At 52.1% G+C, this 142,260-nt stretch overlaps 1 protein-coding gene, 2 long non-coding RNA genes and 1 other non-coding gene across 8 annotated transcripts; 1 reads left to right on the top strand and 3 right to left on the bottom strand.

Annotated features, from left to right (window-relative positions):
- Nucleotides 1–33,026: 33,026 nt before the first annotated feature.
- On the bottom strand, nt 33,027–45,381 carry LOC109286123 (uncharacterized). Its single transcript, XR_009455681.1, has 4 exons — nt 44,926–45,381; nt 44,800–44,826; nt 35,136–35,252; nt 33,027–34,331 (listed from the first exon to the last, which is right to left on the bottom strand). It is a non-coding gene; the product is annotated as an uncharacterized LOC109286123 (long non-coding RNA).
- A 7,066-nt stretch (nt 45,382–52,447) lies between these two features.
- Nucleotides 52,448–54,110, top strand: LOC132244088 (uncharacterized). The gene is made up of 2 exons (XR_009455682.1): nt 52,448–52,814; nt 52,921–54,110. It is a non-coding gene; the product is annotated as an uncharacterized LOC132244088 (long non-coding RNA).
- Nucleotides 54,111–60,271: 6,161 nt separating this feature from the next.
- LOC102576097 (butyrophilin subfamily 1 member A1-like) lies at nt 60,272–135,428 on the bottom strand. 5 transcript variants are annotated; one of them, XM_059715061.1, is made up of 9 exons: nt 134,740–135,428; nt 79,706–79,826; nt 78,192–78,539; nt 74,949–75,233; nt 71,067–71,171; nt 69,693–69,713; nt 65,661–65,687; nt 63,469–63,501; nt 60,272–61,860 (listed from the first exon to the last, which is right to left on the bottom strand). In XM_059715061.1, exons 2-9 carry the CDS (start codon nt 79,812–79,814, stop codon nt 61,298–61,300), a joined length of 1,491 nt encoding a protein of 496 aa, XP_059571044.1. In that variant the 5' UTR covers nt 79,815–79,826; nt 134,740–135,428; the 3' UTR covers nt 60,272–61,297. The 5 variants fall into 5 exon arrangements, with proteins under 5 accessions (XP_059571044.1, XP_059571046.1, XP_059571045.1 ...); XM_059715063.1 differs by lacking the exon at nt 134,740–135,428 and adding an exon at nt 134,527–134,608; XM_059715062.1 differs by lacking the exon at nt 134,740–135,428 and adding an exon at nt 81,673–81,885.
- On the bottom strand, nt 111,746–111,827 carry TRNAS-GCU (transfer RNA serine (anticodon GCU)). Its single transcript has one exon. It is a non-coding gene; the product is annotated as a tRNA-Ser (tRNA).
- Nucleotides 135,429–142,260: the final 6,832 nt, after the last annotated feature.

Here is a 142,260-nt window from a genome sequence, read left to right as displayed (position 1 = left end):
CTGCTTATTCCCCATGCTTCAAGCATTTGTGTAGATGCATTCTGCACCCCCAAAATTGCTAGTAGCCCCCCACCCCCCTCACCCCTGCAAACCCTCCATTTCTTATATTTTACTAGCAAATTGCCCATCAAGAATGATTGGGGGGGGCGGGGGGGGGGGCATGGCAGGCAGGGCAGAGCCCTGCATCTGGCCCTGCCCACACCCTGCCACCAGGGGTCTGGCCCCGCTCCACCCACCTCCCCCACCCTGCCCTGACCCACCCTGCTCCGTGTCAGCCTCCCCTCCCCTCCCCTCCCCAAGTGGATTAAGGTGTACTGGGACCCTGGGAAAATACAGAATTGGAGGTCTCCTTCTCCCGTGGGAGGTGGGCTGCAGGGGGAAGAGGGGCCCCTTCCCCTGCTCGTGCTGGTGGGGGAGGCTGGAGGGACCCTGCTGGGCTGGAGGGCACAGGCCGCCTCTTGTCCCTGCTCCCCGCCCCTGCTACTGCCCATTGTGCACACACACAGGCACATTCACTCTACTCACAGCGTCTGCACATGGACACATGCACACACACACAGGCACACAGCCCCACAGGCGCACAGGCACAGACAGGCCTACCAGACAGGCCCGCACACAGGTACAGGTGCACACACAGGGCTGTACGCACAGACCCACACACCCACACAGGCAGGCGCACAGACCCACAGACAGAGAAAGGCACAGAGGCACACAGACCCACGCAGATCCACAGAGGCACAGACAGGCACACACAGGTACACAGACCCATGCACGCATGCGCACATACACACCTCTCCCCTCCCCCAGTCTCAGTCACATGGAGGCAGCCCCCCTGCCCTCGCCCCGCCCTGCCCCATCCCATTGACCTGCGGGCACTGCTCCTGGCTGTCCTGTGTAGCCAGGCAGATGCCGAGGGCCCACTGGGCTGACAGCGCTGTGCCATGTCTCTACTGGCAGGTGAGTGGCAGCATTGAGGGGTGGGGGCTGCTGTGGGGCTAGGATGTATTTTGGGGGGCTACAGCCCCCAAGGCCCTTCCAGCACTATAGCCCACAAAGGTGCAGGACTCCTGGCTCAGTTGGCCCGGCCCAGCCCCATCCACCCTCCCACCTCGCAGTTGGAGCATGGCTCCCAACCCTGGCATGCCCCCTCCCTCCTGGGCACAGTGCTGGGGAATTCATGCCGAAGCTGATCTAGGAGCACTGACTGCTTGGCTGATGACATTAGGGAGATCTTTGCAAGGCTATTAAGGTGGGAGGAAAGCAATTCCGAAACTATCATGGCCAGAAGGGCTATGCAAAATTTTGCCACTAGTTTTGTTTCAATACTATTTTGACCTGTTTCAAGGTCAAAATAGCAAAATTGAAACAAAACAGATATGGTCCAAATATCCTCGAAATGAAACGAGCCAAGTAAAAATGTTTCGCCGTTTCGACACGGTTTCGATGTTTAGCCCAGAAGCTGGAATGGGGAAGGTCAAAACAGCCTATAACTTTGTTATATCTAGACAGTTTTGGATGAAACTTTCAGAAATGGTAGATCCTTCAAAGGGCATGACGCATGCCAAGCTTAGAAAAGATAGGTCCAGGGGATTCAGAGAAACTGCCCCCCAAAATCCTGAAAGCAAAACTCATGTCCCGTGTATGTGTTAAGCCACAGCAGGGTCAAAACTGCAGGGATGATGGCCCCTGCTGAGGCCACAAAACCTGCCAAGTTTTAAGGAGATAGGCATAGTGGTTTATGGGAAACTGCACCTCAAGCTGTGGACAAGCAAAACTCATGCCATGGGTGACACTGTGTGTTAAAGCGCAGCAGGGTGAAAGCTGCAGGCCTGCGAGCCCCTGCTGAGGCCACAAAGCCTGCCAGCTGTCGAGGAGATCGGTGCAGGGCTTCTGGGTTCTGGGGCCCTGCACCTCTGGCTGCTGACAGGCAAAACTCGTGACATGGGTGCTTGTGCAACTGTGTCTGTCTTGGGGCACAGGGGAGGGGAAACTACTGCAGGCCTGGCTGCTAGGCCCTGCTGTGACCACAAAGACTGCCAGTGTCTAGGAGATAGGTGCAGCGGGGTTCAGGGGCCCTGTGCCCCTAGCTGCTGACAGACAAAACTCATGACCTATGTGCGTGTGCAACTGAGTGTGTCTGTCTTGGGGCAGTTGATTGTCTGTATTGATTATTTCCTCTCCTTAGTGTGGGGTTTTGTAGGTGTCACTACCTGCTCATTAGGTCATTATTTAGTAGCTAGGAACTCTGTATTGAGCTGGTCCCTGAGTGAATCATGGTTAATTGGTAACTGGTAACACAGTAGCTTAGCAGCCAGGTGTGCAGTAGTCCCTGCCTCCGCCCCACCCCCCAAGTGCCCCAAGACAGACACAGTTGCACAAGCACCCATGTCACGAGTTTTGTTTGTCGGCAGCTTGAGATGCAGTTTCCCCACCCCCCTGCACTTATCTCCTTGAAACCTGGCAGGCTTTGTGGCCTGAGCAGGAGCCACCACCCCTGCAGTTTTCAACCCGCTGCACCTTAACACACACAGAGTCAGCTATGTCATGATCTTGCCTGCCCGCAGCTTCAGTTGCAGCTCCCCCCAGACCCCTGCACTGATCTTCTTGAAACTTGGCAGGCTTTGTGGCCTCACCAGGGGCTACCACTCCTGCAGTTTTCGCCCCCCATGTGTCGTAAAATGTAGACGTGACATGAGTTTTGCTTTCAAGAATTTGGGGCACAGCTCCCCAAACATGTGCACCTGTCTCCTTGACACTTGTCAGGCTAAGTGGCCTAACCAGGGGCTATCATCCCAGCAGTTTTCACCCCCCTGTCTTGTAAGATAAAAATGTTACATGTGTTTTGCCTTCAAGAATTTGGGGTGCAGTTACCCCCAAACCCCTGCACCTAGCTTCATCAGTCTTGGCAGACTTTATGCCCTCTGCAGAGGCTACCACCCCTGAAAATTTCATCCAAATCAGACAAAAAACAACAAAGCTATAGTTACTTAATTGATTCCCCTTTATACTCTATGGGCAGATGTCTGAAGAGGCTCCAAAGCTTTTCCGAAGCATTTTAGAAGCTCTGAATCACTTTGTAAAGCCTAACAAAGCCAGTGCTTCGATCTGGACATGCTTAGTTGGATGCTGAAGCATGTGAAGCTTCTCCGCATCCAAACCACGGTCCGAAGCCTCGCACAGCCTTACTGGGGCTTCGATCTTCTCCCCCGACAGCCCTTCCCTGCCCCCTCACCCCTTCCTCCACAACAGACTTACCAGCTGGATCCTGCTCCCTAAGCTGCCCAGCCACATATCAGAAATTGGATCGGTATCAGCCGATATGGCTCGTTAAAAACTGCCTGTTGGTATCAGCTCAAAAAATCTCTATCGGTGCACCCTTAAAAAACTACAAACTTGACCCCCCCCCGCCCCGCCCCCCCCGGCCTCACTACCCAATCCAGGGACTTTTTAGATGCTCTGCAAAATCCACAAACAGGGAAGCCCAGGCAGACCTGTAATATCCAACCATGGAACCCTAACTGACGAATTCTCCGGTTTCATCAAATCCATCCTCAAATCTCTTGTCAACCAAAACACAAGTTTTGTCCAAGATACAACAGACTTCTTACAAAAAACTTAAAAACATAGACCACCTTCCCAGCAATACCCTCCTAGCCACCATGGATGTTACCACCTTACATATCAGCATCCCACACCAGGATAGCATCCAAACTTATCACATATCTACAAGTGTAAGACTACAACTCAGAATACAGACCTAAAGATATTACTGATCTTGTAATACATTTTGTCCTCACACACAACTTCACTTTCAATAACCAACACTTATTCCAGATCATGGGCACAGCTATGGGCACCAAAATGCCCCTACAATATGCCAACCTTTTAATGGCCCACATGGAAGGAGAACTGCTCAAAAACTGCAACATCAAACCCATGCTACACCTAAGTAATATAGATGACATCTTCATCATATGGGCCAAAAGCCTGCAGTCTGATTGATTTCCATTAGGCCTGTGTGAGTAGGCAGCTATTCAATCCTGCTTTGGATCTGGCTGCTTCGGATGGCAGGGATCCGATCTGGAGCTCCAGACAGGGTTCCCGCTTCAATCCGGCCGAAGCGGCTCCGAAGCTTTGGAGCCACCTCGGAGATCTGGCCATAGGGTATAAGGGGGGATCAATGAAATGGGTATAACTTTGTTGGTTTTTGTCTGATTTGGATGAACCTTGCAGGGATGGTAGCCCCTCCTGAGGCCACAAAGCCTGCCAAGGCTCAAGGTTTCAACAATATTTCTAGTAGTTACAAAATTCTTGTGTGGACATCTCTGCTCGATTTCCCCAAATGAAAATGAGTGCTGGAGTGAGGCGCGCCCTTCCAGAGATGCTGCTCCTTTTTATGTCTGTTTGTAACAAGCCTTGGCCCAGAGCTGTGAGAAAGGAGGAGCTCATCAGCTATTTTTAAAGAGGTGGCAGCAGTGGCCTGGCATTTCCATAGGTCTTCCCCAGGAGCAGGGGTCCGGCTGCACAGGGGTGCAGAGCCCACAGTGAGGTACCCCCAGGACAGACCTGCCCCAGTCTGTGCAGCTGCTGGGGAGAGGATGGTTTCCCCGGCTGAAAATGTCTTGAGGCAAAAACATGGGCCCCTGGTGTACTGAGGCCTTCAAACCTCCCTGCACTGACACTGTCCCTACCCCTGCCTAAGCCCCTTTCCGTCCTGGGGCTCAGCGCTCCCCTTGACCCAGCTCCTGCAACCAAAGAGCTGTGGCTCACCTCGTCCCTGGAGCAGCTCTCCCAGGGCCTGAGACCAACAGCAGCCACTGCCAGTGCAATGGGGAAATGCAGACCCCACCCCCAGGCAGCAAGGATCATGTGTCTGTGGACTGACAGGAGCAGCTGGAAAATGGGAAGTGTCACAGCATTAAATGATTTCTGTTTTATGTTTGGGATCTTTAAGAAAACAAGGAAAATAAGTCAAGTTCACAAATCTGCAAACACTTCTCCAATTGCTTCAGTCCGTAGCAGCCAGCAGCCCTGGGCTGCTAATCCTGGCTCCTCAGAGAAGGAAAATCAAGCACAGAAATGAAGAGTTGGTGTGAAATGTTCATTTTGTACGGGTATTTACTTCTTTTCAGTAGTGACTTCACTTTATGCTTCTGACCTCTTTAACAAATTCTTCACCTCCGTTTTCTTGTGCAGGGACCAGGGCTCCCCCACCGTGTTTCAAGACAGATTCATAGATTCATAGATGTTATGGTCAGAGATGTCTCCCAGGGAGAGCTCTGCTCATTCAGCAGCCAGGCCCGAAGATGACCCTCTTGGAGGAGGTTGGCTCTTGACAACCCCACACCAGAGTCCTGAGGATTTGGACCTATTCATCCCCCACAGTCCTGCCGAGAGGTGGGGAGTCTTTTGTAGTGGTTTGGTCAGCTCTGATGTTAACAAGTCAGCAAAAATGTAATGATGGCAGAATCAGTTGAAGGACCCCGATAGGTGCAATCTGCCCTAGTCGTTAGGCCCCTGGGGAAGGGCAGGAGCCAAACCGGAGACCAAGTTCCTAGATTCAAAGGGAAACCCTGAAGCAGAGTGAGACACATGGGCTGAGTCAAGGTTCAGGAGTCAATCCCCAAGGAAAACCCAAGAAGCCCAAGTGCAGGATCAGAGCCAAGGAGGGGGTCAGAAACCAGGAGCATGGGCCCAGGGAGGCTCCCTGGAGCAGATCTCAGGAGGACCTGGTGCCTGGCCTGCAGCCTGCTGCTGCAGAGGGACCTAAAGGGGACACCTGCTCTCCCCGGCAGCCAATCAAGAGGCCCAGGCAGTGGCCAGCAGGCTAATTAGCTGGGGTAGAGTTGCACGTGTGGCTGCCTTGGCAATTGGCCTAGGTTGAGCTCTCCCTTGGGAATGCATTGGGCACGGAGACTAAATGGCTTGTTGTGCCTCTCCAAGTCCAACTTGTCATCATTACAGCCTGGCACATAGGAGATCAGACAGCGATTCCATCGCAAGGCCCCAGGCTGCAGACCAGGCTGCAGGAAGATAGAGAACTAGTCTGAGAAAAGGTGTCAAACTGCACTGAGCTGCAGAGATCCCTCAGGGCAGACCAAAAAGCCTGGGCGGGAAGCAAGAGGCAGATGTACCAGATAGATGGAGAAGCAGGAGAGGCAGTGGGGGCAAGAAACACACAAAAGGAGTAAAACAGTCCGGATGAGACTCCACACATGGAACTGCAAGAGTCGGCAAAGGTCACAAGGTGTGCACCGTGCAGGACCGTGCACAGACCCAGACAATGTCCCTCATTAGACAAACACCCCAACACCAGAGAGGAAACCAGGTTATAAGACTTGGCAAACCAGAGCAGCAGCAGTGAAAAGAGCTCCTAACAAGCCAGGTGATCTGCACGGTCTGTGAATCTTGCCAGCACTTTACTTATAAACTAAGGGGATTCCTAACAATAGAGGCTAATCATTACTACTAATGCTAATAACGAATGATGCTCATGCTATGCAGTCCCCTCCTCATAGCGGGGGATCTCCAGCTGCTTTAGAGCCTTCCCTGCTCTCCCACCCATGGGGCCTTGTAAGAGCTGTGGGGGCACCTGGAAGACAGACGAGGGGAAAGACAACTCCACCCATCCTCCTTACAGGCCAGCCCTGTCCCCTGGGTTGGTCACTGCTGAAGTTGGATGTTCAAAGGGGACCTGATACACAAACATCACTGTGGAGACCGGTGCTGTGGAAGACAAAAAGTCACAGCAAAGGATTTTTTCTCGTCACTCTGTGGTTGACATTAATGAGAAAAGGACTAGTTCTGTGAAGACTTAAAGGATTATCACATTTTATTTTAGCAGGAGTAGTATTTTGTTCTTTACCATCCAGGTTCTGGCCCCTGTCCATCCCTCACCTGTGCTCATATAGCATGAAATCCTTGCAGCAAAGGACAGAGGAGTCAGTGGGTGCCCAGGAGCCCCAACAAGCCAGGCTAGTTTTTCTCTGGCTGCAGCATCTGGGAATGTCCAAGTACTTGAGCCTGCTGCAAGGTTGCAGGCTGTGTTTTAGAGGTGGGGAAAGTGAGGCAGGGCCTGTGGCAGGGCCTTGCTCAGGGCTTCCCAGGAGGCGAGTGCCTGACCCAGGGATGGAGCCAGTGAATATTCACTCCCAGGCCCTGGTCAGAGCACTAGAGGCATGGGGCCTTGCACCAGTGCCTGGGACCTAACAGTGCCCCAAGCCTCCCCTTGTGGGAAAGGCTGCACTCATGAAAGCTTAGCATGGTATCTCCTAGGCAAGAGAGGACAGAGCCTGAGCTGCCTGCCAGGGCCCTGGGCTGCAGTGGCCTGCTGCAGAGGATGTGGAAGCATGTAGAGGTCACCCAGCAGAGATGATCCTGCCTTTAGCCTCAACTAAATGATTTGGGAAGTCCCTTCCCACCCTGGTTTCCTCTGATCCACTGATCTCTTGATTCCCAGGGTGCAGAGAAGAAGCTGCTTCCTTCAGCAGTGGCGATGCATGAGGGTGCATGGGGGTGCTCTGCAGACTCCTTCCTGGATGAGGAGCTGATCTGAGCCCATCTGGAGTGTCTCCCACCCCCTAGACCAGCTACACCATCTCTTAGATGCAACCTTTAAAATCCTCTGTTTTCTTCACACACCTGGGTCTCCAATGGAGAAAGCTGGAAATTGGAGCTGAGTATGGCACTATGTTAACCTCATGAGTTTCTCTTGCTCTGGATACACTGGCCCTCTTTTGAAACTAGGCCTGAAAACTCACTGGCCTGAAAACACACTGTGGAGCCCCAGCAAAGGCAGGAGGTTTTGCACAATTTTGGGTAAAATCCCTCATGGGCTTCAGGACACTGTGGGGCGGGGAAGAAGCAGTGGAGGCAAAACTTGGCTCAGGTTCAGCCAGAGCTCAGAGACAGACCCCTCCGGCTGCTTTAGAGCCTCCCCTGCCACCACCTGGGAGACACGGGGCAAGAGCTGAGCACCTTTGGGCCTTGGCCTGTCTCCTTGCCAGAAACTCTCCCACACTCCTCCGCAGCCCCCTCTTCCAGGGACCGTCTCCATCTGCTGGGGCCCTCTTCTTACAGGCCTGCTGGAGTCCCCCTCTTTACCTTCCACCCCCAGCAGAGCCTTCCCCCACCTCAGCCTCCCCCTCTTAAATATCCTTTCCCCGCTCCTTCCCAGGCCCTTGCCCGTAACTGGGGCTTGCACCCAGCCTGCTCCGACTCCAGGCCTGGAGCCTGAGGGACGCGTTTCTGGGGCCTGTCAGGGTGGTGGTGAGAAGCGGCTGCTGGCAGGAAGGGAGGGCAGGGTATGCAAGGCTCAGACAGCAGTGGGATGGGGAGGCACCCCCAGGCCTGGCAGGAAGGGACAGCTGGAATCAGGCGGCACCCGGCTCGGCTCAGACGGCCTCGATCAGCAGTGTGGCTGCAGTATGGCCCACAAGCTGCAACTGCTTCTGCCAGACCCGGGGGTGGGGATGGTTTAGCCTGCTCCTAGCATGTCTCCTGTGCTTCCCTGGTCTTGCAGTGGAAGGAGTCAGGAGCCTCCTCCAAGGCTGGGCCCGGAGCATCCCCCCGGAGGACAAGACTCCCTACAAAGTGCATACTAAACACGGAGTTCAAACGTCAGGTGGGCTCAGGACATCCCTGGAGGCAATGGTGGGGCCCGCATGGCAGGGAGGGTGTGATTGTTACCGAATTACATTTATGAAATGACACCTGATTGCATCGAGACAGCATCAGCCTGCAGTGGGGATGGAGCAGCGGGCAGCGCGCCCTGCTCTGCCTTGGCACCAGCACATCCGCGGGGGACTGCTATGGGCCCTCGGCCCGCCTCAGCGCCCCGGCCCCGGCCCCGGCCCCGGCCCCGGCTGCCAGCGCAGAGCCGCGGGAGCCAGCAGCCTGCGCGGCCCGGGGCAGCCCCGCGGGCGGGCGGGCGGGCGGGCGGAGCGGGGCAGGACGGGCTGTGCCGCTGCCTCGGGGCGCCCGGCGCCTGCCGGCGGGACACGGGGCTGCGGAGGAGCCAGGGCCGAGCCCCAGCCCGAGCCCGAGCCGGGCGGAGGCGGCAGCGGGGCGCCGGCGGGGCGAGCGGCTGCTTTGGCTGCCCCGAGCCCGGGAGCCGGGACCGGCGCGGCGCGGAGCGGAGGAGGAAGCTGTGGTCGGGGAGACGCCCCGGGAAAGCCCCGGCCCTTGTGCCACAGCCCCTCCCCGCTGCAGGAGGCAGGAGCGGTCCTGGCCGCGGCTGCGAGGAAAGCCCACGTGTGCGGCCCCGGCTCGGCTGCGCGGGGCAGCGCTGGTGGAAGGGCGGCCGGCGAGGGCGAGAGCAGCACCGCCCCAGCGGGGCCCAGCCCGGAGCCCAGTGCCGCCCCGATGCCAGGACCGACGCCTGTGGGTCCTGCAGGGTGTCGGGCCCTGCCTGATCTCATCTGCAGACACGCACTGGCACTTGGATCAGCTCCAGGTGCTGGTGCCGGGAGGGACCTTGAAATCACCCCCGTCCATCTCCTGCCTGCCGCAGGGCCAGACAAAGCAGCCAGGACCACCTCCACCTTCCTCCGGGACAGGGCCGTTCAGGGATGGTTTCAGCCCAGACGAGACGGCCCTGGGGATGAGCTCATGTTGCCCCAGAGAAGCCATGTTTGGACCTCGCTGCCACAGGTGGCCACGGTGTGATCTCCGCTGGTGGCGCCCCTGGCTTGGCCCACACGACCCATTTCAGCACATCCCGTCCACACCCCGCGGGCCCAACAGGCTCCGGCTGCCAGTCCAGGGAGCGGGGCAAGCGGCACAGGCAGAGCCAGAGCACATCTCAGATCTGCGGCCGGCGCCATCTCACCATAAGAAACCGATGTCACCGCTCACTAAGGAGCTGGTGAAAGCAATAGCTTGAAGCTGGAAGACCCTTCACCCTGGGCACAGCAGTGGTGGGGGTGGTTGGGCAGGAAGCTCAGAGATCCCACAGCCACAGCCACAACCAGAGCCACAAGGGCACAGGCCCCTGGCAACAGGTCTCTGCTCCTCACACCCCTGCCTGTGTCTCACCAGGCAAGCAGCTGCAACAGCCCCTGGTGCTTACGCGGGGCTGAGGCAGAGCGGCTGATAAGTAGGCAGGAGGTGCCTCCTGGCCCCGTGCTCCAGGACCTGACACAATCTGCGGGCGCAGTCTGGGTTGTCTGCAAGGCCCTGGGACCAGAACTGCACAGAGGCAGGGCAGGGGGGTGAAAAGCTACTTCTGGCCTAGCCCTGCTGCCCTGCGCAGAGGAACATCCATCCTTCCAGAGCACTGGGTATAAGAGGGGCTGTGCTCCCACTGGCATGAGTGGGCTACGCTGGGCCATATCACTGATGCTCAGTTCTGTCTCTTTTTCCCCTCCAGGGCATCCGAAGTGCCATAAGCAGGCAAGTCTGGGCTCCATCTCACCCCTCATGCCCCACTGGCTAATGCCAGGCTGTAGCCCCATCCCCCAGCACTTGACTCTATGACAGCCTTCCCTCACGGCGCAGGGGCTGCTGCTGCTGTCACCCTGTGACCCACCTGGGGTTGGGGATTGTCCTATAGCAGGGGTGGGAAATTATTTGGTCTGGAGGGCCACTTGGGGATTTTGGTGAGGTGTTGATGGCTGCACACATACATGTGCACACACATGCATAGGCATGTACATGCACAGGTGTACACACACACAAACACACACACGCTCCTCCTCTGCCTCCCCCAGCCTAGACCTGCAACCAGCCAGCTGCATGTGCAACTTGGGGAGCTGGGGATGGAGCCTGGCCATAGGCCTTTGCACTGTCCTGCCCCGCCATCAGGGCTCCTGGCACACATGTTCAAATTGCCCACCCACCCCGCGCCCAGCAGCTCCCAGGAGTCCTGATGGTGGGGCAGGGTTGAATAGTGTGAAGGCCTGCAGCCAGGCTTCAGCCCTCACGGGCATGGGCTGGATAAACCACACTGCAGCTCTGCTCCTTGTCCAGCTCTAGCTAGCAGCCACAGCCTCCAGGGTGCCAGGCGGGTGGGGCTGCTTTCGCTGGGTATCCCCCAAAGCACCTGGGAAATGTAGTCCACCCCCATGGGCCATGGGTACTGCCCACCAGCAGTGGCCAGGGCCCAAGCACAGCTCACCAAGGGCCTGGTACCCAGGGACTGCCACTCATCTGGCCACATTCAGGCCCCAGCCTCTACTGGCAGGTGGTGCAGGCAGCAGCTCCAGCTCTGGCATCCACTGGTCCATGTGGTGCTGGGTGGGCAGGCAGGGCTGCTTCTTCCCAGTGTCCCCTGTGGCACAGAAAGGGGGGCCCACGTGTAGTTTGCCCAGGGCCTGCCACACAGTGTCACTACCCACCTTGCTCACCAGCAGGCTGGATTAAATCAATTGATGGGTCAGATCCATCCCTCAGACCATATTTTACCCACCCTTGTCCTATAGCCATGAGCAGAATATGCCTCTCCCCAGGGCTGGACTGACTCCCGGCCATTCAGCCAGGGTGTCCAGCTAGGATGTGGTCTAATGGCTGTCCTGTCTGGGATGGCTTAGGGGTCTGTGGGGAGAGCAGCCCAGGCCCCAGTGGGGCAGTGTTCCTGGGCACAAACCCCACTCAGAAACCTCAGCAGTGATTAGGCCCCATGGAAGACAGGATTGAAGTGGAGGAGCGGCTGGCCCCGGGGAAAGGGCCCCTCTCTGTGTCTCAGAAACCACCAATCCCTTTCTATTGGGGTCCCATGGACCAGGCCACATGTGAAGGGAGCTGGCTGTCGGGGCTGTTTTCCCCGAGGATGGACTGAGGCAGAGGCCTGTTTGGACTGCGAACATCTCCAATCACTGTGTCATGTAGCTCTCTGGGCAAAAGCCCTGGGGCAGACACAGTTACACCAGGAGCCAGTTCTTTCCCAGTACAGCTTGTCCCACCTGATCCATTGGAGCAAGCTGTACAGGGAACAGCACCACTTTGCTGGTGTGAGCTGTGGCTGCATGAGGAGGGTTTCATGATTGAGACCTGCTGGGATAGCTCTACTGGGAGGGCTTCAAGGTACAGACCTTGCTGACCAGTCCCCAGGGTGCGCAGGCACTGGCTGGCCTGTCAGAGTCTGTGTCCTGTGGCCCCAGCTTCCACTCATTTCCCCCTGTGGCCTTGAGGATGTGGGAACATCTGGCTGAGGAGTGAGAGGAATAATTGCCCATGTGTCTCTGCAGGGGCACGGAGGGGACATCTCTGCACCCAGCCCCCAAGTTCCCTGAGCTGGAGCAGGGAATCCAGGATTTCCGTGGAGAGAACAAGCTGGAGGAGGCTCTGACGGGATTCTTGGGTAAGAGGCACTTCCAGGTCTCTGTCTCACTGTACTGGGGTAAAGGCAGGGGAAGGGCAAGAGGGTCATGCTGGGGAAGCCATGGAGCTGGTTTACAGAAAAGGATCATGGAGTCATTATTGATGCCAAAATGAAGATGGGCTGACAATGTGGGGACGCGGTCAGGAAGGCCAACCGTACCTTGTCATGCATCCACAGATGCACGTTTAGCAGTACCAAGGAGGTGATCCTCCCCCTCTATGCGGCACTGGTCAGGCCGCAGGTGGAGTACTGTGTCCAGTCCTGGGCGCCGCACTTCAGGAGGGATGTGGACAGCATTGAGAGGGTGCAGAGGAGGGCCACTCGCACGATCAGGGGGCAGCAGGGCAGGCCCTACGAGGAGAGGCTACGGGACCTGAACCTGTTCAGCCTCCACAAGAGAAGGCTGGGGGGGATCTAGTGGCCTGTTACAAAGCTGTCAGGGATGACCTGCAGGCATTGGGGGAGTCCCTGTTCCCCCGAGCACTACCGGGAGTGACTAGAAATAGCGGTCACAAGCTGGCAGAGGGTAGATTCAGACTAGACATCAGGAAGCGTTACTGCATTGTCAGGGTGGCCAGGATCTGGAACCAACTTCCAAGCAAAGTGGTGCTGGCTCCTACCCTGGGGGTCTTTAAGAGGAGGCTGGATAATCACCTTGCTGGGGTTGTTTGACCCCAGTGCTCTTTCCTGCCATGGCAGGGGGTCGGACTTGACGATCTGTCAAGGTCCCTTCAGATCTTACCAACTATGAAACTGTGCTGTGCTCCCACACCCAGCTTCCGGCTGCGCCGAACTGAGGGGTTTGCAAATGGTTCAAACTCAGCACGCTGGCTCGGATCCCCACCCGCCCCGTGTCCTGAACACCAGACGCAGACCTCCAGACAAAACACCCCACATGCCCCTTGTGGCGGGCCAGTAGGGGACGCTCCTGCATTGAGCCGCCCACCTCCCTGCGCCCGACCACCGTCCAGGCTCCGAGTGCCTCCCTGGGGTGCTACCGTCCGGCCGACCCCTTCCCTGGAGCACACCCGCTAGCCTGGGGATCCTGCTGCCACCATCCAAGGCTCTGGACTCAGTTCTGGCTTTGCGCGCCTTGGAGAACACAGGCCTGATCATTCAATGGGTCCTAGACCCCATACAGGCACTTGGGGCACTTTCCCAAGTCCAGGGCTTATTAGGAAAAGTCTCCCTTAGTCCACAGACCTAAGGGGTCTCCTCAGCATAATTTAGACCCACTTCTCAATAAGTCTCCCACACCGGTCACAAGGAGAACTTTATTGATTACAGGGGGTAGGGCGGAAACAGGGTAAAAGGTAGAGCAATATCATGGAAATATCAGAGGAATATCAGAGGAATCCGATAGAGCAAACCACTATGGCTGAGGTAGCCTTTTGATCTTGCATCTGACTTACTGTAAGCTAGATATCTAGTCAGATCTCGAGTAGCTTACTCACACGCATCGTCCAGAGGTGGCTGGAGTTTCCCTCTGGAGGCAGGGCACTCTTGGAGCATGCAGTGATGAGGAGAGAGCCAGTTTCAGATTCACCTGGATGACCGCATGGCTAATGGCTCCCTTCTTCCTGGCCCAGGCCCTTAAATAACCTCTCTGACCTCAGCAGCCTGGTCCAATCGAAGCTGCCAGTGCTGGCCACAAGCAGACCAATCTAATAAACCATCACTGGCTACCTGGGTTGGTGACCGGGGCTTGCCCCCCAGGTGACCACAGCATCTGCCTCCCAGGCACCAGGCTTTTGTCATGTAGACAAGGGGAGAAGATCCCTGGCCTGAGGGATTCAACACCAGCCTCTCATGCTGGCAGAGACAGATCTGTGGATAGGGGCACAGACTGTGGCATTTCTGCCACACCCCTCAGCCCACACATCGGTCTCAGACCAAAACTGCTTCTCTGAACGTATCCCGGCCTCACCCTTCAAATCCCCCACCCCAGCTGGGAACATCCCACCACCCCTGGGATCTCATCTCTGGCCCCAACTCTGCCACGGGAGCCGGGCTTCAACATGCCACGGCTTCATCGAACACGTGCTCCGAGCTCTCACGCCCGCATTAGGCGGTTTCTGAGTCCTGTGAGTAAATGCTCACATTCGGCTGGCAGGGCAAGGAGCAAGGAGCAGGTCTCAGTGCCCACTTTGCTCTATAAAGGGAGAAAAATCAGCACCCTCTGCTCAGAGAGGACACACTGTTGTATATTTGTTACACATAAGTGTGGTCTGCACCTTCAGGTGAGTGCTGAGTGTTTTGGAGGATCTGGCCATGGCCCCTAATCCAGATTGGAGGGTAGAAATGCATTGATGGACACACCGGCTGGCACCGTGTCTGAGGTGATCGTCATTCCCCAGCCACCCGACAGCCCCAGCACGGTACAGAGCTGATATCATTACGCTGGAGACATGAATGACCATTTGGTGTCAAGACTTCCTTCTTTCTCTCTAGATACCAGCTCCGTAACCTGGAAAGATGGACCCAAGACTGCAGCGCTAGGCACTACCACAGTCCCTAAAACCCAGGCTTTTATGGGACTGAGGCAGCACACGAGCCACTGCCTGTGGGAAAATTTTTGACAGAACTGAATCGGTATTTTTATAGAAGTAAGGCCTTTCTCCATGTCTTCCCCCAAACCCTGAATTACTGTAGCTTCAAACAAGGAATCTCCTGAAATAGCTGCCCAGTGAGGAGTGACTTGGTTTTGGGAGAAATTAAAATGACCCTTTTGGTATGAAAAAGCACGTGAAAGGCTAGAAAACAGAAGTACGAGGTCTGTTCAAAAAGTATTGAGGCTGATGCTGTAGGAAACAAAATCTTTTATTTATAGGGGTTTCGGCTTAATCTCCTTTGAAGTGTGCTCCTTCTGCAGCCACACACTTCTCCCAATGTTTCTGCCATTGACAGAAGCACTTCTGAAGCAAGAGAAAAACGTCACATGGGGCCAGGTCAGGTGAATATGGAGGCTGCGGCACTTGTGGGATACAGTGCAACTTTTTTCTCTTCCCTCAATTAAAGAAAACCTTGAAAGGAAGAAGATTTTGTGATGTGGAAACCATAAAACAAAATGTGATGGAGCAGCTTGCAGCAATCCCACAAATTGCTTATCAGAAGTGCTTCCCTCAATGGCAGAAACATTGGGAGAAGTGTGTGGCTGCAGCAGGAGCATACTCCAAAGGAGAGTAAACTGAAAGCCCTATAAATAAAAGATTTTGTTTCCTACAGCATCAGTCTTGATACTTTTTGAACAGACCTCGTGTGTTTGCTGTGGAAACAAGGGCTGGCAGAAGACGGATCCTTCCATTTATATGGAGAATATTGGCAGCAGTAGGAGTCAATGTCCACCCTTGTGCGCTGGAAATGTACGGTGTTGCATCCTCTTCCTCCTTATAAAATGACATCCAATATCCAAGTGAGTTTTGCAGCACAATATTGCATCGGTTACCAAACCCATTCATGGACAGTGGGTTTAAGGCAGGCTGTGAGCAGTGCTGGAGGAAAGGCTTTGCTGACTCCAGTGGTAACCCTAGATAATGTCCATTAATATAATGTCGACTGAGGACCCTGCTGACCCACAGCTCCTACCTCGTTAGCTCACACAGCCATGGCTTCTCTTGTACTTTTGTTTTCCATAGGAATACTCCCAATTTCCTGGCAGTACCCTTCACATGGCCATGAATTACCTGTTGCCCCATATCACGGTTCACGCAGAGCACGCACAGGTCTCTTCCATCAGTGAAGTGGCAATGCAAACATCTGCCGGAGCTTGTCACTGCAGGGGTTGCGGGGGCTACTGATGGACAGGGGCAGGGGCTTGATGCACAGCCAGCCGCTGGCTCAGATGGAGGGGAAAGAGAAACAGTGCTGCACCCAGGGCACACGGTGACCAGGGTGACAGGAGTGGGGAGCACCAGGTGCTTCAGACCTGGATGCAGTTGAGGGGAGAGGGAAATGGAGGAAATCCCAGCTCTGCCCACATCTAGGCATCTCTGTGAGACTGAGTCTCGGAGACCAAGCACTCCGCTGCCCAACTGCTTTGTAGGCGAGCGGCTGGTGCACCTTCCATTGGAAAACATGGGAGACATGGGGTAGGGGCTGGTGGTGAGAGCTGCGTGCTGGGAGCAGGGACTGGGACACGGGGCTGCAGTTCCCTCCTTAGACTGAAGAAATTCAAATTCTCCTCTCGACCTCCCAGTAGATGCTGGGCAACCAGCTGAGACTGCACTTGGGAGATGTGGGCTCTGCATCCTGGGAATTGCTTCCAGGACATTGCTTGGTCACAAGTCCAGCTCCTGGGAGCAGAAACAGTGAGCTAAAGCCCAGGCTGTGCTCTGGTTTGGGTCCTTTGGGTCTTTTGCTTTCATGTCAGCCATCTCTGTGTCTGTGGTGAAGCAAGGGTCCTCCCCACCCTGGGCAGGGGCCCAGACAGGCGCTCTCAGCTCCGCACTTGATGTGACCCTTACAGAGACTGGCCGTACCCCTGACACGGTGCAGCCCCTCTCTGCTCTCCAGCTCCTCAGGGGCTGGGGGTGCGGGCTGGGGGTGAAGCACCTGGGGCCTTTTCACCTGTCACAGGTGGGGAAAACGCAGGGAGCTCTGGGTGCTGCTGAGAGCAGAGGCCCTGGCAGCTGGCACAAGACAAATTCCATCGATGGTGACACTTTAGCAGTCCTTGAGTGGGGACAGTGACGTTCCTGGCTCGAAGGCTGATGTATGGCAGTCTAGGGGTGTGCATCTTGAAGGGATTTGAATATCTTGATTAAAAGGACAAGTATGTGTGAGGGGGAGGCAGGAACCTGTGGTGGGGAGGGGGCCTGGCTGTCACTTCCCCCTTACTTTTTGCTGTCGGTTTTGCAGCTGCTGGAGAGAGCAGGATGGGGGAGTGAAGCCTCTCTAAAAATTAATTCAATTAGGACAGCCAGGGCTGGGTTTCCAAGGCCACTGGCCCAGGACCAGCCGTCTGGAGAGTGACCAGTACCCTCAGTGAGGGGCACAGCCATGCCCTCTCACCCTGCTCACAGCCTCTTCTCAGTCAGGGGCTCCATCGGCCTAGATGTGAAAGCCCTGCTTGGCCTGAAAGGCAGCTCCTGGCTCAGGCCAGCGCCACAGCCCTCCATCTCCATTGGGACATTCTTGCCCTGCAGCCGCTACTGTGGAGGCTGGTGGATGATCAGGCCCTTGGCCGACTCCTTCCCGGGGTGAGAAGCTCATCCTACCCCTTGTGGAGCATGGGAAACACTAACAGGACTGGACTGAGTCGGGAGCTTTTCAGCCAGCCCAGCACTTCTCTGGGGAGGCACAGACAGGCTGATCCAGAAGTGTTTGGAAGATGGTGTCAGGTCCTTTATGAACTCCTGTATCAAACTGCAAAAAGAGCTGGGTGCATGCAGCATGCCACAGCTCTGCCTGCTCGTGCACCCATGGCCTGAACAGTGTCAGCATCAAACTACTGTCTGTCTGTGCCTCTTCCCATGCGTCCCTCTGTCACTCCATCCACTGCTCCATCCCCACAGCTACCCCATTCTGCCGTCTCACATCCTGGTCCTCAGCTGCAACTGGTTCTGCTGGGCACAAAACCACAAGACAACCATCAGGATGACATTAGCCTAGCCCTATAGCACTTTTGGGGCCTTATCACATGAAAAATGTAACTTTGGTAAGCACCTGGTCTCTATGCCATGCTGGTCCTGGGGCTCGTGACTGAGAGAGAGGTTGTCACAGCTGCCCAGGGAATTTGGATGCAGGGTTCTTAGACCCACATGTCCTGGGCTTCCCGCCTCCTCTGGCAGCTGAGAAACCCCACACCAGGGACCTCCCTGCAGGACGCCATCATTCCCTTTACCTGCTCCTCCTCATCCTGGACCGCCAGCAGCTGGGAGCTCCTGGCGGAGCAGTCCTCATGGCTCTGGCACCAGGGTTGCAGTTTTGTAGAGACTCAGTAGCACTTGTCCCCACGCAGCCCGCAGTCCACAGAGGTCACTGCATCAAACAGAGCAACCTCAGAGCCCCTGGGGAAGCAGAGCTTATTCCCAGCACTGTGCTCTGGCCATGCACCAGACCCACTCTCTGCAGTGGTGGGGAGAGATGCTAGATGCAGGGCAAATGCAAGGATTAAACACTAGCTGGGACAGCCCTCTGCCCAGACAGGGGATTTACTCAGTGTGAGGGCCCTTTACAAGGCCACAGCAGCCTAGAAAGGGCTGGAGCAACTGCCGGCAGGAGCTCAGTGTGAATGCAACAGCAAATGGGAAGAAAAATGAGGAGCAGCTGAAAGGGAAGAGGAAGGAACATGGGGACTGGAGCAATGGAGGGAGGGCTATGGGGTGGGTGTAGTGAGCTCAGATCCCCACTGGGGGGAAAAATAAAAGAGAGCCTGCTACAGTGTTATCAAGGTCTGTCTGGTCCCCTTCGTGTCACTCAGCACTGGCCAGGCCCAGCTGGAGCCTCATGCACAGTCTGGGCACGCAGTTGATGAAGGATGGGGAGATGCTGGGAGGATCCAGAGGTGAGTGACAAAGGTGAGGAAGGGGCTGGGAAGCAGATGATCAAGAAAGGCTGAGAGAACAATGTGAGCATGGTTGGGAAGAGGAGATTAAGAGGTGGGAGAGGCTGCCGTAAAGAGGGGCAGCGGCTATTTTCCCTGCCACAGGCGGCAGGACAGGGAGCCAAAGGGCTAGACAGCAGCAAGCCAGAATCAGACTAAAGGGCAGGAGAATCATCCTGCTGTCAGTCCAGTCGGAGGTAGAGCGAGCTCCTGGCTGTGGGCAACAAATATCTGTTAAGGGCCAAATGTCCTGAAGAAACCAAGAGGCTGTAGCTCCGCTGGCAACCCTGAGCCAGATTCAAATGGACCTGATTTGAGGTGACTACTTTGGGGTCAATGCGGGCCTCAGCCCCCACTGCTGCAGGCTGGGGCCAGTTCACAACAGTCACTGGAGCCCTGCTTGTTCACGCCAACTGAGGCTCTGGCCAGGGCCAGAAGCGTTTCAGAGCGGATTGTTTTTCTGTATGTGCTACTATCCACATCCCCCTTCCCCTGAGACATGTGTACGTGTGTTTGATCTGGGAACACCTCATCATGGTTTCAAGCTGTTTTTGGTGCTCTCAGCATAAGTGAAATGAGCCGTCTGTGGGCAGCAGTGTGGAGCGAGGGAGCTGGTTTCTATGAGCTCTCTCACTTCTTTTGCCATACACAGGTACGGTGAAGAGCTCTGCAAGGATGAAACCTAACCCTGGTAATCCAGCATCTCTGGTGGATCCTTGTGAAATCCAGCTTCAGGCTGCAGACCTCCTTGTCAAAGAAGAGCACATTTAAAGGGAGCTCTTGAAGTGCTGCACATTGCCAACCAAGTGTGCCAGGCACATGCCAATGCCCTACTTATCTAAATCTTTTGGTGTATAGGAATGGGGTGGTGCCATTTTAAATAGCTTGCTGGCCCTTGCACCCTCTACACCCATCTTCCTGAAACTTGGCATGCATCATGCCTTCAGAAGGGGCTACCGTTCCTGCAAGTTTCATCCAAAGGTGGCCAGAAATGACAAAGTTATAGCCTGTTTTGTCGTTCCCCATTATGTCCTATGGGCGAAATGTCGAAACAGGGTCGAAATGGCAAAATGTTTCGATGGAGCAAAATGGAACGGCCGTTGCACCTTAAAACAAAGTCGAAACAAAACACTGTTCTGTCAAAACGCCGGTCGAACAGAGAGCTTCCTCTTCACACAGCCCTAGCAGCCATGTCTCAGGCCCCCTCTTTGCTCCACGTGAAGCTGACACAATGCCCCTGGCTATTTCCAGTCCTTGTGTAAAGTGGGCGGCAAGCAGCCTGGTGGGATAATATTCTCAATGCTGGGGCAAGTATCTATGTCTGTCACCTTGAGCCCTGGCCTGTCCATAGCTGCGGCCACACCACTGAGCCATATCCCACTCTGCCTCGCCATCTTCCTCCTACCCCCAATACCTCCCTGTCTTGGCTTCCCTGGGGGACCATCTCCAAATGGAGCAGCTGAGCAGGGCCTGGGTGATGCCTGGCCTGTGCAGTGGGGTTGGAGCCAGGGGCCAGGACATCAGTTTGCCAGCTCAGGGTGAGGGAGGGGGCAACTAGAACCAGGGCCTGCAACTCTCCCGATGAAGCCCCCACTCACATGTAGCTCCTGGGACCGAACCACAAGAGGTCTTCTTCCATCTCATGCCCGCTAACTGAGGGCTTTGGCCCAACTTTGTTTCTATGACACAGGCACTGGTACATGTGTACAGTGGGAGCGTGTGCATGGCCACATGCCTGCCTGGCAAGTGCCGTAGCCCACTGAGCTCCAACTTGCAGGATTTGTAGGGCAGAGGCTGCATCCTGCCCCTATTGGGGAGCGAAACGAAAGCAGGTGCTTTAGACTCATAGCAAAAACAGCTTGGATGAGCCGAGACCTTCTGCTGTCCATGGGCAGGGCAAGGGAGTTCATCCCAGGTCAGCCCACAGCCCATCCCTGCAGGCACTCAGCCCAGCCCACCCCTACCAAGTGCTGCCAGACTCCTGCTGCAGAGCCGGGACTGGGAGCCTGGGTGCCCTGGGATGAGCTCCAGGGTTTGTGGCTCTGGGGCAGTCCCATGGCAGGGAGCTGCACCTCCGGCAGCTGTTCAGTGGGAGCAGCTCGGGCAGCCCCGAGCTCTGGGCCTGTAACGCTCTGGAGCACGTGTTTGGCTTCCTGTAGTGGAGTCAAGCTCGTGGGACCCAACCACCGAATGCCAGCTATCGTGAAACAGTCACGAGACTCCCCGCTTCCAAGTCGGATTAACCCTAACTCGGGATCTCAGGATCCAACCCTCACATCTCGGGATTTTCCTTCCGGCGTGTGTGGAGAGTGCCCAGCTGTTAAGTCTGTGGAGGGGAAGGGGATGTGGGGAAAGCCCCAGGCACTGGAGCCCCTGCTTCCCCCCCCAGCACGCTCCAGTCCCTGGGGCTTCCCCGCTGTGCCCCGGGAGTGCGGGGAGCGCCAGGGAAGCAAACGGCCAGGCCGGGGCTGCTCCTCACAGCACTGCCCAGAGCCAGGAGCCCGGAGCCCAGCACCGTCGTGGAGCACAGCACCCCCCTGCTGCTGCGTCCCTGCTGCTGCGTCCCTGCTGCCTGCCAGGGCTGTGCGCCATGGGGGGAGTGTGGGAGGAGTCCCCACTCACACCCACACCCTGCCCAGCCCTGTCCTGCCTTTGCATTTTAAAAAGGTGGTCAGACTGGGCAGAGACGGTGGCTGAAGGAAGTCCCACTTTGATGTGAGGTCCCTGCTCACACTGCCTGGGCTGAACCTGGCCCCAGGATGCCCCTCTCGCCCGGCCGGCCGCTCTTTCCCTCCATCCCCTAGAGCAGGGCAGGCGTGTTCACCCCCAGGAGCCCTGGCCCAGGCCCTCAGGCATCGCTGTGAGACAGGGCAGGCAGGGGCACCCCCCACACCCACCCTGCTGGCAGGGACCAGGGCAGGGCAGCAAAGAAGCAAGATCCTTCCTGTGTGTGACCTTGTCTGCCTGGCCTTGTCACGGGGAAGGGGCTGGAGAACTGCATCCACCTTCATACAAAAACAGCCGATCTCGGAGCAGGGCTGGTTTTGAAGTCAAGCAGCCAGGGTCACTGCCCGGGTCCCTCTATTTTAAGTCAGTGCCTCTCACCCAGGCTGTGGGTAGAGGAGGGAGCATGGCACGAGGCACAGTCTTGGGCAAGTTTCAAAAAGGTAATAAAAATGGGGCTGGCAAGAGGGACATTGTAAGCTGGGTTTGGGGAAGGAGAGCCGGGGAGGACGCAGAGAGTGCCCCTGCCCATCTCACCCCACCCAGCGCACCCAGTTGCTGCGGCCTCTCACCCAGGCTGTGGGTAGGGACGGGAGCATGGTACGAGGCCCAGTCTTGGCCAAGTTTCAAAAAGGTAATAAAAATGGGGCTGGCAAGAGGGATATCATGAGGAGGGGTTTGGGGAGGGAAGGAAAGCTGGGGAGGAAGCAGAGAGCGTCCTTGCCCATCTCATCTCACCCAGCATACGCAGGTGCTGAGGCACCGTGGCCGCACTCTGCCCCCGTCGGTACCATATTGTCACAGCCCCCCCATGCAGTGCGGGGAGACACTGTCCAGCCCCTGTCTCAGCCTGAGCGCGGTTGCTGTGGCTCCAGCCCTGTCTTTTGGCAGGTTTCCTACATGCAGGCCCAAGCATGAAGGCTTGGGCTTCAGATGCCCCAAAGTTTTGCCTGCCCTCGGCCATGTGGCTGCAGGAGCAGGCTGGGGAGGAGCCTCCCATTTCCATAAAATGGGCATTAAGCCCCAACACCTCTGCGGGTACTAAGCCAGACCAGAAGAACAGTTATCCCCGGGAATGCTTAAGGAAAACTGCCTTCTTGGACCCAGATACATGGTGTTTCCCTCCCCCATGGTCTCAGTAGTGATCCCAAGCCGAGGAGGAGGAGGAAGAGCCTCACTCCTTGTAGCTGGGAGGGAGGAGGAGGGGCTGGGGACGGGCTGGGCGAGCAGCTGCCCGCCCAGCCAGGTAGGAAAACCAAGTGTCTTGCCTGAAGCTGGCACGCATGAGAAGGGCAGGAAAGCCGAAGCAGGGCAAAATCTGGGACATTTGCTGATATTTTACAAATCCTCCTCAATGGAGATTGGAGAATCCAAAAGAGGACGTTTCTGGGAAAACCCGGACGTATGGTAACCCTAGCTCACTCCTACTTCATTGAATTCCTGTTCTAGTTTCTGTCACTTTTACTGCTCATTTACAATAAAGTTAACCTTTGCATTGATCGCAACTGTGGCTGTGCAGTAATTTCTTATAAAAGCAGCAAATAAACATCTTGGCATTCATGGGATGAGAGGACTGTTGTGTACTATGATTGCATGGGCATAACATTTGACTTCTTTTAATTGAGCCAAAAAGAAGAACATTTTCCATTGCCCTTCAGCTCTTCCCAGGCCCCATTCTTGCATTTCAGTTGTGGCTGGTCAGCACGAACCTCTCCCACCGCTGTCTGTCACTACATTGCACAGCTAAGAAGGTACATAAGGGGCACCGCAGCTGTCCTGAGCCTCAGACCACTCGAACATCGCAAAGCAGTATAGGAAAGGTGGTCAGTTTGCGATTTGTGGGGACAATCATCCATCCATATCAGAACCTGGCCAGGAAAATGCCGGCCTCTTGCCTTGCATAAAAGTGGATGAGGCTTGCATGGCAGACAACAATCCCCTCTCCCCCGCCACACACATGACCCCTCTGTCTCTTTGCAGGGTTTGGGATGACTTGTTTCAACAGTCAGAGGGCAGCCCCAGTGCGTATGCCCTCCTCCTGCTGATCATGATGGTGCCCGAGGCACACCTGCAGTCCTGGATGGGGACCCTGAGCTATGACGGTGCAGGTGGCAAGCTGGGGCTTCCCCAAAATATCTGTGGATGCCTGGATTCATATTTGGGTCACAGATACACATACTCCCCATCCTCGACAGAGGATGAGATAGCTGCAGGCATTGATGCTATCCTGCGTGTTTGATGGGGACCCCCTGGGCCAAGCCATTTACCTAGGCTGTGCTCAATAAACACATGCTTTAACTGTTTCCCTGCCGCCTGCCTCTGCCCTTTGTGTGTGGTGATAGGGGCCATGGCGCTGCAGGGAAGAGTGGGGCAGTGTACACTTTGGCTTCTTTCAAATTAACCAGTGCAGCACATGTTGTGAAATCCTTTCTTCAACTTTATTTCAGTGACAGTTAAATGAGCAATAGTAAGAGTTACTAAGAGATAGAAGAGAATTACCCATGTATTGCCTGTTCCCATTCCCCACCCCACGCACCCTGTCCCATGTCTAGTGTGTAACAGAGACATGAAAGATAGAAAGGTACTCTGAGCTCATAACTGAAGGTCAGAGCACATGAGGCTGCATTGCCCCCTACCCACCACTACATTTAAAAACAAAATTGAATATGCAGTTACATGAAATGCTGAAGCCCCCTCACCCCCATTTCCCATGTACGCATAGGTAATAAACCTCCAGAAAGGTACATGCATACAGTACAAACTGAGAAGGACTCCAGACACCCTTCATGCATCAGTACTTCTGACTGCCTGTTGACCCGCAATTTTATTTGCACCCCAGGGTTGGGTCAACTCATACTTGTGGCACAGGAACCTGAAACCTTGCACTATGCTCGTTCCCCACCTATGTCTGCTCTGTATCCTCCTCCCCTTCATCCCTAAACCACAGTGGGCTTCTCCTCTTGTAGTTAGAAGAGGCTTGGCCATCATTTGGACCTGACAGCACAGTCCCTCCAGATGCACTATTCTCAGTGCTACCAATGTAAAGGTGCCCAATAAGCTATGGTGTAAACCTTCCCCCTAGACGCCCACTACAATCAGCATCCACATGGAAATCCTTAGCAATGTCTACAGATTCTCTTCTATAACTCTAATATAATAAAGGGCTGAGCCTGGCGGTGTCTGTCTGGATGTCTGTCTGTCCATAACCGTTTCAAGCAACTGCGCCTGCATGGCCCAGAGGGCAGCTGATGATTGGCTGCCCAGGCCCGAGTGTGCAACATCGGGATCATCATCAGCAGAGAAGAGAAAGCCGCAGTTCGAAGGTCTGCACCGGTTTTTGGTGTCAGGTTTAAAACTGTGGCTTTCGCATCCCCTCCCTTGGGAGCTGGAAGTGTGTGTGGGGCCCTGCTCCTGCAATGGGGCTACGGGAGGGGCCTGCAAGGCAAGGGTCAGGTCCAGAGAGCTGCACTGTGCCTGGGGGAGCTGGGGAGTGGCGGGTGGGACAGGGCAGGTGGCACTGCACCTGGGAGGGAGGGGGCCGAGCCAGGCAGGGAGCCGTGCCCCACCTGTGGGGTGGGGATATATGGGGATGGGCTGGGATGGCCTGGGTGGTGTGGGTGGTGGCATGGGAAGGGCCTTGGGGGCTGTAGCCCCCTTAAATTCATCTTAGCCTCCACCCCTCAGAGCTGCCTCCCGCCTGCCCACAGAGACACGGCACAGTGCTGCCAGCCCAGCTGTCAGCCCAACCCAGCCCAGCCCAGCCTAGCCCAGCTCAGTCCAGCAGGCCCTTGACATCTGCCCAGCTCTACGGGACAGGCGGGAGCAGCGCCCGCAGGGCAGTGGGACGGGGCCAGGTGGGACAGAGACAGGGACTGCCTCCATGTGACTGAGACTGGGGGAGCGGGGGGCAGTCCTGAGAGGGGAAACTGTGTGTGTGTGTTTGTGTGTGTGTGTGTGTGTGTGCCTGTGGGTCTGTGTGTGTGTCCATGTGCAGACAGTGAGAGTAGACTGCACGTGCCTGTGTGTGTGCACATTGGGCTGAAGCTGGTGCAGGGAGCAGGGAGAAGAGGGTTGGGTGTGGGGGCTCATGCTGGCCTCTGTGCAGGAGTGGGATTTTTGGTACTGCAACCAAAAGCTAAATCAGTCTCACACCAAGCCCCCATGTCCCCAAAATTGACCAAGCTAGTACACTTCTCAGGGAGAGCACCCAAATATGCATCGCTGATCGGAAGAAAATTGGGGCAGTGGGAGCAGTCTCAGCACTAAAAAAGCTAAACCAATCACAGGTTACAGTCCACGACTGCCCCCTGCTGTACCTTAGCAGTTGAGGGTCAGGAGGGTAAAACTGGTCTGAGGTGCTCTCTGGCATCTTTTACTTGTAATAGCACAGTAACGAATTTCGAGTGCTAAACCCATTGTCTGCAAAATAGTCATGGGAGTCATCGCGGTACATTGCAAGAGTAAAAAACCCAAAGAATATATTTAGCTAGACTAAGTCAACAGCGTGTCCAGGCACCCTCAGAAACCCCGTCCCTGCACTGAGGAGGTCCCAGTCTGGGGGCAGGACCCTGCACACACATACACCTCTAGAGAGCTCTTATTCACAGCAGCCACCACCATGCATCCCATGGGTTGGTGTGTCCCAGACTCCTTCCTCCCTTTGCTCTGCACCTCCCAGCCATTCCCAGGTGCCATTGCTCCTCCCTGCTCCGGGTGGGGAGAGGCTGAGATCCTTGAGTCTTATATTATGTCATTGGACGAAATGGCTGAAAGCCATCGGGGCAGGCACCAAACCGCCAGGGAGCCTTTCCGTAAAGCCACAACGCTGATAGAGACACTGGCCCTTCCGCATCAGAGCTGGTCTGGGCCAGCTGGAGCAGCCCCTCAGTGCACTGCTGGGGTCTGCAATGGGAAAAAAGACAGCCCGGCACACGGATCAAATGGGGCTGTCACCTGAGCTGCTGCAATTAAGCAAACACTCTTGCCTCTCTCCCTGCGTGTCCCTGCACAAAGCTGAGCTGGCTTGACTGAGTTAACGAAACTGTGGAAATCATCTTTCTTCCACTTCCGGACAGGAGTTTGGCAGAACTTACTCTGGGACTGGCAGGTGCAGCCGTGTCCCGGGGTGAGTGAGGGGCTCCCTGCCCAGTGAGGGCTGTTATGTGGGGCAGGACACACTTATCCATCTGATCTGAGTCCTGTTTCCAGTCATTTCTATTTGTTGGAAAAGGTCACAGAAACTCTTTAAAACATCACACAGTCCCTGGGATGCACCTTTTTCACTGTTCAGTTCAGAGATCAGAGTCACTGGGGAAGGAAGGACAAGAGGTACCATTAGCATGGTTGGACTGTGATGAATATAAGGTGACGGGCTGTCAGAAGGGACACACACACAGGTCTGTATTAGCTTCTCTGCACATCACGTCCCTGCTGCCTGGGACTGACCAGCTCCAGTGGATGGTTCAAACTGTCTCACTATTTCCTATCCCCTCTAGGACCTGCTCCAGCCCGCCTGGCACAGAGACGTGTGGCAGAGGACCATCCTGCCCTGCAGTAGTGGGGAAGTAGATGGAGACAGCGAGGAAGAGGAGAACAACAGAGCTGAGGGCAGCAGCACCAACAGTGACAGCAGCAGTGAGTCCTCCTGCAGGAGTGACAGCAACATGGACAGTGGGTGAATTGAGCCTGTGACTGCCACGGGGCGGGGATGAAGGGAATAGTTTGGCTGGTCTGAGAGACCAGGGCTTCGGTTTCTGTGTGTGTAGTGTGCGGGAGCGGTTACTGTAATGGGTTTGGGTGGCCAGAGGGCCTTTGTGCAGGAGCATGAGTGCAAATATCTTAATGGGTTTTGGTTTTCCATGTTTAGTGATATTAGGAGTGTAGCTATAGATAACCTCATATATATAGATATATCTATTTTTTAAAAACAGCAACAACAAAACGTTAGGATTAAATCAATTGCTGAGTATGGGCTCAGGAGGGAATGATCTCCCAGCTCAGGATGGCCGGGACTGTGGGATGGTCCATTCTACTGACTGGGATCATCACACATTTTTAACCCCAGAAATCCTTGCCTCTGCAGTACCTAAAATGTTGTTGGGTCTCTTGTCTCTCCTGTTCTGGGGCAGACAGCAAGTTTTACTCCCTGGTGGGATTTCCCCCCTAATGGAAACTGTCCCCGGGGTCAGGGGTCTGTGTGCAGTGCAGGGGAGGAGGGGCCAGGGCTGGATGTTCTTGCGGCCTTTTGCCAAAATGTCCACTGAGTGGCTGCTTGGGCTCACAAGGGACTGGAGTCCAGGGCCCATGCCCGAAGCTGTCCCAGCTGCCCCAGGCTCCTGGCATGGAGATGAGGAAGGTGAAGTAGGTCAGTTGAGTGAGGCATTGACCTGGGCTCTACCCGAAAACTACTCCTGGCAGGGTGGGTATTCCCTGCCCCTAGTTGCAGGGATGATGTGGAGTAGCTGACATTGGGCCCAGATTAGAGGAGACATGTCCATGAATTGATGGGGGAGGAGGGACCCTTGTCCAGCACATGCTCACACCAGCCGGGGCTTAGTGAATGAAGTGGGGCTGGGCCTGTGGTGCTGCACTTGGAGCTGCTCCCCCTGGGGTGCCTGCCTGAGATACACGTCCAGCAGGACACGGAGGCATTGGCATGTCTCACCATCACTGCTGAGCACAGCTAGAGACAGAGCATTTGGGTCCAAGCATGAGCTGTGTCTGAGAGTGGCCCTCAGGACCCAAGTGCGATTTCTGTGTCCCTACAACTGTAGACACCAGGTCACATCACAGCCGTCGGCACCTCTAGGATCCCACTCCCACCCTCAGGAGATCCCTGCCGGCCAAATGCCACCCTTGGAGACCAGGGAGCAAACCCATAGGGAGCACCCACAGTGCACGAGACACATCAGCACCCCAACGTGCATCCAGACCGTTCCTGTGGGGAGATCTCAGGCTGAGCACCCCAGCTTTCAGGAAGGAATTGCTGACTCTCCCCAGCACCACTTGGCCATAATAGCTCCTACCAGCCTCAGAAGACAGGATTTGGCCATAAGCACCTCCCCAGATCCTTTTCCCACGGGATTGCTCACTGCAGTGTTTGGTTTGGATCTTCACTGAGCGCCAGAGGCCTGAATCCTTTGTCCCTTTTTCTGGCTCGGATGTGGGGTCTCATCTGCTCAGAAACTTCTCCCACAGGTTCAGTCCATGCCCCAGTGCTTAGAGCCTCTTAGATTCCCCGTCCGTCCTGTCCTGTCCCATCTCAGAGGAGCTTTCCTCTACCTACACTCTCCCTACCCTGTTACATTACCTTACAACTGAGAAACAGATCCACATACAGAACAGGACACAGCCAAGCCCCAGGACCGCCACCATCACAGCCAGAGCCACCACCGTGGCAGAGACCCGTGGGAAAAATTGATCTGCAAGAGAAAGTGTCATTCACTTGGCGGTCCTGAGTGAGTAAACACACAAGATTTGGGGGCAACCGTGGCTTTCTCTGGGACCCTCCTGATAGACTTTAGGCTGACGGGGATTTTCCATGCTTCATGCTTAGCATACTGGAAGTCCAAGCTCCAGCCCAGCTAATGCAACCACTGTCCTGCCCACTGCCCTGAGGCAACAGAGTGGTAAATCCAGAAATAAACCAGACCCAGCAACACAACCCCTGGCTGCAGAAGCCTCTGTCAGCCTGCGGGAAGAGATAGCAACCTCCCCTTCCTGAGGACATGATGGGATCCTCCTGGGAAGTGGCTGCCTCCTCCAGCAGGTCACCAAAGTTACCTTACCCACCCTACTAGTTACCTTACCCACTCAACATCTTATGAGGAATTCTATTATTAGGTGATCACTGTCCCCCAGATGGCCACCGATCTGTAGGTCTCCTACCATGTCATCCCCCGTTGCCAATACCAGATCCAGTAAGGCATTCCCCCTGGTGGGACCGTGTACCTCCTGCGTCAGGTGGAGGTCCTGTACACAGGTTAGAAACCTGCGTGAATGGTGGGACTTTGATGTCTGCGTCTCCCAGCAGATGTCTGGGTAGTTTAGGTCCCCCATGACTACCGCCTCCTTAGTTTTTATGGTCTCTGAGAGCTGCCTCAAGAGCCCCAAATCTAGTTCTTCCCCTTGGTGTGGGGGTCTGCCATGCGTAGACCCTGAGATGCTACAGAGTCACTTGGAAGAAATGGATGCCTTTAAGTCGGCAGGCCCGGATGAGCTCCATCCGAGGGTGCTGAAGGCACTGGCTGACGTCATTGCACAGCCACTGGCAGGAATATTTGAACACTCGTGGTGCACGGGGCAAGTCCCGGAGGACTGGAAAAGGGCCAATGTGGTCCCCATTTTCAAGAAGGGGAGGAAGGAGGACCCGGGCAACTATAGGCCAGTTAGTCTTACCTCCATCCTTGGCAAAGTCTTTGAAAAAATTATCAACGCTCACATTTGCGAGAGCCCGGCAGGGCAAATTATGCTGAGGGGAAACCAGTACAAGTTCGTGGCAGGCAGATTGTGCCTGACCAATCTAGTCTCTTTTTATGACCAGATTACAAAATGCCTGGACATAGGAGTAGGGGCTGATGTCGTATACTTAGACTTCAGGAAGGCCTTCAATACAGTACCTCACCCCATACTGGTGAACAAGTTAAGAGGCTGTGACTTGGATGACTACACAGTCCGGTGGGTGGCGAATTGGCTAGAGGGTCGCACCCAGAGAGTCGTGGTGGATGGGTCGGTTTCGACCTGGAAGGGTGTGGGCAGTGGGGTCCCGCAGGGCTCGGTCCTAGGACCAATACTCTTCAATGTCTTCATCAGCGACTTGGACGAGGGAGTGAAGTATACTCTGTCCAAGTTTGCAGATGACACAAAGCTATGGGGAGAAGTGGACACGCCGGAGGGCAGGGAACAGCTACAAGCAGACCTGGACAGGTTGGACAAGCGGGCAGAAAACAACAGGATGCAGTTCAACAAGGAGAAATGCAAAGTGCTGCACCTAGGGAGGAAAGATGTGCAGCACACCTACAGCCTAGGGAATGACCTGCTGGGTGCAACGGAAGTGGAGAGGGATCTTGGAGTCCTAGTGGACTCCAAGATGAACATGAGCCGGCAGTGTGATGAAGCCATCAGAAAAGCCAATGGCACTTTATTGTGCATCAGCAGATGCATGATGAATAGATCCAAGGAGGTGATACTTCCCCTCTATCGGGTGCTTGTCAGACCGCAGTTGGAGTACTGCGTGCAATTCTGGGCACCGCACTTCAAGAGGGATGCGGATAACCTGGAGAGGGTCCAGAGAAGGGCCACTCGTATGGTTAAGGGCTGGCAGGCCAAGCCCTACGAGGAAAGACTATTGAACCTCGACCTCTTCAGCCTCCGCAAGAGAAGGTTGAGAGGCGACCTTCTGGCTGCCTATAAGTTCATCATGGGGGCACAGAAGGGAATTGGTGAGGTTTTATTCACCAAGGCACCCCCGGGGGTTACAAGAAATAATGGCCACAAGGTAGCAGAGAGCAGATTTAGATTGGACATTAGGAAGAACTTCTTCACAGTTAGAGTGGCCAAGGTCTGGAACAGGCTCCCAAGGTAGGTGGGTCTTCAAGAGGAGGTTAGATGAGCATCTAGCTGGGGTCATCTAGAGCCAGCACTCTTTCCTGGCTATGCAGGGGGTCGGACTCGATGATCTATTGAGGTCCCTTCCGACCCTAACATCTATGAATCTATGAATCTCTGATACAGCTGCGTGGAGCTGATAAATCCATTTTGGTGGAAGGGGATGGAGGAGGGAAGGGTATAGGGGGAAGATCCATGCTCCCTGCAGTGAGGGAGGAGTGGGGCAGGGGGGCTGGGACAGATGCTGCCCAGCTGGCGTGGAGTGGGCATGGGATGAAGGCGTGACTCATCTGGGGTTGTGGGGGCAGCTCCTGACCCTACGTGCAACCTGGGAGGGCATGGTGGCGGGAGGCAAGCTCCAGTTGTGGACTGGAGCCAGGGCTGTGCCAGGCTCTTTCTGGCGGGGCCAGGGCTTGGGGTGTGTGGCAGCGGTGCTGAGAGGGGGCTATGGGAGGGCTGCAGTCACCCTAAATTTTGCCATAAACCCCCCCCCCCCACCCATAGCCTGCTCTCAGCACTACCGCTGCGTGCCCCAAGCCCAGCTCCCACCACCACCCACATGCCGGGAAGAGCCGGGGTTGTGCTGGTGCACATGGCAGCAGCACTGGGAGCAGGCTATGAGGGGGCTGTGGTGAAATTTGGGGTGGCTGTATCCTGCCCCCCATAGCCCCCTCCCAACACCGCCGCCACATGCCCCAAGCCCAGTCCCACCAAGAGCCTGGCAGAACCCCAGCCCTCAGCTGCAGCCTGCCCCCCCGCCCCACCCTGCACAGATCTGGGGGGCACACACCCTGCTCCGTGCCCTACCTGGGGGCACGCAGTGGTGGGAGCTGCTCCCCCCACCATGTCCCCAGGTAAGCCACAGCTCCATCCTGCATCTGCCCCACCCTGGCTGGGCAGTGTCTGCCCCAGCCCCACTGCCCCACTCCTCCCTCACCACGGGGGCTGTTGATCTGCCCCTCCTCCCCCATGCCCTTTCCTCCTCCCTACCTTTCCACCACAGTGAACTTGTCAGATGCACACAGCTCTCCAAGGTGCCAAGCTGTGTTCTTGCTGCCTGCATTCTGTGCTGGAGTTGGCATGGGCATTTATTGGCTAAATTATTGACTGCATGGGGCTGATTTCTGATACTGCCACTTTTCTTTATATCAGTGCCAATCCGATATCGGACCAATGTATCATTGCACCTCTAGAGATGTGGAAGAACTTCCTACCCGTGACGATGGTCAAGCTCTGGAACAGCCTGCCTAGAAATGTTGTGGACTCTCTATCCTTGGGGCTGTCCAGGGGCAGGTTGGACAGACTCTTGGCTGGGGTGGCTTATCAGGAATGATCCTGCCTTGAGCAGGAGGCTGGACTCAGTGACCTTGTGAGGTCCTTTCCAGCCCTATTTTTCTATTGCCTTATGACATCCTGTGACACAGGGGGTGGAGGCAGGGGGTCCACGTCTGGACCAGCTGCCTCCAAGCCTGCATCCTGATCAGAGGAGATGGGGGTGGAAAACTGTCTCCTGTCCAAGGCAGCTGCCTCCCATTCCTATGCTGTGATTGGCTGGGGCTGGGGGCTGGGAAGATGCTGCAATTTGCTCCCGGTCAGCACGAGCAGCGTGCTGATTTGCTACGCCCTTTTAAATTGCTCCCAAGCCCCCAGGGGGTCGCAACCCACAGTTTGAGAACCCCTGCCCCAGTGCGTGGCTGACAGTGTGTGAATCAGAGCATGACTACTGAGATGTGGTGCAAAGCCCAGAGCGCACAGGGGTCACCCCAGCCTTCTTGCAAAAGGGTCTGAGAACAGGGTAGAAGCTGCAGTGAAACGCTCCAAGCTGCGGTCAGGTGGGATCTGTTACTGCATCTCTTCAACGGCAATGAACAGCTCCCATGCTCATCCCAGCTCACATCATCTCATTCACATTTTCTTTCTTTTCCCCAGTTATAAAGAAATTATTTTACAAAATCAGGCTTTCAAACTTCTGTGAAACTGAAACCTGCTCCATCCTCACCCCTCTAGGACAGCGTGCAGGCCACCCTAAGGACAGGGCACATGATGAAAGCCCTTCTAGTTTGCTCCCAGGAAACAAACACCAACACTTAGGAAAGTAACTGGGGCCAGGTGAGCAGGGCAGGAGCCCCAAGTGGTGACTAAGGGGTTGGGGGGAGCATAAGAACAGATACAGGTGAGGTCCAGAATGGCAGCAGGGGGCAGGAGTCCTCTCATCCTGCCCCTGCCCCTCCTCCCTCATAGAAAACACCATTGCTGGGGACAGGAGGTGTATGCTTCGCCAAGCAGCCATGGAGTTAACCCTCTTGCAGTAGCCATCAAGTTGAGGATTGTCTAGTGTCGTTCAGCACACAGCTGAACAGCAGCTGTGATACAATTCACCCCAGAGCTGGGCGCCATGTAAAGACCTCTCATGGTAGCAGCAGTGTCTCAGGCAAGGGGTGGAGAGAAAGAGGAGCCGGGGAGGAGTGAAGCCGATGAAGGGACTCCTGCCTCCTTTCCACAAGGCGGGAGCCTCCAGCCCCTGCCAGGTATGGCTCCAGGTGAGCACCAGTGCTGGCAGAGGCAGCATACATAACAGAGCCAGGGGGCTGGAGAGGGGGCTCAGCACAGCCCCCTCTCCAGCCCCCTGGCTGGGCTATCTATGCTGCCTCTGCCAGCACTGAAGGCTCCCTAAACTGCAGGCACTGAAGGTTGAGAGAAGACTCTGGGTGCTGACAAGTGAATTATTGTCACCTCCTACTGAGCCTAACAGCCCCATTATACTCTAGACAGGTCCCAACAGCAGAGGCACTCGCCTGTCACCTGCAGTTCCAACAGGGCTTCTTCATAGGAGACATCAGACTGGAAAAAGCACTTGTACTGCCCGTGGTCAGAAGGTAGGACACTGCGTATTATTAGGGAGATGCTCCCACTGGTGATGTCATCCTTTATGAGAGAAGTCCTCTCTTGATATTCAGGCATCTGCTGCCCATCCTGATCCTGTCCACGTTGGTATAAGTGCACGTAGGATGAGAACAGGGACTGGACCCACCGCACCTCCATGTCCTCAGCGCTCATGCTGGGGGAGAGGTGGCAGGGGAGGACAGCATCTTCTCCCACAGAGACAACGACCGGCTGGTCTGGTCCGACCACTTGGAACTGGGGTGGGAGCAGCACAAGACACCAGAGAAAGGAAGAGTCAAGAACAGCAGCAGTAAAGCATGGACAAGGGCAAAGCTGCATCCCCAGCAGCCTGGCTCCAAAAGGTGCACTGCAGCATTGGAGTGCACAGCACTGCCAGCCCCTTCCCCGCTCAGCTATGGGTCTCTTCTCTGGTGCAGATACAGCCCCATAATGAGAAAAGGGCACTGGGGGATGGGACCTGCCTGAGGCCCTATGCACTGAGGTGTGGGCACCTCCCAGGGCCCCCAGGCATAGGGTTGGGAACCAGGCATGTAGTGCCGGAGAAGCAGGGTTGGGGCTTCAGGACACACCTTAGCCATAGAGGTGAGAAGGTGTCTCAGTCCCAGACTGGCAGAAAGTTAGGGGAGAGACTGGTCAGAGAAATGGAATAAATGACTGAACAAGTTCATCAGAGACTGAGAGCCAGGCCACTGTGACAGACCACATCACAGTGGCAGGAAGTGCCAAGGGGCAAGGTCTTTACACAGCCCTGGTTGTAAGGCAGGAAGAAAAGGGAAGCACTGGGCAGCAAGTTGGCTCAGGGAGGGAGGTTGAAGTGAAGGCATTAAGTCCAGCAGCTGGGAGGACGCAGGCCTGAAGGGAAGGGCTCAGGGGTGCAGGTTCAGTGCATCCCCTGACCTTGCATGGCAACAGCTATGGAAAGGGGAGACAGTCGTGGAAGGGGTGACATGGTGACATCTTGCTGTGCCAAGTGTCACAGGGCAGCGGCGCTCAGTGTGACAACAGCAGTAAATGGTGCAAGGAAGCAGAGGCACCTACCTGCCATCAGCTGGTGGATCTGGAGTGTAACAAGGACAGTGATGCAGCCAGGCAGAAGAGGGATCACTGCAGGGCCAAGGAGGAATGAAGAAATGTCCGTCTCCATGATGACATGGCCTGGGCAGCAGGAAAACATATAAACCCAAGGTAAGTGTGCACCAGGCTGTGACCAGGGCACCATGACAGCTGAAAAGATGTGGAGAGCAGAGGGAAGGGGCTCTCCACAAACCCCTGCACCATCCTGGGCAGCCTCAGACATCCCCACACATTAACTTGGGGGTTTTCAACCTTTTGATGGGTTCTGCTTCTGAAGTGTACCCCCTTCCATGTGGAGCAGGGTGCTAATGGCTGGCCGGATGTGAAGCTGCTGGCAGCATGTGGTGGCGGTGCAGAGTGGTCAATGGTAGCACTGGCAGTGGGGAGCTTGCACGCAGCCACTGTCATTCACCACTCTGCACCTCTGCCACACACCACTTCCTCGTGCTGCCGCATGTACAGCCTGGCACCATCCCAAGTACCCCAGGGGTACACGTACAGCCGGTTCACAACCCCTGCATTAACTAGCAGCAGGAGCTGGCAGATCATGCACACTAGTACCTAGAGCTAGTCTGGTGCTGCAGCAGCACTGGGGAGCCTGGGCTGGAGAGGTGCCTGGCAGGGACAGTCCTGCAGGTACAGGTCTGCAGTGTCACCAGGCAACTGGACCCCCCTGTCCCTACGCACCCCGAGGCGTGCCTGACCTAGGCTGGGCAAGGGGTGAGCATGGCCAGGGAGCAGCTGCAGCACCCCGCTGTGACAGCTGCAGAAGGGATGCCAGTAGGACCAGTGTCAATTCCTTAGGGATGGGGCTCTGCCCTACCCCGGGGTGGCAGTGACCCTGCAGGCACCCCAGGAAGAACAGGTTTCCTGGGCACTGGCTGGTGGTCTCGGGGTGGCTGGCTGCTTGCTCCTGCTGCCTTGCAGTTGAGGAGCTCTCAGTGCCCGTTCCCCAGCAGAGGGAAATCCTATCCAGCAGGAGCTGGCTGCACTTAATAGGAATTGCATGGGCCATGGCTCTGGTCTGGCAGAGATGGTGGCTGGAGGAAAGCCGACTTTGAGGTGAGGTCCCTGCTCACACTGCCTGGGCTGAACCTAGCCCCAGGATGCCCCTCTCACCCGGCCGTCCTCTCTTTCACTTCATCCCCTGGAGCAGGGCCAGGCGTGTTCGCCCCCCGGAGCCCTGGCCCAGGCCCTCGGGCATCGCTGCGAGACAGGGCAGGCAGGGGCACCCCCACACCCACCCTGCTGGCAGGGACCAGGGCAGGGAAGCAAAGAACAAGCTCTTCCCTGTGGTCCTGTCTGCCTGGCCATTTTCATGGGGAAGGGGCTGGGGAATCGCATCCACATGCGTACTGAGTTCAGCACAGGGCTGGTTTTGGGGTCAAGGAGCCAGGGTCGGTGCCTGGTGCCCCTCTAGGTTAAGTCAGTGCTAATCACCCAGCATGTCTGCCTCTGCGGTGCCAGAGGGGCTCCAGGTCTCTCTCCAGGGCTGTTTCCCAACAGGGCTGTTCCTGTGGGGCTGTGCCCGTCACTGAGGGTCCTGTGCTTGCTCCAGACAGTGGGGCCTGGACCAGGGCCCTTGGGGATCCAGCCCCGGCTGTTACTGGTTTAACATATTTTCAGAGAGGCTGAACTCCCCCTCCTGCCACTCCCAGCACCTGCAAAACTGAAAGCAAAATGTAATTGGGAAGTTACTCCCAGACCCCGTCCCCGCACTGCATCCTCCTTCCCCCACACACAGACTTGTCCCTTTGCTCAAGGTATTCACGTTCCCTTCAAGACGCGAACCCCAGGCTGCCACATAACAGCAGCCTCCGAGCCGGCAAATCCTCTCCCCAGAGTCCTGGCACCCGGCTGCCCGGCCCTGCCCTCCAGGGACTGCTAAAGTGTCACTGTTGGTGGCATGTGTCCTGTGCCAGCTGCCAGGACCTCTGCTCTCAGCAGCACCCAGGGCTACCTGCACTCCCCGTCTGTGACAGGTGCAAAGGCCCGAGTGCTTTACTCCCAGGCACCCCCGCACCCTCACACCCCCCGCAGCCGGGCCCAGAGGGCAGTGCTCTCAGGGACGTGTCTGAGAGGACGGCAGGGGTTTGTTGCCTGGAAGAGACTGTCCTGAAAACGCTGACTGCCCAGGGCTGGCTGAGCCTCAACTCTGTGCAGTGTCCCAGGAACTGGAGGAGATTGAGGAGAAACTTTGATAACTTTTCTGTCAGGTAGAGAAACACATGTCCTGCTCTAAATACCTGCTGGAAAAGAGAAAGAACACGAGGACATTGGATCCACCCAGAGGCTCCAGGGCAGTGGATTCATTCTGTGCTAACCTGGCTCACAATAGGAGGAGTTTAAGGGATGGTGCAGCTTATTACAACCTAGTATGTGTGTGGGTGTGTGGCAGGAACCCCCTGGTGTTTCAAGCCCTGGCAGGAGCAGCCATGCACCCCAGTCTAAGCCCCTGGCCCAAGTTCGCCGCCGGACAACACCCAATGCTCCTAAGGAAGGGAAAATAAACCCTTTCCAGGCACCAGTCACAACAGGAGAACAAAAAAATCCTTCCTGGCCCCGCAGGGTGACCTGTGTGAGCCCAGAAATATGGCTTTACCACACCACTCTCCCTCTGGACTCCAACCTGGGGACCCAAGCACAGCCCCCAGGGGGATCCCGCACCCTGCCGGCAGAGCCCGTGCTCCAGGCTGAGTCCTTAACCCGGCCCTTGGCTTGGGAGACTGATCCAGGTCTGCCGGCCCGCTGTGGAAATCTTCTCTTCTCTTCAGGCTGAAGATTTCTGTAGCTGCTTGGGGCCACGAGTTCTTCCGAAGGGCTCCCTGTCTACTTCGTTTGCATGTAGCTAAGTGCACAGTCTTCACTAATGACCGGTCTGGAGGTCTGCTTCACTCTCCGGATGCTCTCTCTGTGTGGTACTCTCCTCTTTCCAGCTGCTCCAGGCCACCGACCTCTCCTCACATGCTCTGAAGCATGTTTTGGAGGTCCCTGAGGGGTGGGCACAGTGTCCTGGGCTTTTCAACAGCTGTCTCCACACCAGGCTCCAGGCACTGTCGCTGAAGGTGCCGCCCCAAGGAGAAAACGCTGCGAGGGAAGCTGGTGCGGGGATTCACCATGTGTTGCTCTTCCACGGCGACGGCCCATGCGTGCGCTGTAAGGTGGGATCCTGTTACCCTCCGTGCAGCACAATGGCATTGCCGAGTCCTGTCCCACGGTACTTGGAGCCTCTTCTCTGCACTGCGGGGCATGGGTGCTCCCATTTGTACTGAGATGGCTTAGTCGGCTGTGCACAGGCCAGGCTGGGACGCGTGTCCCTGCGTGTCAGTCTGGGAAAAAATGAGTGAGGAGGAGCAGGGCAGGGTCACACACTGGTTTACAAGAGGGGAGGAGTGGAGCCACCACGTTATTGGGAGGGGGCACTCACAGCCAAGCCCTGCCTGGGACAGACCTAGCCCGCCAGCAGGGCCAGTGCCATGGGGGGAGGCGATTCCCCACCCTGGGGCCTTTCCTGGCTCCTCTCCCCGCACCGAGGAGCAGTCGCTGCACTCCGGTTTCCCGGGGCCGGTCCGTGCACATGTCCTTGTGCCCGCCGAGTGCTGCAGATGGAGTGGGGCCGGGGAAGGTCTGGACAGCCCCCGCTTGCCCCTGCCCCCACCCCACCCTCTACTACAAGAGGGGAGCTGGGATGAGGGCAGGAAGCAGCATCGTCCTCATGCGGTGCTGGCCCCAGCACAGGGAGCCCCGTGTGCACGGAGAGTGGCTTGGCTGATTTCGGGTGACAAGGAAGGGGTCAGTCATGAACGGCCCAGACGCGGACTTGTTTGCTGGCCAGGCCCACTTCAGACAGTGCGAGCCCAGCAGCTACCTGCCCAGGCCCGGGGCTGCCTGCCAGGGCGAGCAGAGCTGTCCCTGGAGTTTATCAGGACCGTGCCCCGGGGGACATGGTGAGAAGGAGACATTCACAGACCCTGTGGGTACGTGGCCTGGTGGGTGGGCTTGTTCACTGCTGCTGCTCTGCACTGCCAAGTCTTGCAAACTGTCCTCTTGCTCCCTCCCTTCTTGGAGTGGTTTTCTAATGAGTGACGTTCCCTGGGTCTGCATGTTCCTGCACCCCGTGCGCCCTTGCTGCCTCTTGCAGTTCAGTTGGCGGGGTCTTTCCTGTCTGCTTTTCTCCTAGTTCTTATCAGTTTCTGCTCCCCCTCCTTCAGCCCGAAGTACCGGAGTTACATTTTTGAGCAATGAGCCCCTGAAACCGTTCTGTAGCCATAACACAACAACCGTTCATGCCTGCAGAGTGCTTTTGAAATGGCTGATCAAGCAAAAATTTAATCCACATCTGCTGTAGTATCAGACAGGAGTGCTTTAGGGCCCAGCAAGGGTTGCTTTCGGTTCCTTGCAAGCATTAATTTTGGGTCATTCTGCCCGTATCCCATGCTGCTTCGTGGGGCTGGGCTGGTGCTCCTGTGGGGAAGCATCAGCACAGCCCCACCCCAGGGACTCATAGAGAAGGGACAGAAAACCTCTATCTTCTTGCGCGGTTGTGGGAAGCCCCCCACCATGCATGCCCCCCCAACCCGAGTGCCCGTGCTGGGGTGCTGGGGGCAGGTGGGCTGGGGGACTCCGTCTATTCCTGCCCCCACTCAAGACTCTTGCCAATGGCAGGGGGACTGGAGCCCCTCTGCTGTGTGGGCCAGGCCCAGCTCCCCAAAACCCTGGTGGGGTGGGCGGAGGCATTGTGAGGGCAGGGCTTCCCTCCCCCTCCGCTGCTGCTGACAGCAGCCCTCTGGATCTGTCCGGAGGAGGATGTTTGCTGAGGCCAGGAGTGTGAGGGCATGGGCCATGTGAGTGGTTGTTGCAGACATGAAACTATTGCCATCAGCTTTCTGATGTGGGCAGCTGATAGCCCCGTCCATCCCTCCCCTGTGCCCTGACCTGGCTGAACAGTCCAAAATCCTTGCAGCAAAGGGCAGAGGAGTCGTTGGGTCCTCAGGAACCCCAAGAGACCAGGCTTAGGACTCTCTGGCTGCAGCATCTTGGCATCTCTGAGCATTTTAGTCTGCTGGGAGGCCATGTCCTGTTTCACATATGGGGAAACTGAGGCAGGGGCTGTGGGAAGGACTGCCCCAAAGCCACCCAGGGAGTGAATGGCAGAGCCAGGGATGGAGCCTGTGAGCTTTCCCCGCAATCCTGTGCTTGGAGCATGTGGCCTTGTATCAGTGCCTCAGAGCTAATGGTGCCCAGCCTCCCCTGGCGGTGGCAAGCTGCATTCAGGAGGGCTTGGTGTGATCCCTCCCGGGCAGCACCGGGCACAGTTCGAGTTGTCTGCCTTGCCTCTGGGACTCAGGGGGCTGCTGTGTGGAGGATGGCAGGGGGTCTCCAGCACCTTGGGACCCCAAAGCGGGATGAAGAAGCACCCTCCATCCAACTGCCCCATCCCTGTGCTCAGGACCCTGTGCTGTGCTCCCTTGCAGGATATCACTGTTTTTGCCAAGTGTGGCCGAAAGCCACCTTTGTTTGTCCCCAAAAAACTCTGTTATGTGACAGTGGTGATTAGGATGGGCCCAGCAGAGGATACATACCTTTGGGTAACCTGAGCTGGATACATTCCTGAGAAGGGGGGGAAACCTGCTCCCTCTGCCTACATGACAGGCATCACATACCTGGATGAGGGGCTTCCTAGTGGGCTAGAGTCTGCCTGGCAATAGTGATGTATTGCAGATTGGTTGGCCGACAGCTCTCTCTCTCAAAATTCATGATCAAGGAACCGTCTGCCTCCAGAGGGATTCTCCAACTGCCTCTGGATGATGCTTGTGACTAACCTACCTGAGACCCAACTAGATCTATAGCTTGCAGTAACTCAGATGCGAGATCAAAGGCTACCCCAGCCACAGGAGTTTGCTCTATGGGATGTCTCTGATATTGCTCTACCCTGGACCCTATTCTAACCCTGCCCTCTGTAACCAATGAAGTTCTCCTTTGTGACTGATGTAGACTTATTGAGGGGTGGGGTTAATTATGCCTACGAGGCCCCTTGGGTCTGAAGACTAAGGGAGACTATCATTGTTTGGCCCCCGACTTGGGGTAGTGCCCCAAGTTCTTGTATCGGGTTGAGTACCCATAGGACTATTAGGCCTGTGTTTCCCCAAGGACACAGGCCCCAGACAGTCCCTTCTTGGGCTGGTGGCAGCACAAGTTACCCCCAGACTCTGCGGTGGGGCTCGAAAGGGGGCCTGCCAGGGCTTAGGTGCCCCTGGAGAGACACGTGGAGTCTGGAAGGTGGATGGGTGTAGTGAGGTGGGAGGTTCAACGCAGGACCACCCCCTACTGGCCCGCCACACAAAGTACCAGTGACTCTGCAATGACTGTAAAGTAGTCTTGCAGAAAAGTTGTGCCCTAACAAAACATCTGTAAGAGCAGGGGACCACCCTGTTTGAGCTGGAGCTGTGTCTGAGTCCTGCAACAGCTCCAGAAAGTGATGACAATGGTAGGACCATGGCCTTGCCCAGCCCTCGTTGGGGTGGGTGGGTACGAGGGCCTGCTGAGGGATGGGAAATGGGATCTTGGCCTGGCAGGGTGTTACTATGTGTAGGAGGCCGTTTGTCTCTTGGGCAAGTTTAATTTGTAGAAGTGTAAGGTTGGGGGCTTGGCCTGCACTTGTGTGTGTGTGTGCATGTGTGTCCTGAGGACATGGGTAGAGGATGCTTGCTGGAAGTAGTACCATACATAGTATTTGGAATGATTGAGTTTCTGCCTCCTCAATAGATATGCTTTTTGGAATGATTGAGTTCTGCTCAGTCAATATTATTTGGAACTGATTTTGCTAATCTGAACTGGAATACGAAATGTATTTATTTAAAAACAAAATGTGTGCAGATGGTAGCATGTGAGCTGGTAGCATGTCACTAGTAGCATGTGAGCACTAGTGACAAGAGCATGCATGGATATGTGGTGGTGGCGGTGAGTGAATGTGTGATCCTGTGATGGTGGTTGGTGTGTATGTGCACACACACGTACACTGTGGACAGGAATGTGTCTGTTCCTATATCAGAGACAACATGCATGGTACAGCCTCAGGTTCTGAGTAGGACCCAACTGGATGTGCATGTAAGGCCCAGTAACTTGAACACGTGCTCCCCTGTGTCACAGTTGCTACCAAGTTGATTTTCTCTGTGCCCACACAGGCAGCATTGGAGGAAGTGAGCTGTTGCTTACAGACACTCCTGCATCTCTGAAGTAATTAGTCTATAAGGTGCCTTATGATTCTGATAGGCGGTCACCCCTGCTCCCGCCAATGCAGCAAAGCAAAATCTCAAACTCAGCTCCTGTATTACATGCAAACATGCCACGCTAGGTCTTCTGGGAACTGTTGTTCTACCTGTTGGCCATATTGAAAATGGACCAGAGAGGAAATCCTGGACATTCAATTTGCATTTAAAAAACCCACCCAGATGCAGCAGAGGGATGGGGCTGTTGCACTGTGTCAGGCAGCCTGGCCACAGCCCCCTTCCCCCTCCTTCCACCCAGGCAGTGTCTCCTGGCCGCTCAGCCCCGGAGAGCACTGGCACTGGCCCTGTGCTGCCCAGCTGGCCATGGAGTTCCCCACTGCGCTGAGAGGCAACACTTGCCCCCCTGCCTTGTAGCAGCCCCAACCTCCTCCCCCGCCCCTGCCCCCCTGCCCTGCCCTGCCCTGCCCAGATGTCAGGGATCTTGCTTTACTCAGCTGGTGGGAGCAGGGGGAGGGTGATCCAAGATAGACTGGTATTTGGCTCCCCTGCTGGAATTACACACAGGACTTAATTCGTTCAAAAGCCCCTGCCGTGTAAACACAAATGAGTGTGTTAAGGCACAGCAGGGTGCAGATGGGCCCAGTGAAGGCCCTTCCAATGGTCAGCCTGGCCCCAAGCTCTTCTTACCCACAAGGGCTGGGCGTGTGCATGGATGCAAGGAGTGGGGCACACTAGGTATCCCTGCAGAGCCTGCTGTATGTGACAGCCTCTGGGCCATGCCACAGAGATGACCTGTGTCATCACAGCCCTTACAAGACCCTCCTATATATAGGCCTGCCTCTCCCATGGAGGCCAGGAATGGACTGGTTGCTGGTTTGCACCATCATGGACAGGGAGCAACAGGGAGCCTGTCTGGAACCTGCCACCTGGGTGCGTGTTTGTTGGTGCCTGGAGGGGCTGGCGCCTGGCTGGTGTCTGCGCTCTCTGGAATATCCCAGGCCTGTCTGGGGCTGCTGCTTCCCTCCCTGCGGCCTCAGGGATGGAGCCATGAAGTCGCTTCCTGGAGGGAGGGAGTTGAAGTGACAGAAGCCATGGCCCAAAGACAAGGTAGTGCACAGGTCTGAGCAAGAGCTGCCACACACAGGCGAAAGAAACAGCTGGGCACAGACTGGGCTGCAGCTGAGGGAGGGGATGCACGTCAAAGAGAGAGCCCAGAGGTGCCAGGAGAAAGCAACAGGCAGGAAGACACACTGGCTGCGTGGTGGGAGAAGCAGCTCAGGGGCAGCACATCCTGGGGGCTGTGTGTGGCTGGAAACGGGAAGCACAGAACAGCCTCCTGCTGCCTCATCCAGCTGTGCTCAGGACCCCGTGGACAGGACAGAGCCAAGGGAATCCCCGTGGTAGCTCTGGGCTCACTTGCGGATGCTTTATTAGCAATAATGCAGACCTTCCCAACCCACCCCTGCAGCCTGCATGGGACATGGTGGGTGTTGGCTTCACCTTGGTCTAGGCTGGGGTGAAGGTGGTATTTCAGTGCGCTCCCTCATACCTGTCCAGGCCTAACTTTGGTCTGGGGCAGAGGTAGTGCAATGCCTTGGGCCTCAGAGTGGACAGAGGATCATCGGCCATCCCTTGCCTTTCCAGTGTCTCTACATCAGAAGCCCCTCGAGATTGTCTCCTACTCTGTGTCTCCACAGCTGTGAGCACAGGAGGGCCTGATCTCAGCTGGGATCTCCTGGCACTGCTGGAAGAAACAGCTAGACACTGAGAGCCAGATCCTACCATAGGCACTGATCCTGAGCAGCACTTTGCTCCTCACATTAGGTGGAGTCACGGTGCCAGCACCTGGCAGGATTATGTCATGGAAGTGCAGGGACTCTGTGCTGCCGCGATGCCCCGTGCGCTGCAGGCGGTCACAGGGCGTTGTGCTGCCCCTGCACTGCTGCCTTCTCCAGGACAGAGGCACCTGGCAGCTGAGCCTGGGGTGGCAGGGCTCTGGGTCCTGGGGCCTTACAGTTCTGGTGGGTGAGGTTTGCACACCCTGTTCCTCACCCTAGCAACCCGAGGGCATTCAGCTCTCCCCTGTTCTCCATCCAGTACCTGCCACTGAGTCACACACAGAGGGAGGAGCGAATCCAGCAGACACAGCCAGGGCTGGGGTCAGCATGGACCAGCTCAGCACCTCACTCGGAGGAGGCAGCAGAGCTGTCCGGGAGGGCAGCTGCAGCAGTGTGATGGTCTCCATGTTTCCGAGAGCAGGGCCCCTGGTCTGAATGGTCTGTCTCCTTGCACTTGTGACCCTGCCAGGCAGCACCCCTGGGAGTCAGGAGGCAGAGTGGGGAGCTAACACACCTGAGGAGAGGGGCCAGGAGGACTTGAGTAAATGTGGCTTCACTCACCTGCATGTCTTTGTGCTCTGGCAGGTCCTGGAAAAGGCAGAAACCAGAGTTCAGACAAACAGGCACAAACCCCATGGGACACAGATCAGTGAGCAAGACATTGCAGAGACCAAAACCAGCACTTACCCAGCTCTGGTGGAGAGTCCTGGGGAAGAACAGAGGGAGAGAAAATGAAAACAGATCAGCCAGTAGCTGTGATTCTTACTGACAAAGCGGCCTCTGCTCTACACACAATCAGTGCTGGCTTCAGCAGGAATGCTGCCTGGGAGCAGATGGCAGGACTGGGTCCCCAGTCCACACTTAGGGCCTCTGACCTATAGCACTTGTCCTGTGACACCCTCCCACTACCAGCCCTACAAGCCAGTGGGGCTGTCCCTGTGGGTGTCACTCACGGGTGCAAGGGAGGCAGAACTGGGCAAAAAGCAGACCCTCCTCCTGCTCCAGCCCATTTGTGCAGAGATGGGGCAGACGGGCTGGTCCTTACTGCACACGTGAACAGTGCTTGGGTGCAAATAGGGCTCAGCCTGCACGGGGCAGTGTAACCAGCACCTGTGCAAGCTGCCACCCGGTATTGTGGTGTGGATGTCAGGACAGGGGCTGTGCTGGGGTAGATCAGGGTACTCTCCCCTCCCCAGTCAACTGGGGTTGGGCATAGCAGTCTCAGCCGCTGTCTGAGGGCACTGGGACTCAGGGGTACGGCCAGCAGCATCTTGAGAGTGAGGCCCCATTCCTGCTCAACCATTCTGTTATGAGGCCTCTCTGTTGATGGGAAAGGAGCAGTTTGATTTTCAGGGTGCTTTCAATGAAGTCTGTGTCAGTAAAGCCAGAAAAGGGCATTTACCTCCCACTGTCTTGTACCTTGCTGCAAAGTGAGGAAAAAAAAAAAAAGAAAATGAATGTGGATCCCCACAGACTCTCTGTCCCCAACACAGACAAGGGCAGCAGCCCCTGTCACACACAGCTTCCCCGTATGGAAGCTGGGAGCAAATTGACATCCAGAGGTTAAAGGCAGAAGTAAGCAAGCAGCAAGGATTTTTGGGGGGTAGGGTGGGATCTTTTATTGGATGAACTGTACAGCTGGGATAAAGGAGACCTGGAAAAATAATGTCTTGTGTTCAAAAGCTTACCAAACTTCATCCCAGCTATGCAGTTGGCCCAATAAAAGGTATGAAAACCAAAATTTCCCACCTTTCACATAATGCCTGAACCATCACAGGTAGAGCATCACTCCAGCACCTCCCAGGACAGAAGTTGACACAACAGGAGAAAATGTGTGTAAGGGTCCTCTGTGCAAGGCCTGTCTGTGTGCACATGTCTTCTTCTGGTCCCATGGCCCTGAAAGAGTACAGGGCTCCCCACAAGACTGACACCTTTATGGGCCCCAGGGAAAGGCCGTGCTTAAGCCTTGAGGGGCAGAGTCTGAGGGGCCTGTCCTGCTCCCAGGCAGGAGGCAGCACGATGTCAGGTCCAGCACTGAGAAGAGGATGCTACACACAGAACCTGCACCCCATGCAGATGCCTAAATCCCCTGAGCTGGAGGCAATGACTGGAGGCCAACAGGGCAGTCAGGTGAGCAGGACGGTTCTGGGGGAAGCGAGGAGGGCATTTCTCTTGTTTCCAGACTATGCGATCCCTGGTCTCTATGAGCAACAGTGACCCAACTCTTAGTGGTACAGGGAGGGCCCCAGACCTTGGCCTCTGCCCCAGGCCCCACAGCTCTGACACTGGCTCTGCTGGGGAGGCTCCAGCAGGGGATTTACCAGCCCCAGCACAGCACATGGGTCTGACCCTGCTCCTGCTGTGTGGGGAAGGCAGCAGCAGTCACACTGCCCAGGACTGCCCCCAACAGGCACTGCCAACATGGGTGGGGCCCTGGAGCATCCTCACGATTGAGCCCATTCATATACAACTGTCCTTGTTCGGAGGCCTCTCTGGAGATGGGGAGGGATGTGTGGTTGGTTTTCCAGTTGTATTCAATGAGGGCAGGGGGTCAGTGAAGCCAGTCAAGGGCACTTACCCTCTATTGCCCTGTGACTCCGTGTAAAGGGAAAAATACCATGAATTGATGTGGAGCCCAACTAATTCCCTGGTCCCATCCCACACAAAGGCAGCATTTCCCTGTCTGCACTACAGGACCTGGCAGCAAGTTGCCATCCGGGGCAGAAGTACATATGGGACGGTGAATTTTTGTGGTTGGGTTGATATTTTTTACTGGATGAACTGCACAGCTGGGATAAAGGAGACCTGAGGAAGAAAGTGTTGTGTTCAAAGGTTTGTCTAACTTGATCCCAGCCATGCTGTCCATCCAATAAAAGATATCACCCCACAATTCCCTGCCTCTCACGTCATTCCTGGACCATCGTGGCTACAACATCACTTTGACTCCACCCGGGACAGAAGTCAGCAAAGAAGAAGAAGTGAGCATTCAGGTGTGTATTCAGGTCCTCTGTGCAAGGCCAGTCTGCGAGCACCCATGATCTTCCTGTCCCCTTGGTCTGAAGAAGGACAGGGCTCCTGAGAAGGTTGCCACATGGCCGGGCACCAGGGAAAGGCTCGTATAAAGCCTTGAGGGGCAGAGCCTGAGGGGTCCATCCTGGTCCCAGGCATGAGGCAGTAGTGTGCGGTCCCAGGACTCTGCAGAGGATGCGAAACAGAATCTGCACCCCACGCAGGTGCCTCGAGCCCCTAAGGTAGAGGTAATGACTGGGGACAGCATGGCAGTGAGGTGAGCGGGACCATTGTAGGGGGAAGTGAGTCTGTTTCCAGACTGTGGAGCCCCTGGTCTACATCGGTAACAGTGACCCAATGTATGGTGGCAGAGGATGGGTCCCACACCTTGGCCTCTGCCCAGATCCCACAGCTCTGCCCCTGGCTCTGCTGGGAGAGTGCAGCAGGAACTTTCCCAGCCCCATGACAGCACATGGGTCTGACCCTGCTTGTGCTGTGGGAAAGGCAACAGGGGTCACAGTGCCCAGCACTGCCCCAAGCAGACACTGCAAACATGGGTCCGGTCATGGACTTCACGCAGGTTTGGGCCCATTCACACACAACTGTCCCTGCTAGGAGGCCTCTCTGGCGGTGGGGAGGGATGTGTGGTTGGTTTTCTGGGAGTTTCAATGAGGGCAGGCGATCAGTGAAGCCAGTAAAAGGCACTTACCTGTCGTTGCCTTGTACCTCCCTGTAAAGGGAGAAAGAATAAGCGTTAATGCAGAGCTCAGCGAATTTCTGGTCCCATCTAAGACGGGGCAGCGTCTCCCTGTCTGCCAATACACAAGATGGGAGTGAGTTGCTGCCTGGGTAAGAAAAGTGTGAGCAGCAAGGATTTTTGTGGAGTAGAGTAAACCTGAAGACAAATGCCTTGTATACAAAAGCTTTCTAACTAGATCCCAATACGCAGTACACCTAATAAAAGCTATCACCCCCAAATTTCCTTATTTCTCGCATAACTCCTAAACCATCATAGCTACAATATCACTCTAACACCATCAAGGACAGAAGTCGCCACAGAAGTAGACAATGCGTGTTCACGTTGTCTATGCAAGGCTGTTTTGTGCACACCTGTGCTCTCCCTGTCCCGTGCCCCGAAGGAGTACAGGGCTCCCCAGAAAGCTGCCACCTTAGTGAGCCCTGAGGAAAGGCTGTGCTTACACCTTGAGCAGCATAGTTGGAAGAGTCTCTCCTGGTCTCAGGGGAGAGGCAGGTGGAGCGTGAGGTCCCAGCACTCAGGAGTGGATGCTAGACACAGGATCTGCAACTCGTGAGAGCCAGAGGCAGAGCCCGGACTCTTTGCAGACCCCAGGACTTGAAAGCACAGGCGCCCCAGGGCTGTGGGAGCCAACAAAATAGCCGGGTGAGCCAGGTGGTTGATGAGGCCGTGAGGAGGACAGTTACCCATGACTCCCAGCTGGGGTTTCTGGGCTACACCAGTGACAGTGATGCACCTTGTTATGGCACAGGGAGGGCGCACACCCTGACCTCTGTCCAGGAGCCACAGGTCTAACGCTGGCTCTGGTGGGGATTGTCCACCTGGGGCCAAGCAGCCCTGTGACAAAACCCCAGGCTTTGCGCAGATCCCCTGGGCACAGGGAAGGGCTCCCTGGCTGCAGGACACACTCCAGCCCCTTCTCAGCCTGATCCCAGTAGCTCCCTCCCTACCTCTCTTCAGGGACTGGAGCCAGGGGTCCATGTGGGCCCTTTCAGTCCCATGTCACCTTGTCCTGCTCCCTTTCCTGCTCATCCTCTGAGCTGACCCAGCTCCCCCTGGCTCCTGGCATTGGGCTGAGGAAGGTGAAGTGTGTCCCGCAAGAGAGCCATCAGCATCCCTGGATCTTACAGCTGCACCTCCAGAAATGTAATATATCTCATCCAATGCACCAAATCCCCTGGTGGAAAATATGTAGGAGAGACCAAACAAGAACTGTGCACCAGAATGAACGCACACCGGAAATCCATCAAAGACAGAAATACCCAATTACCGGTGGGGGCACATTTCTCACAAGAAAACCACTCTCTCTCCAATCTCTCAGTCCTGATCCTCAAAGGAAACTGACACAACACGTCCCAGAGACGAGCCTATGAACTCCACTTCATCAACCTCCTGGATACTAAAAATCATGGGCTAAATATAGACACTGGATTTCTGACACATTATAATCTGCCTGCAAACGACTCCCCAGCCCAGCCCCTGGCCTCTTTACTTTTCATCCCATCCAGGAAGAACACACACCGACTGCTGAAACCTCCTTAGTCCGACGAAGCGTTTTTGAACCCAAAAGCTTGCTTAATAACTATTCTCCAATATTTGAGTTGGCCTAATTAAAGTTATCAGATTCACCCAAGGAACCTTGTCAGTTGAGTGAGGCATTGACCTGGGCTGGACACAGGGTGGGCTCCATCCTAGGCCAAGCCCTGGCTTTGTGGCTAGTCCCTGACCCTAGTTGTGAAGACGATGAGGAGAACCTGCCGCTTGGACCAAGGTGGAGGAGACGTGTCCATGAAGGGACGGAAAAGAGGGGCCTTTGTCCAGGACATGATCATCTCAGTGTGGCCTTAGTGAGGGAGGTGGGATGGGCCTGTGCTGCTCCACTTGGAGCTGGTCACCCTGGGGTGCTGCCCTGTCATACACGTCTGGCAGGACATGGAGGCACTGTCACCTCTGACAGTCACTGCTGAGCACAGCTGGGCGAGAGCAGCTGGGACCTCATATCAGCCATGTCTGAGAAGAGTCCCGGAAGTCCCGAGTGTGATTTCTATGTTACAACAGCTGTAGACACTCAGTCCTGCTGCAGTCGGCGGCAGCTCTAGGATCCCACCCCACCCACAGGCAGATCCCTGCTGGCTGACTGCCACCTGCAGAGGCCAGGGAACAAACCAGCAGGGAGCACCCACAGTGCATGAGATGCATTAAAGCACCAGCACACAGTACAGCCCTGCTCCTGGGGCAGGATCTCAGACTGTGCAGCCCTAGCACTGATGAGGGAACTGCTGCGTCTCCTCCGCACCTCTTTGCCCACCAAACAGCCCCAGAGGACAGGATTTAGCCCCAAGTACCCCCTTAGGGTATATATCCAGGAATATACCAGACCCAGCAGCACAACCCCTGGGTGGGTGCAGAAACCTCTGTCAGCCTGCAGGAAGAGATATAGAGGTCTCCCCTTCCTCAGAGCGTCATGGGAAGTGGCTGCCTCCTGCAGCAGGTCACCAAAGACAAACACTGACCCTGCAGTCACAGGCTGACAGCTGAGCTCCGTGTCAGTGCGAGGGTGTCCTGAATCTCAGGGTGACCCGCTCATGCCAGGCAGCGCAGGCTGCACCCAGGGCGCAGTCAGGTACTGAAGTGCTTCAGTGCCAGTCATGGAGCCACAGACACTTTCCCTGCAGAGCTGCCGGCACAGAGCGAATGCAGGCCTGGAAGCCAGGCCTCTCCTTGCCTGTCCAGCAGCGTGTCCCCAGTGCTTTGTCAGTGGTTTCTAGATGTGGCCCTCAGGGTTTCCTGCTGCTGCTCTCCAACCCTAGAAACTACCAATGGCCCAACAGCAAATTCACCCTCACTCTTCTCCCAAGGGCTGTGAGCGTGTTACATTTCATAGTTGAAGTAGAGCTGGACTCAGTCAGATCTTGCACCAGAGCCTGCCAGGAGAGCATGTCCAGGTACCAAGAGCAGTCTCGGAGCACAGCCATAGCATGGGCAGTGCAGCCCGTGCAGCCCCAGGGGCAGGGTCATGGGGACGTGTCCCAAGGAGCGGTGAAGTCTCTCAGGAGATGTCTGCGTGGTGCAGCACGGCACTGTGTTGGGATTGCTGCGCAGGCTGTACATGTGTAGCCACAGACCCAGAAGCAGCACGGTTTCCTTACACTGTGCCACGCTTGGGGAATTGCTGTCCTAATGTGGGGAGAGAGGGGGCAACTCTGGGAGCCCTGCCCTGGGGTGAAGCTTTCGCAACGCAGGCCTGACAGGAAGCCCCAAACTGCAGCCCTTCCCCTGCCTCCCTGGAAGCCTGGTCCTGCATCTGGGTTTGTCTCTCTTCTCCTCTCCTCTCTCCGTACCGGCACGGAGGGAGTCAGGGCATGTAGGAACCAGGAGTCTCTTCTCTGAGCCTTAAGGCAAATGCGCTGGGGAAGGACCTTCATGCTGTCCCTGTGAGCCATGCGGCGATCTCAGCAGTTGCAGCAATCAGACACCCTGAGATGAACCGGGCTGGACACTTTGTCTTTGCTATCACCAGGTAATTTTAGTAGTGACCACACAGTGAGGTCAGGCATTTTTATTAGGAAATATAGCAAGACATAGACTTGCACAAACACCCCCGCACACAGGCAGAAGGCACCTAGCCCGAGGACACCAAGGACACCCTAACCTGCCACAGGAAAAGCAGGGGACAAAGGCACTACCAATAACCTGCCACTGTCAGTTCCTTACATGCACTTAAGACAGGGGTGTCCAACTGTTTTGAATGTGGGGCCGGATCTTGAACTTTTTATCACCCAGTGGACCAGCGAGCCAATTTGAAAGACCGCACAGGAAGTGGTATCACACCACGTGAACTTTGACACCAATGAAGCTGCAGGAAGTGACAATGAAATGGGTCTGGAAACGTGCTTGAAAATCCAAAATCCAAGCAATATAAAAGCAACAATGAAATAATACCAAACACTTGACTAAAATAAACACTTTCGCTTCTACTCACTTCTCAGTGAATGGAAGAAGCATAATGCACGTGGACAGATCAAATGGGGAAAAGAGATCAGGCAGAGTGGAAACTAATCAAAGCAACAAAATATGGGCATTTTTGAGAAGAGTCTTCAAGAAGATTTACTTTCAATGAATGAATAACTGGCTAGTAAGGCATCGTGAACAAGTAGTAACCAGTTGAGCCCCCAAGCCCGCGCAAAGAGCAACAGAAGCAAACACAATCCAAACACCGGACAGTATTTTTACAAAGATTTTTCCTGCTCCGAAGTTAGGTCGGAGCCCAGGTCGGTCGTGCTCCGCTCTTGAGCACATTGTCCAGTCTTGCAGGAGCAGACACAGAGCTGCAGGGGCTCAGCCACACTTTCCCTCCCGCCAGCCCGGCCCGGCCCGGCCCGGCCCCTAGCGAGCGTGGCTTCCCCACCCGCTGCTGCGCTTCCCCCTTCCTGCGCCAGCTGGGCCCGAAAGGAGGAGGCTTCCCCGCCGCCACTGCTGGCCAGTGCCGACCCGGCCGGGCGTCCCCAGCACCACGGGGGAAGCCGGCTTCAGCCGCACGCTGCCCCCCGCAGCCGGGCCGGCACGGGCCAGGAAAGCAGCGTGCGGCTGCAGCCGGCTTGCCCCGTGCTGCTGGGGACGGGAGGAGGCCGGCCGGGTCGCACCAGCCAGCAGAGGCGGCGGCGGAGCCGTGTGGCGCTCGGCACTGAGCGGCGCAGGCAGGGCACAGTGCAGCTGCGCCCCCGCTGCCCCGGCCGGGCTCAGCCTGGCCCCGAGGCACACGGCTCTCCTCTGCCCACACGCGCCGCGTCCGCAACGTGGAGCTAAGGCGGTGCGTGTGGGGCCGCGGCCCTTCCCCAGCCCTTCAGCAGCCGCCGGGAAGCTGCGGGGCGGCTGGAGCAGGAGCTAAACCGTCTTTACTGCATTTCCCGTCGCAGCGCCTTGAAGATATGTCACAACTCTAGGAGAAAATGCCTTGGCGGGTTCATGTTGGACAAGCCTGCTGCGATGCCTTGTTCCCACGGGGCCCGGATCTGCTCACTCTGCTCGTGGCGGACTCACAGGAGAGTCACTAGCAAGTCCAGGGAAGGCGCTCGCGACGCGGTACGTGTATTGCGCGAGTGAGACCAGCTGCGAGGACAAAGCGATTGTTACTTCATGAACTGGCGAATCGCGCCATAAGTCTAGACGGGCAACCGGGTCAAAGTAAGGATCGCCTGATAACTGTGACTGTCTAGTGGTGAAAAGAATCGGCCGGCCATGAAGTCAGCGCTTGCAGATATGTAACAACTCTACGGCTGGTTTTGATCTGGCTTTAACTTGAACATGTAGCAGGGCCTGTCTCAATCCCTCTGCTCTACACCGCATTGATGAGGCCTCTCCTGGAGCCCTGTGTCCTGTTTTGGGCCCTGCGCTTGAAGAAGGATGTGGAGAGATGGAAAAAGTCCAGCTCAGAGTCATGAATGATCAGGAGCCTGGGGGATGAGACTGATGAGCTGGGATCCTGGTTTCCTCTGTTTAAAAATCGCAAGTTCTCTGATTAAAATCCCCCAAATCTGTCCCTCACCACCCACAGCCCCCTGGACCATGCTGGTGTCCTCACCCCCCACCCACAGCGCCCCTTACCCCGCAGGCCTGCTGGAGGGGGCCCACAGCTGGCAGGTGCACAGCCCTTGCCCCCCGCAGCAGTGCCCTAGCCCCGGGGGCTGCGTGCGGGAGGCAGTGCCTGCTGCGCCAGGGCAGAGCAGAGCTTGGAGCCTGCCTCCCCCTCCCCTGCGGGCAGCATGGCCAGAGCGAAGCCCGTGGGCGGGGGGGAAGGGGGTGCTGGCTACAAATGACCGACTCCCAGGATCCTTAAAATTCTGGCTTATGAGATGGAATGTGCAAAACTGAGAGAGTTAAAACCCATGAATGCAAACCTTCAAATTATGAGGGGCACTGTCTCTCAAATACCCTCCTCCCCACCCCCAGTCAGGGATGATGCAGCCTTGAGCAGGGGGCTGGACTACATGTGCCCTTGCGTGGTCCCTTCCAGCCCTGCTTTGCTGTGATCTAGTGCCAAGCCAGGGGTCTGTCCAGGCCTCTCTCTCACTGAGGACATTACCACCAGCTGCAGATACTAACTCTGCACACCCAGGCCAGCCTGTTCCTTTGGTCCCAGGCCTTCCTGATTGTGTTGTCCTATTCTCTCCTTAGCTTTCTCCTTTCCAACCAGAGGTTGGTACTCCCTGGGAAAGGAAATCAGTCCCGTATCCAGCAGTGACCCTAAAAAGCCAATATAATATATTGGGCAACATTAAGAAGAGAATAGAAACCAAACCAGAGAACATTGTTATGCTATTATACATGTCAGTGGGACTCCCACATCTGAACCCTTGTGCCATTCTAGTTCCTGCATCTCCAAAAAGGATGCTGTACAATTAGAAGAAGTTCAGAGAAGGGCAGCCCAAAGGATCAGGGGCCTGGAGCTGTTGCCATATCCGGAGAGACTAGAAAGGCTCAGACCCTTCTCCTTGGAAAGCAGCAGGCTGAGTGTGGGTAGGATAGAGGTATGGACCAAATGAACAGGGAACCGTTGTTCACTGAGTCCTACAGAACTAGACCTTGGGGGCACCTGCTGAGATTCGTAGGTGGTAGGTTTAAAACTAACAAGCTAAAGGAATTTTTAACTCAAGACACTAACGATTAACGGGTGGCATTTATTGCTTTGGGAAGTGGTGGAGATAGCACAATTGGATTCAGCAGGGGACTGGATAAATTCAGAGAAACTAGAGCTATTCTTGGCTGTAGAGTAAGAAGGTCAAAGATGCTTCCTCTGGCGTCTCACACCCAATGAGGTGGATGTTAGAAAGGGTACTGAAAAAGAGGAAGCTCATGAAAATCATAGAGAAGTCGGGCTGGAAGGGAGCTCTATAGGTCATCGAGTCCAGCCCGCCTTGCTCTGGGCTGTGGGTCTCGGCCCACCAGGGGAACATCAGGCCTCCGTGTCGAAGACAGGATACCAAGCTAGATGGATCATTAGTCTGACCCAGTTTTATGTCCTTATTCCAGGCACTGCGTGGCATCCTGCTTACACTGCACAGCGGTACAGCCTCAGCATCTCCACCTCATTACACTGGCGTGCTCCAAGGGTGTGGGCTCCAGCAGTGCCGTAGCAAGGCGGGGGGCAAGTGGGGCGACCGCCCTGGGTGCCGAAGCGAAGGGGACACCAAGAGGCACTGCCCAGCTCGGGTGGGTGCAGGATGGAGCTGTGAGGGACTTATCTGGGGAGATGGGGATGGGGAAAGGGTGGCTTCTGCTGCTGCGTTCACTCCTGGCAAGCGTGGGCAGTGCCCCCCCAACCTAGCAGGGGGCTAGGGCGGGCTGCCACTGCGGGGGTCGCCACAGGCATCACACTTTGGTGCTTCGGCACTGGCCTCTAGGGTGGATCTACCTAAGCCACGTTCTGGCTTCCAGATCTCCGAGAGTCTCCCCAGCCTGGGCAGCCCCTCCCCCCAGCCTAACTCCCTCCTGCTCAATTTTCCTTCCTTCCTCCTCTTTCTCCCTGCCATGCATTTGTTGAGCTCATAGAGCATACTGTTCTGTATGCATGTGTCATGGGATTGTAATTCCTGGGTTCATCCTGTGCCTCAGGTACCTCCTGGTTGTCGCTGAGTGCTGTAGGGGCCAGGAAGGAATATTTATTCCCCTTAAAGGCACAGGATAACCTGGCATCTGATGCAGTGGTTAGTTCTTGGTTTGGGGCCTTCCTTTGAAGCCTCAGAGCAGCTGGCTATTTCCAAGCTGAAACATTAAGGAAAAGGCAGGTAGTAGCAAGATGACACCAAGTGATTCCAGGTGGAAAAGACCCAGGTGGACTGCAAGGAACTACAGAAGGATCCTGCATGATTGAGTGACTGGGCAATGAAATGGCAGATAAAAATCCAGCATTGATAAGTGTAAAGTGATGCAAATGGGCAAAAATAACCCATGCTTTACCTATTATGGGCTTTACATGAACTGGTACCACACAGGAAAGAGATCTGGGAGTAATCGTGGACAGCTGGTGAAAACATACCAGCTCGATGGCTAAAAAAGAGAATTGTAAATGAAACAAAGTCTCAGGATTCCCCTTTATAAATTCATGGTGCCCTCACACACTGAAGACTGTGCCCAGGTCTGGTCTCCACATCTCAAGAAGAAAATCGAAGGACTAGAGAAGGGCACCAAGAATCATGAGCGTCAGAGAGGGGCTTCCTTCCACATGGGCGTTGGTAAAAGAGGCCACGTCTATTCAGTTTAGAAAACACCTGCTTGAGGGGGACCATGTGAAGGGTTTACAAGATACTAAATGGGGAAGAGTAAGTCAATAGGGGTTTATTATTGACTGTCTCTTGCAGTACAAGAAGTGGGGTCCCAGGATGAAACTAGTAGGGAGTATGTTGAAAGCAAACACAAGGAAGTTTTTTTTTCACCCAGTGGGTCATTAGAGTGTGGGACCCGTTGTACCAGATGTGGTAGAAACTGTGAGTCCAGTCAGGTTCAAACAGGGATTGGACATATTCTTGGAGGAAAGGGGCATCGGTAGGTATTGAGCACAGGAGTGAGGGGCACGGCCTCTGAATCAGGGCTTCCCAGTCCTTAAATGCTGGAGGCTGCAAGTGAGAAACAATGGGTAGCCCTGGTCAGACAGTTTACTCTCTGTTACCAGATTTGCCCATTACTTTGGGGCGTGCTCATTTATTAGGGCTATTTCTAGGGTCTTGGTAATTCTGTCAATGTGCTGCTTGTGTTACTTGTGTTTCTATATGGAGCTGTATCTCTCCCTTCTGCAAGTCCTCATCCCCAGTGGAGCTATCTTGCAGGACTCAGTTCAATGGGGCTGGGTTCCTCCAGTCCCCAAATCAGTCACAGACACAAACACACACAGATTAACGTGACACGCCTGACCCGGCTGGGTTGATCAGCATGGACAGGCTGACACCCTCATGTGCCAGGAGTCAGTTCATCAGAGCAACAATAAACGTCAGTCAGACACAAGCACACGGTAAACAGAATCCCTCTGAATCCGGCTGGGTGTCCAGCTGACACCCTCACGGGCCAGCGTTCAGTTTGTTAGCGTATGTCTGAGTCAAACTGGGTCAATCAGCCTGTACAAGCCGATCCCCTTATGTGTTTCAAACCCAGCACGTCCCAATCTTTGGCTCTTGATGAGCACACCCCACAGTATTTTTGAGCTTCACAGGGATCTTTAGCTTATTTAAAAGAAGCTTTGCTGCAGAGCACGTGAGGAAGGAGAAGCAGAAAAGGAAAAATATGCCCAGTTACTACCAGTTTCACTATAAAAGTCATTTATTGCTACGTATATGAAAAATATAATGGTACTAATAATAATAGACATGCAAAAGAAAAACAAACACAAACAATTACAGTCCTACCCTGGTTTCACTAAGTATTTGGGGAAAGTTAGCTCAAGCTTAACTTATACCGTTCAGGTTCAGAAATGTATGCCTAGAGAGAAAAGAGAGAGAGAGAAAGAGAGCGAGCGCTGGGATCTCCCCACTCCAAGGCACTCGGGTCTCAAAGCTGACAGGTAAAGTTGCTAGCACAATCCTTGAAGGGAAGCGATCTGTCCTTCCAGCGTCCCGAGAACAACAGTGAGTCGTGTCAGCACACGATTTTCTTCTTGAAGCGCTCACACTGCTGCTTTTTTACAGCTTTTTATACCTTCACTTCAGCTGCTTCAAAGCATTCTCAATTGTGTAAATCATTGCCTTTTCTCTTGACACGGGGTTATCTGGTTTGGAACATCTCAAGAAACTGATTGATAATCAGGAACCACATAAATGTATGACAACACCTGTGATCAGGGCTCCAACGGGCTGGATGCTGTGATGAACCCGTTTACCATCGTTGAACCGTTGCCCATACCGGCTCTGACTCAGTCTCTTGCCTCAGCATTCCCTAACTTGGCAACCGAGTTTTAGTCAATCAAGTTTAAATAGGCCTCCCATAGTGGGACCGGGGAATGTACGGCCTGAGATGCCTATTACACTTAGAGGGGTGTGTGTGCCGGGGTCGGGGGGCCCTTTGTAAATCCAGATGAGAACTGGTCTGATAAATGCTGAGCTGGGTGTGTGTGAACATGTGTTGATTAGCATTTGGAGCACAGATTTCCCATCATGCAGTGCTCCCCTGCTTCTCTGGTCCCAGAATTCACTGCAGTCTCTGCTTCAGGCTTTCTGTTCTCCATCTCTCATGTAAATGAATGGTCATCTGGTTGCATCTCGGCTGCAAATGAGACCTAGGGCAGTTGTTTCACTCTTGCCACCCTGATCTGGAGGGTCTTAGGTGTGTCTCCCACCGCATCTTTCTCAGTTTCATTTAGGTAGAGGAGGGGAGGGGGGGATTCTTTGTGAGTCAGACAGACTGCGTCCTGTGCCAGGGTTCCCCACGAGCACAGAGCTGAGACGTAACATCTCCCTTCCAGCATGTGCCGTCTGCCATGGTGTGACAAAAGAGACTGGGCAAGACAGACCTGCGGTGTGACCCAGTATATAGCACTTCTGTTCTTAATTCAGTGTGCAGGAGATGGCTTGGCGCCGTGAAGGAAGGAGCTGGTAGTCAGGATCCAGGACTCCCAGGTTTCATCCACAGATCACTAGTTTTGGGATCCAGGACTCCTAGAAGGTTCATCCTAGAAACTTGGCTAAAATGCTAGGGGGCCCCAGCATCAAGATAAGATCAAGGCAAAAAACTGAATAAATAATAAATTGCTCAGTCACATATTAAATGTATAAAAACACAAACTGTGCAAAATGAGTCAAAAGATTTTGCGTCAGTCACCCAGAAGTATTCATAGTGAAATGTATATCACTTGTTTCAGGCTTGTAATGCAAAATCTGGCCTTCTGGAGTGTCTGGGCAGCGCATCCCACCCCTTTACTGTTACTTGTTTCAAAAAGGGCATGGAGAAGAAAGAGAGGGTGCAGAGGCAGGCAAAAAGATGATCATGGGCATGGAAGGCTAATCACAGGAGGAGTGACTGAAGAGGTTGGCATGTTCAGCTGGTAGAAAAGGCACTTCAGAGGGGATGTGAGAGCAGTCTCCAAATACCTGAAGGGCTGGGACAAAGAAGAGGGAGAGCACCTTTGCTCTCTGGCTACAGACAGGGGGACATGGAGCAATAGCTTGTAATTGCAGCCAAGTGGGTTTAGATAGGATCCCAGGAAGCACGTCTCCACTATTTGAACAAGGAGGCTGTGGACTAGACGCCAAGGGAAGTGGTGGCTTCTCCGTCACTGGAGATGTTCAATGTGCTGGAGGATGTGCTGAGTGTGGCAGATGTTCCAGAAGATGTTGGATGGCCTGTGCTGGGGGATGATCTAGGTGTAGCGATGCTTGTGGTCTAGCACGAGGGTCTGCCTGGGCCTGAGGAGTGCTCGTAAGGATGGGAAGTGACTCCTTTTCAGTTATAGTGCGAGGGCCCCCGGCTGTGACAAAAGCCTACGTTCCCTCTCTGCAGCTATATTCCCATGGCCTGGCAGGGGTCCCCCCATGGTTCTCTCCCCCCTCCTCCAGTGCCCCTCCCCCACCCCCTACTTACCAGCTCCGAGTCTGGCTCCAGCTTCCTGCTGCAGTGGGCAGGGACTGCCCGAATCACCAAAGCTCTCTGAATCTTTTCCAAATCGATTTGGAGAGCTTTGAATTGATTCGGACCTTTTTATTGGTCCCCTGATTCGATTCAGAGATTTGGCCACCGAATTGGGCCTAATCTCCTCCAGATTGAATCAGCACCCAAAGCTTCGCACAGCCCTACTATGTATGCCTGCAGGGCCCAGAATGCATCAGCAGAAGATAGGGTCTTTTTTCTTACCCAAAGAAGGTAAGAATTTTTCCATCCCATCCTTGCCCCTTCCATCCCTCCCCTTCCCTTCCCTCTACTCCTGTCCTCCCTCTCCAGCAGGGTGTGTTTCAGTTATGCCCCTGAGCACTGGAAGGGGGACGTGTCCATTTCTGCTGTCTCTGGCTGACCCAAGGGCTCCAGTTATAGACAACTGCTATGCAAGGTGTAAGACCTGGCAGGAGACAGAGGTTGTGGTGGGTGGACTCCCTGCACTTGCTTCCTGCCTGGTTACCCTGCATGTTCCCCCACTAGCTGGGAGCAGACATGAGAAGAGGGAACCCAAATGCTGCCACTGTCCCCAACTGAGTTTAGCTCCTCATCAAACCATTCCCCACATCCTACAGCTGCGGGGGTGTGCAGGCAGTGACTCCTTAACCTGACCACAAGGGGAGCCATTTCCAAGAATAGGTGAGAAGGAATTTTCAGTCTTTATTGTATTTCACTAAAATGCAGGAGGATTAAGACATCAACAATCTTCTCAGGGTTATTTTGTCCTTATTTCTTCAATATTTGAAAACTGAAATAGGTTGGCCATTTCTAATCTGCAACTTACTAAAAGGGAAAGAAACCTGCGATATCTATGGTAGCCCAGAAACACTTCATACTTTTTATCTTTTACTTTCATTTGACTAGAAAGAATTCAGTAAGTTCAGCTAAGACTTGTGGTACTGCCGCTCCTGTTGAAAACACTGGTTCAGACTACTGACTTTTAACCCTAGAACCCATGGTGTGAAGCTGTTCACCTCTGAACTTGAATGAGCCTGGGCCTGTCATTACCCATTACTATTACTGCTGCAGGGGTAAATTTATGCAGTGACAAGAAGAGCGCCACCCTGAGTGCGTACACATCAATGACTCTGGAAGACACGAACTTAACTTCTTTTAATTTTTTTTTTTTTGTGGATTATCTGGAAGGGGAAGTCGGCAGCAGTCCAGTTGTACATGGCCACAGCAGCACATCACCCAGTACTGCCCACCGTCTCACCAGAGTGTGATGCTGAATTTGTGTCAGTGAAGGAAATGAGTTTGGTCAGTGCCTCCAAACGACGTACACCCAGGAAATTAAATATCCAAATGAAATAAATGTGAGGGCAGCCAGTCACAGGGGAGGCATTGTTCAGGAACCAGACATAGGGAAAAAGGACAAAATTTGCACTTCTCATGACTTAGGGACTCTGAATGGATGAACTGCAACAAAAGAGCCTCCTGGATCAACAGCATCCTACGGTCCCTCCATTCCCTTGTTTTATCCCTGGGTCACAGAGACTCAAGGCTTAGAGACTGGTCTTTCTACCTGAATTGTTTCCTGCTCCCTGTGCAGCACCCGACCCTGCTCCTCCAGGGGCACAGGCTGCAGGGCTGAAACGCTCCAGGAAGAGAGGAGTCTTCCAGGGTCATAGAGATGAGCAAGACTGAGGGTACAGCAGCCAACTAAGAGCCCCTCTCTGGTGCAGTGCAAGGCGGGGTCAGTGGTGCAGTGTGAAATGTGACCTGCACTGTTGTATCCTCCAGCGAGAGGAAGGGCCGGATGCTGTCCCCGGTGAGCGACGGCAGCGGGAAGGTGAAGATCGGGGCCTCGGTGTCAGCATAAAAAAACCAAACCTGCCTCCCTGCACAGTCCAGATACACTCGGATCCAGCTGGGCATCACAGGCAGGGACAGGGGCCTGCGATCAGGGCCTGTGAGAGGCTGGAACACATCCCCCCAGCGCTGCACACCCCAGATCCCCTCCTCGGGGCCAAAGCAGATCCATCCCTTCCTCCTCACAGACTCTCTGGCGACCCCCACGGCCCAGTGTCCCCCCCCCAACACCTCCACCTCCCACCAGTGTCTCCCAGAGAAGAGTCGCTCACGGCCCAGCACACACCACTCAGAGTCAAATCTCTGAGCGCTGTCAGGCAGCTGCTGCCATGTCTCTGTCCGTGTCACACTTCTCCCATCCTCAGACAGGACGAGCTGGGGATGAGCTGTGTCTGGATCCAGAGTCACCTTCACTGTGGGGAAAGGAGAGAATCAGATCATCAAGAGTGGAGCTTTGCCCAGTTAGAGAGTTTGATAATTTCAGTGACAGCATTGGCCCCAGCCGGGGGGTGAATCAGGCAGTCTCCTTCCTCCAGCATTTACCCAGCTCTGACTGGGAAGGAGCTCTGAGGCCTCAGGAAAGGGCAGGGCAGATTCACCTCCCACAGGGAGAGATGAGGCAGAGACAGAGAAATCATCTGCTGGGTCAGGGCTGGGACTCAGGATCTTTCCCCTCCTGCACCCACCTGTCCTCAGGGAGGGGACTAGAGACGCTGGTGTCAGAGGGGAGTCCAGGCAGAGTTTGTAAGAGGAGAACATGGATACAGCTAGCCACTTTTCCCTTGGGAACAGCCTAATTCGGTAGTAGATGTGAGTAAGCAAAGCATATTAACAAACGATGCTTGGACAGAGGAGACAAAGAAACAAGAGGAAGTATGGAGACCACTGCAGGTCCCAGGGTTCTCTACATTTATCACAACACATGTGTGATGAGGACTCTGCCCTTCTGCACATTAGTGGAGCAGAGGTGACAGAGTGGAGCAGTGCTGGTACATCACAGGATCCTGTCCTGGGAATCAAGGAGAGGAAAGGAAAGTCTTTCATTCATTCTTGGAGAGAACAGAGAAATGCTCCTGAGCCCTCATTCTCTTTCAGTGGGAGAGACGGGAGACTTTTGGGAGAAAACAAGTGGGAGAACAAGGGGAGAGGTTACTACAGGCATAATGGAAGAGATCTCAGGGAGAAGAGAGAGTCGTATTGAACAGGAAAATGAAAGACACCTGAATGAGGATCATGGTGGAGAAGTGGGAGATAAAGGTAGTGGGCAGCAGAAAATGAAAGATGAGAGAAAATCAACACTTTGTATGAGGGAAGACTGCAGTTCAGACGACCCAGCTGTCCATCCAGCCACTCTCGCTAAACGTGAGTCTCTTGCAATTTATTCATCTCTTTATCTCTCTATACTAGGCCATTTTAACTGGGGCCTCCTGCTCTCGCTATATCTTGCTGATAACCTTCCCATACTTTCTCACTGTTGTCCAGTCTTTCTGGTCATTTCTCCCAATCCTGATGTCTCTCCCTCTTTGCGTTCTCATAACTTTTCCACTGTAGTCTTTCTGGAGTTCCTTATCACCCTAAGGACCTGATGGATTTAAGGCCAGGCACAGTCACAGGCACCTGTCTGGTCTCTCTTGTATGAACCATGGTTCTTGTGTCTGTTGCTCTTTTCAGAGGCAGTGAGAGAGATCTGAACACCAGCCACTAGGGGTTACTGCTGGACTAAGAAGCGGGGGGGCGGTATTTGCCTGTGGTAGTTGGGGGGATGCTGAGCTGCCAGTGCAGCCAGACTGGGGGAGAGGGCTCAGAAAACTCAGCAGAAGGCAGTGCTGAGGCAGGCTGAGGTGGGGCAGGCAGAGGGGCTGGAATCCCCCCTGGCCCCATGGCTGTGTTTGAGGGGAAATGTTGTATCTCACAATGGGCTGTAAAAAGCATGGAGTGGGTGAGCTCTGCCCTTAACACTGATGTCCTGCCACACTCAGCAAAGCAGAGAAAGATGTTCTCCCTCAAGATGATACTCTTACCTTCCTCCACAGGTGCCGCAGTTCTGCCCAGCCCTGAAATGAAACACAGAATTGAACATGAAAGCTCAGTCGAACAAATATATCGGGAGTGTTCAGTGCTGTGTAAAATACTATGATTTGGATTAAATAAGTTCTATGACTTCAATTTAGAATAAAACCTCAATGAATTCCTGGACATGGTGTGACTGCTTATGTGTCAGAGGCCATACATTGCACAGAACTATTAGTACTTACCAGAACTTCTATTGCCCATATAGTTCTTGATACTAAATTTCCCTTTCCCTCTTTCGAAATTATATGGTAAAATACTCAGTGAAAATTGTTCCCTGCTCCTTTAGTACCAGTTGCCAATATTTCCATGCATTAATTTGTCTGTCTGTCTGTCCCTAACACTTTTGCCCAACTGATTGGGTACTGATTGGCTGTGTAGGCCTGGCCGGTGGAGGCAGGGCCAGCTGAGTTAAAATGGGAGCCACTCCCCTGGTGCTGCCTCCTCCTGCAGCCTTTGGTGTGGCAGCTCCCTCTGCCCCACCTCCACATGTGGCAAGAAATAAAATTGGCAGGAGCACTTTAAAAGCTATGGGGCCAACTGAGAAAAGTCAGGAGCTCCTCTGTCATAGCGGGGTTGGACCCAAAGGCAAGGGAGAAGCGGGCTCAGACCCGAAGCAGGGGGGAAGCGGGGAGCAGGGTCAGACTCAAAGTGGGGGGGTGGGGGGAGGCTTGGGAATGGACCCTAAATTGGTGGGGAAGGGAGTGGAGTCAGACCCAAATGGGGGGGTGGGGACAGACCTGAACAGGCAGTGGGATTGGACCAGAAGCAGCAGGGGGTTGCTGGGGAGAGGGGTCCGACCTTAACTGGGGCAGAGGGGGTGGGGCAGAGTCAGACTTGAAGCGGCGGGGGGGAGAGGGAGGAGGTGGGGCAAACCTGAAGTTGGGGGAGTGGGGATGGGGGTGGAGTCAGATCTGAAATGGGGGGTGGGAAGGAAGGGGGAGAATGGTTGGACCCAAAGCAGGGGGAGGGTGGAGCACGGTCAGACTGAAAATGGGGGATGGTGGAGTGAAGTCGGACCTAAAATGGCGGGGGAGAGAGGGGAGTGGGGTTGGACCTGAAGTGGGCTGTGGTTGGGGAATGCTGTGTTGGACATCAACTGATGGGGGCAGGGTAGGACTTGAAGTGCAGGGGCAGGGGCAGACCTGAAGCAGCAAGGGTGGGAGCGGGGTCTGGCCTGAAGTGGGGGGGAGGGGGGCGGGGGGGCAGGGTTGGACCTGAAGTAGGGGCGGGGGGGAGAGTGGAAGTGAGATCAGATCCTTAGTGGGGGAGGGTGGGAGGGGATGGAATGGTTGACAGATTGACAGCTAAATGACAGGAGAGAGGCTAGTTTGAATAGTGAAACAGCGAGACTATTAACACAGTGAATGTTTTTTTCCAGAATGAACAGATATTAGTAGGAACCAGGTAACTAATAATGAGCCTTGAAATCAGCTGACCCCCTCAGTGCTGCCTGGATAGAAATGCCACTGCTGCTCTCAGGCAGTTGGCTCTGAAATCTGGGTAGAGCAGGAATAAAAGAGGGCTGCTACGGCAGCAATGCACTCTGCCCTCTGGATCTGCCCTCAATATAGCTGCATCCATATAAACAAACACCAGTCTGGTGGGTTTCTTTACTTAAACAGAAATGGAGAAAGAAAATGAGCTTGTTGACACTGGTTAAAAGTTTCAAAATCACCCCTGTAAAGTAGGATGCCAAAACCAATGTGACTTACACACCTCAGAGTCCAAGTTCAATCAAAACCCAATCCTTCCACCCTACCAAACCTGCTGCTAAACCTGTGATGACCCCATCCTCCTCCTCCTGGGCCATCCAGTATCAGACAGAGAATAAAGGCAGTGTGGAAGTGCTTTGCAGAAGTGGAAGACAAAGGGAAACTTGACAATGGGCTGCATTTTCTGATACAGAAAAGAGCAGAAGACACAATGTTTCTGTAGGCAAACCTATTGCTCATTTTTCTTTTGTGCTTTGTTGATTCCCAAAGCTGGACGGTTCATCAGCTCATCTGATATCTGGAAAGAAAGTCTCATTTAGCAGACAAATAGTAGCACATGCATGCAGAAACAGCCAGCATAAGAAAAGGGTTAGGAAACCTCAGAAAGAGAGTGTTTTAGTCATTGATTCATTATGCACTTCCATTACCTGGACAGGTGATATCTCTTCTCCACCCTGCAACCAAGAAAAACATATTGGGATGAGAACTCTTCACTGAATATTCATCAATAAAAGGCCTCTTGATGAAGTGCAGGTGGCCAAGCATCCAGGCAAAGACAAAGGAACATGGGTCAGAAAGGGGGAATAATATTGGAGAGTATGTAAAGATACTGTTCCATCATACCACTTCTGCAGTATGTCCTCATTCATGAAACAGGAGGGAAAACTTAAAGTCCTACTAAGTAACCCCCTCACTAAGACTAGGAATAGATGTCACCAAATGAAGAACACCAACTGTGCCATGATATGTCATTGGGTGAGGCATCATTTACTTCTTTGGGCAAAATTCATGTCACCCTTTGTCCCACCACATTATGGTTCAGAACAGGATCCATGTGTTCATTTGGGGATTGAGAGCACCTGCCTAACTTTCCCCATTTACTGAGATGCTTCCCCAGAGATGCCAAGAGCATGTCTGAGTAAGTGGGAAAAGTCTGAGTTTCCCCGCCTTCCCAGATCTGTCCCTGGGATCTCTAACAGCATGTCTGGGTAAATAGGAAAAATTGGGCTAAAGAACTGCTGCAAAACCTGCTTCCCACCCTGCCAAGAAAGACTTTGACGCACAATTAAAAGAACACTCAGAACTTACATTCCCGTCTACTCAAAATGAGAAAAGAATGAAAGCCTACCACGACTAGAGTCCCTCCCTCCACAAGACTCTACGAAGTCTTGAGACTTTAGGTGGAATAGTATATTGTCCTAAGTGGACATTTTTTGGTTGTCTAAGTGGCCTTTTTGGCACTTACACACTAAGAGGAATCCTTTTCCTGGGCACACAGACAAGTAAGTGTGCCTGTGCAGTAACAGAGAGAGGGGGAAGGGAAAAAAGCAAAAATGATCTCTCCCATTTCCCCCTCCTCTGCTACCTCCCAGTTGCTCAGAGACTAGGGCACTTACCTGGAACTTAGAGTATCTGACTTTTATCCCAGTCCTCAGCCAGAGGGGGCTTAAACATTGGTCCCTCTTAGACTTTGAAGTACAGTGCTCTAACAACACCACATCAGCCAAGTCAAGTCCCTTCTCTGGTGCTCCTTTTGAGCTGAGCCATTAATCTAGTCATTGGAAAAAATGGATGGAGGAAGCTTCTGTCCCACAAGGAGCAATGGCTCCAGGATGTCTCACTTTAGTCCTTGGGAAGACCTTTGATAAAATTATCAAGGAGCACATCTGCAAGGTACCAGCAGGGGAGGTAATGCTCAGGGGAAACCAACATGGGTTCATTAAGGGCAGATCCTGCCTGACTAACCTGGTTTCCTTTTATGATCAGGTCACAAAGTCCCTAGATGAGGGCGTTGAGGTGGGTGTCATCTTCCTGGACTTTAAGAAGGCCTTTGACACTGTTTCCCACCACATTCTCTTAAAAAAACTAGGTGACTGCAGCATTGATACCTACACAGTCAGATGGGTGGCAAATTGGCTAGATGGTTGCACCCAGAGAGTAGTGGTGGACGGGCTGTTTTCAATGCAGAGGGATGTGGGCAGTGGAGTCACCCAGGGCTCGGTCCTGGGGCCTGTACTGTTCAGCATCTTTATCAGCAATCTGGATGTGGGCGTGTATAACAGGGAACCCTAACCCTGTTACTAAGAGGCAGGGTGGTCTCTTTAAGTCCATAACTTTCCAGTCGTGGCTGGCCGGTCACGTAGGGCTTAAGGCTCAAGCCCTGCAGCCGGTTGGGTGACAGGAAGAGGGAGGCCACGACCCTACAAATGGCGAGTGGAGAAGGCCAGAGGGGCAGCAGGAAGGCAGACTCCCAATGACTATGGTGCCACGGCTGCAGTTTCTGTCGAAAGACTATGCCATGCCCTGAGCCGTCCTCACGATCATCTGAAGTAAGCAGGCACGTTGCCTCCCTTGTTTGATGTTAACACTGGTGGTTTGGGTGAGGCTATTTGGGGAAGGAGGAGGCCTCATTGGGGGCCCACTGCAGTGTGGGGACCCCAATGCCAGAGAGGGCGCAATTTTGGGGGGTGAGCTGACCCTAGTGATAGAGAGGGCATGGTATTCAGGGGTGGGCTGACCTTAGCACCATTGAGGGTGCAGGATTTGGGGGGTGAGTAGACTCCAGTGCCAGAGAGGGGCAGGAGCTTCAGTGAGGCTTTTTTTTTTTTGAGAGCTACAGCCTGGGAGTCAAACCCTGATTAGTGGGGGGGTGGGGGGGGTTGACTGACAGGCCTAGCTAGAGAAAAAAGTGGTAGGCCCACAGTGGCTGAGACCCCAACATAAAGAGGAATTTACAAATACCGTCTGCAAGGCTTGGGCTGCAGTGTAGGGGAGGAATGGAGCTGCAGATAGCGCCCCTGGCATCGGGGCATAAAATGTCCCTGCTTAATTAATAACAATTAAGCAACAACAAGGCGTGGCAGGAGAGAAGGTGGGCAATTGGGCCATAACAGGTGGGCGTGGCCACCAGCAGACAGACCCCAAGGAGCCCCTCCCCCCCACCCCTTTACAGTGTGGAATACACTGTCCAAATTCGCTGATGACACCAAGATGTGGGGAAAGGTGGGCGCACTGGAGGGAAGGGACAGGATCCAGCTAGATTTAGATAGGTTACAGAGGTGGGAAGACGAGAATAGGATGGACTTCAACACAGACGAGGGCAAGGTGCTGCATCTAGGGAGAAGGAACCAGCAACACACCTATAGGCTGGGGAACACCCTTCTTGTCAACATGGTGGCAGAAAGGGATCTTGGAGTCGTTGTCGACTCCAGTATGAACGTGAGCCGCCAACGTGAGGAAGTGGTCAGTAAGCCTAGCCGCACCTTGTCGTTAAGCTACAGATGTATCACAAGCAGGTCAAGGGAGGTGATCCTTCCCCTTCAGGTGGCATTGGTCAAGCTGCAGTTGGAGTACTGTGTCCAGTTCTGGGTGCCGCACTTCAAGAGGGATGTGGCTAGCATTGAGAGGGTTCAGAGGAGGGCCACTCGCATGGTCAAGAGGCAGTGGGTCAGACCCTACGAAGAGAGGCTAAAGGGCCTGAATCTATTCAGCCTCCACAAAAGAAGGCTGAGAGGAGATCTGGTAGCTGTTTACAAACTCACCAGGGTGGACCAGCAGGAATTGGGTGAGGCTGTATTCCCACAGGCACCACCACGGGTTACTAGGAATAATGGCCACAAATTCTCAGAGAGAAGGTTCAGGCTGGACATCAGGAGGAATTACTTTATGGTTAGGGCTGCCAGGCTCTGGAATGAGCTCCCAAGGGAGGCGGTGCTCTCTCCTACCTTGGGGGTCTTCAAGAGGAGGCTGGACAGATATTTGGCTGGGGTGTTATGACCCTGCACTCGTTCCTCCCTGGGGCAGGGGTCAGACACGATGATCTGTTTAGGTCCCTTCTGACCCTAAGCGCTATGAAACTATGACCTCCCCCCCGTGGCTGCCTAGAGAGCCTGCGTCAAAAGGAGCATTAGAGAAGGGCCACAATAATGACTGAACTGGGAGGTGGCGGTTTGAATGTTATGTTGGAAAGTGAGAGAGACCTATGTGCTAGCCTTCTCCACATGAAGGTGTTTTACAGTTCAGGGCTTCTAGTTTCCCAGGTCTCTCTAGCTCCTAAAATATTTGGGAGTGGGGTAGGGAGCAATGGGAACAGACACATGGAGAATCCTTTTCCAGTGCTGATTGCAAGTCCAGGACCTTTCAGTAGCTAAGCAGTTTTGCGTTTACAAGGAGCACTTGTATGGCCCCAGTTAGTACTGTAAATATCCAGTTTCTGCAGCTATGTAGTTGCCCATCTGTGGAGGGCTATGTAGCCATAAACAGAATTCCCCTGGCCTTTTAAGTGCCAGGAATGACCTGTAGATGATCAAAAATGAACACTTACGAGACCAGGAAAAATAGAATGTTGCCCATTGTTATTAATGGAGTACAGGCCTTGCAGTGATAGTCAGAATGATTGGTAAGTAGGAGGATTTAATATATAATGGAAAAAAGGTACATTAAGAAGGAGAAAAACTTACCAAGTTGTCTCAGAAGGTTACCTACATAAGAGAAAATCAGAGAAAAGATGCTATAAGTGTATCTGTCAGCAGACAGACGCAATCCCACTCCTCCCCCTAGATGAACTATGCATGACAAAGTACATTCCTCCAGGTCATGAGCAGGGGAACTGCTAATGGGTTGGGGAGAGGATACCTTTTGCAAACTTTAGGTTGGGCTCAGAGCACTGCACCTAAGTGGCTTTTATAGTGGCTGTGACCTAAAGGCTACAACCCCTGCACACCCCCTATGTGGAAGTTATGAATCCTAATCCTTGTGCTTTCCTTCCATATCTCTGCTAAACTGAAAAGCATCATGTAACAATTGTAAGAAATGTAGCATTAAACAAAGAGGGGAACTGAGGAGAGCTAATATACACAGAGTGGAGCCCACTCATGGCAGCCCTCTACTGGAAAGCAAAAGCTGTGTACATCTAAATAAAATTTGAGTTGTGCACCACTACGCTATAGACTTCAATCCTGTTTCTTTGCCCTGATGATATGTATGTGAGAACAATGAGTGGGGTCTGAGAATAATTAACTCTGATGGAGGTTTGATTATTTCCTTCCCTCCAATATGTAGGCTACATACTGGAGGCAGCACTCAGGGAGAAGTAAACACCCTGCCAAGGTTAAACATAAGGGATATTTTACACTGACTTACCCTAGTCTAGGGAGCATCATGCTGTATCTTGCCTCATTGTTGAATCGTTATTATTGGGCACACACCAAAAAGCTCTCTTTCCAGTTCCTGTTGTTCTCTTTTCACTTACTGCCCACCTGTTCCGATATTCCTGCCTCGATTCTAATGGCCAGTGAGTTTCCCTCAGTTGGCAAGTAAATGATTGATACATAGCTGTGTCTTCAAAAGATAGTTTATGTGTTTAGGTTTATTTTGTAGGAAGCTTTATTCCCGTTAACTTTAAAATATGTGGATTTATATATATATATATATTTGGGGCCTGATAGCCTGACTGAAGGCAAGGTTGCCATATGTAAGAAAAAGTGAAATCTCATTCTTCTCATCTTTGTGGTCAGGACAAGGCACCTATCAAAGTCATCTTCTTTGAAGACCATTTGGCACATGCCGTGCCTGACACTAAGGCAGCTACATGACTTCCATTCTGGGAGGCAGTGTTCATGGTGCAGGAACAACATGCTTCAGAACAGTTCAGTTTTTCTGGGCTGAGGTGGTGTAGACATCTTTAGTAACAGATTCTTCTGTGGTCTGCTCAGGGGGCAGCATGTCTATATTCTCTTCTTTGCTTGGTCTTGTTTAAGTCTGATTTGTACACTTGTCAATTATCAGAAGAAAATTTCTTGCTAACTGAACCATATTATCCCCCCAATACTTACTTCTTAGCTTGAAGAAATAAATGGTCAAGACAGAGAGACCCAAGAAAACCACCAGGGTCACAATCACAGCCACCATCCAGGTATTCACCCGAGGGAAAAAGGGATCTGTAAAACAGGGTACCTAGGATTGTTTTGAGAAAAAAGGAACAGCAGAAGGCCCACAACACTGTTCACAAGGTATGGCATTTCTTTTAAAAATGACCCCAGCAGTGTAGTCATGGAATTTTTGGCAAAAGTACAGGAGAGGTTTGATTCAGTGCTCCTCTGGTACCATATATGCAGGGATAAGATGTCTTGCTCTGTAATAGCATTCAGTTATGTATTTGAATAGACTTACACCTTCAAAGAATTTCTCTTCAAGTTTGTAGAAATAGAAGAACCGGAAGCTTCATATTAAGAAAATTTTTGGAAAATCCAATGTTACTCCCAGATTGTTAAATAAAGCATAAGTCTAATTTTCCCAAATAGTGGAGTTAGAAAATATTCTTTATTGTTGTTCTCCTCCCTGAATTTTAATCAGTGAATCAGAACACAAAAGAACCTAAGGCCTAGTTGAAGAGAATGCATGGAAAAGGGGCAGAAATTTACAGCACTCTGTAAATTTCCAATTTGCCAAATCTCCGTATCTGAATTGAACCAGGAGACCAATATAAAGGTCCACGTTGGTTCAACACCTCTGAATTGATTTGGAAAAGATTCAGAGAAAGATTTGGAGATTCAGGCAATCCCTGCTTGCTGCCTCAGGGAGTTGGACCCAGTCTCTGTGCTGGTAAGTAGTCAGGGGCCTGAAGGAGGAGGGAGGGGACCATGAGGGGACTCCCACCAGGCCCCATCCCCTGCCTGCTCCTCCAGCCCCTCTGAACAACCCCCAACACCTGCCCACTCCCCCAGCCCTGTCAATGGCTGCCCCGCCCGGCCCCAGTGTCCTGGCTCTTTGGGAAAAAAAAGTCCCGCACTCATTGGCTGCTGCAGCAGCTGCTGGGGCCTCTGGGGGCTCATGGCAGATTCCCCGCCATGCAGTGCGGGGCAGTGGGGGGCAGCGGGGATTGCCACCTCCCCCACACCTGGTAGGAGCCAGTGAGTGCAGGGCTTTTTAAAAAAAAATAAGCTGGGACACTGGGGCCAGGCAGGGCAGCAATTGACAGGGCTGGGACAGCGGGCAGAGGATAGGGCCCGTTTGATTCAAAGATTCGGCCAATTAGGCAGTGGCCAAATATCCGAATCAGATTTGGCCGAATCAGTTTGGGACAGTGATTCGAATCACCCAAATCTGAATTCGAAGTGAATACTTGCCACTTCGCACAGGCCTAGTAGATACCTTATAATTTTGAGTGGATGTCTAGGATGTCAATATGAACTAGGCATGCTGTGAAGATGCCTATTGGACCAGGTCCCTCTTGAGACTGAAATGGACTTTAGCTTCTTCTCCAGCTCTAATATCAATCACGATGCATCTTAGTCAGGAGTTAGGTTTCTAGCTGATCACATTTCAATTCTGATCAGGCTTGAAAACCTTAGGGTACCTAGATACCCTGTAGTCAAAAAATGGAGGTCCCAATTGCATTTTTTTCTGTTGGAGCACTGCAGGGTGGCAGTGGTGCTGGGGAGGGAGCATAGACCCCAAACCTCACCATACCCCCCAGATACACCCCCCCCCCACACCCAGAGTGCTGCCACACGCACACACAGGTGCTGCACGGGGCTCCCAGCCTGAACCAGCCCAGCCTGGCCCCATGCCCAGCCACAGGGACACAGCCTAGCAACAGCTCCCTGCCAAGCAGTGCAACAGCAAGAGGGGGCTGTAGGCGGCTGCGTGCGGCAGGGGGAGTGGGAGGGGGCTGCCTCAGTGCCATGGAGAATGGGGGAGGGTGGAGGTCCTGGGAGGGAAAGGGATGTGGCTGGGGCATGTGTGCGTGTGTCTCTGTGTGAGTGCATGTGTGTGTGTCTGCACCTGAGTGCATGTGCGTGCATATGTGTGCATGCTTTTGTTTCTACAGAGCATCTGTGTGCATGTGCAGTGCATCTGTGTGTCTGTGTCTGCATCTGCATCTGCACCTGTGTGCACACATCTGTGCTGTGTGCACGTCTGTACATCTGTATGTATCTGTTTCTGTGTGTGAGCATTTCTGTGCATGCACGTGGGTGTACATGGATTTGTGCATGTGGGTATGCGCATGTCTGTGTGTGTGTGTGCATCTGGCAGGGCAGGGAGAGTGTTGTAACAGGTGCCCGCTTTGGGCTGATCTAAACGTGACCCGCACACCCTTTCCTGGACCAACTGCCCGCTTTCTCCCCTGCCATGCCTTGTTGTTAATTGATTAATTGATGTTAATTAGCGGGAGGCTGCCCTTTTTCTGCCCCGATGCCGGGGGGCGCTATCTGCGGCTCCGTTTCCTCCCCTACACCGCAGCCCATGCCTCGCCGATGGTACCACCGTTGTTGTCTGGGCCTTGTTGTAATCTGGTCCCCTCTTCCTCACTGGGCCCTCCATGGCCCTGCCTCACTCTGTGCCTTCACTGGTGCTCAGGCTTTCCACAGCCCTGTCTGGCACTACGCCCTCCCTGGGGCTTCTCAACACTGCCCTCCCTCTCTCTGGGGCTCCTCCAATGCTGCCCCCCTCTCTGGGGATTCTCCAATGCACCCCCTTTCTGGGCCGGGGTCTATGCACCCCGAATGCTGCACCCTCACTGGCGCTGGTCCCCACACTACTGTGAGTGCCCTTCTGAGGCCTCCTCCATCCCCATATAGCCTCTCCCAAGCCACCGGTAACAAATAGCAAAACAAAACACAAGCACCTGGGCTATAACGTTAAATCTAAGCCATCTGGCTCCAACCTCATCTCGCCACACCCGAGTTGCTTCAGCTGTCCCAAAATCTCAGGCCATACCTGCAGTATGGCCCCTTCTCTTTGGCTCCTTCCCCCTCGGCTGCCAGCAGGGAACTGCCTCCTGGCCTCTGGCCTGTGGTTTATATAGGAGCCAGGCCCTGCCCTTCCGGTCAGCTGACCAGGCAGGTGCGAGTCACTTGCGCCCTCTGGTTACACTAGCAATCGGCACCTGCGTAGTTACTTTGGCTCTACAAGTAGCAGGCACCTTAGTGCCCTGCTACAAGTGTATTTATTTCTGTGTGTCCATGTGCAGAGCATGGGTAAGGTGCGCGCCCATCTGCGTGTATGCGTGTGTGCATGTGTCTCTGTTCATGGCAGGGAAAGTGTGTTTGTGTCTGTGGGTCCATGTACAGAAAGTGTGTAAGCAGAGTGTGCGCCCATCTTCACGTGTGTCTACATGTGTCTGTGCGTGCGTGTGTCTGTGTCCATGTGCAGAGAGTGAGTGAGAGTAGAGTGCGTGCCTGCCTGTGTGCACACCTGTGTGTCTGTGCCAGTGTGTGTCTGTGTGCATGTACGTCTGGCCCTAGCAGGGAATAGTGGGGGTAGGTGGCAGGGAAGAGAAGCTGCATGTGCCCCGCCACCCCCAGCCAGGCAGGGTCCAGCCAGCCTCCCCCACCAGCACCAGGAGGGGAAGGGGCCCCTCCCACACCCCTGGAGCTCAGGACACTAGTACACAATAATCTTAATCTACCCCTGGAGAGTGGGAGAGGGCAGATTTGGACCCAGAGCCCATTATTCTCGAATGGCAATTTGCTAGTATTTTTCAATTAAAAATAGACACTAATAAAATACAGAGTTAAGGTTAAATTTTGATCAAATTCAAAATTCTGAATAAGATAGTATTTAAAGTATTTGCAGTGGATGAGCTTTGAATTGGAAAAGCAACTGTCTCTTTTTGGTGGAGTGTGGGGGAAGGGAGACATATTTGCTGTCTCACTGTGTTTTCTTCTACTGTATGGCTGTGTGTTCACTGTGAGATTCAAATAAAAACTGACCTGATATATAAATAGTTGATTCCTTCCCTTGGCTAAGATACTTGTCTCTTATCCAACAGGACAAGTTTGAGTTTGCATGTTCTTGTATAACAATAGCAGTTTCTGTTTCAAACAGGCCATTATTTTTTTGAGCTTTTGCTTCATCAGAAAGTGATGGTAAATGCTGCCCACTGGGATCTCTCCATACCACCTTGGGCTCTGGGAACCAGCCAGTTGATCTGCAAATGATGCGGATCCCTCCCTCTTGGTAATCCTCCACAGCGATGAGAGGAACAGAACCTAAGACTAAAGGACAAATAGGTGAATTTGGCTTACTTTGAAATATACAAAATCCTTCAGTTGTGTAAAACTTAAGGGATAGATTCAGAGCCCTAACATCTGTAAAAAATTACAGGACTACGGGCTAAAATCTATTTCCACATCATGCCCCTAAGTGGCACTCCTGTAGCAATTTAACTGCATGTTTTTGGTCCTTTCCTCCCACAACACAATGGAATCACCCTGCTAGAAGTAAAACAGAGGAGAATGGCTGAGCCTTGTAACCTAGTGAATATATGTGCTTATTTGATGTAAAAGAAATAGAAGAACATATTTATAAGTAGGTTTTTCAGTTAGGTTTTTGGATTTCAATATGGTAAAACTTGATTAACCAAAGGAACTTGCTGATAACTTTCTTTGGACAGATGAATTCAGGTGCTTGAATGTAAATAAGGTTTAAAGGATTTCCAGGCTAAAGTGCTAAGACTGTTAGGAATCTCTATGTAGAGTAACAGAGAGAATCGGTAGGAAGCGGCTGCAGATGTAAATGAATGAGAACCTTTCCAGAAGGACATGAGGAATAAACAGACTCTACAAGGATTTAAAAAAAAAAGATTGATCAGCAAACAAGGCTAGATCTTAAATGCCAAGAGTATAGCAATAATGTGAGAAGTGTAAAACTCAAGGTGAATTACACATCGGGAAAGACATGAAAATTAATAGCAAAGTATTCTTCATATATATAAATTAGAAGAGGACAGGGAAAAAGAGAGGACTGTGATGTAATGAAGATAGAAAAGGGCCTATATTATGTTTTCATCATGACCTTGCCACAAGTGTTAGGAGTTTGCTGATGAAAGCTCAGGACTGAAGTAATAGCAATGGCATAACATTAATCTGCACAAAATGTAATGATCATGTCAATGGCGATGCGTAGGGGGTCCACAGGGGTGCACATGCACCCCCTAAGAGTGCTGGTGCACCCCCTGGCAGCCAGTGTTCCCTGCCTACGCGATGGGGGTGGGGGGCAGGCAAGAGTGCTGATGCCCCCCCTTAAGAGCACCGGCCAGGGAGTGGGGGCATCAGGAGAAGCAATCCCCGTGGTCCCCCCACTGGCACTTCTGGGTTGGTGCGATTGGCCATGGGGGAACGCCCCCCTCCTGGTTAGCGCAATTGGCCATGGGGGGATTCCCGCTCCTGGTCAGTGACTGGCTGGGGGGAGGGGAGGACAAGTACCACCCCCGCCTGCCCGACTCAGTAGGCACCAGTCTCCCATGGGTCATGTTCTTGCAGATTCATTTAAAAATGTCTGGTATACACTGGCAGTGAAGAACATGGAAATGCTTGATAAGGAAGAGGACCTGAGTGTATTCCATAACGCAGGAGGAAAATGTCTACCCAGAGCAATACATGTGAAAAAGGCAAACAGAATTCTAGGATGTATCTGTCAAGGTATTTGCAGGAAAGAAAGAAAAGCATTAATGCCATTACACAGGTCCTTGGGTGCGCTCATGCAGAATACTGTGTATAATGCAGGTCACTGATGTTCGAGAAGGATGGATTGAAACGGGCAGGGAAGGGCTGCTAGAATTTTCAGGGAAAGAAAAGCATATCTTATGAGAACAGGTTAAGAGACTTGGACTTTAGTTCAGCAAATGAGGGCTGAAAATGGGATATAACTATGAGTACTAAATACAAGAAGAGGAAAAAATTAGAGGGGGAAAAGAGCAACTTGACCTAAAAGCAACTTTGGCCCCAAAACAAATGGGTGTAGGCTGACCATGGGTTAATATAGACTGGAAATTAGGAGAGGCCTCGTAACAGTTAGAGAACTTAACATGTGGAACAGCCTTCCACTTTGAGTAATTAGTGCAAAAACCTTATGTTCACATAAGCCAGAACTCAGAACCAGGTATCAGTTGAAATTTGGGTGTTCAGGTGAAGGGTTGAGGCAGTATGGTCATCAGAGCGGAAGGTAGGTCAGAGACAGGAGGTCCAAACAGAATAAAGACAGGGAGTGTAGTGAGCCTGGGATTAAGCAGGAGGAAAGAAGAAGGCGCAAGAGCAGAACTGCAGCAAGGCTGGAAGGAGGCAGAAGCAGGGCTGGAGTCAGGCAGGAGCAGGGCTGGAGCAAAGCAGAGGCACAAGGGGCACACACACACACACACACACACACACACACACACACACACACACACACACACACACGTCGTCATCTGGGACAAGTCCCAAAAGAAGTAGGAAGGGTTTTATTGCCCTCTTGTCAGGGGTCATGGTGCCTATACGTCCCCCCTGGTCACCTGACTCCCCATTAATGTTCCTATTGGAAGAACTAGGCTGGGCTTGGGCTAGTGTCTGACCAACTGTGTGCTGTCCTGGATGTCCTGGGGCCAAAATGTCCAAAGGCAGTATTGGCAGGTTTTATCCAGCATTGAAGCTGTGTACCTTTAGGCAGTTAGGGGAGGGGAAGTCATACATGGAGTCACAGCCTAGATATAAGCAATGACTCTGTGTACAGGAGTCAGTGCAGAAAGGGCCAAATGCTCAACCTCATCTGGCAGAAGTAAAAAGCCACTTATTTTTCCTTGTGACAATACTTTGCCACAGCTGGACCTATCCAAACAACCACTAGTGTGCAAATTGGCATTCTTTTTAATCGTTGCACTAGCACTTCATCACATAGACCAGAAAAGAGTATGGCACAACTGGAAAACCATGTTCATGAAGAAGTTATTTCTTTTCTAGGTAAGGAGCCCTTCTTTGTCCATAAGGAACTTTTTTTAGGAAAGGCAGTACACATTAAAATACATATATTAAAATATTTAATATTTTAATTATGTTTGATGAACTGAGGGTAATTGTTTGCTAAAATATAACCACACCTCATTGTAATCAAACAATTCACAGGCACACTCTTACAGTTATTATATTATGAAATTAAAAAAATTGGAAGATGCAAAGATAATATCCACACAAGCCACTGACCTGCTATGTTCAGAAGCAAGGCAGTTTCAGCATTAGCAGTCTCATCCTGAACAAAACAGTGGTATTGACCTTCATCAGCACGTTCGATATTGAAAATCTTCAAAGAAATGTTTCCATTCATGATGCCACTGTTCAGCAGCTCTGTCCTTCCCCTATATTCTGGTATCTGTTGTCCATTCTGATCTCTCCCATCAGGGTACAGATGCACAAAAGTGTCAAAGTAATTTCGGAACCACCTCACTTCCATGTTCTCCGCGCTCATTCTGGGGGACAGGTGACAGGGTAACACGATGTCCTGTCCCACAATAGCAGTGATTGGTTGAGCAGATCCAATTACAGTGAACTGGGCTGCAACATGTGTCAAAACAGAACTATTAGAAGCTCGGAGAGACAACGAGGATTTCCAAAATTATCACCCCGAGGCACAAACCCAGATTAGAAAACTGCAGCTTACACAAGCAACAAAATAAGCAACTGAAAGCACAATCTTGAAATAGAAAGTGTCAAGTAACCTTAGGGATACATGTACTTGACAACTCCACCCGTAAATTGTATAACACATTGGATCTGTAAAGGGGGTGGGATGTCCTAAGTATAGGCAACACACCAAGTTAACATTTTTCATGGAGCATTTTAGAACCATTCAAAATACCACATGTCATGACATTTCATTCCAGCTTGTGATGACAGTGAATGTGAATACATAGGAATTAAAAAAAAAACTGTTTTCATATCAAGCCTATCCTTCAGTTGTCTTTCTGAGAGGTCAACTGCATACAGATGGAATAAGGACTGAAACTGGAAGTTCACATACTATAAAGGCAACTGTTGGCTTTTGGGATGGATTTCTTGACTATCATACCCATTCTGTTCCCAGGGAGTACGAGAACATAGTGAACACCTTTGGGAGGATTAGGAAGTGTCGAAGTCTTCAGTGTTAAGAATTGGTTGTATGTACTCTCTATTCAGTATCATCTCAGTTAAAGTATAGTTTCCTGGGTGTGACTTGGAAGCTGACAAGAGAGCTAAGGATGTACAAAACGGATGCCAAAAAAAGAGAGTAATACCTAACTGTATTAATACATATGTTATCCAGTTATTATATGGTTCAAAGAAGAATGAATGTATACATAGGCATTTAGATTTTAGTACTCTAGGATTTACATCCTTTGTCGTTTGGCCTACCTGGCTAACTGGCAGTGAATAAAGGCTATAAGGTTTCCTTTACTCACTGCTGAATGAATCATCAGTGGGGCTGGAATAAGAGCCCCTGGAAGTTGTGACAACAACAACCACATGATCAGATAAAAAGAAAGAGAGATTCGACCAGTGCATGAGTGGAGGCATATTTCTCAAAAGAAAACAAAAAAGAAAAGAAAAAAGTATATATTGATAATCATTGAGTCTGAAACTTGTGACTATTTTTTGTTGTGTTTTGTCTAAAAGACTGGAGTTTTTACAATAATTCAAAAACTGAATAAAAACTTGTAAGCAGCAGAAATAGATATGCCTACCTGATTCCAATTTCCTAATGCAAAAACAAGTGCAGACAATGATCAAACCAGTGACAGAGGTGCTGGCCCTGGAGCTAAGACACAAGGAGGAAGTTACCTTCTTCTCCATTGTATCTTGAATCTGAAAGCACGAGTAGCAGAGAGAAAAAGATAAATGTGGTGAACACAACTTATTGATTTTCACAGTGGAGTGAGCCAGCACACTGATGATTATCACAACTGGGAACTGGAGTTAGATGACTGGAACCATCACATAGTACAAACTATAAGAAGGTGGGGGGAATAAATCAATGCTGGTTAAGCCCACGATATTAGAGCAAGTACTGAGACTGGGATCCCATTAATCAATGGTGACTCCCCTCTCCCTTTCCCTGAATTAGAAATCAGATCAAATAGAGACAGGGAGGCTGAGTTCAGGGTGTGATGAGTCTGCATTACATTCTGCACTAAATTAGATCTGTATGTAGATCTAGGGGTCTATTGCTGCATGCTGCTATGAAAATTTCCTTTGAGGAAGACAGTAACATAAGATTCCTCACCCAAAATCACTGATTACAGACAAAATTTACATGCAGTAATTTAAGACCATTACTTGCTCTGCTCGTGCAGACATAGAGAATAAAATCTATTGTCATCCTCTTTCTTACCAGTCTTTAGGTAGTTAAAGACTATTACCAATCCCCTTCAGCCTACTCTTCTCAAGGCTAAATAATCCCAGTTCTTCTGTCTTCCTTTTTTCTATCTTAAAATATCAGGTGACGGAGAATGCAACATATCTAATAGCAGGTTTTCCAGTTGTGGTTTACCATTACTGGTATATCTGCACTTCAGTTGTGAATGTCCGATTTAGTCTTCCACGCACTGGATTTTATTTTGCCTTTGTCTGTGACATCAAAGGACCTTCAATTACCAAAAAAAACCCCTTTCTTTTCACCAGTTTTTACCTTCTTCTGCAGTATCCGAATTGGCATAGCTCCTTATTTCCTTCATGGTAAGGTATTCTTTCCAGAGTGCATCATCCTTGTAGCTGCTATCTTAACCCTTTCCAACCCTCCCCGCCAACATTTTCTCAACTTTTCTCATGACAAAACCGTGATTTTCCTTTCTGTTCTCTACCTCATTGTTTTTGCCACAACAAATACATACATGGTGCTGAATATGCAGGGAGCGGAGCTTATCCAGGTTCAGATTTGGATCCCAGCCTATTTTTATTGACCTCAGTCTTACAAGTAAAGGGTGTAAAGGAAGTTCTTGTTTCAAATAGTTTTACAATGAGATGTTTACAGTGACAGAGATCTATCTATTTTGTTTGATTTTCCTCCATCATTTCTTACAGAAAAAAAAAACGGATAAAAATACGACAGAAATTAAAATATATATATTTTTTATTCGCGTGTGACTGATGATACTAAAATATATTCAACTGTTTCATGAAAAATGCACAAGAATTTCAAATGAATGAAGATCCATCATGTTTAATACCTGCCATTAAAAAATAACTCCTTTCTTTCTTTTTTTTCCCCCACCAAACTCAGACTTTCTCATACTATCCCCTACTCCTGCTAGCTGCCTGCCCACTGCTGTGTTGCCAGTTGCTTGTCAATGCAAGCTAGTGATCTGTCTGGAGACTCTGCTGTCTCTCTGTACTCAGCAGTACTTAAATACATGGTTAACCCCGCTGATTTCAGAATGAGTATACGGTTCATTTGTCTTTTTTGATTAGTTTTAGATTTTTTTTTTCTTTTGATACTTTCAAGGGGGAACAAAAAACAGACAATGCAGATGGCAGCTACTGCATTGGAGCAGGAAGAAATTATTGCTACATCTCTCCCTTTGAGATTAGAAGCAGGGCCATTGGTTTTTAATGAGGCACAATAACAAATGAATCAGTAATTCAATATTTCTATAAATATGATAAATATGATTTGAAGCATATTCTGAATCCAATTCACTCAAACTTCACCTACCTGATCAAAACTTCTGAGACGCTTTACAATCCTGAGCGCATGTCAGACCCTTCAAATGCCATCCACTGTCTTGTCAAGAAAGTTTTTTGAATAATAAACTATTTCAGTTGATTCTGGCTTCAAAGCATCTTATCGCAGTATTCCCAGCCTCATTAAAAACAACGCCCTTTCTGCTCTAGACTGATAAATGTGCTTTCCTCTTGCAGCATTTGTCAAGTTGGAAAGTTAAAGTTAAGTCATGGCAAATATGCAGTAATTTCAACTGCCATCATATGAGCCTTCTCTTAAAGGAAAGAGCCAAGTTCTTCATTTCTAAATGATAGTGAATCTCCAAAACAATAGACATTGCATTTGATGTCTTATAATGATCAAAATGACAGCTTCCAAGCGAGTAATCAGAGCCTGGGGGATTTAATCCTACAGGGCAGCATGTAGCTCTCTTCAAGGCACTGGTGAAGTTTGGGGTGGCCAACCCGTAACTTGCGCCACAAGCGGCAGCTTCCGTGTGGCATCCAGTAGATCAGAGGGGACGGGCAGCACAGCGGCAGATGGGACAGAGAGGAGGAAGCAGAGCAGCTGATCAGGCAGGGACCACAGGGTAGGTAGACGGTAGAAAGCACAGAGGCAAATTGAACATGAGAGTGCAGGGCAGGAGGCAGAGCAGATTGAGCAGGGGAAGGAGACTGAAGTGGCATTTGAGGAGAGTTCAGAGCTCATTTGAAGACTCTGGCAGAGGCACTATGCATACTGATGGCTGGGGGACTTGGGTGAGGGAGGCGTTAGGGGGCCCCACTGCAGATCGATAGCCATGGTGAAGGGGGTGGAGAGGATGCTGCTGTGGAGGCAAAGTCAACTGTAGCTTGTTGTTTATCCAGGTCTCAGTGCAGTACAGGTCTGGCTGGCTTTTTGCTGCCCAGTCCAGGCCCAGTGAAATAAGCCTGGGTCTCCTTTTGTCCCTTTTGCATTTCATGCCCCAACTAAGTGGTGTGGTTGGGTGCTAGCTGTAGTTCAGGCCCTGGTGCAGGACAGCCCAGGGTCCCCATTTTATAGTTTTACAGCTGTTGTGTCTCAGCATAGCTGTGCCGCTGAGCCCGGCTGTACGTTTGCTGTACGTTTGGGCCTGGCTTGAGCCCTGGAACATTTTGAGCCTGGCTTGGGCTGGGCATGTTTTGGGCCTAGTCCATGCTGTTGCTTTTGTAGCAATTTGTCCTGACCAAGCAGCATGGTTGGTGCTAGTTGCAGTTCAGGCTCTCTTGCTGTTCGGCTGGTTTTTCTTTGTGTTCTCTTGCAGTTTCCTCCCCCAGCAGAGCTAGGCATAGGACTAGAAATTTTGGGGTGTGATATGCTGATAAAAGCTGCAGTTAGCCCCTCAAAGTCATCATGTGGAAGTGAAAATCAGTACTACATCTTCGCAGGGAGCAGTGGGGGGTCCCTTGCAATGCAGAAGGACCTACATTTCCAATGTAGTCTTTCTGTAGTTTCTTATTACCCTGTGAATTTCATTTTTCTCTCTTCCAGCCGCAGGTTATAATTAGAAAAACCTTTATATCTCTGTCTTTTTTATTTAATCCTAATCCTAATTTGTCACCATTTATAGATCCTGAATATTTAGTGGGCGATTTTTGAAGAGGCACTTAAGGACCTGAAGGACTTAAAGGCATACACAGCATCCTGTTTGGTCTGTCTCATATGTGTGATGGGCTGGCTGGCAGTGACCTAGCCCAGGGGTTTTGAAAGGGCAAAAGATGATTGGAGGACTTGGGATTCCCTTTCCTCACCAATCATGCCCCAGAGACGCACCCTCCGTGTCCCCTGATTGGCCCCTTGGGTCACCTGGAGGGGGATAAAAGGGGCAGCACGGCTGACTCAGGAGAGACCAGCAAGGGACCACGAGGAAGGGGCTTCAAAGAGCTGGCAAGAGCTGAGCCAGCGGGGCGGAAGCAGTTGCCCCAGAAGAGCCTGAAGGAGCAGGACCTGCAGGCAGCAGTGGGCCCCTCAGCAGTGCGGTGTGTGGCCGGCAGGAGAGGTGTCCTGCTGGGCTCCAGGATCCCCTGCGAGAGGCTGTGGCCAGCAGGAGGATCTGAGCAGTGACCTGAGGGGTCCCAGCTCTGCTTCCAGCTCCTCCGATCAGAGACCAGGCAGCTCCACGTGAGGCCAGGGCTCCAGGAAGGTCAAGACCCCTAGCAGCTTGCAGTAGTACTGTCACTGGTGGCTGTGTAGCAGTGTTACAGCCAACCATGTGGGAGATTCAGGTCCCAGCTTTGCTGACTTGGGGCAAGTGAGCTAGCAAGGAAAAATCCTTCTTGCAGTGCAAAGGGGTCATTGTCCTTTCTCCCTTTCCAGGTACCTAGGCCCTATATTTCTTTGACATTTTGTATTTTATGCCTTTTTATATTTCCCCAACCAGTATTGTTTGCTCTGCTGTTTGTGTTTTATATTTTGTTAACCCCATCTTTTGTCAATGATTGTAAGTGTCTAACCTTTGTTGAACCCTGCCCCTTGGGGCATTGTAGTGTCCACTATACCCCCTGATTAAGCCTGTTATGTTCCCAATATTGTTCCCCCGTTAAAAGGTATATGGTTAAGTCCCCAGTGGTGGTCTGGCTCTGCTCTATATGGGGAGGAGAGTCCCTGCACCTCCCACAGCGCTTGTGCACCTGCTTTGATCCCTTCAACTGGAGAGGGGGTACCTTTTGGAGTACCGCCTGGGTTACATATGAAACATGGTTCTTGCTTTTCTCACTCGATTCAGAGGCAGTGAGGGAGATGTGAACACGAGCTACTAGAGGTTGCTGCTGGACTAAGAACGAAATGGTCTTAACCTGTGTTAATTGTGGGGATGCTGCGCTGCCAGTGTAGCCAGACTGGCAGACTGGGATGGGGGGGCTCAGAAACCCAGCGGGAGGCAGTGCCCAGGCACGCTGAGGTGGGGCAGGAAGAGGAGCTGGAACCCCTCTTGCGCCATGGCTGAGGCTGAGATGAAATCTTGTCCCATCTCACAATGGCCTGTAAAGAGCAGGGAGTGGCTGAGCTTTGCCCTGAACACTGACTTCCTGCCACACTCAGCAAAGCAGAGAAAGATGTTCTTCCTCAAGGTGATACTTTTACCTTCCTCCACAGCTGGCACAGTTCTGCCCAGCCCTGAAATGAATCACAGAATCAAACCTAAAAGTTCATTCAAAGAAATATATTGAGAGTGTTTAGTGCTGTGAAAAATATTATGATTGTGATTAAATAAATTCTAAGACTTCGGCCTGAATAAATAAATCCTCAAGAAATTGCTGGACATCCTGTGAGCATTTGTGTGTCAGAGGCCATACATTTCACAGAAGTCTTGGTACTTACCAGAACTTCTATTGCCCATATAGTTCTTGATAATAACTTTTCCTTTCCCTCTTATGAAATTTTATGGTAAAATAATCAGTGAAGATTGGTGTCTGCTGCTATAGTACCAATTGTCAATATCTCCATGTATTATATGGTAGTAAGACCAGGCCATGAACATGATTTTGAACAAGGATTCAAGAAATGTGCTTCTTTTTGGATCCATGGTATATCTTACTCATAACCCTATGCACCAGCTGGGACATAGGGCGTGGTATAGCCATATTCATAGCCAGATCTAGGATTTGGAAAAGTAGGTGTAGGTGGTGTGGTGCATCATTGCATAGAGCATGACACATATTTTGATCTATTTAAAGGGAAACTAGGTATTTTACTAAAACTTTAGGGGCCTAGAGCTATATTAGTTATTTTTCATAGACATTTGTTTTTTCATAGACATTTGGGCTGGAAGGGACCCCAGAGGATCATCAAGTCCAGCCCCCTGCCCCAGGGGCAGGAATTCAGCAGGGATCATAAGATCCCAGAACATAAACATCCAAATGTGTCTTGAAGGCGTTCGAAGTGGGTGCTTGAACCGCCTCTGGCTGCAGTCTATTCCAAACCTTGGGGGCTCGGGCAGTGAAGAAGTTCTTTCTTATGTCCAGCCTGAATCGGTCGCGATGGAGTTTGTGACCGTAGACTTCCTGCATCAGATAGAGGTCATCCACACGAGAGAAAGCTTTGCAACCACTCGGATTTGGCTGAGCGCTCCTCCCACGAGATGTCTGGGTAGTTAAAGTCTCCCACGACAACCATACACTGGGAGCGTGTGGCTTCAAACTATTCCCTGGTGAACTCCTGGTCAAGGTCTTGACCCTGGGTAGGGGGTCTGTAGCAGACCCCCACCATAGTATCCTCTGTGCCATGTTCCCCATGGATTTTAACCCAGAGGGTCTCAAGTCATCCACCCTGGTCATCAACATCAGCTTGCAGGGACGTGTAGCTTTCCTTGACATAGAGAGCTATGCCCCCGCCCCTTTGTCCACTTGATCCCTCCTGTACAGGGTATAGACATCTATACGCGTGGTCCCGTCACAGGTGGAGTCCCTCCAGGTCTCCGTTATCTCAGTGACATCATAGTTATTTGCATTTAGCAGGAAAACAAGTTCCTCCTGTTTATTCCCCAGGCTCCTGGCATTTGTGTATAGACATGCAAGTGTCCCCTTGGGAGCCCTTGCTCTGCCTACATTTTGTTCCAGGGCTGGGGTGGGATTCCTTATGTGCCTTGGCCTGCTGGCTTTGCAAGGGCCGCTCACTGGGCCAGCAGTAGCAGTAGTCCCCCCATTCAATTTAAGATCAAAGCAGAAACAAATATAACTTTATTGGAATGTGCACTAATTTGCTAGATTATATATTGATTTTAAAAGACGTGAAACTAGGCAAAAGTGGTCCAAATAGTCAAAAGATATTGTTTCATTCATCCTGTAATCATTATATTTAAACGTACATTTCTTATTCACATTTTTTTGTATTCTTGAGCATCTTCACTGTGCCTCCACTAGTTTACTGTCAGTCATTTCTACACATGAAATATTATCACACCTAGCAAGCTAGAGCAAAAAGCAGTCTACAAGACTATGAAATAGAAGAAAGAAAGTACCAGGAGTTGTTGACAGACAGCAAAATGGCAGAAGAGATGCTAGTTTGAATAGTGAAACAACAACACTATTAACACAGAGAGAGCGTCTGTATGGACTGAAGAGACATTAGCAGGAACCAGGTAGATAATGATGAGCCTTGAAGTCAACCAACCCCCTCAGTGATGCCTGGATAGAAATGCCACTGCTGTTCTCAGGCAGTTGGCTTTGAATTTTGGGCAGAGCAGGAATAAAAGACGCAGACGCTGGAGCCGGAGCTATGGTTCTGGTAGTACCACGCACCGACAGGGACTGCTAAGTTGACAAAACGGGCAGGAGGCGCAAGGGCTCCTATCAAAGCACAATGGAAAGGCACCCCTACAAGTCCCTGTAAGGGAAGGGGGAAACACAGCATGGGCAGGGCCTTTGCTAGTGGCTCTCTCAGGTTGGGTTTGCTGGCTGTGCAAAGCAGCTCTGCAGAGTTGGGGCACCTTGCTGCTGGCCGGGATTCAGGTCCCCTTAGAAGCCTACACTGGGCCTCCCACCTGGGACAGCAGGTAGACTGGGACTGTGTCTGCCCCCGGTGCCCAGCACAGCTTTCCATGATCCACCCACTTCTGTCCCAGGCAAGCGCCTGACCTCCACGCCAGACACTGTGGGTGGAAGAGGAGAAACAACCCATCCATGAACCAGTCCCCTTCCCAGCCTTTTGCCTACTTTCCTTTCCTTGGTTTTCTAGTCTATTAGGCCCACATACACTGTTGCTCTTAGAAGTCTTTCAGCTCCCAGTGGAGGGAGGGAAAATGTTATGTTCCCAAAACTACAACTTTGGCTCCACAAGTTTTTGAGTTTTTTCATCTTAGCAAAAAATCAAGCCTGCCCAAAACTACAGTCAATACAACAGTCTGACTGCATAAGAAAAAGGGTCAGGTAACCTTGGAAAGAGAGAGTTTTAGTCATTGATTCATTATGCACTTCCATTGCCTGGACAGGTGACATCTCTTCCTCACCATGCAACCGAGGAAAAAAAAATAGGGACGAGTACTCTTCACAGAATCTAATATAATGAAAGGCTTAGTTTGTGTGTCTGTCTGTGTACCTGTCTGTCCATAATGCTTTTGCCCAACTGCACAAGCACCGATCGGTTGTGTGAGCCGGGAGGGCAGAACCGGGTGAGCTGAGTTAAAACAAAGCAGGAGGCTCTGCTGGCACCGCCTCCTCCTGAAGCCCCTGGTGGGTGGCTCCCTCCACCCCTCCTCCAAAGAGATGACAAAAAAAATTGACACGAGCACTTTACAAGTGGCAAGACAAGCTGAGGAAAGGTGGGAGCCCCTCCATTAGCTCTGGAGGTGGGGCAGAGGCTGCTGAGAAAGGCACAGTGGCAAAAAAAAACCCTTAAAAAAAAAAAGATTTCCAGGCAAAAGTGCTAAGACTGTTAGGAATCTCTGTGTGAAGCTACAGAGAGAATCTGTCGGGATGGCTCTAGATGTAAATGGGTGAGAACCTTTACCGGACAGGAGGAATACACAGAGACTCTACAAAGAAGTTTTACAAAGGACTGATCAGCAAAGAAGGCTCTGTCTCAGAAGTCAAGAGTATAGGGATAAGGTGAGAAATGGGAAACTCAGTGTGAATTAGACATGGCAAAGGACATGAAAATAAATGGCAAAGTATTCTTCAGATATATAAATTAGAAGAGGACAAGGAAAGAGGGGGATGTGATATAATGAAGACAGAAAAGGGCATATTTCATATTTTCATCATAACTTTGCCATTAGAGTTAGGAGTTTGCTGATGAAAGTATCTGATGAGAAGTTGTCAAAACTGAAAAGAACCAGGATATTATACAGAAAAAGGTGGAACATGAGGACTGAAGTAATAGCAATGGCATAACATTAATCTGCACAAAATGTAAGGGTCATGTTCTTGGAGATGCATTAAAAAAAAAGTCCAGTATACACTGGCTATGAACAACATGGAAATGCTTGATAAGGTAGAGGACTTGCGTGTATATTGGTAATATAGGGTATGTAAGAATATTCAGAGGGATAAGGATGTGAAAAAGGAAAACAGAGTTTTAGGATGTATTTGTCAAGGTGTTTTCAGGACAGGAAGGGAAGCATTATTGCCATTACACGTATTTGTGGGTGAACTCATATAGAATACCGTGTATTAGGCCTGTGCAAAGCAGCTAGTATTCACTTCGGATTCGGATTTGGCCAATTCAGGGGACAGTGATTCAATTCGGTGATTTGAATTACTGTCCTGAATCGATTCAGCCGACTCTCTGAATCATGCAGGCCCACCCCCTGCCCTCTCTCCCAGCCTGGCAATGGCTGCCCACCTGGCCCAACTCCCAGCACTTAAAAAAAACAACCCCGACTCACCATGTGCTGCTGGGCGGAGGGGAAGGGGGTGGTGATCCATGCTGCACCACACTGCCTCACGCTGAGTGGGGGGCTGTGCATGAGCCCCCCTCCACCAGCCCCCCCCCCATGGCTTCCCTGCCCACCCCAGCTCTGGCCCTTAAGGAAAAAAAAAAACCAACCCCCAGTCTCACCATTTTCTGCCTGGTGGGAAGAGATCCCCGTTGCTCCCCGCTGCCCTGCACCACATGGGGGGCTCTTCCATGAGCCCTCTGAAGCCCCCACTGCAGGAGCTGGTGAGTTCAGGGGGGGGTTCAGGTTTTTTTTTCCTTAAAGGGCAGGAGCTGGGGCAGGCAGGGGTCAGAGGGCTCATGGCAGAGCCCCCCACACAATGTGAAGCAGTGGGGGGCAGCAGGGTGAGTGGGGCTTTTTGTTTGTTTTTTTAAGCACTGGGAGCCAAGGGTGGCAGGGCAGCCATGGGGTGGCTGGGGGAGTGGACAGGGGCAAGGGGAGGTAGGGAAGCAGGCAGGGGTTGGGGCCTGGCAGGGATCCCCCCCATGCTCCCCTCCCCACTCAGCCAGCCCCCCCTCCCCCACCCCCTACTTACCAGCTCCAGGTCCCTGCTGCAGCGGGTTGGGACTGCTCGAATCATCCAAGCTCTCCGAATCTTTTCCAAACATTCAGAGAGTTTCGAATCGATTCAGATCTTTTTATTGGTCCTGAGCCAGTTCAGATTTGGAGATTCAGCCACCAAATTGGTCCGAATCTCCTCCGGATCGAATCAGCACGCGAAGCTTTGCATAGCCCTACTGTGTATAATTTGGTCACTCGTGTTCGAGAAGAATGGATTGAAACTGGCAGGCACACAGAAAAGCGCTGCAAAAATGGTCAGGGAATGAGGATCATATGAGAACAGTTGAAAAGACTTGGACGTGTTGAATTTAGCAAAATGAGGACTTAAAAAGAAATATGTCTGTGACTGTTAAATACAAGAAGCAGCAAAATTTAGAGGGAAAAAAGCAATTTAAGCTAAAAACAACCTTGGCCCAAAAAGAAAATGGGTGTTGGCTAGCCATCGGTTAATATAGACTGGAAATGAAGAGAGACCTCCTAACAGAGAACTTAATGTGGAACAGCCTCCCACTTGAAGTAATTAGTGTAAAACCCTTAATATCTCATAAAATAGAGCTCAAACAGGCCATAGAAGGGATTATATGACTGGATACCTGCCATAGCACTGCACAGGACAGTGATCCAGGAAATCCCTTCTAGTCCTATGTTCCTGGGTAAACTGCTTGGATCCCATATCATCACTGGCAGTCTCTTGCTATGAGGGTGACTCTTCCAGTAACTAGGAAGGTCATTGGTGAGTGTTTAGATGACCAGTGAGGCTAATCCAATATCCACATGTTGAACCACAGACAGTGCAAATAGTTCTGGGAGAAAGGAATACATGCTGATGATGTTGGGTCCCAGCTCTTTCCCTTTTTGTCAGTATGAACCAGGCTGTAGGAGGTCATTCAGCCAATGGTTGTAGGCAGGCTGAGGTCACACCAGTTATAAACTGAAGTTTGGGTCTTCAGGAGAAGGATGAAGGCAGTGTCACAGCAATGGAGAAAGGTAGATCAGAAACGAGGGGTGCAAACAGCATGAGGACAAGGAGTGTGGTGAGGCTGGGATCAGGCTGGAGCAAACAGGAAGAAGGCAGGAGCTGGACTGGAGCAGGGCTGGAGTAAAAGAGAGGTCCAAGGGGCACACATACAAGTCATGATGTGGGACAAGTCCCAAAAAGAGGATGGAGGGGTTTTCTTGCTCTCTTTCCAGGGGTTTATGGTGCTTATAGGCTCCCCCTGATCACCTGACACCTTGTTACTATCCTCATTGGAGGAACCAGGCTGGGCTAGGGCTAGTCATGTCTGAGCAGCTGTGTGGTGGCAGTGAGACAGACCCAGGCTCTGTCTGCTGGCCTGCATGCCTTCGGGTCAAAATGTCCAAAGACAGCACTGACAGGTTTTATCCAGGGTTGAAGATGTATACCTTTAAGCAAAGTTAGGGGAGGGGAAGTCATACATGGAGTCACAGCCTACCTCTAAACAAGGACTCCATGTACAGATGTCTGAGGAGAAAGGGACAAAGGCAGAAGTCAAAACACCCTGATTTTTCCTTGTAGCATTATCCTGCCAGAAGTGGACCTATCCAAACATCCACTAGTGTGCAAATTGGTAATGTCTATTATATTTGCAATAGCACTGTAATCGCATAGCCCAGAAGAGAGTCTGGGACCACTAGAAAACTATGTTTATTAAGAAGTCCTTTCCATTCTAGCTAAGGAATCCTTCTTTGTCCATCAGGAACTATTTGTTAGGCAAGAAACAAAATATTAAAATATATGTATTACAAGGTTGAACATTTTAATTATGAATTCTGAACTATGAATGTAATTGTTTGCTAAAATATACATGACACATTGCATCACAATTAAGCAAGCCACAGGCACGCTCTCACAGCTGTTATATTATGAAGCTAAAAAATGTGAAGCCCATGCAAAGATACTACCTACATGAGCCACTGACCTACTACACGCAGATTAGGGCTGTGTGAAATGGAAGCATTTCATTTCAACCGGCGTTTCAACATTTTGACAGAAAAGTGTTTCGTTTTGACTTCTGTTTTGAGTTGAAACGTCTGTTCTCGTTCCATCGAAACATTTTGCCGTTGTGACCCTGTTTCATTGTTTCGCCCATAGGATATAATGGGGAAGGATGAAACAGGCTATAACTTTGTCATTTCTGGTCAGAGTTAGGTGAAACTTCCAGAAATCGTATCCCCTTCTGATGGCATGATGTATTCCAAGCTTCAAGAAGATAGATACAGAGGTTCAGGAGGAACTGCACCCCAAATTCTTGAAAGCAAAACTCATGTCATGTGTAGGTATTAAGCCACAGTGGGGTCAAAACTGCAGGGGTGGTAGTCACTGGTGAGGCCACAAAGCCTGCCAAGTTTCGAGGAGATAGGTGCAAGGGTTTGGGAGGAACTGTACCCCAAGCAGCTGACAGGCAAAACTCGTGACATAGATGGCCCTGTGTGTTAAGACGCAGTGGGCTGAAAACTGCAGGAGTGGTAGCCCCTGCTGAGGCCACAAAGACTCATTTCAGGCTCAACATGAGGAAAAACTACTTCAGAACTAGGGTGTCCACTAGGACTCCAAGATCCCTTTCCGCTTCTGTGCCACCCAGCAGGTCATTCCCTAGGCAGGAGGTGTGCTGGACATTTTTCCTCCCTAGGTGCAGCACTTTGCATTTCTCCCTGTTGAATTGCATTCTGTTGTTTTCTGCCCATATGTCCAACCTGTCTAGGTCTGCTTGCAGCTGTTCCCTGCCATCCGGCGTGTCCACTTCTCCCCACAGTTTTGTGTCATCTGCAAACTTGGACAGAGTACACTTCACTCCCTTGTCCAATTGTTTCTGCCCATTTAGCAGGGGTCCTATTCCTCCCTGGGCCTTCCTTTTACTCCCTACTCCTTTCACTCCCAGGGCCTTGCCCCTTGTGTGCAGGGTTAGGGCAGAGACCCTTCCCCCGGGGCCATGGACAAAGCTGGGGCCGAGCTCTGTGCGTGTGCTGATCTCTGCTGCGGGGCACATCTCAGCTCTGCCCCAGGACATTACCTCCCCGTTCAAGGCCTGGAGCCTCCTTGGACCTGTGGAAGAGAAAGGCCCATGGAAATAAGATGCTGAAAGGACAATGCAACAAATAACCACGCCAAGGACCGGAAGGACCTGGTGACAATGAGCACCATGGCAGGAACCGGAGCGGCAATAGCGACCGGCCCCACCTCGCCCGAGGCTGGAGCCCACCTGGCAGCTCGGACCATCTTGGATAGTGGCAGTGGCAGGTGGGTCTCCACTTCTACCACCTCTTCCCAGGATGCCAGGGTCACCCAGTGCGATGTTGCAGCCAGTAAAACAAACCAAATTCTGGCTTGCATTCATAGATGCTTCTCAAGTAAATCTCCCCTCCAACTGCCCCTCAGGTTTGATCCCTGGATGGGCCACAGAGCTGGGTCCTTTTGCGTCCTACTCTCTAGTCCTCCTTTTTCTCCTGGGCAACAAGCACCTCCCCTCCAGCTCCGCTCCTTGGGAGGGAATGAGGCCCGAGCTGACTTCCTGCCTGGCTCCGCTCTGGGAAGTGCTGTGGTGCAAAGCCAAGGTCCGTGATCCTGCCCCCCTACCCCACAGGCAGCAGGAGTTTTAGCAGCCCTGTCCCAGACAAAGGGAAGGAAAGGGGGGAGAATAGTTTGTGGGACAGGTCTCTGTTGCCTGGTCCAAGCACCTAATGCCAGGAGGCATTTCCTTGGGGTGGGATCCACCACTTTTGAGGCTGCCGGGTCCTTCAGCCCTTCTCTGCTCCCTTGCCCCGCACAGCGCTGCAAAGACCTGCTCATGTTTGCAGCCCCGCGCTGCACCGCTCTTGCACAGTGGAGACAGGCTGAGCCGCGCCCTCCACCCCACTGCTTCCAGCCCATCCTTCCCCTCCGTTCAGGCCCCGCAGCCCTCTTTAATACAGCTTGCAACGTGGCACTGGGATTCCCTCTGCTCTGCTCCCTGCCCCCTCATCCCTTCTCTGCCCAGAGCGGACACGCAGCTCGGACTAAAGAAGGGCTTTGCCAGGTCAGCGTTCCCTTTCCCAAGGAAAGGAGTAGTCAGATTCTCCCTCCTGTGCAAGGCTGGTTGGAAACCAATGAACTCAGCATGTACTCTTCCTCACCCACAGCCTAAAGCCCTCTCTCAGGTCAAGAGATGCAGTATAATCCAGGACTGTTCATAGAGCCTTTAGGAATCTTCCCAGAAGTATTTGCATCACCCCCACTTTCATTTGTACTTCCCAGTGACGTCTCCCTAAGGTGAATCCCTCAGGACCAGCCCCCACAGCTCAACTTCTGCTGTGCTTCTCTCCAGCTCACACTGTCCCAGTCCTCCAGCAGGACAAGTTCTGTCCAAGCTGAATCAAACACATGGTCAAGTCTCTACATGAGAAGAATGTGAATAAGAGGGTCAGGGGACAGTTCAGGCCTGGGGGAAGCAGGGGCCATTCCTCTCCACCAACCCCGCAGCAGCCCTGTTTTACCTGGGACATTTCCCGTTCTCTTGCCTCCTGCGGCCCAACCCTCTGCTGGAGCTAGGCAGGGACATCACTGCAGTCTCATCTTCCCAGGCAGGAGGGTTCCTTTTCCAGACATTTTTTAATCCAGCTTTGCCTTTTATAACAAGGGACAAGCAAGCAAATGCTCACTTAGTGTCTTATAATAAATTAGCTCCACCATTTCGCCAAACTTTTTAATGACAGAGCAATGGTATCACCAAGTTAAAGTCACAGTTGACACCAAGTCATTACCTCAAATATTCAAATCACAAATTAATACTGCAGGCCAGGGCTCTCAAATATAGCACCGACCAGGTGGTTCTAAACGGAGGAGCCTTGTCATCTGGCCCAGGAATATGACACTGAGGAACCTGGTGGCAGAATTAGTTGCCACCACTGTGACAGCCACAACTATTTATGATGCTGCCATCAAAGTCCACCCCGTGGGCCAAATCCATCCTTCCATCCTTGGTAAAGTCTTTGAAAAAATTATCAAGGCTCACATTTGTGAGAGCCCGGCAGGGCAAATTATGCTGAGGGGAAACCAGCACGGGTTTGTGGCAGACAGATCGTGCCTGACCAACCTAGTCTCTTTCTATGACCAGGTTACAAAACGCCTGGACACAGGAGGAGGGGTGGATGTCGTATACTTAGACTTCAGGAAGGCCTTCGATACGGTATCCCACCCCACACTGGTGAACAAGTTAAGAGGCTGTGATGTGGATGATTGCACAGTCTGGTGGGTGGCGAATTGGCTAGAGGGTTGCACCCAAAGAGTCGTGGTAGATGGGTCGGTCTCGACCTGGAAAGGTGTGGGCAGTGGGGTCCCACAGGGCTCGGTCCTTGGACTGATACTCTTTAATGTCTTCATCAGTGACTTGGACGAGGGAGTCAAATGTACTCTGTCCAAGTTTGCAGATGACACAAAGCTATGGGGAGAAGTGGACACGCCGGAGGGCAGGGAACAGCTGCAGGCAGACCTGGATAGGTTGGACAAGTGGGCAGAAAACAACAGGATGCAGTTCAACAAGGAGAAATGCAAAGTGCTGCACCTAGGGAGGAAAAATGTCCAGCACACCTACAGCCTAGGGAATGACCTGCTGGGTGGCACAGAGGTGGAAAGGGATCTCGGAGTCCTAGTGGACTCCAAGATGAACATGAGCCGGCAGTGTGACGAAGCCATCAAAAAAGCCAATGGCACTTTATCGTGCATCAGCAGATGCATGACGAATAGGTCCAGGGAGGTGATACTTCCCCTCTATAGGGCGCTGGTCAGACCGCAGTTGGAGTACTGCGTGCAATTCTGGGCACCGCACTTCAAGAAGGATGCGGATAACCTGGAGAGGGTACAGCGAAGGGCAACTCGTATGGTCAAGGGCCTGCAGACCAAGCCCTACGAGGAGAGACTAGAGAAACTGGACCTTTTCAGCATCCGCAAGAGAAGGTTGAGAGGCGACCTTGTGGCTGCCTATAAGTTCATCATGGGGGCACAGAAGGGAATTGGTGAGTATTTATTCACCAAGGCGCCCCCGGGGCTTACAAGAAACAATGGCCACAAGCTAGCAGAGAGCAGATTTAGACTGGACATTAGGAAGAACTTCTTCACAGTTCGAGTGGCCAAGGTCTGGAACGGGCTCCCAAGGGAGGTGGTGCTCTCCCCTACCCTGAGGGTCTTCAAGAGGAGGTTAGATGAGTATCTAGCTGGGGTCATCTAAACCCAGCACTCTTTTCTGCTTATGCAGGGGGTCGGACTTGATGATCTATTGAGGTCCCTTCCGACCCTAACATCTATGAATCTATGAAATGTCATAGTGCCTGCACAATGGCCGCAAAGGGGCCAGATGATTTTGAACTCTGCTGTAGGCAGCTAAATAAGGAAATTTCATCCAAGCCTAGCTGCCCATTGGACTAATGCAGGTAAGGCACAAAGGAGTGATGTGGCTGGCATCACATGTGGCTGCCTCTGTGTTGCACAAATGACCAGTTGCCTCAAGTGATGAGCAAGACCTGATGAGGGAGATATGTCAAGATGCCATGTTTATTGATTATAAGATTCAAAAGAGCTCTAACACACACACACTCACACTCACAGTCACAATCACTCTGCAGATGTTATAGGACCAAAGTCCACTGCTCAATGCTACACTCAGGTGGCCAACCTAGTGAGCATGAGAAGTTAGGACCAGGGCATACAGACACATCTATGTTCCAGTGAAGTTGCAGAGTGTGTCCCGACTTTTGTTTCGAGTCAAAGCGGCTGTTCTGTGTCGTTTCGTCAAAAGAGTTTCCCATTTCGTGCCTGTTTCGACGTTCCGCCCATAGGCTATAATGGGGAAGTACAAAACAGGCTATAACTTTGTCATTTCTAACTTGATTTTGATGAAACATACTGCAATGGTAGCCCATTCTGAGCACGACACCTGCCAACATTCAAGGAGATAGGTGCAAGGGGTTAGGATAAACTGCACCCCAAAATCTTGAGAGCAAAACTCCTGTCATTTGTATGTGTGAAGCCACAGCGGGGTTAAAACTGCAGGCTTGCTAGCCCTGGTGAGGCAACGAAGCCTGCCACGTTCCAACGAGATAGGTGCAGGGGCACTCTGGGCTCTGGGGCCCTGCACCTCTGGCTGTTGGCAGGCAAAACTCGTGACACTGATGAGCGACACTGAGTGTGTGTTCAGGTGTGCTCTTCCTGGCACTGGGGCCTCTTCACAACATGGCAGTGTGCCCCAGTGAGGCCACAGTGAGGACTGTGTGCGTGCATGCATTAGCTGGAGGTTATGGTACCTCCTACTCACCTTTCACCAGGGGATGGTTGGTCCTGGCATTTACAGGGCTGTCACACTGCCAGCAGTCCCACCAGGCCTCCCTACAGTGGCAGGGTGCAGTTTTAGTGGTCATGCCCAGGACCTGGGGCCTCCTCCTTCCTCGTACCCCCATCCCAAAACTCCAAGTTCATCCTGGCAGGAGTAAGAGCTCTCCAGGGACATGTTCTTCCTCTGTTGGCTGGTGATGCAGTCAGTGCCCCTTCAAGCTGACAGCGGGGCATTATCTGGTTTTTGAAAAATGAAAAAAGGAAATAGGTGTGGACGGAGTGAGGAGGGTGGCACTCAGTCCATCTATACCTTGAGCTTGGGGAACCCCAGCAGCGGGAGGTTCATCTGCAGGAACACCAGCTGCTCCAGCATACCAGCATCCAAGCAGGTGCTGTGGGGTGTCACTACATCCCCAGGGATGCTCAACACCCTCTCACTCGGCACACTCGGCACTAGGCCAAGGGGTCACACACCAGTGGCTCCACATCCTTGGCAACATAGGCAGCCACCAAGGGGTGAGCACAACCTGTCTCATGCTGGGGTCTGGTGGCTCTGGACCCCACCATAGAAGGCATGCACCTGTGATGAAGATCAAGATTGGCTCGTGGATGGCATGCTAGCATGAGACAGTGTATCCCCCTGTTCCACGTCCCCCTGCCTCTGTGATTCTGCCTCCCTGAATTTCTTTACCAGCACCTCCATCCACTGATTCAGTGTTTAGCTGCCACATCCAGGGCCCTTCACCCTTGGGTCACACATGGCAGCCGGCACGTGGACCGTACTGGACTGCAAGGGATCAAGCAATTTCCTGATGCCCTCCTTCAGCCACCTCACCACTGCCTGCACATCTAGTGACAGTGGCTGGCCCCAGCCAGGGACTGTGATCCCTGGAAGCTCGCCATTTGACTCTGAATTTCCCTCACTATGGGGATCACCTGGCTAAGGAGGGAAGCAGCAGCACCGAGGCTCTTGGGGGCCTAAAGGAAGGGCTTGAGGACCACCGAGATCTGGGAGATGGTATCCCACAACGCTTTATTCAGGGGGCGGCCGATCTCAATTCCCGAGCAGGGCCATCTCATGGATGGCCTTCTGTTGCTCCACCAGCCCCTCAAGCATCAGGAATGTGGAGTTCTGCTGAATCTCCACATCTTGCATGATTTTGTGTTGCAGGATGTTCAGCTCTGTTTGTTTGTCCCACAGCATCTTGCCCAACTGGATGATCCAGTGGAGGTAGCTGACACCTTCCTGCATTTGGAAATGAGTTTGCTAGTGGTGCTGGCTAGTGCCATCACCAGCAGCCCTGTCCCCCTCCAAGGCATCCCTGACAACAAGGTGCAACTTGTGTGCCACAGTGGATGCCAACCAAGTTGGCATCACAGACCACCTTGCCCATATTGGCCCCATTCTTGGTGACCATGAACCCGCTGGTGAGCTCGACCTGCCCAGCAAGCCATGCCATCCGAGTAGGTAAGGTAACTAGTGGGGTGAAAATGCTAGATTTTAGGAAAGCTGATTTCAATGAACTCAGGCATTTAGTCAAGGACGCACTGCAGAGTAGGAGTTTTGAAGAGATGGGAGCCCAGGAAGGGTGGCTGTGCCTTAAGGAAATGATCCTTCGGGCACAGAGGGAGACGATCCCGATGTGGGGAAAAAGGGGGAAAGGGGCCAAGACGCTTCCCTGGCTGACCAGAGAAATCCAGAGCAGCCTACGGGCAAAAAGGGGGGCACATAAAAAGTGGAAATGGGGAGAGATTACTAAAGAGGTGTATACCTCCTCTGCTCGCGCTTGTAGGGAGGCAGTTAGACAGGCCAAAGCTACCATGGAGCTGAGGATGGCATCCAAAGTTAAGGATGACAAAACATTGTTTTTTAGATATATAGGGAGTAAAAGGAAGGACCAGGGTGGACTAGGACCTCTACTGAATGGGCAGAAGCAATTGGTGACGGACAGGGGGGACAAGGCTGAACTCCTCAACGAGTTCTTTGCCTCAGTGTTCCAAAGTGAGGGGCACGACAAGGCTCTCACTGGGGTTGTAGAGAGGCAGCAGCAAGGCGCCAGACTGCCAAGCATAGACCCTGAGATGGTGCAGAGGCGCTTGGAGGAACTGGATGCGTTTAAGTCGGCAGGCCCGGATGAGCTCCATCCGAGGGTACTGAAGGCACTGGCTGACGTCATTGCACAGCCACTGGTGGGAATATTTGAACAATCGTGGCACACAGGCCAGGTCCCAGAGGACTGGAAAAGGGCCAATGTGGTCCCCATTTTCAAGAAAGGGAGGAAGGAGGACCTGGGCAACTATAGGCCAGTCAGTCTCACCTCCATCCTTGGCAAAGTCTTTGAAAAAATTATCAAGGCTCACATTTGCGAGAGCCCGGCAGGGCAAATTATGCTGAGGGGAAACCAGCACGGGTTCGTAGCAGGCAGATCGTGCCTGACTAATCTAGTCTCTTTTTATGACCAGGTTACAAAACACCTGGATGCAGGAATAGGGGTGGATGCCGTATACTTAGACTTCAGGAAGGCCTTTGATACGGTATCCCACCCCATACTGGTGAACAAGTTAAGAGGCTGTGCCTCGGATGACTACACGGTCCGGTGGATGGCGAATTGGCTAGAGGGTCGCACCCAGAGAGTGGTGGTGGATGGGTCAGTATCCACCTGGAAGGGTGTGGGCAGTGGGGTCCCGCAGGGCTCGGTCCTTGGACCGATACTCTTCAATGTCTTCATCAGCAACTTGGACGAGGGAGTGAAGTGTACTCTGTCCAAGTTTGCAGATGACAAAAGCTGTGGGGAGAAGTGGACACGCCAGAGGGCAGGGAACAGCTGTGAGCACACCTGGACAGGTTGGACAAGTGGGCAGAAAACAACAGAATGCAGTTCAACAAGGAGAAATGCAAAGTGCTGCACCTAGGGAAGAAAAATGTCCAGCATACCTACTGCCTAGGAAATGACCTGCTGGGTGGCATGGAAGTGGAGAGGGATCTTGGAGTTGGCAGTGTGACGAAGCCATCAGAAAAGCCAATGGCACTTTATCGTGCATCAGCAGATCCATGACGAATAGGTCCAAGGAGGTGATACTTCCCCTCTATCGGGTGCTGGTCAGACCGCAGTTGGAGTACTGTGTGCAGTTCTGGGCGCTGCACTTCAAGAGGGCTGCGGATAACCTGGAGAGGGTCCAGAGAAGGGCCGCTCGTATGGTTAAGGGCCTGCAGACCAAGCCCTACAAGGGGAGACTGGGGCACCTGGAGCTCTTCAGCCTCCACAAGAGAAGGTTGAGAGACGACCTTGTGGCTGCATCCTTGGAGAAAATCTGAGTTTCCCAACTTACCCAGATCTGTCTCAGGATGTCTAAGGGCACATCTGGGTAAATGGGGAAAGTTGGGCTTAAGAATTGCTGCAAAACCGTTTTTCCCCAAATAAGTCTTTCACGGGGGCACAGAAGGGAATTGGTGAGGTTTTATTCACCAAGGCGCCCCCGGGGGTTACAAGAAATAATGGCCACAAGCTAGCAGAGAGCAGATTTAGACTGGACATTAGGAAGAACTTCTTCACAGTTCGAGTGGCCAAGGTCTGGAACGGGCTCCCAAGGGAGGTGGTGCTCTCCCCTTCCCTGGGGGTCTTCAAGAGGAGGTTAGATATGCATCTAGCTGGGGTCATCTAGACCCAGAACTCTTTCCTGCCTATGCAGGGGGTCGGACTCGATGATCTATTGACATCCCTTCCAACCTTAACATCTATGAATCTTTGAATCTATGAATCTATGAGGTGAGCTGTCTTTGGTGCCCGAACATCACAGGCTCCCACTGCGGGCTTTAAACTAGGCTCATCGGGGGGAGGGGAGTACGAGGGCAGGGGAAGCTGTGGACCACCAAACCATGTGGCACCCACAAGGACAGCCCAGCCTGAAGAAGGAGAACATTGGGAACCTGAAAGCCATGGGGAGGCCAGCACAACAGAACAGGTAAGGAACAAGAAGGTAAGAAACAATGGGCCCCATGGGACTGGGAGCGGGGGGGCAGCAAAGGCGCCAGTCGCAGGGCTCAAGTGCCTATATACTAATGCTAGGAGCATGGGGAACAAGCAGGATGAACTAGCGCTCCTGCTTGCACTAAACACCTATGACTTAGTGGGGCTAACAGAGACCTGGTGGGATTCATCCCATGACTGGGCGGTACATATTGAGGGCTATAGATTGTACAGAAAGGACAGGTCGGGGAAGAAAGGGGGGGAGGGGGGTTGCACTTTATGTCAGTGAGCAATATACATCAACCCTCATCAAGACAGAATCCGAGGCTGAGGAAGTAGAAGGATTGTGGGTTAGGCTACATGGGGGGCAAGGAGAAAGGGATTTGGTGGTAGGGGTCTGCTACAGACCCCCACACCAAGGGGAAGAAATAGATGCGGGGCTCCTGAGGCAACTCTCGGAGACCATAAAAGCTAAAGAGGCGGTAGTCATGGGGGACCTAAACTACCCGGACATCTGCTGGGAGACGCAGACAGCAAGGTCCCATCGCTCACGCAGGTTTCTAACTTGTGTACAGGACCTCCACCTGACACAGGAGGTGTATGGTCCCACTAGGGGGAATGCCATACTGGATCTGGTATTGGCAACGGGAGATGACATGATAGGGGACCTCCAAATCGGTAGCTATCTGGAAGACAGTGATCACCTTATGATAGAATTCAACATAAGACGGCAAGTGGGTAAGGTAACTAGTAGGGTGAAAGTGCTAGACTTTAGGAAAGCTGATCTCATTGCACTCAGGCGATTAGTCAAGGAAGCACTGCAGAGTAGGAGTTTTGATGGGATGGGTGCCCAAGAAGGGTGGCTGTGCCTAAAGGAAACGATCCTTTGGGCACAAAGCAAGACGATCCCCGAGCGAGGCAAAAGAGGGAAAGGGGCCAGGAGGCTTCCATGGCTGACCAGAGAAATCCAGGGTAGCCTAAGGGCCAAAAGGGGGGAGCGGATAAAAAGTGGAAACAGGGTGAGATCACTAAAGATGAATATACCTCCTCTGCTCGTGCTTGTAGGGAGGCAGTTAGACGGGCCAAAGCTACCATGGAGCTGAGGATGGCAACCCAAGTAAAGGACAACAAGAAATTGTTTTTTAGATACATAGGGAGTAAAAGGAAGGCCCAGGGAGGAATAGGACCCCTGCTAAATGGGCAGAAGCAATTGGTGACAGATAGAGGGGACAAGGCTGAACTCCTCAACGAGTTCTTTGCCTCAGTGTTCCTAAGCGAGGGGCACGACAAGTCTCTCACTGGGGTTGTAGAGAGGCAGCAGCAAGGCGCCAGACTTCCATGCGTAGATCCTGAGGTGGTGCAGAGTCATTTGGAAGAACTGGATGCCTTTAAATCAGCAGGCCCGGATGGGTTCCATCCCAGGGTGCTGAAGGCACTGGCCGACGTCATTGCAGAGCCACTGGCGGGAATATTCGAATGCTCGTGGCGCACAGGCCAGGTCCTGGAGGACTGGAAAAGGGCTAACGTGGTCCCCATTTTCAAAAAGGGGAGGAAGGAGGACCCGGGCAACTATAGGCCGGTCAGTCTCACCTCCATCCTTGGTAAAGTATTTGAAAAAATTATCAAGGCTCACATTTGTGAGAGCCCGGCAGGACAAATTATGCTGAGGGGAAACCAGCATGGGTTTGTGGCGGGCAGATCGTGCCTGACCAACCTAGTCTCTTTTTATGACCAGGTTACGAAACGCCTGGACACAGGGGGAGGGGTGGATGTCGTATACCTGGACTTCAGGAAGGCCTTCGATACGGTATCCCACCCCATACTGGTGAACAAATTAAGAGGCTGTGATGTGGATGACTGCACAGTCCAGTGGGTGGCGAATTGGCTAGAGGGTCGCACCCAAAGAGTCGTGGTAGATGGGTCGGTCTCGACCTGGAAGGGTGTGGGCAGTGGGGTCCCGCAGGGTTCGGTCCTTGGACCGATACTCTTTAATGTCTTCATCAGCGACTTGGACGTGGGAGTGAAATGTACTCTGTCCAAGTTTGCAGATGACACAAAGCTATGGGGAGAAGTGGACACGCCGGAGGGCAGGGAACAGCTGCAGGCAGACCTGGATAGGCTGGACAAGTGGGCAGAAAACAACAGGATGCAGTTCAACAAGGAGAAATGCAAAGTGCTGCACCTAGGGAGGAAAAATGTCCAGCACACCTACAGCCTAGGGAATGACCTGCTGGGTGGCACGGAGGTGGAAAGGGATCTTGGAGTCCTACTGGACTCCAAGTTGAACATGAGCCGGCAGTGTGACGAAGCCATCAGAAAAGCCAATGGCACTTTATCGTGCATCAGCAGATGCATGACAAATAGGTCCAGGGAGGTGATACTTCCCCTCTATAGGGCGTTGGTCAGACCGCAGTTGGAGTACTGCGTGCAATTCTGGGCGCCACACTTCAAGAAGGATGCGGATAACCTGGAGAGGGTACAGCGAAGGGCAACTCGTATGGTCAAGGGCTTGCAGACCAAGCCCTACGAGGAGAGACTAGAGAAACTGGACCTTTTCAGCATCCGCAAGAGAAGGTTGAGAGGCGACCTTGTGGCTGCCTATAAGTTCATCACGGGGGCACAGAAGGGAATTGGTGAGGATTTATTCACCAAGGCGCCCCCGGGGCTTACAAGAAACAATGGCCACAAGCTAGCAGAGAGCAGATTTAGACTGGACATTAGGAAGAACTTCTTCACAGTTCGAGTGGCCAAGGTCTGGAACGGGCTCCCAAGGGAGGTGGTGCTCTCCCCTACCCTGGGGGTCTTCAAGAGGAGGTTAGGCGAGTATCTAGCTGGGGTCATTTAGACCCAGCACTCTTTCCTGCTTATGCAGGGGGTCGGACTTGATGATCTATTGAGGTCCCTTCCGACCCTAACATCTATGAATCTATGAATCTATGCTCCGCTCAGCTCACACCAAGCACCTGACTCCCGTCCCAGCTGGGAGTGGCAGCAAGGCCTGGCTCCGTCGCAGCCCTGCTGGGCAGGTCGGAGCCGGCCAGGCATGGGGCGGGCACTTCCAACCCCAGAATCTCTCCAGCTGAGGCAGAGGTTGCAGTAAAAAATACTCATGTTGTCAGAGCGGGTCATGAAGTTGCTTTTTGAAGCACAACAAGAATACATAAACAGCAGCAGAGTGTTGCAGTGGAAGCATGCTGGGCCCATAACCCAGAGGTTGATGGATCGATGCCTTCTGCTGAATGGCTCTCCTTTTTTTTTGCTTTCTCCTCCTGACGTTGTGCTGTGCTTTTCCCTCCATCCTGAAGCTTTGCTCCCCATTTGATTCAGAGAGGAAGAAATGCTCCTGCTCCATCCTGGGCTCCCCACCGCTCTTCTCAATGTTTGCGATGAGGGGAGCAAAACATTGCAACCATGGACCATGGGCATCTGCCTCTTCCTTGGCATCTGGCCAGTCGGGGCTCCCGCCCCCGCTCTGGGAATCCCAGGGCAATGCAGGACACTGCTCCCTGCAAGGTGCCAGCCAGAGAGTTACCTGTCAGCTTCCCTGGTGTTGTCTGGCTTGGGCAAGACCTGAGCAGGAATGTCTTGCACTGCACTGCTTGTCTACTTTGAGCAATTTGGGACTTGGCCTGGGCTGAAAGGCACGGCTGAAAGGCTACATCTGCTGGAGCATGCAGGGAAGAGAAGCTAATATCGCCCCTGTCCTCTGCCAGTGCTTGGCCTGTTTGGGCATGGAGAGATGTTCGGAAGGCGCAGGGTGAAAAGGCTTCTGCAGCAGCCACTCCCCACCAGTCATGTAAGCAAACACGTTGGGGTGCAGGGATGAGTACCCAGAGCGCAGGTAAAAATCTCCACTTCTCTCGCCCACAGGTAGCATAGCTGTTTTTCTGGTGAATCACATTTCTCTTCTGTGCCAACCCCCGCAGTAGGGATTTCGAAGGCTGAGCGAGGAAGCAAAACTGGGAGAAGAAGATAAGCAGTGATGGCCAGGAATTGAACCCCGATCAATGGCTGGGATCAGCTGTGCTCACCACTTTAGCATCAACACAGGGTTACCAGACCAGGGTCATCCAGCTGGAGAAGAAGGGCTCCTCTGCACTGTGTGCATCTTCCCTCAAGCTGGCAGCAGCTCTAGGGATTTGTGGAGGACAAGACCTGGCCCTTGTGATCCCCTTGGAGCAGTCTCCCTCGCTGTATGGACCAGGGACACCCAGCAGTGGTCCAGAGACCCAATTCCCTTTCAAGTCGAGAAAAGCTTCAGTGTGCAGTCAGAGCTGCCCCTTCCCTGCACTTTCATGAGCAGCTGGAAGAGTGACACTGCAGGGTGCCAGGGAGCCTGCACACCACAGCCGGTGCCAGGGCGCTGTGGTGCTGCTGGGATATTTGGGACCAGGAAGGTGCCAGGATCAGTGCCCTCCTCTAGGGCAGTTCGACCAGGAAACTCCTGTGCTTGTCGGTCCCCAGCTGGAAAGGGCTGTGGTGGAGAGCAGAGAACAGCAGCGCTCCTGGTTACAGTGGGCAGTGTGAGGCGGTGCTTTCCTCTGGCAGCAGGTGGTTTAGCACTTCCTTTGCTGGGCAGAGGGAAGGGCAGAGGTGGGGCAGGGAGAGGAGGGTCTCTGCTGCCAGGCCCAGGCCAGGGGGCAGGAGGGGGCTCCAAATGCCAGGAGTGATTTCCCTCAAAAATCCCTCGTGTCATTCTGCTGGAGACCCCAGCAAAGGGTGGCCAGTCCTCAGCTGGTCCTTGCCGGCCCAGGGAGATCCAGCTCCTTCAACTGTCCCTGTGGGGGATGCAGAGCCTTGGTGGGGACAGCGGCAGCTGGTGCTGTGGGCAGAGATGGTGCAAGAGCAGGGCCTGGGGCACAGCCGTCGCAAAGCAGTGGCAAGAGCTGTCTGTCCACAACCCGAGGCAGGAGCATGTGCCAGGGCTGCATTTCCAACCGCAGAGTCCCTCCAACTTGGCACAGGCCGCAGTACTAAATATTTGTGTTGTCAGAGGGGATCGTGAAGATGCTATTTGAAGCATGATGACAAGTTTGGGACTCCCATAGCAGAGTGGTGCAGTGGGAGCATGCTAGGCCCATAACCCAGAGGTCGATGGATTGAAACCATCCTCTGCTAAATGCTTCCTCTTTTTTTTTGCTCTTTCTCCTCCTGAGGATGTGCTGTGCCTTTCCCTCAGTCCTGAAGCTTTGATCCTGGCTTGGCCACACAGTGGCACCAAAACCCAAGGGCGAGAAACTGGAAATAAATTCAGACACGGCCACGAGTACCTGGTGCAGCCACCCGCAGGGACCAGGGCACGGGCTCCACCGACCCCTTGGGCCCAAGGAGCTGCTGCGTGTCCAGGCTTGTGAAAGAGGGTTTCTAATGCAGGGACTGTGGCACCCTCGGGCACCTTGATTTCCTCAGAGAAAGTCTGAGTCTCTCCAAGGCAACGTTAGATCTGGAGGAAGTGTACGGAGCCTGCCAGAAAGAGCTACCGAGATAGGAGGGATCCTGGGCTTCCCACACAGACAAGCTGGCTGCTGGCTGGGAGTCTGATCCATCCTGCTTAGACTCTCAGGTTTTCCCACTCAGCAGTGGTTAATGCTTAATTCACTGGTGCAGGAGATATGCCCCACAGGCCAGATTCAGCCTGTGGAGCATCTTCCACCAAGCCTCCCTTTCTGCACCTTGGTATGCCAGACAGAAGAGTGGCAGTGGGTTCAAGGTGCTCTTGTTCGCTGTGGGTCCACTGGGAAGAGGTGCTAGGAGTGCGGACCCACCTGCCACTGCCACTGTCCCCAGCTGCTGCTTCCCTGCTCCCCTAAATGGAGCAGGGCAGGAGCAGGCTTGACCCTCTGCCACCTCTTGGTCAGCCACAGAAACCAGACAGCAGGAATCTCCATGCTACTTCCACCCTGTGCACACTGTGGGAGCGGAGTGAAGTACTGGCACGGAAAAGCAGGGGATGCTGAGCTGTGCTCAGAGAAGTCTAATTACTTCAGGGACTGAAAAATATCATAGGTTGATGCAATCGTGTCCTCCTGTACCTGGACCGTGTGGAAGGTGGCACTGGTGGCATCTCTTGCACCTGCTTCTCCAATTCCTAGAGCTTCCCCTGGCCTCACCTCACAAATCTGTAAGACAACTGAAACCAATGTATGCTCCAGGGGCAACTCAGCCTTACTTTTCTTGCACTGCTTTTCCCTTTGTAGGACATGTGCAGGAGGCAGCTTAAATGCATCATAGGGCAGAGAGCAAAGCGTTGGGAGGACACGAATGAAACATGCACACCAGGTTAGCACCAGAGTGACCCTGCACCACACTACACAGCGCAGCCCATTGAAGAGCAGCTTCTGTCAAGAGCTACTTGGCTTCAGTCTAGTTCTTCTCTGCTCCTCCCGATGGTGCAGCTACTCACTTGCCCTGCAGCCAGACGGACCTTTACCCCTTCCAGGTGTGAAAACATAACAAACACCTGAGCCCATCAGCTGGGGACACCAAACCTCATGTTTGGTGCTGGGGTGGTCACCCCTGTAGCTCCTGCCCAACCGGGGTCCTGGCCCTGGCCCCAACCCCAGCTCTGGCCCTGGCTGTGGAGAGCAGGGGTTTGGTGCAAGGTGGATTCTTCAGGCCTTGATGAGGATCTGTGCAGAAGCCTTGAGGCTTTCCCCTCCCCATAGCAGTCAGGGGCTGCAGAGACAGACACAGAATATGATCGGTGCCATATCCTGGGACACCTCTGCCTGTGCTTCTGAGGGTGGATTTTGTTCCCATTCTATAGTTGATGGGCTTAGTTTTTCACCAGATACCAGGGATTTCCTAGGACCACATAGAGTGGTATCATGCACCCCTAATCTCACACAGAAGCTTGCACACACACACCCAGTTTGGGTCTGGGACCCTGGGGGCGAGACTCTTCCACAAACATAGTATAACTGGGGCTGGCTTCTGTGGCAGAAAGGGAGGCATCTTTCCGCTCCTCTTCCAAATCAGCCTCTTTCCAAGGAAGAAATACAGGAACCTGGAGACTGTTGCAAGTGAGTTTTGGGACCTAGCGTCCTGGGAGAGCACTCTATTCCCAGCTCCCTAGGTTTCCTTTGGCCAAGGGGCTGGGGGTGAGGGGCAGTATGTGATGACATGGGCAGCAAAGCTAACCAAACTCTGGCATGAATGTGTCGATGCATCTTTAACAAAACCTGGGACGGCCTCCTCCCACTTCATTCAGCTGTGGTGAGTCCACAACTGGAGTACTGCACTCAGTTTTGGGCCTTCCAGTTCAGGAGGGTTGTGGATAAGCTCAAGAGAGTCCAAAGGAGAGCCACTCATATTATCGGTGATCAAGAGAGAAACCTTCTGAGGAGAGGCTGAGGGACATGGGACTTTTCAGCCTGGAGAAGAGAAGGCTTAGGGGAAACTTGGTGGCAGCCTGGAAGTACATAAGGGGAGTGCATCAGGACCTGGGAGAAGAGTTGTTCACCAGGGCCCCCTCAGGAATAACAAGGTCCAATGGTGACAAGGTCTTAAAAGGCTGATTTCGATTGAACATAAGGAGAAACTTTTTTATGGACTGAGTGTTCAGCGTCTGGAACAGACTCCCCCGATGTGGTGCAAGCACCGACTCTGCACTCATTTAAAAGGGGTTTAGATATTTGTTGCTGAGATCATTTGATTCCCACGGACTTGCTGTCTCTGGCAGGGAGGCTGACCTTGATGATCTTGCTCAGTCCCTTCAGGCCCCTAATGTCTATGAAATCTATAAGTACACACATGCACACAGATTGCAATTGCCCAGACCGTTCCTTCTTTTACAGATATAATTCATGTCCATTCTGCAGATTAGGGGCCCAAGACTAAATAAAAAAGGAGCACAACGAGGGCTTTAAGCGGGTTCCTGGTCGTCTCGTACTTAGGACTTACTGGTTTCACTGTCTCAGCCTGGGTTTGATTCCTGGTCAGAGACCACTTTTTTTCCTCCCCTGCCACCCTTCTGCTTTTCTGCTGGCAGTGGAGTGGCATGGAGTTTATAAACACAGCTACACAAGGGAGTCCTACCTACTGCCAACCACTCCTACAGCCCATGGGAGACAAGATCTGGGGAAACATTTCCCCTAATGCCCCACAGTTCCCTTATTCAGTTCTGCACTGGTGTTAGCTCTGGTTAGGGTGGGCTGGGGCAGGAGGGGGCAAAAATATTGGGTGGGTACAGCTGGAACTGGGAGGGAGAGGGAGACAAGTTTCTTACATGATTTCCAACTCGGAGAGTCTTTCCCAGGTCTGGACAAGGTGACATTTTCTGCATGACAGAAGATGGGGATCCCATACGTGTAAACTACAGCTCTGCTGCTTCCCACTGACAGCAACTTCCTCCAAATATGGATTGGGTCAAGTGCCATCCTGGCAGCTCCAAGCCTACCTCCCTCCCATGCCATGACAATGCAAGGGGTCTGGTACTGCAATGGGATGTAGGGAGGTGCTTGGACCTTTCTACAGGACTTTGGTCTTCCACCCAGGAAAATCCATGCCCTCATACACTCTCCAAGGACACTGGCTGAAGCTAATGCTCAGCCCCAGGAGCTCTGCAACTTGGTAACATCTGGACTTGTCTGGCAATGGGCACAAGTAGCAGCCTGGGGCTGTGGCATATCCACAGTGAGGCTAGCCCTTCCCCATTGCCCTTGCACCTGCCGGGCTTTTGGACACGTCCATAATGCTTTCCATTCCAGGGTCAGGGTTGCTTCCTTTCCAGGCAGTGGGAGTCATGCCTGAGCAGGGATCAGTGCTGGGAAGCGGTGAGTGGGATGGACAGATGCAGAGCTGTGGTCTGACTACCCAAAGGAGCGTCTCATTGGCTTGTTCCATGGGGAGAAGCATGTCAATCATACGGGTTGAGATGGACCCAAAGGGCTCCACCTCAGTCATGTGGTATGTCCTCAGCACTCTCCCCTCTGCTCTGTGAGGTATTTGGTCTGCCCCTACGCATGACTGGGAAAGTGCAGAGTAATCCACGTGGTGCCACTTTTCATTGCTTCTAGCTCTTTTCATGTTCCAGCAGAAATGGCATTAGCAAAAAAGGGTAGTGTCCCAAAGGAAATAGGCACAGAGCATGTCCAATGGAAGACCAAGGGCTTTGATTTCTGGGGAGACACCAGTCTCTGCCTTGCTGCTCTCACTGGCACATCAGCCCTAGCCACACAGGGGCAGCTCTCCCAAGAGTCTCCCAGCTCCAGCACCATTTCTCAGGTTGGCTTCTCTCCTGCGGGTGGATCCTCCTGGCTACAACCCAAACAGCATTGCTTGGCACATGACCAAGGTCCCGATTAGATGGGGACCAAAACGCTCTAATTTAAATCAAAGTGTTTTTTCAGTTTTGTGCCTCAAAGGAGGCAGCAGCTTCAGAATGGATAGCAGGGTCATTGCTCCTCCTGGCAGACTGCAAAAGAGCAAAGCTTCATGGTCATGCTGGGATAACCCCCGCCCAGGGATCCCTCTCACTGCAAGCAGCACCCCCAGCCTGCTTCCCAGCATCTGTGCACATCTGTGGAGCATACCAAGCCAGGGTAAGTTATGGCCGGATGCACTACTGCCACGGGGAACCAACAGTACAACAGAAACTGCCTCGGTTCCCAAATTAGGCACCCCAATGGCAGTTGCCTTTTGGGCAGTGTGTGGTCATGGGAGCTCATACTCAGTTGCTCATTTATCACTTCTCTGAAATCTTTTTTGACAGCCATTGCTTCCCAGCAAGCCAGACCGAGGTGATGAAGTTTTAGTGGCTTGAAGCTTCCTTCAGAACAGGCATATTCAGGTCAGATTATTCACCTGAGCCTACATTCCCAGACACCGACACTGCACCCATGTGTTGGCCTGTGCTCTTTACTCTTGCCTGCTTTGCTAGACTTTATGGCGTATGCAAATAGCATCCTTTATGAGCAGTGTTTCATTCCAAAGTCCTGAAAGCCCAGGTCAGTCCCTTTGAGGCTGACCATACTGGAAATGCACCTGCTCGGTGAAGTTGCCTCTCCTGCAGTTGAATTTGAGGTCTGTCATTTAACTCATTCATTACCCAGTGAATAGGTGTCATGCCTGTGACTTTGGACAGGTATTTCCTAGGCAAATCCACTAAGATACCCTCATTTTAGTTATTGCAGTTGAGGCCCGGATATGGTGAGATATCAATAAAAACTACAACAATAATAACTTGTGAATGTATAACCATAACACATACATATGAGGTGACTGTGAAACCACAGCTGTAGGTGGGATAAAGAGGACAAAGTCCACCACAGATTGCTGGTGCTGAAGGCTGCTGCAGGTGATGCTTCAGTAGCCCAAGGTTGGCACTAGATCATTACTGGGCCAGAGATTAAAACCACTTCTGATATGTGGCTCCTGGTCCTCCCTGTGCTCTGAATCCTGGTGCTTGTAGCCCAAAAGGGATTTGGAGAAGATGCAAGCCCAGCTCAAGGTGGAGTAGGCAAGGGAGAAGACTGAGTAGTTTTCACAACAGGTGAAGAAGAAGGTGGTGTGGGTCTGCTCAAGATCAGGCGTGCCGCACCCACTCCTGGAGAGCAGCATTCCCTTTACGCTGTGCAGCATGCATGGACGTGCAGGCGTGCTCATGCTCTGCTACCACGTGTGTCTGCAACACCGCTCACACCACACAGCTTAGAGGGAGCACTACTAGAAAGTAGTGCTTGTGTTGGATGTTGGTCACAGTTGAGTTGGGGCTTAGCTTTGCTTTTGGCAGAATTAAGAATGAAGATTTGGGGAACGAGTGGAGAAATCCTGGGGATATGGTATTACAAGGAATAAAGAAAGCTGCCAAAAAAAAGGCTTGACCGACAAGGATGGGATTCGAACCCATGCATGCAGAACACAATGGATTAGCAGTCCATCGCCTTAACCACTCGGCCACCTTGTCACAGAAAGAAGTTGCGTGGCACTGATTTTCCAAGGGTACAGAGTGTCCCAGTTCCAGGTAACTGTCTTTCACATAACACATGAAACATGGCAACTATGAAGCTTCCAGTTAAGGGCACTTTTATGGAAGGACAAGTAGTCCTACACCTCCCTCACCTCCAGTCTCCCTCCTTATCTCTGGGATACAGGTGAGGCTATATGGAGTTGGGGCAAGGCCAATGATTTGGAATGAAAAGGCTGAACTCCCCAAGCAGCAGTTTCTGCTTTATTTTGTAATAATAATAAAACAGCCCTTCTTCTGACTATAGCGAGTCTTCTGCCCTGTGCAGTCCCTTGTTCAGGTGACTTTCAGCCCTGTGGTGGGTGCATTCATGTTTCCTGGGAAGGTCAACACCTGGTGCAGGTTGTTCAAAGACCCCTTGGGAGGGGAAGTGAAGAGAGAGAATGAAAAGGAGACGTATGCAACTAGACCTGGAGACAGCGAGAAGGACTACAACAGGACCAGGACACTGGCTCCACCTAATGCTCAGCACGTCGGATCTTTGCAACTCAATAACCTCTGGACTTGTCTAGCAAGGGGCACGAGGGCAGGCAGGGGATGCAGCATATGCACAGTGACGGCAGCCCTGCCCTGTTGCCCTTGGGGTGGGCCAAAAGTGGGTGCTCCTGCACTAAGGCACCAACCTTACTGCACCCAACTGACTTGCAGGCTCCGAGTGACTCTCTGGGGGTGCCTCACATCTGGCCGACACCCTTCCTGGAGCACACCCACTAGCCTGGGGGTAATGTTGCCAGCACCCAGGCTCTGAACTGATCATAGCTTTGTGCCTCCTGGGAAACACAGGCCTAGTAGCTCTTGAAGGTACTCGACCCACTTCAAGAACTTGGGGATCTTCCCTCAGTCTTAAGCACAAATAGTGTTCCCCCTTAGTCAGCCGAAGCAAGGGGACCCAATGCATAATCTGCCCCTCTCCCAAGAAGTCTCCCACACTAGGTACAAAGGAGAACTTTATTGGCTACAAGGAGAAGGTTTGGCATAGGGTAGAGGGTAGAGCAATATCTGATAAATCCCACAGAGCAAGTCCCTCCACACTGAGTGCTTCAGGGTCACACTCAAGAAACCTTCCAGGCTGGAAGCTTCCCCGGACCCTGCAGGTGACCCCACACTGGTATATCTCCCCATCCTCACCCAGTTTCATCTTCACAGCCCTTAGCAGGGAAGCCCTCCCATGTCAGGGCTCCTGAGCATGTTCCCATCAGGGGCCTCAAGAGTCCACCCTGCCCTGAGGCCCCCCAGTGCCCAGTGAAGCGCGGCAGTGGGGGCAACTCCATAGGAGCCCTGGGCTCCTCCCGGGCTGCGGTCGGCTCTGGATGCCTGCTGCGTGGGGTGCGATTACAAGTGAGATGTGGGGAGAACAGCGGTGCTCCCAGGTGGGGTGGGCAGGCAAGAGGTGGGGCTGTCCCAAAGCAGGAGGTTTAGCAGTGGACACACCTCCTTTGATGGGCAGACGGAAGGGCAGAGCTGAGGCGGGGAGCAGAGGGGTCTCTGCTTCTGGGTCCCAGTCAGTGGGCCGTCGGGGCAACTAATGCTGTGAGGGCTTTCCCTCAAAAATACCTCATGGCATTGTCCTGGGAGACCCTCACTAAAGGGCCACCATCCTCAGCTCATCCTTGCAGCCCTGGGGAGATCCGGCTCCTGCAATTTCCTGTGGGGGATGAAGAGCCTGGGCGGGGATGGCTGCAGCTGGTGCTGTGGGCACAGATACCACAAGAGAAGGGTTTGGGGCAGCACTGTCCAAGACCAGTGGCAAGAGTTGTCTGTCCCAAACCCCAGGAAGAAGCATGTGCCAGCGCTGCATTTCCAACCCCAGAGTCCGCAGTACAAAACTCTTGTGTTGTCAGAGGTGACAGAGATCTGTCTTGAAGCTTTGCTCCTAGTTTGGCCACATGGCAGTGCCAAAACCCACGGGCAAGAAACCAGCTACAAACCCCAGACGTGGCCATGACTACCTGGTGCTGCCATCCAAACGGACCCTAACGTGGGCTTCCACCGACCCCCTTGGACCAAAGGAGAAGCTGTGTGTCTGGGCTTGTAAAAGAGGGCTTCTCAAGCAGGGACTTTGGCACCCCGGGGCACCTTGAGATCCTCAGAGAAAGCCTGAGTCTCTCCAAGGCAATGTTAGATCTGGAGAGTCTGAGGAGCCTTCCAGGAAGAGCCACAGAGGTAGGAGGGATCCCAGGCTATGCACAGAGACTAGCCTGCTTCTGGCTGGGAGTTGGACCATCCTACTTAGACACTTGGGATTTCCCACTGAGCTATGGCCTTCGTGGACCCTGCCTACAGACAAAAGCCTCCTGCCCCTGGGAAGTGGCAGTACACTGCTATGGGAACAAGACATCCAAGGTGAAGAAAAGCAAAATGGTGCTCACCTTCCCACCAAGTAGGCAAGTAAGAGTAGGGCTGCTTGACTGCAAGTGCAGCTTCCTTTTGCCTGGGAAGCATGTGTGCTTGTGCATGTTCCACATGTGGGTTGTGAGGCAGCAGGTCCAGTGGAGCGGGGAATGGGCCTGTGGTGTGTCAGCCACTGCTTTCAGATTTGCAAGCAGCAGCATGCTGTAACCCCACCAAGAGACTGGGGCTCTTTGGGCCCAAATATTCTCTGCCCCTTGTGGAAGTGATGAGAGAATCATGTTGTGAGATGGATGTGTGATTCAGGTGTGCCATCGGGAAACCTTTGCCTTGCCACCACATGCCTGAACGGACCAGGCATGTACCTAGGGCTCAGAAGAGCAATGGCTGGGCTCCCTTCTTGGTCACACCTGTCCTGTGTTTAGGGTTGACTACAATATTAATATATCCTAGTTGGCTTGCCTCTTCCCCACCTCTTGGTCAGCCACAGAAACCATCAGAAGGAAGCTCCATGCTTCTTCCATCCTGAGGCAAGTCCTGTTGGAGAGTGCGGGAGAAGAGGGCAGTACTGGCACCAAAGAGAAGGGGATGGTGAGCTGTACTTAGAGCAGTCTAATTGCTCCAGGGACTACAAAATATCATAGGAGCACAAGAAATGCCACCTTGAGTCAGAACAGGGGCTGCCCCAGCCATGAGGCTGTCTGGACACTTGCAGGCAGACAGGTGGGAAAATACTGGAAAGGGACAGGATATTTGCAGGTGAATTTCACGTCCGCTGTCCTCTGTCATACCTTCTCTGGCATGTCAAACCCTCATGCTCACTAGGTTAGCCACCTAAGTGTAGCATTCAGCAGTGTACATTAGTAGTATAACATCTTCAGAGTGATCATGAGTGTGACTGTGACTCTGTGTGTGTGTGTGTGTGTGTGTGTGTGTGTGTCTGTGTGTGCATGAGAACACTTCTGAATATTATAATCAATAAACACGGCATCTTGATTTATCCCCCTCAGAAACCTTTACTCATCTCCTGAGCTAACTAGTTGTTTGTGCAACACAGAGGAAGCCACATGTGATGCCAGCCACATCACTCCTTTGTGCCTTACATGCATTAGTCCAAAGGGCAGCTGGGCTTGGATGAAATTTCCTTATTTAGCTGCCTACAGCAGAGTTTAAAATCATCTGGCACCTTGGGTACTATTGTTCAGGTTGCATCCAGAGCACGGGACTACGTCATTTGGCCCACAGGGGTGGAAATTTGATGGCAGCAGCACAAATTGTTTTGGCTTCCACAGTGATGGCATCTAATTCAACCACCATGTGCCTCCATGTCATATTTCTGGCCCAACAGGGAGGCCCTTGGGCTAGATGATATGGCTCCTCAGTCTCGAACCACCCAGTAGGCTCTATGTTTGGCAGCCCTGACCTCCAGGATTAATTTGTGATTTGAATTTTTGAGTTAACAACTTGGTCTTAACTGTGACTTTGACTTGGTGATAGCATTGCTCTGTTGTTAATAAGCTTGAGGAAATGATGGAGCTAATTTATTATAAGCCACTATAAAGTGAGAATTTGCCTGCTTGTCCCTTGTAATATCATGCAAGGCTGGCTTTAAAAAAGTGTTTGAAATAGCACCCATCATGCGTGGGAAGAGAGATGCTAAAAAAGGGGTGATGGGGCAGGTTATCTGTTAATTACACAATCATTATCTGCCCAGTTATTTGTATTATTATACGCTCAGGGTCTCCTGGCCACCACGCTGCTCCCCTGCTCTCTCCTGCCCTGCAAGGCCACCAAGCCATTCTCTTTCACAGGCCCATGAAGGCTACAGGCCTTGAACCTGGATCAAATGTGGCAGGACAGAGCTGATATGCACCCCACAGAAGAGAGTTGGACACGCAGAGCTCAGTGCCAGCCTTGCCTGTGGCCTCAGGGGAAAGGTCTATGCCCCGACCCTGCACACAAGGGGCAGCCTGAAGAGGAGGTGAGCTGCCTTTGGTGCCCCAATGCCACAGACTCCCTCTGCCCAGCTCAGCTCACATGTGGCACCTGCTTCCCATCTTGGCTGGGAGGGGGCAGCAAGACATGGCTTCATCGCTGCCTACTGGGCAGGTCGGAGCTGCCTGGGCAGGAGTCAGGCACAGGCTGTGAGGGGTTCTGGGGGGAGAGAGGCCAGGAAGGTAGGAGTCAGCATGGAGCAACCGTGGGACCACAGCCGGAGATTGTGCATGGACGTGTGCATTGGAGGGATCTGAGCTTGTGCTGGGCTGGGAGCAGCCGGTGTCTGCCCCAGGAGAGAAGAAGCAGCTAAAGAAACAACTCGGTTCTGCTCCTCGCTGCCCATCCTTCACCTCCTGCAGCCTCCATCTGCACTGGATCATGGCCCGGGCCCAGCAGCATGGACCTGGACTCTGCAGTCGAGTCTGTTCCTTCCACATTCAGCACTTTGCGGTCGCACCAAGAAACCTCCCATACTGGAAGCTTCCCCAGCATCTGCAGGTGTCCCCATGTTGGGACATCTGGTCATTGCCCAGCTTCATCTTTACAGCCCAAAGTGAAGCAAGACCTCCTGCCTCAGGGCTCCTGAGCACGTTCTCACACAGGGCCTGAAGAGTCCACCCTGCCCAAGTCCCCACATTTCACAGTGCGAAGCAGCGGTGGGGGCAGCTCCACAGGAGCCCTGGGCTCCAACTGGGATGGGGTCCCCCCTGGTTGCCTGCTGTGTGGGGAGAGACCACGACAGTGTCATGGGGAAGAGCAGTGGCACTCCCTGCTGGGGCGGGCAGGCAGGAGGTGGCGCTGTCCCACGGCAGCAGGAGGTTTAGCAGCAGAGATACCTGCTGTGCTGGGCGGAGGGAAGGGCAGAGATGAGGTGGGGACCAGAAGGTTCTTTGCTGCTGTGTCTGGGTCAGCGGGTGGTCAGGCAACTAATGCCATGAGGGCTTTCCTTCAAAAATCCCTCATGGCATCATGTTTGGAGACAACCGTGAAAGGGCAGCTAGTCCTCAGCTTGTCCTTGCAGCCCAAGGGAAATCCAGCTCCTGCCACTGTCCCTGTGGGGAATGGAGAGCCTGGGCGAGTATGGCTGCAACTGGTGCTGTGGGCACAGATACCACAAGAGCAGGGTCTGGGGCACCGCCATCCCAGACCAGGGGCAGGTCATTGTTCCATGGACAGCAGCATGTCAGTGATGGGGGTCAAGGTGGAGCCCAAAGGGGGACCGGTGTCTCTAGTGTTTTCCTAAGGAAAGATGGACCCGTGGGGACCTGACAACTAAAACACCCATGAGGATTACAGTCCATGTCTCTGCTCAGCCCTCCCCACCTCAAGAAATGGCAGCAGGAGGCAAAGAGGCAATGGAAGAAGCACACCTGGAGCACAAGAAAGGCCGTGTTCGGTGAGGGGCCGCCCTATCCATGAGGCTGTCTGGTCACTGGTGTCATGACTGAGTCCTTGAAAGAGTTAAGTGCGCACAGCACAATACACTATGCGAACAACTAGCTCCACCCCGAGTTGCCTCCAAATATGGGGAGCGATTACGTCACCATCCAGGACGCTATTTGGTGCACTGTAATTGGTTGAGCCTTACTATAAAAGATTATATGATTTCCGCCCAAGGCGGAGATCTCTGAGGAGAGATCCGTGCACACGTGTCGGAGATCTCTGAGAATACCTCTGAGACTATTGGTGGCTTGATCACCCTCCAATATCTCCCCGTTGTCGTCTTTCCTGACGTACCCTGCACCTTGCTAGCTTGTTGCATCTACAATTTTTCGACTCGTCACGTTACATCCCGCTATCTAAGTTACCTGTTATCCGTTACATCATTCGTTACCTGTCATCTGTTACCTATACCTGTAACCAAGCAATCGTTCACCACCTATGCCAGTGTCATCGGAGGCATAAGTAAAATCTTTTTTGCAACCGATACGCTGTCCCGCCTCTCCATCCACTCGCCTGCCTGGACGATTTAATTTTATTAGCTAAACCTCTTTCTGAAATCCGCTGGACCGATTTTCAGGACATGGCGTCACGAACAAGACCCAAAGGCAATGTGGTGGAGAAGGATTTAATTAAGTGCTGCCCCTGGCGCACCGGGAGGCACCGCGGGGACCATGCGGAGGAGCTCTGGGCGCATATCGCCTATCATCGGGCGGTTGGAGGGGAAGGAGAGAACCTCCTTGAAGGCTATTTCTCTGTAAGGGGAGAGGAACCGATCGTTAAGGAGTGGAAAGTAAGCATGTACCGAGGCGTTCGGTTGCGTTATGGCCAGCGAACGGGTCCACTTCAGACCGGTGGACGCGGTATTGTCCCTATCCCTAGTGGGATGAAGATGAAGGGAGCAGAAAAACCAACTCCCGCCCAGGAATTTGCCCGGTGCATGCGGTACCTGAGGGAAGGAGGGGATCCCACCCCACCGGGCCAGTTCAATTGTCCAGCACTTGTGCCCGGCTCGAGGGGGCACGAGCTCCTCAGCCAGCTACGGGAGGAGCTGGAGACAGAGGGTCGTCACACAGCAAAGTGGTCCGGGATTAAGTGGAATAAAGGAAAAATGATTAATGTGTTATTTTGGGCGGTGGCGGGTCTCTTAAGGGAAAACACAAATTTAAAAATGCTATTGCAGACAATGAGCGTGGAGTCAGTGGAGCAGGCGGCGGGGGCTCCGAGCCGCAGCTAAAAAATGGCGCTGGTGAAACTGAAAAAGGGTGAAAAAAAGAGAAAGAGCGCGAACAAGTGGCTCTGCCCCGGGGGGATGGTTGGCCGTGTCACCAACTTCGGCCCCGCTCCCCGGAGTGGTGCCAAAAGATGGTACGTTCCCTGGAGTAACACCAAGAGATGGTACGTCCCCTGGAGTGGTCCTTGAAAAGGAAATGCCAGTTCAAGGACAGCTTCATTAGAGAGGCGGGGATCATAGTCCGGCGGATGAATTGAACTGATGAAAATAATAGACCCAGCTTATTTACAATGCTGTAAATGCTATCAATTGTTAATAGCTGACGGGAACGCTGGAAAGGTGGAAACAAACCTGGGCTCCCATGTCTCTGATCTAGAACAGCGTGAATTGTTTCTGAGCTGTTTGGAGCCAGGCTAAACTCCTGCTGCTTGGTCTGAGAGAAAAGAGGCGAGATGGGTCCCAGCCCACAAACAGGCCTCTGAGATAAAATGCCAAATCCTTCAGGGAAAACCATAGTCATTTGTTATTTAACTCAGGGCCACTTTGCAGAGGAGTGCCTCAGAGAGTGCAGGGTGGGGGTGAAAGGTCTTAGTTCCCACGTAATGACTACAAAACGGGGTGCCAGGAGCTGCTATCCCCTGTGCCCCGGGGTTGGTCACTGCTGAGGTTGTGTATTCTCAAGTCAACCCAGTCTATAAAAACCTACAGGTCTGAGGGATATGGCTCCTTTCTTAACATCCTGTGTCAGCCCAGCCTCTGGCTCAGCCAACATGGGCTTTTACCCATTCTTTGCAGCACTCAGACATCTAAATTCAATCCTATTCCAGCCTGCTTAAAGCCCTATAAAGCCCTCACTACGTCAGTGTTACTCATCTTGGCCTGTCGACTAAATGATGATAAAGCAGCGAGGAGGAGGAGGAGGAGGAAAACCGACCCCTCTCTGCTGCTGTTGGCGTAGGACAGGGTGGCGTATGTGGAACAGAAACCTAAACTCGCAGAGATGCCTAGCAGGGAGTGCAGGATCTGGCCCAGTGTCTCTCCCTCAGCTGTGTTTGTACAGGGCCTGACACAGGCTGCTTTGTGATGCATCCCCTCTATGCCATCACCGCACCATGGAGACCAGTGGGGAAAAGCAGAGCAAAGGTTTTTTTCTGGTCACTCTCTGGGTTGACCTGGAGGGAGCCATAGTGACTCTCGAGAGAGTTAGCGGATTGTAACGTTTTATTCTAGTAGCCGTTAGAACTTTTCTCAAGTGTTCAATTATTTGTATTAGTCGTGATTAGTATTCACAGTAATACTAGCGATATTGGCTGCGGGGACATGGAGGGAAGGAGACGCTCACAGCCTGTGCGGGTAAGTGGCCTGCTGGCTGTTCTTGTTCACTTCTGCTCTTCTTGGTTGCCAGTTCCTGACAACTGGTTCTCTTCCTCTTCGATGGAGGGTTTTTTCTAGTGAGAGATTGCCATGTTCCCACCTCTCATGCACTTTCTGTCCCTTACAGCCTAGTGCAGTACAGTTGATGGAGGCTCTTTTGCCTGCTTTTCTCCTTATTCTTGTCCATTTCTGGCCCCAGCTGCTTCTCCTACTTCTTGGCCCATCTAGCGTAGCTGCATCCTGCAGCCAGGATCAGTGCAGCCTGGTGCAACCTGACCGTTTTTTCCGGGTCTAGGTCTCTCTCTTCCTGCAGCCTGTTCTCTAGCTGGGGGACTTGCACTGGAATCACGCTCTGATCTGCACTGTGGCAATCTGCCCAGCTAGAATAAGAACACGCCTGGCTTGGAGAGGAGTAACTGGCCATTTTGCCGCCCTTGCTGCCTGGGCCCCAGGATGACTTCTGCTAAACAGCTGCTGTCCGTGTTCAGCTCCCCCAGGTGGAGGCAAGCCGCACGGCCGGACACGGCACACCAACGCCAGCACCTGCCCGGCCCAACACAAGCTGGAAAGCCCCGAGGGCCTCGGTCCCTCCAGAGCAGGACATGTTTGGAGGGCTTGGGAGCAGACAGCAGGTGAGTGGCTGTGAGGCGCTGGCAGAGATGCATCTGTTGCCATCAGCTCTCCTATCTGGGCAGGTTGTGGTCCCTGTCCTGCACTCCCCTATGCCCTGAGCTGGCTGAATAGCCTGAAATGCCTGCACCAAAAGGCAGAACAGTCCATGAACACCCAGGTGCCCCAAGAGGCCAAGCTGAGACTCCTCCGTTTGCAGCATCTGGGCACCTCCCAGCACTTGAGCCTGCTGGGGGCGGGGGCGGGTATTGCCTATAATTTAGAGATGGGGAAACTGAGGCAAAGCTGTGGGGAGGACGTGCCAAGTCCACCCAGGGAGTGAATGGCAGAAGCAGGAATGAAGCCTGGCAGTTTTGCCCCCAGGCATGTGATGGGAGAAGGAGACGCATGTCACCTTGATCTAGTGCCTAGGATCTAATGGTGCCCCAGGTCTCCCCTTGTGCGAGGCTGCATTCAGGAGGGCCTGGCGAGAGCCCCTCTGGGCAGCACAGGACAGAGCCTGACGTGCCTGCCAGGTTCCCGGGAGACAGGGGGCTTCTGCAGATGATGTGGAGGACGGCAGGGGCTCCCCAGCACCTCGGGATCCCCCAGGGGATGATGAGGCTCCCTCCATTCAGCTGCCATGTCACTGTGCTCAGGGCACTACAATGTGTTCCTTTGCAGGGTATCACTGATTTTGCTCAATACGAGAAACGCTGCAACCAGTATAAAGAGCTCCTCCGAAGCAGTCGTGCCCTGACCAAAGAGCTGGAGGAGCAGGAGACTGAGTTGCTGCGGCAGAAGCCCAGCAGGGATGTTTTACATCAGCTGCAAGATATCATGAGGATGGTAGGACCATGGCCCACCGTCCCTCCCACCCCCCGCCCTCCTGTGGGGTGGGTGGGTCTGAAGGCCTGCTGAGGGGAGGGGTGTGGAGCTGCTGGCCTGGACGGGTGTTACTGTGGGTGTGAGGCCGTGTGTCTGTCTGGTGGGTTTTGTACACGTGTGAGTATGTGGATGGGAACGTGGTCTCAACATGCACCCAGGGATGAGTGTGAGTGCAGGTGTGTCTGTCGGGCAGTGTGTGCACTGGTGACAAGTGCATGTACGTGCATGTGGTGTGGACAGGGATTGTGTGTGTGAACCTGTGGGGGTGGCTGGTGTGTGTACATGCACACATGCTCTGGGGACTGGCCTGTGGGGATTTCTGAATCAGGGGTGATGTGGTGCAGCCATGAGGCCTTGTCCCAGGCAGCTGCTTGCTGCTCCCTGTCCTGACACTTCCTTTGCTCTCTCCTGCATCCCACAGAAGTTGCATCTGGTCAGAGAGATACAAAATTATCAGCGAGGAATCGACCTCCTTCAGGAGACAATCATGAGGAGGGAGCCGTGGCAACAGATGCAGGCCTGGGACAAGGGGCTGCCCCCAATCAGGTCTGTGTGGTCCTGGGCAGGACTGGAACAACCCGTCACAAGGGTCCAGGGAGGGGCTCGGCGGGGCTGGCTCTGACAGCAGGGAGCCTGAGTCTCTCCCTACCAGGCATCCTCCTTCCCTCGCCCTCTGGCCCCTCACACCTTCTCCTCATCCTGGGCACCTCTCTTCTGCAAACTCACTCAGGTCCTCCCTTTCCAATGCATCCCTCTCTGAGTGCCTCCCTTTCAGGGACTTCCATCCCCCACAGGTCTGCACGGCCCCCACTGCAGCCCCTGAAGGACTTGGGGAGCTGGGCTGTTTGCAGAAATCCATTTGCCTCCTGACACCCCCGGGGGTTTCTCCTGCTCCAGGCTGACCGCTCCGTACCAACCTGGGAACAAGACGCCACGAAGACAACTATCGGAAAAGTTCCCAGAGCTGGAGGCACGGGGCAGCCCCTGCAGATGGCGCCGGGACTGAGAAGAGGGAATAGATGCTTAGATTAAGTTAATCAATTAAAATGATTTTTAAAAAGTGAATGATTTTATGTGGATACAGATGATTGTGTCCCTGCTGGAAAATAAATAAATAAATAAATAAATAAATCAAGAAGCTGTCCAAGTGTGGAAATACCCCATTTCCACCTGTTTACGATGAAAAGTGATGTTATTTATGCCTGACTTTTCAAACCCATTTTGCATCTGGAAATAGAAAAGTCTTCTTCTGGGTCTGGTCTCTCGAGACATCCCTGAATATGTGCCCCCGCAGCCCAGCATGAACTGCAGGCTTGGCTGACACCCAAAGACATTGCTGGAAGAATTTCCACAGACCCGGGTGGGCTCTGGGTCACGTCATGTTCCAACCCCGGGATCCTTCACCATGCCCATAACCAGGGGAGTGACCAACCAGGTGACCTCCCTCTTCAGTATTTCTCCCCGGTGCCCCATGCACCTGGCACAAAGTCCCTGATAAGACCCAGCTGCCTACTACGGCGGCGGCAGTAGCCGAGGAGACAGCAGAGGGGGCAGCAACAGCTGATTCCCCCTAAGGGAAGTGGGGCAGAGGGTCGAGCGTAGCTGAGGTGGATCCGAAGGGACAGCCCTTCTGAGCCCTCTTAGTTCGCCCGACAGGGAGCCGCGCTCCCAAGCCGCGTGCGGGCAGTGCGCAAACAGGCGCGCTCTGTAAGGGTGAGCCGGCGTTTTTGCCAGTGTTCGCGTAAGGCAGGCACGAGGTAGCAGCCCAGAGGAGCACCTCCAGCAAGCGAGAGCAGTAGACGCAGCTCTGCAGACATGGTGCAGACGCGGAGCGCCGCTGTCAGGGGCCTCGCCCTGGCGCTGCCGCCTGCCATGGGCTTTTCTGAGGCCTCCACCCAGATGGAGCTCATGGCAGGGTCGGCGGTCCCTTGCCCCCCTGTCTGTGGGGAGGGCTCAGTGGGGTCCTGGGGGGGGCCTGGTGGTCCCCCTGCCTGTCCCTCCTGTGCCCAGCTCGGGGCCCTGGAGGAGCAGGTGAGGGAGCTCCAGGCTGAGATGAGCAGGCTGAGGGGGATCAGGGATGCAGAGGACGAAATGGATGCCTATCTCTGTTCTCTACAAGCCGGTTGCCCGCTCTACAGCCCCCGCAGGAGACGCATCCAACGCAGGAGTGGCAGAAGGTGTCCTGATCCAGAGCTGCGTGGCCTAGAGAGGTGGAAGCTCCCCAGGTACACCTGGCGAACAGGTTTGAGGCCCTGGCGGCTGTGACGGAGGAAGACAGAGGAAATGCCTCCGGCGAGGATGATGCCACTCCCCACGCAACAAGGAATAGGCAGGGATCGAACACCGGCAGAAAAAAACTCCGGGTCCTCGGCATCGGATACTCCATCCTATGAGGGCTGGAAGGTCGATCTGCTGGCCTGACCCCATGATGCGGGAGGTCTGCTTCCAAAATAAGTCTCCTTTGCTGGAACTAGAGACCATTACTCCTCATTCTCCTACCCAGAGACATGGTGTGGACCTAAAAAGGAAATCTCTTCTACTTGTACATCTCTGGATGTAGTCTTTCTGGACTTCAGCAAGGCTTTTGACACTGTTGACTATGCCATCCTCATTAAAAGACTAGGCGATTGTGGCATCGATGCCTACACGGTCAGATGGATTGCGAATTGGCTGAAGGGTCCTACTCACAGGGTGGTGGTGGACGGGTCACATTCGACCTGGGGGGAAGTGGGCAGCGGATTCCCCCAGGGCTCGGTCCTTGGGCCCGCACTGTTCAATTTATTTATCAGCGATTTGGATGACGGGGTGCAAAGCAACCTGTTCAAATTTGCTGATGATACCAAAATATGGGGAGAGGTGGGCACATTAGCAGGGAGAGAAAGACTGCAGAAAGACCTGGATAGGTTGCAGGGGTGGGCTAACAAAAACAGGATGCATTTCAATACTGACAAGTGCAGGGTGCTGCACTTGGGCAGTAGTAACCACCAGCACACTTATAAGATGGGAAACTCTTTCTTGAGAGCACGGAGGCAGAAAGGGATCTTGGAATCATTACTGACTCCAAGATGAACATGGGCCGACAATGCGAGGTCACAGTCGGCAGGGCTCACTGGACCTTATCGTGCATTCACAGGTGCATCTCTAGTAGGGCCAAGGAGATGATCTTCCCCTCTATGCGACATTGGTCAGGTCGCAGCTGGAGTGCTGTGTCCAGTTCTGGGCACCCCACTTCAAGCTGGATGTGGGCAACATAGAGAGGGTCCAGAGGAGGGCCACCCACATGATCCGGGGACTGCAGGGCAGACCTGATAACGAGAGGTTATGGGACCTGAACCTTTTCAGCCTTCACAAGAGAAGGCTGAGGGGGGACCTGGTGACCATCTATAAACTCACTAGGGGGGACCAGAAGGGTTTGGGGGAGACCTTGTTTCCCCTAGCGCCCCCCGGGATAACAAGGAATAATGGCCACAAGTTGTTGGAGAGTAGGCTTAGATTAGACATCCATAAGAAGTACTTTACAGTTAGGGCGGCTAGGATCTGGAACCAACTTCCAAGGGAAGTGGTGCTGGCTCCTACCCTAGGGGTTTTTAAGAAGTGGCTTGATGCCTACCTGGCTGGGGTGATTTGAGCCCAGTTTCCCTCCTGCCCAGGGCAGGGGGTTGGACCTGAAGATCTGCAAGATCCCTTCCGACCCGACTTCTATGTTTCTATGATTCAAATCGGGAGGTCCAGATGCTCTCCACCCCAGGGTGCTGAGGGAATTGGCAGGGGTTATTGCGGGGCCCCTGGAACGGCTTTACAAGCACTTGTGGTGCTCTGGCCAAGTGCCGGATGACTGGAAGAAAGCCAATGTGGTCCCCATCTTCAAAAAAAGGAGGAGGGAGGACCTGAGCCACTATAGGTCCATTAGTCTTACTTCAATCCTCGGGAAACTCTCCCACCACTGCTATGGGTCCAACCCTGCCCCCCACGCTTTTGGCTTGACCTGATTCTCCGCTCCCTTTGGGCCCGATCCTGCTCCCCCCTCCTTCGGGTCTGATGCCATCCCCCTTGGTTTGTGTCCAACCCTGCTCCACCCTGTTTCAGGCCTGACCACAGTCCCCCCCTCCACCCTACTTCAGGTCCGACCTCACCCCCACCATCACCCCTGCTTAGGGTCTGACCCCGCCCTGCCCTCTCTGTCCCAGCTCAGGTCAGACCCCTCCCCCCTGCCACTTTGAGTCCAACCCCACTCTCCACCAGCTGCAGTTTGGACCCCACTCCCTCTCTCCCCCCCAGTTTGCATCCAACCCCACCTCTCCCCCGCCCTTTGGGTCTGACCCCACTCCCCAGCTCTGCTTCAGGTCTGGCCTGGCCCTCCTTCCCCCCTGGTTCAGGTCCAACCCCGCTCCCTCGCTCCCCCTGGTTCAGAAGCCACCAAGGGTGACATCCCACGAGGTCAATGACCCCTGGATTGGGTAATCCCGAGAACTGGGGAGTCACCAGAGTCTGCCAGAGAGGGATAAAGGGCAGCGAAAATGACCCTCAATGGCACCCTCTTTGACCTGACCGGCACTGTGCCTGTCCAGCTAGAAAGATCAGCTGGCAACCCCCTTCTGAAGCAACATTGCGCTGAAAGAAGCCTCGACTAGCCACCAACGGTGGACTCCAGCACTTGGGGATAGGTATATCTTGACACCGGTGCTTAGTATTCATAGCTAGCTACTGTGAGTATGTGTGTGTGCATGAATGTGTGTATGTTTGAGGAGATCAGCCCCACGGTTTATGATCTGACTTTTGCATCCATCTAATAAAACTAGAATTTTATGACGATCCTGTGAGTTGGTCCTTTGTAGCCAACATTGTGCCTGCAGCAGGGCCTACCAGGCCTGCAGTTTTCACCCCGCTCTGCCCCAAGATAGATACAGGCAGTTGCACAAGCACCCATGCCACAAGCTTTGCCTGTCAGCAGCCAGAGGTGCAAGCCCCAGAACCCAGAACCCCCTGCACCAGTCTCCTTGACAGCTTGCAGGCTTCATGGCCTCAGCAGGGGCTAGCAGGCCTGCAGTTTTCACCCTGCTACGCCTTAACACATACAGCGTCACGCATGTCACGAGTTTTGCTCATCTACGGCTTGAGGTACAGTTTCCCCCAAGCCCCTGCACCTATCTCCTTGAAACTTGGCAGGCTATGTGGCCTCAGCAGGGGCTACGCCTGCAGTTTTGACCTTGCTGTGGCTTAACACACACACACACGACATGAGTTTTACTTTCAAGAATTTGGGGTGCAGTTTCTCTGAACCCCCTGCACCTATGTCCTTGAAACTTAGCAGACTTCATGCCCTCAGAACGAGCTACAATTCCTGCAAGTTGCATCAAAATCAGGCCAGAAATGACAAAGTTATAGGCTGTTTCAGCCTTCCCCATTATACCCTATGGGCAAAATGCCGAAACAGTTTCACCGTTTCCACCCTGTTTTGACAGAGCAGAGCAGAGCAGAGCAGAGCAGAGCAGAGCAGAGCAGAACAGAACAGTTGTTTTGAATCGAAACAAAATTCGAAAAAGAATGCTGTTTCACCAAAACAGAATGCTGCCATTTCGCACAGCCCTACTGCTCAGTACAGGCACGCATCTACTCGTGAACGCCCATACTGTGTGGTAACTATAGCAATTTATGCTGCCTTAAGCATAATTTTGATACCTGCATCATGTCGGTATCATGCCTCAGCAGTAATGCATGTGTAGACATCTTACTGCATAGTAAGAGTGTGTGTGCGCACTGATTTGAGACTAACTTTAGCCCAAGTCAGTCCACATGCAGCATTACTGCACTTTAATGACTGCATGTGTAGACATGGGCCAAAAAACCTACAATAAATGCATTTGTAGACATGCCCTAGGAGTAGAAATTTTACAAGAGATTGATAACCAGTTGTCAGTCAGCACTGACACGGAAAGAAACAGCTGTGATTCAGCGGGCATTGTTACCACAACAGTACAGAACTTCCCTTCCACATGGAAGGTAAATTTACTGCTCCATGTCCATCAAAATTCAATGTTATTTTGTGTATGGATGAATGGAAATAAATATATCCCTCATCCAAAGTGACACTACTGAGCTTGACTAATGGATGGTCATGCATTTTGGTCCAAAAAATTTATTAAAGATTACATTCAGTTCTGTGTTTTTGTCTTTATACATAATTGTGTTAAGGCCCAGAAATCTAGAAAGAACAATGCTCCTTTTTACTATGGAAAAGCAAAATGCAAATTTGAAGGGTGTACTTCATTATTTATGAAGATCAAAGACAAGGAAATCATGATCAACGTGTGAAAATTGAAATTCAAGTGAAAGGAGAAATCAAACAAAGCTGGTGAATTGCACAGCACATGTTAGCAAGAAAGAAAAGAATTAAGGTAAAAACTAAAGGTAAACCAGCACTGTTTGGCAAAAAATAGCTAGTGAGAGTAACCTTGAGGGAAGAACTGAGCCTAATATATATCTTGATTGCCTCAATATCCAGAGAAAACAAGATGCAGAAAACTGCACATACCTACATTGCTGTATCGTTTTTCACACTGCATATGTACCTGGATGTCCAGCTGCGCCTACTTTTTGATCTTCAGAAAGCAAAGCTGTATAAGCTTGTATCTTGATGCCACAGGGTCTGTTGTTAGGAGTCTTCCATCATGTAAACACTGAATCTTGTATTATGCGTTATGTGCAAAGTGTCCATCCAATTCAACAAACATCCTACCAGTAGCAGAGGTGCTAACAGCTGACCAAAGTACTCCAACCATATCATACTGGCTGACTTTGATTTCTCGAGATACTCTGATAGTAACTGGTCATTGGTTTGGACCACAAAAAGTAGAATGTGACTTCAGCTTTAACACATGCAGCTATTCAGGTTTTCAACCATATGACTGCCATACATTACCTGAATACCTGTTGTGAAGTATATACTGAGAAACAGAAAGCTGTTTTTACAATTTTGCACGTGTCCGCCATATATACGATCAAAACAGTTTATGGACATGTATCTAAAGTTGCTGTTTCTATGGATGTCAAGCATTTTTTTGTATTCTTTTGTCCTACTGCAAAATGCAAAAATAATATCTGAGTGCAGAAAAGTAATCAAGAAGCTCAGCATAATTTGCAGTGTATCACACATCTTGACACACAATGCAGGGAAACAATAAAGAGGTAAAGAAAGGTATACAGACCCAGCAGATCTCTCAAACCATTCTATCCTTTGATCAGAAAACTGGGATTGATCAGAAACAGGAACCAATCTGCAAAAAATCTCCTTTTGTTCAATTGATTCCATCATGCAGTTTGGAAAAAAAAAAAATGATCAGGAGAATAAGACTTGTTCTCTGAACAGTTATTATTCTATTGAATTGCAAAAACTCCTGGTCAAGTATATGCCAACTTTCCCATTACGGAGTGGCATTTTCGTTACAAACAGTAAAATGTCCACAAACAGCAATGCAATTGTTGAGAATTGGTTCAGAATTGCCAAAAGCAGGTTCTGAATGACAAACTCCATCACAGAGCTTCTGAGTTTGCAGAAGTTATAAAAGACACAGTTCAAGGTAAGATGCATTCAATAACAATAGGCATCTTTATATTTCTGTCAGGTAAGGAGAACTCTAAGAGGAAAGTAATGAACAGTGTTGCTTACATGGAATAAACACCCCTAATCCACACCAAAGAAGCAAGCTAGGTGTTCTCAGGCTTCTCCAGAACAGGAAAAGAAACACAATGGTTGCCCTGTCCTCCTTGGCGTGGTGGCATCAAAATCAAGAACAGAAAAGTGAAATTCACCAACCCTTGGACCATTAACAACCTTTCATATATCATTCATTTGATATTTAAAAAATATGAAGCAATTAAAACTGAATTTGAACTTCTCCAAGGAAGAAGTGAAGTATTTCAATGTCTTCTCAGAGAGAATGAGGCGGTGAGCAGCAACAACTGGGATGAACGGAAATGGCAGTGGTTGGCAATTTAAAAAAATTTACAAGAAGGAGCATATGGAATTGTTATGGAAGTGAGGAAGATATGGTGACATCTTCACTCTCCGATCTCTATAGCACAGTGCAGTACACCGTATGCTCCTATTTAGTGGGCGTGTCTACGTGTGATGCATTCATGTGCATTAGCCTAATTTAATACGCATTAAAGGTGCACATGTGCATGCCCTTAATGCACATTAAAAATGGAGACATTGGGCTAATCACACCTACATTTGATACCTGCAAATGCAAGTATCAAATTTAGTAATGATTACTTAAAACATATTAACGCACATGTAGATATGACCTGGCACTAATCTTAGTGCCCAGCCACGTGCCACAGGGACGTGGTACTAACTTTAGTGCCAAATGCACTAACTTCAATGCCAAGTCTCTGCACGTGTAGACACCTCCCAAAAATCACTTAGCACGCACTAGCTTAATACATATTAAATGTAGTGGTGCTTAAATGCATGCATAGAGGCACTCAATTTCCAAAAAAGAATAGGACATTGAAACCAGCAGTTATATTTGCACGGTAGGTACGCATCTTCCTATTGAACTTGAGGATAATGTTTGACGGGTTGGTTGTACAACTCATTTAGGGGAAAATAGAAGAATTAAGATCTAAAGGAGAACATAATAATTAACACATGCTTTTCAGTTAATATTTATAGGTGTCTCTTTAGCAATTGGGATCATTAAACCTGTTTTATGAATCTACTAGCCAACTAGTTGCCTGTCAAGAATGATGGGGGGGCGGGGACAAAGCGCCACCACCCAACACCTCTTCCACCGCCGCCTCCCACAGGGGGGCGGGAACTTGCACACAACGGCTGCCACTGCCACCCACTATCCCGCACTGCCGCTGCTCCACAACCAGCCCCATGCAACCTGCCCCACCTCAGTCCTCATCTGGCCCCATGCGCCCCCTCCCCAACCTGCTGCTCCACGTCTGGGCCAGCACCCAGCGACAGATTAATTTGTCCTGGGGCCCTGGACAAACACAAAATCGGAAGCCCCCTCCCCCCACAGGACCTGGGCTGCTGGGGCAGGGCCTTTTCTCCTCCTGGTGCTGGTAGGGCAGGCTAGGGGGACCCTGCTGGGCTGGGCGTGGGAGGGCACATGTCTGCCTCTTCGCCCTGCTCCCCCATCCCAATATGGCCAAGCACACACACACACACAGGCACACACACGCAGGCATGCACACAGATGGGTGCACACTACTCTCACTCACTGTCTGCACATGGACACAGACACAAACACTCTCTCCCTGCCATGAACAGACACATGCATCCACACTCATGCACTCACACATGCATGCACTCACAGACACACACACACACGCACCTAGGCAGATGGGCACGCACTGTATTCACTCACTCTGTACATGGTCACACACAAACACACTCTCCGTGCCATGAATACAGATACACACACACAGATGGGTGCGCACTCTACTCACTCACTATCTGCACATGGATACACAGATGCAAACACACTCTCCCCTGCCATGAACACAGACACACGCATGTACACTCATGCATGTACACACAGACATGCGCACAGAAGCAGGTGCCTGTGTGTGCATCCGAGTCTGTATACATGCATCTGTGTGTGCACGTCAGGGCATCTATGCACTAGTACTGTTAATTAAACTTTCCACAGGGTAAAATGTTTTGCCCACCCATGTAATGCATCATCATCTACTAAAACAGAACTTCTTTTACATGTGTTAAACATGTCTTATAAATGGGACAATTATTTTTTAAACATTTCCCATTTGAAATCAGTTTTAATCAGAAACCTTAGATGCTCCTTTACAATCTTCCACACATTAAAGTAACTTTCTTTGGGTATACTACAGTACTAGTGGATTAGACATATCATACTTCAATAGGTCAAGCTCCATGCATCCACAAGGTTTTCTTGTGTTTCTTTATTGTAACCCTAAAACTAAATATACCTTTTTCTTCCATGGTTTCCCTATAACCCTCACCTGAGCAACAAGCTTATGCTAGTTTTTGTTACTCTCCACAGCATGTTTTCCTTCTGTACAAGTGCAAACAGAATCACAGTGTTAGTATTCTGAGGTGTAATACAAATCAGGTGAAGATGAGGCAGGACATGATTATAGCTGAAACCAAAAAATTAGTGTCTTCACTCTTTGCCTGGTGTACTGATCAGTTACAGCGTGTCTATAGCCTGTATATCTGATTTATGGAATAAATGTGATTTATCGGTTCCCCTTTTTCCCCTGCTGTTTTCTGAAGTGCCAAACAGTCAACAATGCTGTGCCTATCATTATGCAAAACCCTACATTCATTTTTGGAAATGAAATACTGTTACAGAAGAGTTCAGAAAAGATGACGTAGTAATGCCTTCCAGCCTTGAAACACAAATGCACAAAAAGATTTTACTGGTGCAGCTGTACTCTTAATTTAAACCCCTGCCTCACAGCACCAACTTAAGCAAGAATTATCAACAGGTACTTAATAAATATTACACTCTTCCTGCTCTCCAGTGCCTGGCAGAACAGCAACATACAGGTCCTACAGATTGGGTGTCAACTGGCAGGCTCACACTCAAAAACCAACCCTTGGGTCAAGCACAGACCTGCCCAGATTTCTTTAAGAGGCTCCCTTGGTGGTGGGGATGTGTTTTGGGATGTTTTCTAAAGGGTTTTGCCTCATGATCCCAGTCTAAAACCAGATCGTTATTGGAAGTTATGTAAATAGCACATGGGGCTGGGGAGTCAATTGGCAACCTGGCACGCGCAAACTTCACTGTAGGCCTAACTGCTCAGCGATCTCTGGGAGAGTCCCCCAGTGGCAGAGAGGCACTCTGTGGGGGGTCCTAGAAAGGATTTCCAGCTGTAATCCCAGGCCAAAAGCCAGTTCCTTGTTCAAGATCATTCACTTAGTACAGTGAGCCTGGGGGGGCTGTCAACTAGCTGCCTGGCACAGCCAAACTGCACTTTGGGCCTGGCAAAGTTGGTCAGGGATCTCCGGAAGAGTTTCCCGGTGCCACAGAGTCATAGTGTGGGGTGGCCCAAAAATGATTTCAATCTGTAATCCCAGCCCAACAGCCACTTCTTTATTCAAACCCATATACTTAGCACAGTGGCTGGGGGGGGGCCTTAACTGGCATGCCTTGGGCTGGGTAAGACTCTCATCAGGGATGTCTGGGAGAGTCCCTTGGTGGCACTGAGGCATTGCATGAGGTGGCCTAGAAAGGATTTACAGCAGTAATCCCAGTCCAAAACTCAGTTTCTTATTTGAGATATTATACTTCGTACAGTAGCTGGCAGTTGGCAGCCTGGCATAGCCAAACTGCAGTTTGAACTGGGCCAGACTGTGGTCAAGGATCTCCTGGAGAGGCTCCCAGTGGTACAGAGGCAAGGTGTGGAGTGTCCCAAAAAGGATTTACATCTGTATCCCCAGCCCAAAAGCCAGTTCCTTATTCAAACCCATATATTTAGTACAGTGGCTGGAGGGCTGTTGGTTAGCACCCTGGCACGGCCAAGCCATGCTTTAGGCCAGGCAAGGCTCTTGTCAGAGACGTCCAGGAGAGTCCTTTGGTGGCACAGAGGCATGGTGTGGGGTGGCCCAGAAAGGATTTCCAGCCATAATCCAAGCCCAAAAAACAATGCCTTATTCAAACCCATTTACTTAGTACAGTTGGCACGAATGACTGGTGCCTCCCGAGACCAGGAGGACACCGCACTCAAGGGTCTTTGGGACTGTCCCCTTATGGCAACAACAAGCAGTCTTGGGTCACCTAAGAAGTATTTTGCCCCATAATCCCATCCTAATCTGCTCTTCATAGAGGGCTCTGGACTTGATGCAGGATATTATTTTACATATTAATTAGTATATACACATAGCTGATGACTCTCTCTCTTTAGAATGTGTAATTCATGGATGACAAACTAGTATTGGGTATAGATTAGCTTTGACTAAAAGCATACGTTCACGATACATTTTCAATATTTTGATCTGTTAGTTAATTCAGAACCAAAAAAATTTATTAAAAAAACCCTAAGTATTAGGCTGTGATCCGATTACTCAAGGAATAAAGTATGCATAAAAGATGCATAATTTAGAAAGTCTTCAGATTCTAAAGACTTTGCACCTCTCCCCTTTCTCAATCAGCTAACCACCCGGCTGACAGAGAATAAAGGCTATTCTATAAGAAAGGCAAGGGGTTTTATGCAATACCTTTTACTGGACTGATTGTATAGTTGGAAGAGACGCTGGATAAGGTTTTGGGCACTGAGCACTTTTCTTCAGGTCTGAGAAAGAAGCGGGACACCATCTTAGCTAAACAACAGGAAAAATGGTTTGTGTTTAAGTCCCTAGCACAGAACAGGGATCTCTCTCTCTCTCTCTTACTTAATCCTCTTCCATCCATTCTTACAAGAGGTTTAGGAGTGGAGAGAAATATGCCAAAAATTAAAAATAGACATGTATTTTGATTTCATATGTGATAATCCTAAGAATTCTTTCGTAAGAAAATCCAAAAAAAAGGTCAAGTGAATTAAAATCCAGCTTCTTTAAAATAAGTTATGAAAAATAATTCCTTTTTATTTTACCCAAGTCTGAGATTTTATAATACCTCCTAGTACTGCTAGTTACCCTCCCACAGCTCCCTGGCCACTTCTTTCCCAGCACACCCCGGTGATTTCACAAGGTGCAGTTTTCTTTTTCTACTGTTTTTACAAAAAGTTTTTCCTTCTGATACTTACAAAAGAAAACGGCACAACTCTGCCTGCAGCAACTGGATGTGGAGCAGGAAGCCATCGTTACCAGCCGTCTCCCTTTGATGTGGTTGAGGGTACGATCAAATCCAGTGGTTTAAAACACAGCAAAGCACCAAAAGAAACCAACCGATAATGGGACATTTCTATGGAAATGATCAGCAGTGTATTTTGAATCCAATTCATTTGAAGTTCACCCACCTGGTAGCAACATCTGAGAGAGCTTTCAACCCTCAGCGCCCATCGGCCCCTTCAAACGGCGTCTGCTGTTTTTGTCAAGGTCACTGATTGTTTAAACAAATCTCTAGCTCAGTTGAGTGTGGCTGCAAAGCAGCCGATCGCAGCCTTTCCGGCTCCGTTGCAAAGGGCTACTCTTTCGTTTCCCCCTCAGGCTGATGGGCGTCCCTTCGTCTCGCAGCGTGTGTCAGGCTGGAAAACGAAAGCAGCGGGGACAGCAAACCTGGAGCAGTTTCGACTCTCAGCGCACGAGCTGCTGCAAGAAACAGCCGCCTTCCTTTCTGGTCTCCAAGTAGCGAGTCCCCAGGACACCAGACGCCGTGCTCGTGCCTTGTAACGAGCAGAACAAAAGCTGGCAAGGAGTCCGGGCGTCCTGGGCTTACTGCGGGGGGCGGGGGAGCGCGTAGCGGTGCTGCCGGCAGTGCGGAGGCTGGGTGCAGCACACCGGGGCGCACGCAGCGCAGCTGGAGCGAAGCGGCGGGGCAGCAGGCACCTGGAAACCGCTTGCCATGGAAACGCCGGGCTTTGGGGTTTTACAGGACATCTTTACAGTCGCCGCAAACCTCCGCCCCGCCGCAAACCTACTGGGAATAAAACACTGGCTCCAGCTCGGAGCCGGCAGGGACGGGGGCTGGGAGAGGGCCCACGGCTAAGCGGGGGGGGGGCACCCCTTCTCTCTGCAGATGATTAGCTAAGAGGGCTGTCCCTCCACGCTCTCAGCCAATCAGCAACGACAGGCGCGACATCGTCACTCCCCTGTTCGTTTTCCTACAGGAAAAGTGGATAGAAGTGCCCTTACATTGCAGATAAATCATTTATTAGAAATAATAATAATCATTGATTAGAAATCATCTCCTTCACCTACTCTACTCCAAAAGAGACCAGCTCAGGAAGGAAATCACCACATAATACAACAACTTAAAAGACAGAAATCCAATCCTGTTCCCTAACAATATACAGCGGATACAAAGAGACTGCGAAAAACTTCCTACAGCATTCACCCTACATAGAAAGAAGAAATGGAACAAAGTACTCCACGAACAAGCTCCCCAGCCACAAAACAACCATCGGAGGAACAACACCAACACCGTCCAACCTCAGACTGGGTGAAACTGCAAGCAGCAACCAACCCACAAATATTACCAATGTCTCCACACGCACGCTGAGCAACACTGAAAAATCTGTCCTTTCTAAAGGCCTAAATTTCTCTCCAGAAAAATACCCCAACAAAACCCTTCAATGTGGAGAACTAGAAGTATTCTTCCAACGCCTCCGCCTGAAGGAATATTTCCACGACCAAACTGAGCCCGCTCCCAACAACAACTCATCCTCTGACAACATTCAGGAAAAGATCAACGTCAAAAAGCCCCCCAAACATCAGATTGGACACCTCGCAGTGGACGAAACCCTAACCTTGACCGCTACATTGACTGCTTCAGGGAAAGAATGAACAATGAAATAACCAGCAACACGCGCCACCACAACCACCTCTCTACCAGAGAAAAAGGCCATACAATCTCTCCCGGGCACTGAGCTCAGGGACAGGCGGGTGCGGTGAGGGGCCGTGAGAGCCTCACAGTGATCCTGCCAGCGCCGCACAGCCCTGATCCCATCCTCGGGGCTAATGTAGATCCATCCCTTCCTCTGCACAGACTGCCTGGCGACCCCCACGGCCCAGGATCCCCCCTCCCCTCCCCGACCTCCACCTCCCACCAGTGTCTCCCCAAGGTGAATCCTTCGCAGCCCAGCACACAGCGCTCAGCGTCGCATCTCTCAGGATTGTTGGGCAGATCCTGCCATGTCTCTGCCCGTGTCACACTTCTCCGATCCTCAGACAGGACGAGCTGGGGATGCAGCAGTGGAGCAGAGATGATGGAGAGGAGCAGGGCTGGTACATCAGAGGATTCAGAGGATCCTCCCCTGTGCATCAAGGAGAAGGGAAGGAGGAGAATTAGGGAAGAGGTTACTACAGGCACAATGGAAGAGGTCCGAGAAAGGAGAAGAGAGAGCTGTATTAAGTGGGAAGGGGAGAGAGACCTGAATGAGGACCAGGGAGGAGAGAGGACAGAAAAAGGAAGTGGATAGTGGAAGAGAGAAGATGAGAGAAAATTGAACATGTGCATGAGGGAAAACAGCAGCTCACTTGGCCAAGCTGTCCATCCAGCCGCTCCCACTAAACCTCAGTCTGTTCCAATTGCTCCATCTCTTCACTTCTCTCTACTAGGCCATTTTATCTGGGTCCTCCTGCTCTCACTGTACCTTGCATCAGCCAGCACCAGATATTTCCAGTCCTTTCTCAGTCTTGTCCCACCTTTCTGGTCATTTCTCCCAATCCTGATGTCTCTCCCTCTTCGCAGTCTCATAACTTTTCCACTGTAGTCTGCCTGCAGTTTCTTATCACCCTGTGAATTTCATTTTTCTCTCTTCCAGCCACAGGTTATAATTAGAAAAATCTTTAACTTTTTTGCTGTCTTTTTTATTTAATCCTAATTTGTCTCCATTTACAACCCCTGAATAGGGGGGCACCTAAGGACCCGAAGGACTTGAGCACAGGCACAATGTCCTGTCTGGTCTCTTGTGTATGAGCCATACTTCTCATGTTTGTGACTCGATTCAGAGGCAGTGAGGGAGATATGAACACCAGCCAGCAGAGGTTGCTGCTGGACTAAGAATGAGAGGGTCTTTGCCTGTGGTAGCTATGGGGATCCTGAGCTGCCAGTGCAGCCAGACCGTGGTGTGCAGAGGGCTCAGAAAGCTCAGCGGGATGCAGTGGCCTTGCAGGCTGAGGTGGGGCAGGAAGAGGAGCTGGAGCCCCATGGCTGAGGCTGAGGTGAAATCTTGTGCCATCTCACAATGGGCTGTAAAAAGCAGGGGGTGGCTGAGCTTTGCCCTACCAGGCACAAATGCACTGTTGCTCCGGGAAGTCTTTCAGCTCCCAGTGGAGTGAAGGAGAATGTTATATTGCCAAAACTACAACTTTGGCTGCACAAGTTTTTGAGTTTTTCCATCTTAGCAAAAAGTCAAGCCTGCCCCAAACTGTTAGTCAATACAACAGTCTGACTGCATAAGAAAAATGGCCAGGTAACCTCAGAAAGAGAGAGTTTTAGTCATTGATTCTTTATGCACTTCCATTACCTGGACAGATGACATCTCTTTGCCACCCTGCAACCGAGGAAAAATACTAGGGATGAGTATATTCATCAATAAAAGGTCTCTTGTTGAAGTGAAGCTGGCCAAGCATCCGGGCAAAGACAAAATGACATGGGTCAGAAATGGGGGACAATATTGGAGAGTGTGTAAAGATACTGTTCCATCATACCACTGATGCAATATGCCCCCATTCATGAAAGAGGTGGGAGAACTTAAAGACCTACTAAGCGATCCTCTTGCTAAGATGAGGAATAGATGTTGCCAAATGATGAAGGTCAGCTGTGCCATGATACATCATTGGGTGAAACATCCTTTGCTTCATTGGGCAAAAATCATGCCATCCTTTGTCCCACCTGATAACGGTGCAGAACAGGATGAATGTGTTCTCATGGGCTTTGAGAGCACCTGCCCAGCTTTCCCCATTTACCCAGATGCATCATCAGATATGCCAGGGGCATGCCTGGGTAAGTGTGGAAAATCTGAGTTTCCCCACTTACCCAGATCTGCCCCAGGATCTCTAAGGGCCCTGTCTGGATAAATGGGAAAAGTTAGGCTTAAAAATTGCTGCAAAACCATCCCCCACCCCCCCACCCCTAAAAAAAATGCTGCAAAACTATTTCTCCGCAACTAACTATAGGCCAGTTAGTCTTACCTAGATCCTGGGTAAGCTTTTTGAGAGAATTATCCTGGCGCATGTCCACAAGGGGCCAGCAGGGGAGGTTATGCTTAGGGGCAACCAACACAGTTTCATTAGAGGCAGGTCGTGTCAGACCAACCTGGTGGCTTTCTATGACCAGGTCACACAATCCTTAGACACAGGGGTAGCAGTGGATGTAGTCTTTCTGGACTTCAGAAAGGCCTTCGACACTGTCTCTCATCTCATTCTCATTAAAAAACTAGGGGACTGTGGCATTGACACCTACACAGTCAAATGGGTTGCTAACTGGCTGGAGGGCTGCACCCAGAGAGTGGTGGTGGATGGGTCATTTTCAACCTGGAGGGATGTGGGCAGTGGGGTCCCCCAGGGTTCGGTCCTCAGACCCACACTGTCCAACATCTTCATCAGTGACTTGGATGAGGGGGTAAAAAGCACCCTGTTCAAACTTGCTGATGACACTAAGATGTGTGGGGATGTGGGCATGCTAGAAGGGAAGAATAGGCTGCAATTGGACCTAGACAGGTTACAGGGGTGGGCGGATGAGAACAGGATGGGTTTCAAGACTGACAAGTGCAAGGTGCTGCACCTGGGGAGGAAGAACCAGCAGCATACCTACAGGCTGGGGAACTCCCTTCTCGTCAGTGCAGAGGCAGAAAAGGATCGTGGACTCATTACTGATGCCAAAATGGAGATAGGCCAACAGTGTGGGGACGCGGTCAGGAAGGCCAACCACACCTTGTCATGCATCCACAGATGCATCTCAAGTAGGTCCAAGGAGGTGATCCTCTCCCTCTATGTGGCACTGGTCAGGCCCCAGTTGTAGTCCTGCGTCCAGTTCTGGGCACCGCACTTCAGGAGAGATGTGGACAACATGGAGAGGGTCCAGAGGAGGGCCACTCGCATGATCAGGGGTCAGCAGGGCAGGCCCTACGAGGAGAGGCTAAGGGACCTGAACCTGTTCAGCCTCCACAAGAGAAGTCTGAGGGGAGATCTGGTGGCCTGTTACAAACTACTCAGGGGGGACTAGCAGGCATTGAGGGAGTGTCTGTTCCCCCGAGCACTACCAGGAGTGACTAGAAATCATGGTCACAAGCTGGCAGAGGGTAGATTTAGACTAGACATCAGGAAGCGCTACTTCACAGTCAGGGCGGCTAGGATCTGGAACCAACTTCCAAGAGAAGTGGTGCTGGCTCCTACCCTGGGGTCTTGAAGAGGAGGCTAGATGAACACCTTGCTGGGGTCGTTTGACCCCAGTGATCTTTCCTGCCGTGGCGGGGGGTCAGACTTGATGATCTGTCAAGGTCCCTTCCTACCCTGCAAACTATGAAACTATGAAGTCTTTGCAGCACTATTAAAAGAACACTCAGAACATAGATACCCTTCTACTTAAAATGAGAAAAGAGTGCAACCCCACCACAACCAGAGGTTTTCCCCCAGAAAAAGAGCCAGAGACTCCATGAAGTCCTATAGAGATTTTAGGCAAAATTGTATATTTTCCTGGTCATCTAAATGGACATATTTTAGTTATCTAAATGGCCTTCTCGGCACTTACACACGAGGAGGAATTCTGTTCTTGGACACACAGACAACTAAGTGTGACTGTATAGTCACAGAGACAGTGGGAAGGGAAAAAGCAAAAGTGAGCTCTCCCATTCCCCCAGAGGTTAGGACACATACCTGGGAATTTAGAAGATCTGATTTCTAGTCCACTCCCCAGCCAGTGGAGACTTAAGCATTGCTCTCTCTGACTTCCAAGCACAGTGCTCCAACAGTAACACCACATCAGGCAAGTCAAGTCCCTCCTCTTCTGCCTTTGAGCTAAGCTATTAATCTTGTCGTTGAAAAAAGTTGATGGATAGAAGAGCAGGAGGAAGCTTCTGTTGCAGTGGGAGCAATAGCCTCAGGACCCCTCCCTCACAGACCAGATGACACTTCACTGAGCTTCCCATGCCATAGCTTGCTCTCCTCATTCTCATTCCATGTATGTCCCACAGACCTCCCCCACATGGCTGCTAGAGGGCCTGCTTCAAAAGCAGCATTAGAGAAGGGCCACAATAATGTCTGAACTGGGAGGAGGTGGTTTGAATGCCCTGTTGGAAAGTTAGAGAGACGTATGTTGCAGCCTGCTCTACAACAGGGTGTCTTACAACTCAGGGCTTCTAACTTCCCAGGTCTCTTTAGCTCCTAAAACATTTGGGGTTCGGGTAGGGAGTACTAGGAATGCACACATGCAGAGTCCTGTTCGAGCTCTCATTCCAAGTCCAGGAGTTTTGTGTAATGAAGCTGATATGCATTTACAAGAAGCATTCTTAGGGGCCCTGGCTGCTACTGTAAATGTGCAGTCTCTGCAGCTAGGTAGTTATCCATGCATGGAGGGCTATGCAGCCAGGAACAGAATTCCTCTGTCTGCTCAGGTGCAAAAAATGACCTGTAGATGACCAAAAGATGGGCAGTTGGGTGACCAGGAAAAACATCATGTTGCCCATTGTTACTAAAGGGAGTCCAGTGAGTGCAGTGATAGCCAGAACAATTGGTAAGTAGGAGGAGTTAATATTATGGAAAAAGGCTGCATTAAGAGGGAGAAAAACTCACCAACTCATCTCAGAAGGTCACCTACATCAGACACAATCAGACAAAAGACACTATAAGTGTATCTGTCACTGGATGGACTGAATCCCACCCCTATCACTAGATAACCTGTGCATGGCAAAGTGCATTCCTCCAGGACACGATGAGGGGAATTGCTAAGGGACCGGGGAGAGGATTCCTTTCCCAAACCTTAGGTTGAGCTCAGAGCACCGCCCTGTAGACTTCAATCCCATTTGTTTCCTCTTCTCATATGTAGCACATGAGAAGAGTCAGGTGGGGGTGGGGATAAAGTCTGAGATTAACCCTGATGGAGTTTTGAGTCTTTCCTTCCCTCATCCGCTAGCCTCCATATTGGAGCCTTCAGTGGGGTAGAAATAATCTGTCTGATCAGGGGCAGGTTCAGTTTTCTACTCTGCAAGGTTAAAATCAAGGGATATTTACACTGACTCACCACAGGGTCTAGGGAGCATCATGCTGTATCATGCCTTGTTACTGGGTTTTTATTATTGAGCACACACTGAGAAGCTCTCCTTTCATTCCCTACTGTTCTCAGTTCACTTACTACTAGGGTGGCCATCATAGAGGACAGTCCGGTTGTCCTCTATTATATGAAACCGGACGACTTTATGTAGGCATCCAGTTTTGTGTCAATAGAGATCAGAGGACAGAGTAGCAAAAAAGTGTCCTCTAGAGGTGTCCTCTATGATGGCCACCCTACTTACTACAGACCTCGTCAGATCTTCCCACCTTGATTCTAATGGCCAGTGAGTTTCCCCTCAGTTGGCAAGGAAATTATTGATATGTGGCTGACTCCTCAAATTTGTTTCTGTGTTTAGGTTTATTTTGCAGGGAACCTTATTCCTGTTAACTCTAAAATGTGTGGCGTTTATTTTTCTTTTTTCTTTTTGGGGAATTGGGGACCACATACATATATTTGGGGACTGATAGCTTGACTGAATACAAGCTTGTCATATGTAAGAAAAAGTGAAATCTCAGGCTTTTCATATTTATGGTCAGAACATGACGCCCATCAAAGTCATCTTTTTGGGAGAGCATTTTGGTAAATGCCCAGCCTGACACAAAGGCAG

Source organism: Alligator mississippiensis, chromosome 11 (assembly GCF_030867095.1).
Source record: "Alligator mississippiensis isolate rAllMis1 chromosome 11, rAllMis1, whole genome shotgun sequence".
NCBI classification, from domain to species: Eukaryota; Metazoa; Chordata; order Crocodylia; family Alligatoridae; genus Alligator; species Alligator mississippiensis.
This window is presented reverse-complemented; position numbering and strand designations above follow the sequence as displayed.

Coding starts and splice junctions, on each gene's coding strand:
- LOC102576097 (XM_059715061.1), bottom strand. CDS start 79,814: ATGGAGAAGAAGGTAACTTCCTCCTTGTGTCTTAGCTCCAGGGCCAGC. Junction 71,172..74,948: donor ATCAACTATTTATATATCAG/GTCAGTTTTTAT, acceptor CCTGTTTTACAG/ATCCCTTTTTCCCTCGGGTG. Junction 69,714..71,066: donor TTATTTCTTCAAGCTAAGAA/GTAAGTATTGGG, acceptor TCTCTTATGTAG/GTAACCTTCTGAGACAACTT.